This window comes from Ochotona princeps, chromosome 12 (assembly GCF_030435755.1).
Source record: "Ochotona princeps isolate mOchPri1 chromosome 12, mOchPri1.hap1, whole genome shotgun sequence".
In the NCBI taxonomy this organism is placed as follows: Eukaryota; Metazoa; Chordata; class Mammalia; order Lagomorpha; family Ochotonidae; genus Ochotona; species Ochotona princeps.
Window position 1 is genome coordinate 46,140,147 of NC_080843.1, and position 144,179 is coordinate 46,284,325.

At 43.9% G+C, this 144,179-nt stretch overlaps 1 protein-coding gene across 1 annotated transcript; it reads right to left on the bottom strand.

Annotated features, from left to right (window-relative positions):
- Positions 1 to 24,406: 24,406 nt before the first annotated feature.
- SIAH3 (siah E3 ubiquitin protein ligase family member 3) lies at positions 24,407 to 87,369 on the bottom strand. The gene is made up of 2 exons (XM_004577470.2): positions 87,138 to 87,369; positions 24,407 to 25,102 (listed from the first exon to the last, which is right to left on the bottom strand). The coding sequence occupies exons 1-2, from the start codon at positions 87,270 to 87,272 to the stop codon at positions 24,434 to 24,436; spliced, it is 804 nt and encodes a 267-aa protein (XP_004577527.2). The 5' UTR covers positions 87,273 to 87,369; the 3' UTR covers positions 24,407 to 24,433.
- Between the last annotated feature and the right edge of the window lie 56,810 nt (positions 87,370 to 144,179).

The window sequence follows — 144,179 nt, forward strand, 5'->3', positions numbered from 1 at the left end:
TTTCCCAAAGCAAATTCTTAAGTAGAATTGCTGGGTTAAAGCGTATTTTGAAAAGCTTTGACAAATGTTTTTTTTTTGTTTTAAACTGCCATAAATATTATTCCAGCCTCCTTTGACCAGAAAGCAATTGCATTCTCATGACCCCTGTCTTTCTTTGCCAGGATAAGCCCACAAGCTCCTGAGAATGGGCACCTTCTCCTTTTGCCCTTACACTACACATCAAAGGCGAAGTGATTTGTCCACTTCTGGTGGGGACCAGCTGAAGTGAATGAGGAACTCATTCTCAGTCTTGTGCCAAGTACAGGGTCAGGTTTGCTTGCTATTTAAATTTTAGTGTTTTTTACATAAGGACTTTGGGGGACACTGATGTGTATTTTTTTGGTGTGTTTTCCATCTAGGTTGCTGTAATGTAATAGCTTAGACTGGAAGGTTCATCAGCAATAATGATTTATTTTTCATAGTCTGAGACTGCAACATTCCAGATCAAGATTCTTGTGTGTTTGCGATCTGATGGGTATTGCTTCCTTCTGAACAGACCTCTCATCACCAAACCCTCACAGAGCAGCAAAGGGCAAAGGAGCTCTCTTGATCCCTTTCATAAGAACCCAAAACCCTTCATGGGGGTTCTGTTCTAATGAACTTAATTACCTCAGAAGGTCTCAACCTTCTGATTCCTGGTCTCTTCAACAAATGCTGTTGGGACAACTGGATAGCAGCTTGCAAAATAAAGAAGCAAGACCCACACCTATCATATTATACAAAAATCAGCTCTAAATGATTCAAGGACCTAAATCTACACTCAGAAATCATCAAACTATTAAAGGAAAACATAGGAAGCACACTCCAAGATACAGGAACAGAGAAATACTTCTTAGAAAACATGCTGAAAGCACAGGCAGTCAAAGCCAAAATGAACAATTGTGACTACATCAAACTGAAAAGCTTCTGTTCAGCAAAGGAAAGTATTAGCAAAGTGAAGAAGCAACTAATAGAATGGGAAAATTTTTTTGCACACTACACAAGTGATAGGGGACTAATATCCAGGATTTACAAAGAGTTTCAGAAGCCCAGGGACAGTAAAAACAAAACAAAACAAAACAAAAACAACCCTGTGAAAAAATGAGCAAAGGAAATGAATAGACATTTTTCAAAAGAACAGATTCAAATGGCTAACAGACATATGAAAAGATGCTCAGGCTCCCTAGACATCAGGGAGATACAAACAAAAACCACACTGAAGTACCGCCTAACTCCAGTGAGGTTGGCCTACATTTAGAACTCTACTAACAACTCCTTCTGGTGTGGATGTGGGGAGAAAGGTACCCTCCTTCACTGCTGGTGGAAGTGCAGGCTAGTTCAACCAGTATGCAAATCAGTATGGACAGTGCTTAGAAAATTGCAAATAAACCTGACCCAGCTATCCCACTCCCAGGAATATACCCAAAGGAAATGAAAACTGCATGTGAGAAGGAAATCTGTAATCCTATATTTGCAGCAGCACAATCTACAATAGCAAAGACATGGAAACAATCCAGATGTGCGTCCAGAAAGGAATGGTTAAAGAAACTGTGATACATCTACTCCATGAAATATTACTCAGCCATTAGAAAGAATAAAATTATACCATTTGTAAGTAGATGGTCCCAACTAGAGACCATTACGCTCAGTGAAATTAGTCAGTCCCAAAAGGACAAATACCATATGTTCTCTCTAATATAAGGAAGCCATCATGCAAATTTTAAGTTTAATAACCATTTCCATACTGTTTTTGCTGCATCCCGTGTGTTTTGATGGTTTTTATTTCATTTTCATTTCTTCCAATACTTTATTTTCTCTTGCAGAATTCATCGTTGGCTCGTGGATCACACGGTAACATCATTTTACTAAAGAGGCTTTTATGTTCTTTTTTGTCACCTGTATGTTGGTTGTTTTGACTCCATGGTGCTGTGTTTTTTACTTCTTTTTGTTTTGTTTTAACTTTGTACCCGTTGTTGACCTTATTTCGTGGCTTCTCATTTAAGGGAATGCATAGTGATGGAGTAATAGAGAGTACCATATCCGGATGTGGGGATACCATGCAATATGAATTCCTACTTTCAAATTAAAGATGGATTCCTAATGGAACTGTTGGACATATCTAGACAATGGGATGCTGGACTAGCTGACATTGTCTGTACCAGCAATGTACAGACTGATGGAATTATAACTCCTTATGAAGGACTATACTATAGTAATAATATGGGGAAACTCAGTCGGGGGTGGGAATCCCAGACTCTATGGAATTGTACCATAAAATTCAAAATTTAAAATAAAAATTAAAAACTTCAGTCGGAACAAAAGTAGCAAATGCTTACTGAGCTCTATATGCTAAGCTGTGTGTAGGGTTGAAGAAATGATGGCCCTAACCTTCCAAGTGAAGATGGAGATTTAAAAAAAGATTTATTTTATTTTTATTGGATGATAGATTTACAGAGAAGGAGAGATAAAGAGCTTCCATTCGCTGGTTCACTTTCCAAGTGACCACAATAGTTAGTTACTAAGCTGTTTTGAAACTAGGAGCCAGGAGATTTTTCTAGGTCGCTATTGTGGACACAGGGTCCCAAGGATTTGGGCCATCTTCAACTGCTTTCCCAGGCCACAAACAGGAAGCTGTATGGGAAGTGGAGCAGCCGGGACACAAATCGGTGTCCATATGAGATCCTGGCACATGCAAGATGAAGATTTAGCCACTGAGCTATAGAACCAGGCCTGGAGATGGAGACTTTCAGAAAGAGCTAGAATTGAAGAAGACTCAAGACAGAGCTTTGGAGTAGAGATGATAGGACAGATGGATCCCCCATGGGGAAAGGTGGCAGACAACCTGGCTGTCAACCCAAAGGTCCTTTATTCCTCAGGCTCCTTCATCCTAATTCTGCTCAAGCATCAGGTCGTTGTGAAAGTTGGATCTGTGTAACTTTGGCAACTTGAGCTGATCAATGAAGAAAGATTTTAGTTTTTTCAAGTGCATCATTATGGAATGCAATCATGCATTTGTGTTTCTTTAAAATTTATCTCCCATTACAGCATGAGTGAGCTGACAGCCGGAATCCTGCTGCCTGCCTTTGGCATCTGGCATGGGGTAGACAATCACATGAATATTTCAGCCCAGCCTCATCAGGTAACTCGCTTCATTTTTAAAAAAATGAAAAAATAGATTGATTTTCTGTTTGGTGACTGATCCTGTGTTGGACCCCGAGGATACTACAGTGAACAGGAAGACAAACACAAAGCAATTTACCACAGTAGCTTCTGGACTGGTGAACACATGGAGGTGCTGGGAGGCTGGCATGCCCAGATGGCAATGCCGTCCCTCAGCCTTGCCCTATGAATGTTCAAGCCAGCTATTTCTGAGTTTTGTTGAAGAAAAACTTGCATCATGCCTGTTTATACGCTAACATGGCCATTTAAATCAGTTCTACTTGGGTAATTTTGTTTTCAGCGACTCTTACTTTTCAGGGATGCAACTATTCCCAAGTAAATTTCTTTACTTTACATTTTATGTGAAAAACTTTTAAGATATGCAGAGCATCAAGGATATTACCATGACTTTAAAGGTGGATAGAGATGCCAGTAGATATTTAGAGAATTCACATAAAACCATTGTTTCATTAGCAATGAGAATGATATTTCAAAACAAACTTGTAAATATGCTTTTATTGATTTTTTTTAAGGTCCATTTTTATTTGGACAACAGCCAATGATGATTCAAATTTTGCAGGGGCACTTGAAACTCACTAAAGTAGATTACATACCAAAAATACAAAGTAGAACAGAATGTGGAATTTATGGCTTTTCTACTGTAAATAGAATGAAGGAGAGTGACTCAAATCGTGTAGCACTCACACATAATCGGATTGGCAGTGAGACGTTTACTATCATTTAGTGAAACTTTTTTTTTAAGATTTGTTTATGGCTTAGTCATTGTGGCATATGGGTTAAGCTGCTGTCTGCAACACTGGCATCTTAGCTGCTCCACTTCAGGTCTAGCTCTTTGTTAATGCACCTGAGAAAGCAGCAAAAGATGGCCCAGGTCCTTGGGTTCCTCTGCCTATGTGGGAGGGTCAGATGAAGCTCCTGACTCCTGGCTTCAACCTTGCCCAGTTATGGCCATCACAGCCATTTGAGGAGTGAATAAGCAGATAACAGATATATCCTCTCTCTCTGTAATTGTGCCTTTCAAATAAATAAGGTAAATATAGAGTTATACATATGTGTGTGTATATATATATATACACACATAAATATACACACATAAATATACACACATATGTATAACTCTCTCTCTATACACACACACACACACACACACACACACACACACATATATATATATATATATATATATAGAGAGAGAGAGAGAGAGAAAGAGAGAGGAAGAGGGCATCCATCTATTGGTTCACACCATAGAAGGCTACAATGCTCAGGAATGGGCCAGGCGAAAGCAAGGAGTCAGGAGCTTCATCTGGACTGCCCATGTGGGTGGCAAAGGTCAAGGAACTGGGTCATCTTTAACAGCTTTACTTGAACCATTACCAAGGAGCTATGCCAGAAGCAGAGGAGCTTGGGCACGAGCTAGTGCTCATATTCATTGCCAGTGTCACAGCCAGTGACTTTGCCCACTGCATTGCATCTCGGCCCCATGGGGCAACTCTTATTGGAGAACATGATGAATTTCATTCAAATGACAATCACCATGCAGGAATTTGACATATACACCTCATAAATCACAATTACCTTGAGTCGTGTGTGTGTGTGTGTGTGTGTGTGTGTGTGTAATAGTTGCAGACAAGTATCTCAGCTCATTTTGCGTTACTGTAACGAAATGCCCAAGGCTGGGTACTTTATAAAGTAAAGGTGCTTGTTTGTCTCCTGATTCTGGTTGTTGCAGGGTCTGGTATGATGTTGAGGGCCCCTGGTTATAGCATTCCTCATGGAAGAGTGGAAAAGTGATTGATGTTATTCAGAAGGGGCCAAGCTCAGGGATTGGCCTTGCTTGGCCACAATCATTTTCAGGGGCGCTAACTCACTCTGAGACTGGTATTACTCCCTTGTTGGTACAGTGTCCTCATGACCTTGCCATCTCTCATTGGGTCCCATTTCTTCAAGGTTCTACCATGTTAACACCACTACAGTGGGAATCAAGTTTCAGCACACAAGTATGTGGAGACACAGGCAAACTGTCGAATTCAGAATAGCAGGTAAATCTCTAAAGAGGTTAGAGTACACTTAAACAAATAAATAGAAACCCTGCAAAGCAAGAAGACCACCATGGGCTGAGTGCTGCACGGTGACGGGATATCAGGAACTTTCAGCAGAGGGATGTGACTTAACTTGAGCTTTAGATTTGGAGATGCCAAGCAAGGCCTCACAAGGCATGAAGCAGAGTAGGAATTATTGCTGTGGGTAGGCAGAAGGAAGAGCATCGCAAGTGATGCAAAGAGCACAAAAACTCTGAAGCGAAGATGCTGCAAAAGTCTCAGGGGCCAAAACATGATCAGAGCTGCAGGAGGCCTAGGATTAAAGGGAAGGTGGGGGAAGTGATCGTAGAGAGAAATTAGCATCTAAGAGGGCCAGGAGAAAAGAGCCCATTGAGGCAAAGGGATATGCTGAAAATGTGTACTGGGTGCTCATGTGGGGTCAGACCACTGTGGAGTCCCACAGGGGAAGAAGGGCAGAGATGAGACCTGGGCACTGTGGATCTCTGTGTATCATGATTAATCAGACCCAGATGCAGGGAGGACGGGCATCCTGCCCCAAGCCCACCACTGAGTGAGTAGTGTGAACCCCACTTGTAGTTGGAGGAACCCCGGCAGTAGAGTTATCCTGACTCCAGTAATGCCTCTGGGTGGAGCTTGTGAGATGGAAGCACAGTGGCAGACAGCAGAGGGGAGCCTTGGAGCTGCGTTCTGGAAGTTGGCTTGGTATTTCCAGCCCAGCCTTTTAAGCAATGCTGCATTTATTTCTCTTGGTTTTATTGACATGTTCTTTTAATTTCAATTAAAATAACATCACAGAAATGTCTGAGGCGTTTCCTGGGGAGATCTAAGCTCTGAATTTAGCTCTGTTAATGGGGCTAAGGAGACAGCAGCTTTGGTTTTCCTCCTCTCAGTCTCACCAATTGATCTTCCTCCAGGAACTATTTAAAATTTGTTTATTTATTTATTTATTTGAGAGGAAGAGAGAGACAGGGGTGGAGAGTTCTCATGAGCTGAGTCATTCTCCCAGTTCCCACGATAGCAGGGATAGGACAGCCCAAACCCAGAAGCCCAGAATTCAATCCAGGGCTCCTGTGCAGGTAGCAGGAGCCTAACTCCCAAGTACTTAAGCCATCACTGCTGCCTCCATGTGGTCACACCAGTAGGAGGATGAAGTTAGGCTCCAGAGCCAGACCCTGAACCAATTACCCTGATATGGGAAGCAGGTGCTCTCACAAGTGTCTTAACAAAACACCAACTCCTCCAGAATCACTTTGAGTTCAACTCAGTTGGGCCCATGTTGTCAACGTGCTAGACTGGAAGGGGGATACAAAGACGAATGACACCGTGCTGGTTCCAGGGAACTGACCATTTATTTGGGAGAAAGGATGTAAGTAACAAGGAAGGGACTAGGGCAGACAGAACTGGGGCTCCCTCTATGAGCTCAGGAGAAATGGGAGCTGGAAGGTGGGAGCAGGGAGTTCTCCCTGAAGAGTGATCCGGGCACTGACAACGGCAGGCTAGTAATAGAGTGAAAAAGGGTTCAAGCAGAGGGAACCATTTACGCCAGAGTCCAGAGGGGTAAGCCCCATTACAGAAGTACAGGGGAAGAAAAACAGTTTTGTATTTAGTCTCTTAAACTAAATGTACCCCTGTAACAAAGGGCAGATTAACAAAAGCCTGTTCACATATCTAGTTCATGTGTACAAGGGAACCCTGCTGAGAGTAGGTCTCAAAGAAGTGGACTTGGTTCCAGTGTCCACAACATCTCCATCAGTGAACGATAGAGGTTTAGAGGAGTGACAGTGTCATCAGTGATGGCTGCCTCACTTTGGTTCCTTTTCCCTGATGGAATAATGGGTTACAGTTCAGAAGGATAAAGTAGGGTTATTATAGCGCTTGTGAAAGTTTATTCAAGCACATTCCAAGTGATCAATGGGCCAATCTAGAGAAAGTGTGGTCCTTAGTAAGGACAGGCCTCCCGAGGGATGTATTCCAAAGGAGGAATAGGCTGGTTGAGAGAGCCTGAGGTAGCTTTTCTTCCTGGCTTGGGGCTTTACCCCCTAAGTATGAGGGTGTTGACTGATAATGCAGCCATGATACTCATGACTGACATTTGTGATTGCCACTGGGGAGTGACAGGCAGCAAGTTGTGGGAAGGTGATGATTGACAGGTATAGGCTAGTTAGTCAAGCTGGTTAAGGTGGATTCTTCCCATATCATCCCCAGGCCCATAGGGATTCAGAGGTGTCTTCAGTGGTTGGCCTTTACTCTTCCAGGTAAAAAGGGATGAGTAGGCAGGACAGAGAGCTTTTGCCTTTGTAAACAGATGACCTGTTTCAGGCCTGAATTTGCTGCTTCTCCGTTACCTTCATCCTGACAATCCTCTGCACTTGTGGATGGCACATTTCATTCTTTCGTGGGTGTTGGTGAATCCATGGAGAGACACACTGCCTTCTTGTGATGGCTTTGGGGCCAACTTCAGATTTGCCTTTCAAGGCAGTGTGGGCAGCCATTGGAGAGTTTGAAGGAGGAGAGTGATGTGCTCTGTGCTATATAATGATAATCTTTCAGATAGTAAACAGGAAGCATTTTGAGGGTGCAAAATTCAAAATACAAGGATGAATATACGTGGTGAAGAATTTTAGTGTCTTGGCAAGAATTTGGAAAGAAGCAGTGGACTTGGGAAGAAAGGAACAAACATGAGCTACAAGAGGGAGCGGGCTTTCAGCTGAGAAGAGCTTTGGAAAGAAAGTAGCCAGGCTATTTTCACAATACTAGAAATTATAATACATTATATATGATGCAAAGTAGAGAGATAAGCCATTTGCAATATGCATTTCAATATGAAGTAGTCATACTAAAACCATTGTGAAGGCTACAGTTGTAAGTACAACATGTTAGCACAAAGAGTTTGTATGGGAATTCCAAGACCTTGAGTGAGAATCCAATTTGTAATACGATTTTTCTGAAAGAAGGAAGTTCTGGGCAGAGGGGAAGAACAGAGAGGCATGCTAAGGTGCCCTGCAGAAACAAGAAGAGGAGAAGGGAGGGGTTGGAGGGGTTTGCAATATTTCTCTGGTTTCCAGTCCATCACTGGCAGGAAGGTGCAGCCTTCCTGGAGGCAGGGAAGGTTGGAGGTAGTGCTCTGAAGCAGGTAAGAGGCTGCAGAAAAATGCTTATTTGAACTTGAGCTTGAGGGGTCCTGGGAGGGGATTGTCACTGTGCAAGGTGCTCTGGGATTCCCTGGAAACCCACAACATCAGTTTGAGTAAAACAAATACTGAAGAGAGGCCATGGAATTTAGCAGGAAGGCACCTGAAAGTTCAGGAGAGCTGAGATACTAGAACAGTGAGCATGAAGCAGGGATGGCAAGACTTCAGAGGTTAGTGGAGCGGAAAGAGCAGGCTTAGGGTCTGAATCATTGTGACAAGGACTCTTCTTGATCTAACGTCTGCAGGGCTCCTACAAGGGCTTCAACCTTGAGGATTGGTGTTTGTCCTTGTCCTGCCTGCATCACCCAGTTGTAATAATATATCTGCCAAGTCAGTTTGGAAAGAATCCCTCACCCTTGATGTCAGTTTACCTTCAATATCTGGTCAAGCTGAGCTTTCTCTGTATCTATACTAATTGGCCAGTCTCCAGCAGGAATCCTGCTAGATCACTTTAGCAAGGATTTTCCTGCCCTTCATGTCTCTCTCAGTAACTTTCCATTCACTTATCCTTCCCCAACCTGTTCCTTGTCTATAACCCTTTTTTGAATTTATCATTGAGTCTTATTCTACACTGAGGTCTCTTCTGGATGCAATAGCTTCCCAGTGAAATCTATTTTTCCTCTGCTGCTCGGTTTTGCCTTTCTTTGACAGTTGTAGGGAGTGGAAGGTAGAAAACAAGTATAGGTACAATGTGTGTTGTGTGAGCATGCCTGTGTGTGTGTGGGGGGGAGAAGTTTAATTAGGAAATGGGTGGCGTAGACAAGTATATATTACAATTTATTTGCCAAGAGCTCTAGTTATAAAATATATTAAGAAATAAACAAATAGTATCAAGTTTGTTTTCTCTAAAAGGCACTTAGACCAACACTCCAGGGACACAACCTCAGCATACGCTCACTGTTGATTAAATCAGGCACTGACTAGTCTTCCAGTAAGATGGGCAGTAACTTAGTTAGAGAACTCATTGGAAATATAATAGCCATTTACCAATGACCAGGTCAGAAGACCACCTGGGGACCTTGGATGGAGGCTTCTGCTTGGATATAATTACCTGAGAGGTAATGGGCAGATCAGAGGGCGTTTGTCTCCATTGGGGTTTAGAAAACATGGGTCTTTTGCACCTGCCTGTTATGAGGATGGAGAGCTATGTAGGCACAGTGGTGGGATGAGAATGCAGAACTGAGAGGCACATCTTCCAAACTCACTCAGGCTGCACAACCCCTCAGCACCCTGCTTCCAGCCTGTTCCATTTTATCTCGCTGACCTATTGAGCTTGTTACCTTCATGTTCTCCCATTCAGCCAATTGCTTAGTACAACCAAAACAAGCAAATGTCTTTGGAGAAAATTCCAGGATGATTTAGGTTTTCAATGTGGTGATTTCCTCCCTGACACTGCTTTCCTTGACATGGAGAGTGGCTGGAAAGTTTGCGACTGTCTTCCAACCCTGAGGTGGGTGGTGACTCATCTTCTTCTGAGTCTTTCCTTGTGCCCAAGTACATCTGTTTATACAAAGATAGCTTCGATTCCATACAACAGCTTCTTGCAACAGCTCCAGAAGCACAAATGGAAGAAGGGATAGAGCGTGTGTCCAAAGGAAATGTTTTGTTATGTCAAAGCAAGCCAACAAAACAGATCCTGCCGAATGGCTTTATTTCTGTGGCAATATGGTTGTGTGTGCAAAATCTCCTTCTCTTCTTACCCTGCGTCTGTGGCCTTTTGTATTACTTTGCAACTGAAAATAGTGTTTCTCACCTGCAGATGGTGACGAGGGGACAAGCTAGTCTAAACATTAGGTAGAAATTACTTGTCAAGTTTGATCAACTCGCAGAAAATCCAAATCCCATTTGAAAGTGCGCAGTTGATCCTGGGAGAGGAGCAGGGGCTGTCCTCACAGATTGATTGTTGGGCTGAATTGTCGGCATATGCAGTGCATTTACTGAATGAATGATGCATTTGCATCTAAATGGTCCATACATAATTTGATTCTGTTCCAGACAGGACCATAAACAAGCCTCCTCCTCCAGCTGGATCTGGAAGATGTGTGAGTGCAGACTGCTCCATTGTTGCTTCCATGGTGCTGTTATTTCACAAGGTGCTGGGGAAGGAATACATGAATCTATTAACAAGAACTAAGCTCCATTAGAAGCTAAGATTTGAGTGAGCTGGTTGAGAAATCTTTCATAATTTGTAGATTTTGGTCTGCAATTATCTGGGATTTTTTTTTTTAAAGTAACAAGAAATAACAGGGAAAGCTTAGACAGGAAGCCCATCCCGTGCCTCTATTCTGAGCTGCTGCTACTGCCTTGCATATTGCATGTTGGGGTAGGTGCGAAGTGTTAATTATCATCTGTGTGCTACTTTTATGAGAGTATTGATGACCTGCTCCTCTCACTGGACACTGTGTAGAGTGTTTACAGCGCACACGTGGAGGGGAGAGCTTGTGATATGCCTTCAGGTGAGTACTCCGAGGGCTTAGGGACTAAGCAGTATGGCCAGGAGCTAGGATCCCACAGCTCTCACTTTCCACGTCCAAACTGGTAAGTTCCAGCTCTTAATCTGGGAGATGGACAATGGCTGACAGTTACCATTTTCCATTTGCAGTTCTATCGCACCTGCTATGTCAAAACGGTGACTTTTTATGGCCTCCATTTGTGAGATTTGTGATGCTCCATTCTCCTAAAAGACTCCAGTGGGATGATATCCTTGATTTAAGAAAGTTCAATATATTAAATCCAGTTTCACAGGAAAGAAATATAGAAGGATGGTTATTCACTTTGCAAAAGGCTTCTCCATGGAGTTTTTGAGGCGGTAAATATTGTATGCAGCACTTTAGCATGTGGTTCAGTTCATTATTTCAGGACTGTGTCTTTCTGGCAGAGTGCTGCCTACTTAAAGGTTTGGTGATTGTTATCCAACCTTTGTTCGCCAGCCCACACTGGCATGTGGACAGTCAAGAACTCCAGGGATTATCCCAACAACAGAGACTTCTCATCTCTGGTTGTGTCCCTGGAACTGCAAGTCTCTCATCCCTTATGGGGACAGAGAACGTCAATCAGATCACTGAGTCCACACTGCAATACCCTTTCAGTTTGCTTGCTGAGCTGGAGTCTGAATACTCCTGATTCTCTGGCATTTGGGGCTCCTCATGTGATTTAGGAAGTTGATCTTCCTGAAAGTGTGATGGCAGGAATAACTGACTCTTCTGGGATGGGCAGGAGGGTACTGAACCTGGGCCAAGGCCCCTGCATGAGGAGCCGAGAGGTCAAAGGCCGCAGCAGTACTATTTCTGCCAGAAGAGTTCTGTGTCTTGGCTGCGTGTTTTCGCTAACTGCGCTGACTCTGAGTTCCTAGCTTTCCTCTATGTATTTATGATTACTTTCTTATGTAACTGGCTAGTGTATATTTTGTTGACCCCAATTGTAAACCTAAACTGATACTCCTTCTTTTTCTTGTGTGCTCGGAGGCTCACATCAGAGCTATAGCATACAGGTGTCCAGACTGGACAGCTTTGTCTTACAAACTGCTGTCCTCTTGAAGGACTCTGGTCAGTCCCTGAGCTCTGCGGCCTACACTGCCTCAGTTGGATCCTTACTCCACAGCCTGTGCTCTCCTGCCATCCAGTTGTCAAGTGAGACTTTTTGGAAAGATTACAACTCTATCTGCCCGCGTGACCCTCCACAAGAGATGAGAGCTCTTTTAGTTACCATTTCTTCTGTCCAGACACTTAGAAGGCCTTTTTTCAATGGATTAGGGGCATTATTACTTTTTTCACTTTTTAAATTAAAGATTTATTTATTTTTATTTGATTGAAGACTTACACAGAGAGAAAAAAGACAAAGAAGAAGAGAGCAAGAAAGCGATCTTCCACCCACCAGTCACTCTCCAAATGACTGCAATGGCCAGAACTGGGCTTTAAGCTTCCTTCGGGTCTCTCAACTAGGTTCAGGGTCCCAAGCTTTGAGCCATCCTCCACTGCTTTCCCTGCCTGTAAGCAGAAAACTGGATCAGCAACAGAGCAGTCAGTCCTGACGTGATGGCCACACAGGATCCTGGCACCACAGGTGGAGGCTTCACCTACTATATTATAATGCCAGCTCCTTTCTCACATTTTTATATTTCGTGATGCTTTGCCTTCTTGGGGCCCACAGAGAAGGAAAGGGAATTCTATCCCTCCCAGGATAAACTAATTCCTGGAGTAGCAAACAACTTTCCAGAGAGCTTGTCTTTACTATGTAAACCAGCAGATTCTGAGTCCAAATCTCCACTTTTTTCCTTTCCTCAGGTTCCTGTTGTCTGGGACACTAGCTGTTCCTCCAGCCCCACCAACTCACTAGGTTCACCAGTTATGGGACAACAATAGCCTGGAGATCGTCAAAATTGTGCCAACTATTGCACCTGCCCACCTGTCTACACTACCTCACCTTTCCTTCTGTGAGAGCAGCCTGGGCTTTGGCCCATGCTTTTCCCTCATCCTTAAGCCTGCAGATGGCCCCTCATGCTTCCTTGGGTGGTCCTGCAGGGTGTGGCATGCCCCTCTGCTTGGAAATTGTCAGGAATAAAGACACGTCCTCCAAAGGCTATTGTCTTCATGTCTGTCAAGTTAGTGAAAATGATTACAGCCAGCCTCAAGTCTTCAGTCCCTGATGATATGAGAGAAATAAACAAAGAGTCAGGTAAGAATAAGAATGTTTTCCATGATTTCCATGTAGTCCAGCACTGTAGCTCCACCCCTTGCCTGTCAATCAGTAAACACACCTTCCCTTAATGCATTCATGTCTCGTCTGAGTTCTAGAAGGAGGAGCTGCCATTGAGTTAATATTTGTGCTAAACTGCATGTAAAGGAATTGTGACATCCTCAGAAAGCCTCATACACAGTGAAAACCTAAGTTTCATCCTATTTGTATGTTTCATTAGAGTACTATCCCCTTCCTTGTAAAAGGGACTGATATGTGTGGGTGTGGTCCTTTGGCTTTTTGGCCTCAGGACCTTGCTTACTGTTCTTATCTCTGGCCCCTCCCCCCTCTTTCCTGACAGGCTCACTCATGGTGGGTATTTCCACATGAAGGGTTGTCTACACTCATGTGTGAATGCAGAATCATTCTTGCTCTTAGATAAATCCTGCTTTCACCTGTACAGGCTGTTTATGTCTTTACTTTGCACTGCTATCTGTGTGGGGCAAGAACTTGAAATAAAAATGAAAATACACCTGCCCATAATACTGGGAGAGAAGGCATTTAAACAACATCATGTAGTATGATATTGCACAACCTCTATTTCTTATGACGTCCTGGATTTCCCAACCTAAAACTGGAGCATCAAGACTGTCTTCTGCCTCGGGGAATTTCTGTGTGATGCTAATCATTAACATGCTGTCCCTCATTGTAGACTGAAGACTTCATTGGAACATAGGGGCAGGCCACTGATCATCAGACTCAATGTCCCCTTTGTTGTATACTTCAGGGGGTCTGGAAAATACCCTATGAATTAGACACACTGTGACTTGCTCAGTTTTTGTAGAATCTTGGAGGTGAATACATGGATTCATATGGTAACAGGAGTCTAAGTCCATTTTCATATTTGGGAGACAACTCTAAATGCTTGTCAAGTTCATTGTTACCCTACTGTATTCTTAAATAATTCTGGTTTACTTCTAAATGCCCACAAGAGCAGGGCCTGGACCAGGCTGAAGTTGGGATCCAGGAATTCCATCTGGGTCTCCTCTATGTGTGACAAAAACCCATGTACCTGGGGCATCATCAGCTCCTCAGCAGAAAGCTAATAGGCTGCTCTGAGGTCAGAAGGGCCCTGGGAATAATCAGCCAGGACCAGCCACACTCATTAGGGCTGCCTGAATGACTGTCAGAAGATCTGACTTCATTATAACCTAACTTCAATGCTAAAGACAAGACACTTGCTCCTGCTTCTCCCTTCTTGGCGGCTGAATAAAACCTGTGCTGCTGCTGACCAGCTTGGGTTTCCTTATTGGCTGCATGACACTGATCAGACAAAGGATGCTACAGGGATCCCTCTCTCCATGTGATGGAGTCCTTAGGAAAAGGGATAACTGTTATTATTCAGTGTTCTGCTACCCAACCCCTTTACACTATTTCCAACAATTGATCACCCTGATGGATTCTGTTGGATCTGTTTTTTTTTTTGAAGATTTATTCATTTTTATTGCAGTCAGATATACAGAGAGGAGGAGAGACAGAGAGGAAGATCTTCCGTCCGATGATTCACTCCCCAAGTGAGCCACAACGGCCGGTGCTGTGCCAGGCCGAAGCCAGGAACCAGGAACCTCTTCCAGGTCTCCCACACGGGTGCAGGGTCCCAGTGCACTGGTGTGTCCTCGACTGCTTTCCCAGGCCACAAGCAGGGAGCTGGATGGGAAGTGGAGTTGCTGGGATTAGAACCGGTGCCCATATGGGATCCTGGGGCGTTCAAGGCAAGGACTTTAGCCACTAGGCCACGGCACCGGGCCCTGTTGGATCTGTTTGAATTCTATTTTTTATATGGTCTAGTATAGGAGTTGACAAACCACAGCACATGGGACAAATCCAGTCTGCTGCTTACCTTTGCCAATAAAGTTTTATTTGAACTCACTTATTTACATATGGTCTAAGGCTGCTTTCGCACTACAGTGGTGTAATTGAAAAGTTGTAATACTCACAGAGACTATGGAGTCTGAACAACTTTGTCTCTCTCTCTCTCTCTCTTCTTCCTTCATTTCTTTCATTTTTTTTTAAAATGCACATGAGCATCCACCTTTCCAAGGTGAGAGTGGGATCAGAGGTGGAGCAGCTGGGGCTCGAATTGCCACTCACATGAGACTCGACATTGCAGATGGCAGCTTTGCCCTGTTTACCACAGTGCCAACCCCTAAGGTATTCTTTCCTAGAACACATTTCTGGGCTTTGGAGAGATGCAGAGCCGGTTGTTTAGGGAATGCACACAGCCATTTTCCTGGTGTGCCCAAATTGTGCCGTTGTTCTCACGAAGTGGGATGGATGATGAGCTGAGTGGTGCACTTGCCTGGAACTTTGGGACACTGGGTCTTTTACTGTGTTTCGTTTTCATTTAATTATTTACATATTTATTTAATTTGAAAGGTGGATCAGGTTGGGGGAGAGAAATCTCCCCATTGCTTGTTCAGTTCCCAAATGCCTGCAACATCCTGGACTTGGCCAGGCCAAAGCCAGGAGTCAGAAACTCAAGCTGGGTCTCGTATATGCGTGTCGGGGCCACAAGTACTTGAGTGGGCTTCCTCCCATGGTGCGCATTAGCAGGAAGCTAGAATCCAGAGCAGGTCTGAAACTCAAATTTAGGCACTCAGATATGGGATGTGAGTCTCCCAAGTGATTATCTTAATTGCTAGCCCAAATGCCCAATCAAGGTTTACTTTTAAAGACTGTAATTCCCAGAGTTGTCCATTACACAACAAAATGACGTAACTAAGGTTTTTTATAGTGGGGTTGGAGATTATAAGATTTCCTCATACCTGCTCAAGTTCAAACAACGAACTGTGCAATAGATTTGTCTCAAGAACTGAAGTTGGTATCCACTGACCATCAATATCTCTCAGCCAGGGTTATCATGATTAACTGTAACAGATTTGTGATTTAGGATTTCCGTGCAGCCAATGAACTGTGTCTGAACATAATTTGTTTCAAAATCTCCCATTAAAAAAAAAAAAAAACTTTTACGTTGCTCTTCTGATTTGATTCTTTGTTTCCCACATAAGTGCTGTTCCCTGTCAATCTTATTTTAAGTTAACACTGTAACGTCAGACCTAAGAATCAAGAAATACTCACCTCCTGTGTATTAATGAAAGTTGAATTGGCATCCAGGAAGAGAGAATGGAAGATACGATTACCTCCTAGATAGGCAGCTGTCAGAACTCCGGATTTTAATCCTTAATAGTTGCTTTTTCCATCAGCCCCTTTATAGCAGGCTTGTGGGGTCTATCTTCTCTACTGCCGGGCTCATAAGGAGCTCTAGCAGGGATTCTTTGGTTCTCATCCTATAGGCAAAAGTTGCTGCTGGGGAAAAAAGTCTCATAATTTCCATTCCCCATGGAAGGTCTGGAAATGGTGACCTCTGCTCAGGCAACTGGAAACATTTGCTAGTTCAATCAGTACCCCTCAAGGGATGTGCTGTGTAGCTGCCTGTCAAGGCTAGAGGCAGAGATTTAAATCTGAATCCTCATCCCATTGGCTTAGTGATTTACAGAATGATCCCCCACCTAAGAAACTTTCCTAGGAAAGTTGACTCTGCCATAGTCACCTCAAGCTGTTGGATCAACCTGCCTACATTTGCCAGTTCCAGTTCAGCAGGCAGTTCTGCACAACTTCCTTCTCTTGCTTCTCTGTCCTCTCCACCTTCCATTCCATCCCCCAAATGCCAAAGAACAGCATTCCTCCCACGGTGAGTTTTGGGGAACTCTGACAGCCTCCTCTCTGGATTCCAGGGAAACTTCCCTGGCTTCTCTGCTGGAAGATAAGCATTCCCACCCTTTCCCTTTTCCATTTGTGGACACACCGAGTCCCTTCTTCAGGTCACTTTATTGACTTTCTTGTTTTCTGTAATCCCTTTCACGTAAAAAAGGTTGTTCTGAAGTTGAGAACCTCACATTGAGCCTCATAACCCCATCAACATCCTCTAGAAGGGAGTGTGAAATGCTAGAATCCTGGACTCCATGCTGGACTCCTCAGTTCACAAGCTCTGATCCTGGGGTTCAGAAATTGAGTTCTGCAGTGAATTCATTAGCACAGCAAAATTTAGGAACAGAACCCTAGATCCTATGATGACAGTTGTGCTTGCCTCCAACTGTTGGATATTAGGAGGGCTACTTTGTCCCCTCTTTTAGGGAAGTCTTTCTCTTCTTCTCCCTCCCCCTTTCCTGCTCCATGTTCATTCCCATCCCTCTGCCCCTCTATCTGTCTCTCTGTCTCTGTGTCTATCAATCTTTCTATCTCTCCAGCATGGAGCCACTTTCGTGCAAGTCTGGAATTTTTTTTTTTAATGAGGAAAGCTACATAACTGGGATACTTTTGGGTACAGGATGGCCGCAAGAGAGAACCTGGCCCAGAAAGCCCCCTGACCCATGAATATTCATGCTGACCATAGTCAGTTTTGATTATTCAGATCAAATCAAGACACTTTCTACATGCCTTTGTGAGAGCGGCAGACAGGTTCTGGGAATAGGAGATAGGAAAGAAGATTGAGGTTAAAATGAATTGACAAGCAATAGGATTAGAATTCTTGCTCAATCCTGATCTTGTGCGTAACTAACTGTGGCCTGAAATTAAAGAATTAAACCATGAAGACTTCCTTGACAACTGATCTGATAGGCCCAGAAGTAAATTTCAGGGGCAGTGTTGTCAGGCAGGGATGGGAAGAGCTCAGATAAGGGTCCCTGGAAGGAATTGGAGGGGTAGGGCAGCTCTGTTGCCTTGCAATGGGGAGAGAGGCAATGGTGTCTCTTAGTGCTGGATGCTGAAATGATTCTAGGGCAAATTAGCTGTCAGGGTTTCTGTTCATCTCTGGCAGCATTCTATTCCTTAGATCCAATTATGACTTTAATATGAAATCAAAAACAAACAGGGGAGAAAGATAATGAAACAGAAGTTGAGTGTGGCAAGTGGTAAATTTCTGATCATTGCCCTTTTCCCTGTAGCATTTCATTTCTGTTCCCTCAAGTTGCACAGTAGCATGCATAAGTGTCTGTGTGTGTGTGTGTGTGTTTGCAGGAGCAGAACCCACCCACACCACCAAGAAACAAAGAGTTCAAAGGAACAATATCAAATGCAATTTAATGACATTTTCTATGGGAGACAAGATAGAGATAAAGTAGCACTGTAAGTTTCTTCTTATCTTTAATATCATAAGAAAGCCTAGAAAATTCTATATACAACAATTCAGGGTGATTACAACACCTTTCAATTTTCTTTTTCTTTCTTTTCTCTAGACCCTACATAGAAACAATTAAAAAGCATGGGGAGTGTTTACAGTATAATACTAATGGTGAAATATTCTCATACAATATGGGGAAAGACAAACCAATGTAGGTAACTGTGTAATGACCTGATTTGAGGGCAAGAGTCAATGTGTATTTACAATAGATCTCTGGAATCTCTTTTCAGCAAGGTTTTTCTCCATTTGGTACTTTCTTGAGGTGAACACATTGAGAACCCCCTAGATCTTGAAGGAAATTATTGCAGAAAAATATAAAGTTTGAAAATCTTTATATTTTAAGATTAAGATACTCCCCCTTTCTTGCTTCTTGTAGCTGAATGTTAATCAAAACCTAAGTCTTAGACCTGGCACAATGGCTCAACAGCTAAATCCTCACCTAGAAAGTGCCAGGATCCCATATGGGCACCAGTTCTTGTCCTGGCTATTCCATTTCCCATCCAGCTCCCTGTTTGTGGCCTGGGAAAGCAGTAGAGGATGGTCCAAAGCCTTGGGACCCTGAACCTTAGTGGGAGACCTGGAAGAAGCTCATGGCTTTGTTTTGGCTCAGCTTTGGCTGTTGCGGCTATTTGGGGAGTGAACCTGTGGACGAAAGATCTTTCTGTCTCTCCTTCTGTCTCTAAATCTGACCTGCCTTTAAAAACAAACAAACAAACAAGCAAAAACTAAAAAACACCTTTGTAGGGTCCTAAGTATAATACTCAGACTTTCCACCACACACTGGATCCAAGTGAAAGTTCTCCACAAGCCTCATGTCTGTCATCCTTACATTGAAACCATTGGGATCAGAGTAACTGCTTTGCTGTTGACCTTGGAGCTGTTGCCTGTTTCCAGGCATTTAGCCTGGAATTTCCTGTGACTTTCTTCCTGGTAAGAATCATACTCTTGATTTAATAGGAATATCAGTATGAATGTGTGGCAGAGTGTAGACAAGGTGCTTGCTGAGTTGCAATGAGTTAAGAAACCAAGTAGGAAAGGAAGATGTGGGACTGCATTCTTCATGGGGCGTATCTCAGCTTTTTGCCTTCCATGCCATTCAGAGTCAGAGGATTCAGTTTTATGGTAAAGCATTTGATGTGAGGGTTGAGACTGTTTACTGAGTTTTTCTCAAATGGTGGATATTTCCAATTTCAAATTTCAAAGGAAAGCATTTCTTTAGAGTGGGTTTTGGGAGAAAGAAATAGGGAGGGGATGTAGAAGAATAAGTAATAGAGGGGAGTCCAGCTTGCTTATAAAGCTTGTTTTTGCTTTTGATATTGAACTTGACAACAGGGTGGTTTTGTGAATATGTTGATATTTCTATCAGAACCAGTGAATAGAATTTCCTAAACTTGCACCTTGAATTTTGCCAATAACTGGTTCTTTGGCAGTCCTGGCTCTTATCTGTGTCCCTGTTAACATGCCCATCAGGGTTTTGATTCTTCTTCTATAGTGTGCATATGTGAGGTCTAGGCATTGGCACACCAGTAAACAGTTAAAAACCAGCTTTCTGGAAAAGAGAAAGGCCTTGCTTGAGGTATTTTAAACTTTTCATGGTGTGAATACTCCACTGCCATGGCTGACTTTATGCTGTCACCATGGTGTCACTAAATGTTGAGTTGGAAGATGCACTTGGCTGGAGGCATCATTATATAATATGTTTATCTTATAGATATGAAAGAAAGTAAAATGAGTAGTGAAATCCCCTTAGGAAGGGATGAATTTGAGTAATTATTATATTTGCATTAAATATGATTTCTTTAATTGTAAATTTATTTAGTGCAGTTTTAGTATGACTGTATTTAATAATCTGCTTGCAAAATTCCTGAAAGTCTGATAACCTGAAAACAAGCCAGTTCTGTCATACTACTGGATTTTGAGCTAGAGAAATAAGGAGAAAAAGAAGGAAAAAGAGGCACTTGTAATACTTTAATACCAGAAGGACTCAATGCCATTCAGACTTGATGATGGGTCCATTTGAGCAGCAGGATCCACAAGTTCACAGAAGTGATGTGTTTGATCAGAAGCCTGAACTTTGGAGTTGACCATACTGGACTCCAGATCCAGCGCTGCCATTCGTAAGCTATGTGACCTTAAGCAAGCTTTTTCACCTCTCTAAACTTCAGCTTCTCTTCTGTAACATGGGCACAATAAGTAGTACCTATTATTTAGAGTTGTTATGGAGATTACATGAGTATCTACTCAAAGTGCTCAGTCTATCATGTCACAAAGTAAGCCTTTTATAAATGATAGCCATAGCACCACTAGGGTTACCATTTCTAATCCACATCCAAGCTGGTCTCTGAAACCATGGCAGTGATAAGATCCAGCCCAGGCACGAGCTCGTGCAGATACTGATTGGTTGGTTTTTTTTTTTTTTTTTAAGATTTATTCATTTTATTACAGCCAGATATACACAGAAGAGAAGAGACAGAGAGGAAGATCTTCCGTCCGATGATTCACTCCCCAAGTGAGCCGCAATGGGCTGACGCGCGTCGATCCAATGCCGGGAACCAGGAACCTCTTCCGGGTCTCCCACGAGGGTGCCATGTCCCAATGCATTGGGTCGTCCTCAACTGCTTTTCCAGGCCACAAGCAGGGAGCTGGATGGGAAGTGCAGCTGCCGGGATTAGAACCGGCGCCCAAATGGGATCCCGGGGCTTTAAAGGCGAGGACTTTAGCCGCTAGGCCATGCTGCCGGCGCCGGCCCGATACTGATTGTTAAACAACATCTTCTCTGTATTGCTTGTAGTACCAACCAATCATGTAGGCTCATTCTCAAGTGAAGGAAGTTGCTTCTTTCCAAACTTTCTAAAAAACACTATTACTTCTTATAGATGCTTAATTTCAAATACATGAAGCTCATTTCTCACTACTGCTTTCCTTAGACCTTCTTTTAATTATTTATTTGAAAGGCGAGGGACAGAAAAAGGTTCACTGCCCAAATGTTTATATGAGCTTGGTGTAAGACTAATCAAAAACCAAGAGCCTGAAACTCAATGCAGGTCTCCCATAGAGAGAGCAGGGGTCTAAGCACTTGAACCATCATGTGTTGCCTATTAGAATACACTCTAGTTGGAAGTTGAAAACAGAGGTGGAGCTGGGGCTAGAACATAGTCACTCCATGTGGAAAATGTATCCCAAGCTAACAGTAGCTTGGCTTAACTACTGTGCCTAAACCTAATCCTAGGCATTTTAAAAAATACAAATACCCCTTAGAATGTGAATTGTTAAGTTTGATACCTTTGTGTGAATGAAGCAGCCAGATTACAGGGCTCTGGGAAGCCTGGGAGTGTCAAAGGGAGACTGAAAGGGCATAAAAGCACTGGAGTCTACATCTATCTACCCCCACTCTCCCCAACTCCATCCGTTACTATGATCAGCCTGCTTCCAGGTGCACCAGACTCCTCTCAAGGCAAATCCACTCTAGTGACTCTATGTTCCTCCAGTGACCCTAGAACCAAGTTGTGTAACCCAGTTGAATCTCAGACCCATAATCAACTGAGAACTCATACTTCGGATCATCAAGATTGCAGTCCGTTGGTCTGGATTCTAGATGTGCTTCAACCGCTTGATGTGTTACCCAGAGAAGGTCATTTCATGTCTCCGAACCTTTATATTTTTTTTATTCTATTGAGGATATTGATGATAAATTAACCTGAGACTCTAGTGAGAGAGCCCTTTGGGAACTAACAAGCTCTGACACACTGTGGTGATCCTTTTATATTCCCCATACCTTGTTGTTGGTTCCTCCTTTTCCTTCAACTCTTTACAAGTGGACATAAAGAGAAAACCTTTTTGAGAGCACCATAGTGATAAGAAAATAACATTTCCCACCCTTAATTCTAAGAGATTCTAGCAGCCAACATACAAGTCCTTACCCAGGGTTCTTTATTCCTAATGTAGTTTTGCCTATAATACTAGTAACTAGAAATTAGTCCCAGTTTGACTTCACTCATTTGGTACTACAAGAAGGCAAAGGTGACATTTGAAAAAACTCTGAGGTCCTGTGAGTACTAATTATATTCTTATTGAGGTCTTGTTTGTTTGTGATGTCACACAGATGGTTTCAAAACTATAGAGTTTTGGAAGCCAGGCGAGGGATTACAGCTTCTGGCAGGATCAACCTTATAGCCAACTATGTCTTGGGCTTTGAGAGGACCCTGAAGAGCAGGTAGGAAGCCATGAGAGCCAGTTTCTGGGCCATCTGTATGATTTAGGAGTAGCAACTGGTGCTATTCATTGGAATGGCAGAGCTTGTACTTTGCCTCAATCTGTGCCATGGTACCTATTGTCCCCTCTAGATCTTCACCGAGTAAAGTCGCAGGGTCCCTGCAATCAAGAGGGTCTGTACTATTAACTCTCCTATCAGCTGGTACCTCCTTTCTGGCATTTGTCATCTCCTGATGTGGCTAGACGATGACTCAGTTGTTGGGAAAGGGACTGTGTTTCAGGATCAGTCATTTGGGGTGCAGAAAAATTGCTAATGACCAATCAGGCCATTTGTGTGAAACTAAGGTCTTCCTAGGAGGCTAATTGGAATCTAGCCAAAGTGGCTGTGTTGAGGGAGAAGCCATAGAATAACATCTGGTTGGTGCAAGATGCACTAGATTCCAGTCAGCATGGCATGTGCTTAGGGTACCACACTTTGACAGTGCCCAGAAACTGACTGGCTGGGAAGAACATGCCCAAAAGGAGGAAGGAGAGGTGCTCCTAGGAAAGCTTAAAGGCACCCAACTTAGGAAAAGATGAAGCTGACTCAAAGATGCTCACTTTTTTATGTATGTGGGGTATTCCTGTGAGACACTGATGGGCTATTCTGACAAATAGATTGAGAGAAAGCAGAGCATGTGAGGACAATACAGACTTGCCCTGCCATTCCACACATGGCACAACAAGGTGCTGCATGCACACCTGTTGCGACAGTGATGTGCATGAGCTGAGAATGGTAGGGGAACCTCCAAGTGTGTGGAGGTCAGGGCCAGCCCTGTAGGGCTGAGGTCTTGGGGACAGCCTTCTGTCTTTCTAGTGTGTGAGACAGGTGTCACAGCCATGATTCAGGAAGTACCAAGATCAAAGCAGATCTTTAATACACAAGGACTCCCCTGGGAAGGAGCTTGAAGGATTTTATTAGTTAACGGTAAAATTCACAGAAGCAAAGGTGTCCCTGGGGGTAAGAGACTTAGGGTTTTGTTTGTTTGTTTGTTTTCTGCCATCTCACTTCTTCTGCATGTTAACCATCCTTGTCTACTCCTTGCTCAGTGAAGGGCAAAGGCATTTTCAGGAAAGCACCAAAAACTTGAGGACTGGGCTTTTAGGAGGGGAAAAGATGGCACAGCCTGAGGACAAGGCCATCAGAGCCCAACTAGAGAGTGCTCAACATCTGCCCAGTTTCCCTAGCCCCAAGGTCAGCAGTATGGAGGTCTCATGCCCAGATCTCTGCTGCCTGTGGAGGAGCTGTTCTCCTGCCATCTGTGGGGCTGGGCTTTGCCCCTGAGGCTCCTGGGAAGGTATCAGTGCTGAGTTGGGTTGGTTTGAAATATGATGTATCTGCCAGCCAGGAGCAGGTTTTAGACCTCCTTCTCATCTGTCCCTGCATTCCTGTGGGAACTCTCTCTAAAACAGACTGGGCTGACAAGGAAGAAATGATTTGGACACCAAGTCTCCTCCCAACGCCAACAGTCTGCTTCATAATCATGGTAGCTTTTGCTCATTTTGGAAGCAGGGGAGAAAGGAATTGGTGGTAACAGGAAATAGCTCTTCTGATTGACTCATACGAATATTCTACAAATTATAACAACACAACAGGACAGACATCTTACTAAGATCTTGAATCACATGATGTTATGGAACATAATGCCCATGGCAGACAAATACTACATAATACAAAGTACCTGAGGGGGAGAGGGGGAGGAAGAAGAAGAAGTAAAGAAGAAAGGAGAAGACTAACAAGGCTGTGTGGAATCCTGACTCTCGGAGGTACTAGAGTTCACTGGGGGCTGGGTGTGGGCCTCCAGGGGCCTTCCTTGCCCTCACATGTCGGTTTCAGTGGCATGGACTTCCGTCTCAGTGATAGCGATCCCGATAGCAAGGCTGCCATTGTCAGAGAACAGCTGGGCCAACGATGTGTTGAGGACAAGGCAGTCCCCATCGGTGATCACTGAGTCCACACACTCCAGGACAGACCGGGGGGTGGCCTCCCATTTGAGACGCCGGTGATTTCTGTTGAGCTCCAGGCGGTAGGTGAAGCAGTCGGCCTGGGTAGGGGTCCCGATCAGCATCATGGTGGCAAAAAACTGAGGGTGCCCCTCGTGCCTCTCCTGCTTCCTTAGCACCAGTAGGAAGTGGTGGCCGAGGCAGGAGTGCATGATGATCCAGTCGGCTGGTGCAGGCAGGTGCATGTCTGTAGCCAAGAAGACTATTTCAGCTCCCTGCAGGATGTCAACCCTGTGGATCTGCCTCAGGTGTGGCACCACTACTTCCAAGTGGCCTTCCCACTGGCAGGAGAACAAGGGGCACATGCAGGGTGTCACCTGGGCGCTGTGCAGCCCTGCCTCCTGGTGGTGGAGGTGGTGGGGGTGGGCATGGTGGCACAGGTGGCGGTGGTGGTGGTGATGACAGTGATGGTGGGTGATATGGTGAGGGTGGAAGCTGACTTGCTCTGTGGTGCTCTGAGTGATGGCTCGTCGACTGGACACATACTGGAAGGAAACACAAACAAGTTAGTGGGCTGAAGCTGTGATTTTCCCCTTGGCTATAACTTCCCTGGTGCTCCAGGGGCTAATAGCAGGTTCTCTGGGTTGGACAGAAAAAGTTTCATTTCCTACCAAAAAAAAAAAAAATTAAATTTTAAAATGGTTCTGGTAGGTGCTTTAGGGAAGCTAAGATGACAAACACTTAGTTCAAGAAAATACAATATTTATAAGCCTTTCTGAGTCTTTAATAAGATACCAAAGCGACTAGGAAATTTTACCCCTTACATGATGATGGTCATCCATCATAAAGGACAAGAAAATCCATTCTTATGTTTCGTTCGGTACTGTTGATAATTTTATGTAGGAATGAAAGTCAATGGATTTTTTCCAAGTACTTTGTTGTTGTTACTATTTTGTGATTTCTGTAATGCCTATTTTTTCATCCAGAGCTACTGGGGTTGTGCTGTTCTAACCTCTGGCTCCTAAGGCAGCTGGTGGGATGCAGAACTGATGTGAGTGTTGGACCACAGTGGCCAGGGTGAGTGCCCCACTGAATCTCTCCCTCTCCCACCCACTCCACCCCACCTAAGGCACACTTCTATCCTGATTCTGCCTGGCTTGTCACTCTGCCACAGCTCCCAAGGACTCAGCATCAGTCAGCTGCCACCATGAGACTCCTAGCCTTTTGTTCTTCAAGGCAGCATGCCCATACATGCCCTGAAAAACCCCAGGAACCATGATACTCTGATCAGCTATCTGTAAACACAGAGCACCTGTTCAGGCCAGACCCTATAGGTGTTAGCGATACAGCACAGTGGATGCTACACCTCTTTTGTATGGGTTGAACTGACATTAATGTACGTACAATTACTTCTCCGATGAGGGTACTCCTTATGACATGAGGCTATGCATCATATTTTTCAGTTGGAAACAGGCCTGGGTTCCAAAGGCTGGGATTCATATTTACACCTCTGAGTCTGAACATACCTCTCCTGCTTGCTCATGTCTGCCGGAAGGTCCTACCTCCATCGACTCCCTGCTGCTGAGCTGTCTTTCTTGAAGTAGGCTGCAGAACCTGTGCCCCACAGCAGTGCTGGCAGCTCAGCAGTGCACTGCTCCCTAGGCTATCTTCAGGTAGACAACATTTTTTCTGTTCCAGCTCTCCAAACCATTCCTGGAATTCAGGTGTGTGAGGCTCCTGCCTTCCCACATGGTTTCATTTCATTTGTGAAGTGCAGAGGATCACAAGGGTACATGGATATTTCACACTACCCACTGTTGCTGCCAGATTCTGTCTCCCTTGGCTCATGGTGACAGACATGCATGCATGCACGTGCACACACACACATATGTGCACACACAGCCATGCATGCAAACACATGCATGCCCATCCATATACAATACACATTAGTGATACACAGGATGTGTATCCACATACGTGCACATACCCCTTCCCACCTAGCCTATACATGGCACATTGAAAAGGTTCCTTTGGTAGTGGAGATGATCTGGAGGGTGCCAGATCAGCTCTGCTCTGGAGCTGTTAGCTCCAGCTGCCAATGTCTGTGTTCTTCCCCTGGGAGTGTTGAGCTGCATGGAGTCCTTCAGGTAGCTCCTGCATTGTCCCTAGGTGGCAGCAATGGGGCAGCCTCTTGTCACCCATTCTGCGCCCTTACCAGGCCCCTGTCTCCAAGAGGACTGCCATCTTCAGCACTAAAAGAACAGGTTGTATTCCAGAATGCTGCTGGTGACTCTGACTTACTCCTCAGGGTTAAATATGGGGGAGAGAACGGACTGCTTTGCAACAATACTAAATGTAAGGTATTATGGAAAGGAGCTGTTGTATACATAATCATTTTTGTATTTATTTTTTTCACACGAAAGATCAATTTCCTTATTTCAAAAAAAAATCCATCTGGCTTAATTCCCACGAATCTATCAGTGGTAGATACCATTCTTAAAGGTATGAAAGAGCATGGGGTGTTTAAGAATTGACAAAAAGTTCCAGGAAACTGGTAGATGGGAGAATCTGATGAAGTTGGGAAGGAGGTTTTGGGCAACGTTGTCAAAATCTCACAAGCCAAGCCTAGGCTCTGTGATAACCATCCCTCTTCCCCAGGCACAGTGGAAGCCAACAATCAGATCCAGACTCAGCTGCCCACTGTAGGCACACTATACACTGAGCTGGCACACAAAACTGGCTAGCCTCAAGTTTCACCTTTGCTCAACTGCTGGACTCAAACAATGATTATTCTACGTGGGCTAACTCTTGTTGCTTCCTTATGACTTTATCTTCTACTAACCTTGTTTAATTGCTGCTGCTTTATAAAGCAGCCAGAGATATACTCCAAAGAGATTGGAGTGAATGACTATGCAAATAAAGTAGGACATTATAAACTCATCGAGACCTCTGCAATTGCTGTGCCCCAGAAGGCGCTAAGAATAAACGCAGCCTTAATTCTTCATTTCTTTCTGGTCGATCTTCGACTGCAAAAGATGTTTCATTTAAATGATCCATGGGTGAGGGAGGTCACGGGGCTGCTGCCAGGGAGAAGGGATTCTTTTAATTGGCAAAATGCTAATCGTTTTGGAAAATGAATTCTAATCATCCCATCTAATACAGTAGATGTGTGAGTAATTACTTTCCTTCGCTAAACTGTTAATGCAACATTAGTGATTACACTAATTAAAACTAATGAACTCTTGCAGACTGATAAACCCCTCAGTCAGTCAGTCAGCAGACTCCTTGCATCTATTGGCTGTATTTAACTTTCCGTTTGGAAGAGAGATCTTGAATTAACCTTTAGAGTAATGTGCAAAATTGGGTTTAGAAATGTTGGGTTTTATAGACTGGGTATAATTCTTTCCCCAAGCATTAGTGAGGCCATTTCTACTGAGGGTGTAATTGAATTGAAAAACTCATTGCTTAATTTGATCAGCCACACTCTCATGGTTAATAATGGCTATCCTGTGAATCCTGACCTACCTCTGGAAATATCACACAGCACTTTTGCCTGTGTCGGGTCCCTGAGGTCAGTAATCTCACTTAAGGGATTGCTCCCTCTTCTGCCAATAGCATCAAGGAGCAATGCCATGCTAATGGGTTTCAGCCGAAAGAAGATTTGTCCCCAGGTTTGAATGACAGGCTCTTGCTCTGCATTTCCTCGGGCCTCCATTGGTGTCCACGAATTATCTCTGGGTTTTAGTCCTGGATGAAGCAGTAGAAGGAAGCCAAGCTATCAAGGCATTTGTCACAAAAGACAGGCTGACAGTAGGTGGTGACATCCCAGGGCAGCTATAGCCTTACTGGAATGCTGTGGAGTCAGAATAACTGTGACTGCTGTGGGTCTGTCATGGATTGAATAGCACTTGGTAACCCAAACCCAGAAGGGATGAACTCTGAAGTCTTGTGTTAATGATAGGTGGAATGGGGCATGGCGTCTTAAGAGACAGGCCTAGGGGGTATTCTTTGGGAATGTGCGTTCAGAAGGTAGCTCTCATGAGAGGTTCTGTTGTTTGAGGCAAGTTTCTTTCTCTGCTTCCTGGCTTGCCAAGTGCTTGTACCTTTGCAAATGCTCCACCTTTACCAGTCTCCACCAACTTCCAGAGGAAATGTAATTGGGGCCACCAATTCTTGAGCTGTAACTCCAAGCTGTAAGCCCAGGTAAATCGTTTCTTTTCCACAAATTTCTGCTCAGGTATTTTAGCTAAAGCAATGTCAAGCTGACTAATGCAAGGGCCTGCCTTCTGCAGTGTTTGGATATTCTGTTTCTGGGAAGGATGGTCAAGGTTGAAGGTTATGGCCCCATCCTTTTTTACAGGAGTGTCCTGGCTTTCTGTGTTTCTTCTTGCAAGTCTCAAGCAACAACATGAAACCTAGAGTGCTTCACAACAGGGAGGAGACAAGTCTTGATGGGAAACAATGCTGAGGCTTTTATCACCTGGGAGAGACATCTTCACTAGAAACGTACATCTAGCTCCTTTCCCCATCTCAGACTCAGGTCTTAGTTATAATTGGTGCTAGACAGATGAGTTTTCCATGTGGACAGTCTGATCATGCCTGTAATTTTCTCTGAAATATGTTGGCATGGAGAATGTGAGATATACATATATCTAAAATTATATCTAAAATTATATATAAAATTTTTTTTTAGAATGTTACTCCAGGGGGCTGACAATTGCTGGATCAGGAATTCATACTTCCAAGTGATCATCTAACATTTATTGGAAGACACCACACCCTGAAGCTAACATTTACAGTTGCCTCAATTAATATCTAGATTTTTTATTCACACCCAAGGCTTCTAATTAGCACTTCCACTTAGGTTTTTATTGGTGAAATTAATAGTCTTTTAATCAAAATAATATGCTAGGAATTAGTTAAGATTGGTTAAAATAGGTCAGAGGAATGCCTTGCTTTATGCCATGAAAGTTTATTCCCCCAATATTCAGGTGTCTATCACTGGAACCTCTCAATCTTGGACTATATGCCATTAGAAACTTGCCTCTGGACTATCACTACACACAGTTTCTTTCCGGGTGTTCAATAATAACATAAATCAGTGGTGGAAACAATGATCAATCCACACAGGAACTTTGAGTCTTGAGCTACCAATGCCATTGGTTAGAAAGGAGGGAGGGCCTGGTGTGATAGCCTGTTGGCTAAATTTCTCATCTTGCATACACCAAGATCACATATGGGTGCCGGTTTGTATCCGGGCTGCTCCACTTCCCTTCCAGTTCCCTGCTTGTGACTTGGGAAAGCAATCAAGGATGGATCAAAGCCTTGGGACCCTGCACCTAGGTGGGAGATCTGGAAAAAGCTCCTGGCTCCTGGCTTCAGATCGGCTCAGCTCTGACTGTTACAGCCACTTGGGGAGTGAAGCAGTGGGTGGAAGATTTTTCTCTCTGTTTCTCCTCTCTGTAAATCTAATTTTCCCATGAAAATAAAATAAATCTTTAAAAAAGGATGGAAATGACAACTCTGACAGACAAAACTATTTAATATCCAGACCCATTGGTAAAGGACAATGGAAAGGATCTGTAGAGGTGTTTTCGTGGACAACAGTGCTACAGTGCTGAAAACCACTTACTGAGTCTCTTACAGATGAAATCCTTGACTGTGTAAAAGCTTTGACGGAATACTTCTGTGAGTCCACCAGTTTGAGATCCCAGGACTCTCTTCAGTTTCTAACCCTTGACTAGGCTGTGTTAGATAACTCATATGTGAGTATTTTCTGCTTGAGTGCCTACAGATCAGGGACTCATAATTCATGCATCTTCAGTGCTATTACAGCACATATACATTGGGACTAGACACATATTTGCAGCATGAATTGGTGTGTTAGGAACAGCTGTCTAAATGAGGATCACACTGACTGTTCTTGATGCCATCCAGGTGTATCAGTCATCACCCCAACTGTGCTGTTCTGAGACAGTCAGCTGCTGCAAAATGGGAATGCTGTCTGCCTAATGCAGGACATGTTCTGAGGTCATTCAGATCTGCTTGTGCAACTCCTAACTTATTTCAACTTGCATTGTAAATTGCTAATTGGTGGTTTTCTCTTCTTGATTGTATTAGAAGTCATTGAGGGCAGGGGTTGCATTTTAACTTGCCTGGTGTCAAGTCCAGTAGTGGGCAAATGCAGTGCCTTGTAATACTTGGCATCTGATAGACCCTCATTAGCAGTATGATACTAGAGTGAATGAGCGAACAAATAAATGGATGCATGACTAACAAGCAGAACCTCTTCTGGACCACATACTTAGAAAGACTGTAGTTGAGGGTGCTGACCTCTACCCTTATTTCTCAGGGAAAGAAGAAATACATGTGATAGATGGAAAGTAAAAATGAAAGCTCTGTGGAAGGAATGTCTCATATCAGAGAGGTCATATCAGAGAGGTATGTTCTTTGCTTTTATTTTTTGTGAATTTTGTTCATAGCCTTGGGTATTTCCCTTCTCTGATAAAAAATTACTTCCCACCAATTTTTTTCTGGTGGGGGAGACTGTCTGATGGACAGGACAGGAGATCTCTCTGCCTTCTGGATTGAAGTTGACCTCTTTCCTTCCTTACACCTCAGCAGCACCACTGAACTGATGAGGTTGGGCATCCCTACACCTGCTGCTCACTTTCTGTGAACAGCCATCATGATTGTAATTTCAACTCAACCAAAGGCTATTGTCAGTTTCTCCTCTGGAAGAATCTTCCCTTAGAGTTGAGCAATTTGTGGGTCACACCCACTCAGAGTCATGAGCCTGACCTCCCATATCACACCCAGATAACTGGGCACTGGAATTCCCTCCCCAGTAATTATGGGTCTACCTCCTGTAATCTGCGCTATTTGAGGAGTCTCTCTTCCAGCATGTAGACCATGGGATGTGAAATATAGCCAGTGGGTGACTATGTAGGGGTGTGAACAGAGCTTGCATGTATTGCCTTGGGCACGGGTGGTCTGCCTGCCTTACATATGACATGTCATAATGCGGGGTGAAGTTGGTTAGGAAGACTGAAAGACTGGTTGTTGGCTGGACAGCTCATTCTAAGGGTGTAATTATGAAAATAGGAAGAGAGAGCATATTTTGAGAGGCCTAGACCTTGATTTTTAGTTTCAAGTATCTAGAAGCAGGGTGTGTAGGCTTGCACTTGTACCATTGCCTTGAGCCTTGTAAATGTTAGAGGGTGGCCTTGCAGTCAGACTATACAGTCAAGCAATTTTTCCATTTATGTTTTCTGGCTCTACTTTTCATCTGCAAGGATTTGAGTGCAGTAATGAGTCTTGTAGATGAAAAACTTTCTTAAAAACAACTTTATGTGCATGCACACTTTTCTAATTGCAAATGGCAGGGAAATTCCAGAGCCTGTGTGAGTGATTTTAAAGGTTAACATTTAATCATAAGAGGATGACTTTGGGATCGCGGAGGGTTGAAGGGAACTGGAAGGAGGCATATGAGCTTGCTAGAAGGACAACCTCAGTGGGTCCAGAGAAACTCAGCTAATAAACTGCATTACTCAGTAACAGGCAGCTACAGCATCACCAGCTTCCTAGAGGTAGGTTGCTAGATACTGGTCCATGTGCAAAGCAAACTTCAGAGCAGATGTATGAACAGGTATGGTTGGGCAGGGAGATATCCTGGAGGGTCTGAGGCAATCTGATGACCATGCTGTCCCAAGGCCACAGCCACATTCCGTCTTGTTTCTCTCATTTCTTTAAAGTCCCCATGATCAGCAACTCCACAAATTCCACTCTCTTCCAGAACTCTCTATCTTTCTCACCTTCTACTCCAACAGTAATTTTGACGAAGTTGTATTCGTCCTCCAGGGGTTCCTTTCTCAGGCTGGGTCAGGTCTGTCTGCCGCACATGCTTTTACCACAGATGACACATGTCCACTTATCCTGGTGCTGGACATGAGTTCAAGTGAGTGAGCACTTGCGTCTTTTCTCCCTCAAGCCCAGTATGTGGAATATGGAAAGTACCCAATACATATCTGTGAAGAGGATGAATGACTCCTTTCCCTGACCCCAGTACAAGGGGTATCTGAAGAGTTTGTGGATAATATATGCTACGAAAATTATGTATTAGTTTCAAAATAGCAGCATTCATTCTTAATAGTCAATACCTGAAAACCACCTAAATGTGCTTTTGTGGGTGAATTATGATACAGTCACACAATGAAATACTATAAACTATAGCAGAAGAATGAACTATTAACACAAGATAGATAAATCTCAAAAACACATTTGGTTTTGCACTTGATCTTAGCCAAAAGACTGAGAAGCAATAAAGTGCAATTCGTTTTAAAAAGGTAGATACTGAAGAGAACACTCAAAAAAATTCTTTCTGTGAAGTTCAGTAGCATGCAACATTGATTTGTGGTGACAGAGGTTAGGATAGTGGTTATTTTTCTATGTGGGAGTACAATTTGACTGGGAAAGACACAAGGAAGCCATAATGTTCTGAATTATTTTAGCTGGATCTGATGGTGATTCTGTAGAGGCATAGATGTAAAATTCCATTGAGATATCCACTGAAGATTTGTGTGCTTAATTGCATGCTATACATCAAAGAATGAGAAAGAGAGAACAGGATGACTGTGTGTGGTTCTTGTCTCTAAGTTACTATTAAATGAACATCATTCTGAGGGCTGGTGCCACATCTTAGCAGTCTAAGTCTCCAGCATGCCGTATGTTCCACTTCTGACCCAGCTCTGTGCTAATGCACCTGGGAAAGCAACTTGGGCCCTTGTACCCACATGACAAGCTTCTGGCTTTGGACTAGCCCAGTTCCAGCCATTACTGTCCTTTGAGGAGTGAACCAGCAGATGAAAGATTCTCTCTCTTTTTCTCTGTCTATAACTCTGCCTTTTAAATAAAAATGAAGAAATCTTTAAAAATGGGCATATTTTATGAGCTTACCCAAAAGCCCTAAGGCTCCTTGTTAAGCCCCTGTATTCATCCCTTAGCTTGCAGTTTCCTTGCCTTCAACTTAATGTTTGAAAGCTGACTCCTTACTAAGGCGTTAACTCACTAAGCTGCAAGAGTGATGCACGGGTTTGGCTGACCCCAGAAAAACCCAGACCACAGGATTCAGAATTCAATGTTACAATATAGTTAACATTCTATTGCTAAGCTCTGTTTTGAGATACTTCACAGGAACTCCGATCAAACAGTGATCAATCACCTATAGAACACAGACATACTGGAATACACTTTGCTATCACAGCATTCTCAAAAGAACACACCATCCTCCTGTTTGACCAAGGTAAGGTCATACGCACTGTAGACTAACCAGAGCTCCCCACACAAGCAGTCCCCAAACTGCCTGATGCCAACTTTATAAGATTCACTCTTTTAACCCTTGAGGAGTATGGGAATGGGTTACAGCCATCTCTACTTCTTGCTTTGCATTTTGAATGACAGACACCTACTTCCCTCCACCATCACAGTGTCAGTGATTAGCTTGTAGCATTTCAGGTGTGCAAACCCAGGTTTAATTTGGAGTTCTACAGCAAATTGGTGACAAAAGGGATTGTAGTCCCAGTTGGAGATCTCACCCATGGTACACATGCTCTTGAAAACTGTATTTCATTTGAAGTTCTACAGAAAATTGGTGACCACAAAGGAACTCTGATTGTGGGTATCAGACCCACAGCCTTTGGCTTACACTTGGCCTTGGGAGCTGTGTAAGGGCTGTCTGAGCACTTGTTAACCTCAGGGATGCCCCTAGTGGCTGACTGCTGACCAGTCTTCTTGGCTTAAGTACTTTTCTGGAGTAAGAAACCCGGCTTGATTTTGGAGAGGGTCTTTGGTAGGTAATGAGCTCACACATGTCAGTGCCAAGAGAAGCTCTTCTGTGTTAATTTGGTGCAGTCATGACTGGACATTGGGTTTGAAAGGATTTTCCTTTTTCAGAGTTGAAAGAAATTCTGCCTTGAGAAGTCACTTTGAAACCTGACAAACCCGTTTGCAACGTGATTACTTTCTGGTGTGTCCAGTGGACCCAGGCAAACGGGTAATCAGAGCTCTATTCTGCACTGCGGACTATTAGGTTATATATATTCTACATAATTGGGAAATGGTTAGTAATGAGCCTACAAGAAAAAAAAAAAGATATATTTTGCTGGAGCACAGCCTGGTCTCAATATTCCCTGAGGACTTGGGGACAGTGGTCAGTAAGTGGATCCTCGGATTATGTTACTGTTTTTCAGCTTGAATTATTCTATGAGAAAGAAAGAAAATGGGAGGAAACTCCATAGTTGCAGTTTTTTGTGCTATGGATTAACTGATACAAAAAAGTATAATATGCATGGAATAATAATACAAAAAGAAATCCCTTGAAAGAAAAATGAGAAGGGGGTGTTACCTGACCCTCAGGAGCTACAAGCTGGATTCACAGAACAGAGAAATGGTCCCCCTCTCAACCCGCACATATCCCTGGCCGGGTACTCAATTCTGTCAGGGAGCTACTCTGGTTCAGAGAAATTCTCATTATGCAAATTAAAGGTAAAAGGGCCATGGTCAGATGACAGACTTCGTCTGGGCATGTTCTCTGTTTTCCAATTTGTACAATTGGAAGAATAACACACTCTAATATCAGAATGACCCCAAGTGGATGAAAGGGTTATTGTCTTCCAATTTTGCCAGTTATAATCCTGACTGGGCTGCTGATCAGAAGCTGTTAATGACTCTGTGAACTGCCAAGGGGAGAGGAATAGTCACTGAGAAGCTTGAGCGGAAGCTGATCATTGACGTGAGCAAAATCTATGCAGTAAAATTAGAATAGGAGGCAACACCCTGGTGCCTATGGCCCAGGCCAACTGCTGTGAATGGGCTATGAAATCCTACACTGAGAATTACAGAATTTGTATGTTGGTAGACCTGAGTGATGGGGTACTGAAACAATGAAGTTTTAACAATGTATCGAAAACCTGGCAAAAGTCAGGAGTGAATCCTTTTTAGTTTGTGAAAGAATTTACAAAGCTTATTGACAATACATAGATGTGGTGTTGCTCAGAGGACTGCTGATATCTAGAGACAGTTACAAGAAGCAGAAGGGGTTCGCTGTACCCCCACATCACATCTAATGGAAGTTGCTGTAAAGGTTTTCAATGCCAAGGAAGAGGTTCTGGAACAAAGGAAGAACTCCAGACCACAAGTAATCAGGCCATCTTCCTAGTGCTAGTGCGAAGCACACAATGGGAAGCAGGTGGTAAAGCCCCAAGGAGCAAAGGGAGGACTCCCAGAGAGGAATCCTCCCCAAAGAAGAAGCAAAAGTAAGCTGCACCTGTTGTTAGCAGTAGAGCCCCTGGAAGAGGGCATGTTTGTGTTTTAAATAGAAGCTAGATAAGACAGTGATGGAAGAAAAGGCGCTGCTCATGCTAGAAGTTGATTGAGAATAAAGGGGTTTTATCTTTTTCTTTTAAAGATTTATTTGTTTTTATTGGAAAGGCAGATATACAGAGAAGAGAGACAGAGAGGCGAGGACTTTAACTACTAGGCTATAGCACTGGGAAAGGGGCTTTATCTTATCTCCCATCAAGAAAACCACTAGGAAGCAAACATCTACCACAACTGTTTTAAATACTAGGCTGACTGACTACATGATCAAAGAAAGTGTTGAAGTTTTTTCTTTTAAGATTTATTTTATTTTTATTGGAAAGTCAGATATACAGAGAGGAGGAGAGACAGAGAGGAAGATCTTCCATCCGATGATTCACTCCCCAAGTGACTGCAACAGCTGGTGTTGTGCCGATCCAAAGCCAGGAGCCTGGAGCTTCTTCCAGGTCTCCCACATGGGTGCAGGGTCCCAAGGCTTTGGGCCGTCCTCGACTGCTTTCCTAGGCCACAAGCAGGGAGCTGGATGGGAAGTGGAGCAGCCGGGATTAGAACCAGCGCCCATATGGGTCCCAGCGCATTCAAGCCAAGGACTTTAGCCACTAGGCCACGGCGCTGGGCCCGAAAGTGTGAAAGTTGCTGGAGTTTCAGGAGTGTCATTGCAGAAACCCTTTATTTAACCTCAGCTAGATGACCAACTGGGAGTTACCAACTTAAAACATAAAAAACACATGCCACAGCATCTCATCCCCTTAATGGAGTGTCATGTGTTAGTCAAATTAAATGCCACGATAATGTTTGCTCTGAGACAACAGGATCATGAGGTGCTGCCATGTGGTCAGAACTGTGTTCCCCAAGCTGTTCTAAACCAGCACACAAAACAACCTATTGCAATATGTTTGCAAGGAAAGAATCTTGATGGAATTTGAACTGTAATACTGCATCAAGGTGGAGGAATCCACCAAGGGGGAGGGGTGTAGGGAGGGGTGGGGGGATTCCCAGAGCATATGAAACTGTCACATAATGCATAATAATTAATAAAAAAAATAAAAAAAAAAAAAAAAAAAAAAAACCTATTGCAGCCTTATCCCAAGACATCTTAACAGACAAATTCAGGCGTGTGGCTGAAAGGAGACAACAAAAAGCAGACTGCCATCCTAGCAAAAGTGAGGCTGAGGCCTGGCATGAAAATTCCATGCTTCAAGCAATATTCCTGGAGGGAACATGTGAGGAAGGGAATATATTATTGTAACCTTTATTGTAGCCTTCATGGAACACAGACACTCCACCCCTGCTGGTCAACTTAGAGCACTTCTGTCGTGTTTGTGTAGAAGTTGGGCACAGCCGAGTACTATGTTGTTCAGGATCTGAGGGCTATAAATCAAGCAATCAAGGACACTCACACTAGGCTTGCAAACCCATACACTCTATTACCAACCTTGTCTGGTTTACTGTGCTTTAAGGACTCATTCTTTTGTGTGCCTCCACACCGTGAGTCACAAAAGATACAGGTCTTCGAATTGGATAACTGAGACTAAAAGCAAACAAGTCTTGTTTGAGTAATCTTGACATAGGGCTTCAAAAAAAGCCTGCACCCTGCTTGGGGAAAGTGCTGGTGAAGAACTTTGGAGAACTCCAGCCTTAGGAGGGGGCAGCCATGTCAACGTGTTGATGACATCTTGAGAGCTAACACCTCCAAAGACTGCAGAGCAAGGCATCATGATGCTGTGAATTTCTTAACAGAATGAAGATATACAATGTCTCAAAAACCAGCTCAAACTCCGCAGCTCTCAGTAAACTACTTGAGCTTTGAATTAACCCAAGGTCGGAGAAGTCTTCACAACAGATGGGATAAATTTCCCAGAAAAGGTCAGGGTGGATGGCGAAGTCTTTGTTTACAGGTTTAAAAGCGTTTGATGGTGAGCCTTTGGTGGGGAGTGGGGCATATGTGAGAACCTTTCAAATGTTAAAGGTTGTGGGCAGTGCCTATGCTGGTGCTTCCAGACCTGAGGCAGCTTTTAGACCTCATTGTTGCATGAAAGACAGGGATTAAGGCTGAGAGTATTGATTCGCAATTTGGGGAAAAGAAAAAGAAAAAGAAAACAAAACACCCAGTGATGGCTCAAGTAAAATGATCCCAGATTTTGTTTAAGGTTCTACTTGCGGGACGAATGCTTTCTCTCTCTCTCTCTCTCTCTCTCTCTCTCTCTCTCTCTCTCTCTCTCTCTCCCTCCCTCCCTCCCTCCAGCATGAGGTAAGGAGTACAGACACAAAGAGTCACTGATAACTCTAAGTAAATCCCCCTAAGCAAGGCGGGGCAGATGTTTTATTGACTGTAAATCTTTGCTAGTCACTGGGTACACACTTAATAAAAACCTTGGGCTTGGGGCATGGGAAGGCAGAGTAGAGAACTGCTGTCTCTTGGGCTTGGCAGGTTAGCAGTTGGGTTGGCCTCTAATAATTCATTCATCCAATATTCATCTCTGAGTTATTACAGTCAGCATGTGTCTCCAAGGAACAAGCTTATTAGTGTTGCTAAGATAATTAACCTAATCTACTTCAAGGCAATTCTAACTGTCTATATATATATGTGTGTGTGTGTGTATATATATACACACACACACATATATTTCCAGAATTTACCATGGCTGCATTACAACAATGGTACATTAGTTCTATTTTTTCATGCTTTCCCATTTGACGGGTGCTCACTTTCTCCAATAGTTCCAAACTCTGTAATTGCTCTAGGGGGAAGATCCAGGCCCCAGCCTTCACTTTGAGGTTTTTCCAGGTTAGGATTGCTCCAGCTTGCTCAGTATCTGCAGTGTAGGTCACCTTCAAAATCCCCCTGGAGGCTGGGCTTGTTTCTTAACTCTGCCATTCCCTGTACCTAGGGATTATCATAGAAGGACAAAGACATGCAAAGCTTCAACCAATCTAACACACCTGCTTTTATGCCCCGCACTTATATACGTTTCTAACTTCCCTAGCAATGTCACACACAGAGAAAGGTCTGCTTACACTTCTCTGCTGAGAATGTGCTGGGCTAACAATCCTCAAACATGCTACAGGGTCACCGTTTTCTCCTGGCATTTTCTCTCTCTCTCTCTCTCTCTCTCCTCTCTCCTCTCTCCTCTCTCCTCTCTCCTCTCTCCTCTCTTTCCTCTCTGTTGTAAAGCTTCTGGGTCACAGACCATCATGCTCTGCAGAGTGAGCAGCCAGATCCATGTTTCCTTTTGCACTCCACACTTCATGGCCAGCTTGGCTTATCTTCTCCTTCATTTCCTTTCATTCCTTTAGGGCTCTAACAGAAGCTTGTTAACATCCTCAAACACCTCTCTCTAACTCTTTGTTCTTGAACTTCCTCCAGCTCCCCGCAGGCTCCATTGTTACCTTCATAATGGAAGTAACTGGGCAGCCCTGTTCCAGCAGACAACTGCTTGATTTGTTGAGTCACATAGAGTCCCTAGTTAGAGAGCTGGGTCATGCAGGATGATGTGGGGGCAGAAGGGAAAGTGAGCCAATCTTAAGCTGGGAATGGAAAGTTGAGTTAATCTTCTTTCTTCCTACAGTATTAAAATTCATCTTTTAGGAGGGAGTTTAGCTTTATTTAATAAATCCCCCACCTTTTTTTATGGTTGCCTGTAATTTTCTAGTCTTTAGCTTAATTGGGTTTCTATGTCCAGGATGTAATAGCCACTTCCTTCTCTTCATTTGAAATAGGCTTTTTGGCAGGGCGTGTTCCATACCATTCTCCTATTAAGTACTGAATTCATTCATTTACCAAACATGTATTGAACATTTCCTCTGAGCCGTGAGAAGTGCTAGGGATACAGCAGTGAAGAAAGTGAATGTGGGCCTTATCCTGGGGGGATCTATTTTTCTAGTGAAGGTGGAGGAGGGGAGAAATGCTTTGTAGGGTCAAGACGGATTTGTAGAAAAATGGTCAGTGTGATATCATGCCTAGAGTCTTGCAGAAGTCTATTAAAAGAATTCAATAGGAAATCATCGAGATTGAAGCACGTCTAAGACCCTGGATTCCAACACAAGCAAATTGAAACTTAGGTTTAACCAGTAACAGGTGGACAGCTAGACATTAGTTATACCATCTTGCATTTCCCACCAAGATAACCAAATAAGGCAACTACTCAAAATTTCAACAATCAAGTAATGATTTCTGCCTGGCCTTTGCATTTACCCAGTGAAAGCTTTCCTTTCATTATGTTCTAGCAGAATCCCAAACCACTTCCCATTTGAAGCTGTCCAGTATTCATAAATCACTGTTCAAATAGACTTCAAAATTTTTAACATGACAGCGGCCATCTTTGTTAACTGGCTTGCATGCAAATTGCCTCATCTTTTCTGCTTTTGATTCTCTTGGTATTGAATTCATTGAGAGGGGAGGAGAACTTAAGAGTGATGAGAAGGTCATCCTTGCTCAGTTATTCAGGATGGCAGGAAAAGGAACCAGAATACACCTTGAGAAGGCTTGAAAGCAACTGATCTATAAATTACTTGCAAAGGCATGAGAGTTTGGTAAGGCTATATTCTTCCCCACATGATGTCACTGCCAGATACCCCTTTTCCCTGATTCCAAGATTGGGGAATATATTTCAGTTAGAGGACAGTCATGAATGGAACTAATGCCATCTTCCACATAACACCAAAGTGATGATGCTGCTCTGAGGTTGAACCAGCCTCGTGAAAAGGAGTCTGTGTTTCTACAACACTTGATCTTGGTCAAGCACGTAACAGTGATCCCCTGACTGATCCTCACTTACTTATGGAAGGATCCCATGATGAAACTTAAATGAAACCCATGTTAACCAAGAGACGCAACTGAGGCACAGAACAGAACTCTGATGGGGTCAGAGGGTGACGGTTAAGCTGCTTGGAGAATTGAGGACTGGGCTGCTTATATAACCAAGGCAGCCTTAATTCACTTTTCTAAGTCTTAGTTTTTGTGGCTATGAAATGAGACCAATTTCATCTACCCTCCTCTTGTATAACAGGAAAATTGCATTAAAAAGTGCTTTAAATAGAGAAATCCACTGGCAGGCAAGTGTTGTAAGGAAGGGCATGTCTGAAATCAGGCATATCACTGGCTGAGCCCTGTGGAATGTCTATCCTAAGCACAAGACACACGTCATCTCCCTTAAACCTCATGTCAGTTCTTGGAGGTGAGAACTGCTATCAAACATAGCATGCATACAGAGGCATCAAGCACACGGAACAGAGAGGGGTCCTTCATGGGGCCTGGGATTGGCAGCAATGTCAGGTTGCAAGGCACGGGCTCTGGGCTGTAGGACTTTCTGTGGCCTCTGAGCCACAGCCAACACTCAGGTATCCCCATGCGGAGTCTGCAGTTCCAACCTCATTTTCTTCCAAACTGACATCTCATTGCCACCCAGCTTAGCTCATTAGTTGGCAGAGGAGCCCAGGGACTTAGAACTAATCCTAATATTAAGTAAAGAGCAAAGCGTAATTAGGAAGATAAGTCGTCTGGGGGAAAAAAGTGTGTGACATATTCCAAAGTCAAGCATGGGTGATTCCCCCATCTTCTAGATGATCTATATTCGTGTTCTCTTTTCCTAGCATAGGCAACCAGGGGTTGACAGCAGATTGCTTTTAAAATTAATTTTTCCCTGATTAGAAAATATTCTTGTCACAGAATTTTTAGAAATGTCTGCGTAGTATAAAAAAAGAATAGAAAACTCTTAGAAAGCCATTAGCCTGAGAATATCTCTGTTAACATTTTCGTGAATACTTTTTCTTCAATATAAATGCTTGAATATTGCATGTGATCTTGTAACCTGTTTTTTTTTGTTGTTTGTTTGTTTGTTTGTTTGTTTTTTGTTTTTTCACTCTCAGCTCAATAGCTTGTGGAACAACATATGTCAAAACAATGTAGATGAGTCCTATCACTTTAGTGGCTCTTGTGGCCTCAGAGAACTTACAAAGAACTCATTTGGATGTGACATAATTGGTTTCATTCAGAGCTGGCTAAGACAAGACACAGTTGCTGCATGTACCCAATCATCTATTTGTTCATTCATTCAGCAAACCTGTCAGATATCGGGGATAAGAAGAAAATAATGAGATTTAGTTTAGCACCTCCAAGAAGCCACCATTTAGCCTCAGAGTCACAATGTCAATTATTTTTAGGCCCAATATGACTGGCTTCTAGTGCTGTCACCTCCCTTGTCTACCTGATCCAAGATGTAGCTGACAGCTGGCTTTTTTGCTAGAAAAAATCATGCCTCATTCAGAAACCTTCCCCCACTTCCAAGCTCAGCCTTTTTTCTTTTCTTTTTTTTTTTTTTTTTTTTTTTGCCTCTGGGTTTAGCAGCGGCATAAAACTAATTTATAGCCCTTGCCAGGAAGAGGACAAATTTTCATCTCAGCCCGTCATGCGAAAAGCACTAGTACAAATGAATAATTGTTGACCCATGATACCTATTAGAGATTATGCTGGGGTCATCTCGTTTGTTGTTTTAACACAAGAAAGTAAGAGCTTCCACGGGTACTGAATTGATAATGAGATAAAAGAGCGTCATTGTGGGTGGCCTCTCCTGGCACTATGTCCATGGCACATAGAGAGATGGGTTTTGCTTCCATAACTGTTCCATGAGAAGGGTAGACTCTTCCTATGAAAATTTTTATTTTAGGTTTAGAACCATTTTCTCCCAGGGTCCTTATCAATCAGCATATGTCTGTGGAAGGAGCAGAGTATGGTATGTGAAATGTTGAGGGGAACACGAGACAGGAGCTCAGGAATACCCAGTATTGGTAAAGTCACACGATTCCACAAGGTCAGAGGGTACAAAGCTAGGCATTCCCTTCAGTATCAGTGGCAGGACTTACAGCAGGAAACTTGTGTAGGGGGTAACCCTTGCATTGGGTTGGAAATAATGTATGAGAAGTGGGGATGAAACCAAGAGTTCCCCTGGTAGACGGACAGCATTTCAGTACAGACAGAACTTGGTCTAGTCGAGGACTGGAGAGGCCTTGGCAGGATAAGAAGCAAGGCAAACCACAACTATCCTTTAACTTATAATGCAATTGCTTATTATCAATCTAAATATTGAAGTGGAAAACCCTGTCAACTGTCTGTTATCACTCTCAGAGCAGCCTGACTGACTGTGAGCTGTGGGGCCGCTGCTTCTGTCACTGTCCTGATCGTGAGAAAGGTCGTACTTCAGAGCACTAGCCCAGGAAAACATCCAAATTCCCAAGTCAAATTATGGTTTCCACCGAAATAGCTGAAACTCTGTAAGAAGACTATTGTAAGTTGAGACCATGCATACGGAGAGCTTTGACAGCAAGATGAGGGTGTTAAGGTGAATTTGGATTCCACCACACTTTTGATTGGTTTTATCACCTGAATTTTAGATCATGACACAAGGCTGTAGTGAATATGATATGCCTTCTAGTGTTAGTGGCTAAAGGTTACCTTGGAAATGTGTGCAGGCTTTCACACAGCTGAGCTCAGCATTTACTTAAAAACCCACGACCTTATGCGTTTTTATGCTATCTTTTTATTCAAAAAACTCTTTCCTTGAGCCCTCGTTTTAGCAATGTTCAACATTTTGTCACCCCTAGTGTCTCACATAATCTGGAATACGGGTAAAGTCAAGTGTACTGGTTATCTAGGAGTGAACCTTAGCTACAACTGATAGTCCTTGTGTTCTAGGCACTCATGCAGGCCCTAGGTGAAGACCCTAATGGACAGCAAAGTTCATAGAGACTCTGCTAATCCCTACTAGCTCATTGGAAAATGCTGCTAGCAGGAGAAAATGCCCTTCATAGAATCTGCATGAGAGAATCAACCAGAGAATCAGAGTCAGAAACTCAAGTGCAATGGCTGGGGGACAGGAGTTCAGTGTACTAATGATGAGGGTGGTGAGGTTCTAGGGCAAGGTAGAAAGTGGCAGGGAAGGAACTGCTGATGTTGTTCTTCTCTTGGATTTAGGTGTGCTATCCCTGAACAGAGGGAGAGTGATTAGCAGAAATGTTCATCCACTAAACAGACCAGCTACGTTTGCCGTCTCTAGCAGTCAGTTTTATGTTAATCCTAATTGCCCTTGACTGGGTAATCTCTAAAGAATTAAGTATTTTGCTGACAGTTTAGGAGACTTAAAGTCCGCAGATAACAAAGCCAGTTCTGGTGATAAAACCCTGGCTGTACCTATTAATGGAGAATGACATATTTTTATTTCAAATTGTTTATTTGAAAGGCAGAGTGATGGAGTGAGGGTAGATAGCTTCCGTTCAGTGGTTCATTTTTCAATTACTTGCAATAGCCAGTTCTGGCCCTGGTGGAAGCCAGTAGCCAGGGGTTCTATGTTGGATTCCTATGTGGATGGCAGAAGACCCAAGTACTTGAACCATTATTTGCTGCCTCCCAGGCACATTAGCAGGGAACTAGATGGAAAGCATGGATTAGGCCCAGCATGGTAGCCTAGTGACTAAATCCTTGCCTTGCAACTGCCAGGATCCCAAATAGGTGCCAGTTTGTGCCCCGACTGCTCCACTTCCCTTCCAGCTCCCTGCTTATGGCCTAGAAAAGCAGTAGAGGATGACCCAAAGCCTTGGAACTCTGCACCTGTGTGGGAGACCTGGAAGAAGCTCCTGGCTCCTGGCTTTGGATTGGCTAAGTTCCAGCTGCTGTGGCCGCTTGGGGAGTGAACCAGCAGATGGAAGACCTTTGCTTCTCTTTCTCTCTGTAAATCTGCCTTTCTAGTACATAAATGCATAAAATTTTTAAAAAGCTACATACAACTACATATACCTTTGGGGGCTGGGTGGGGGAAAGAAAGCATGGATTAGTTTAAACTCAAATGAGGCACTCCTGTATGTGATATAGGCATCCCAAGGAGTGGCTAACTCCATAGTACTCACCCCAGCACCCACCCCAGAGGATGGCATCCTAATGGCAGGAAGATCATAAGAAGGAGCGATTGCCCAGAGAGAGAGGAAGCTAGAGTGAGAGGTAGTGCCAGAAATTAGCTCCAACTCAGATCCACTTCCCAAAGGTCCCACAACCTCTTAACATCACCATACTGGGGAGCATATTTCCAATACATGAACTCAAGCTCCTTCCAAACTATGACACTATCACTAAGAGGCATAACTCATGTCTTGAGCTAGGCAGTGTGGATATGCTGGGATGAGGCAATATTCTAAAATGAGATCAGAGCGCTTGGTGAGACTTCAGAAAGCCAGATCTCCACTCAGTATGTTGCCATCTCAAATTAATATGCATTAGGGAAGCTAAAGAAGGCAGAACAAAAGTGTGAACTGAAACAGACACGGACCATAAAGCCTGCTCGGTAGGGAATGTGCAGGAGTAGCCCAATCTTCTAAGTGGTTTGAAAGTGAGGGTTGCATTTTATGTAATTCTTTCTTGTTCACATCATTGGTGGGTACACTGCAAATGACCAGGTAATACTTATCGATATGTCTAAGGTTGGAGTGAATGGATTTAGCTTTATTTATTCACTCATTTTTTAAAAAAATCAGTTGTTAGCAAGAACTCAGATAGATCCTAATAATAAAATGTTGCAGGAGACTAATGCCAGTCCCCAAAAATTGTTTAGTCTACGAGGGGAGATAAGCTAGCAAATAGACAAGAAAAAGATATGTGTGGTCAGTGCTATTACAGAAGTAAGACTGCGGTGCTGTGGTAGTACAGAAGAGAGACAATGAAAGAGAGAGGCCAGGGAAACTTGCAGAGAGGAGCTGTCTACCTGGGCCCTGGAGGATCTGTGCAGATCATGTTGACAAAGGGCAGATGATAGGGAGAATGAAAGGACATGCAGGTAGATAAAAAATAATAATAATAAAAGCAAGGACAAATGCAATTCCCCAGTGATGAAAGCTACAAAAATGAAGGCTTCATCAATTCTGGAAGCCCAGTGTGGTCAAGATCAAGCCTGGTGGCTTGATGATGAGAAATGACACAAAATAGGTCACTTAATATGTGCGCTCTGGAAGGAGTTAGGATTTTATCTTGAAGACTTGGTGGGTCACTCAAGGATTTTAAGAAGGATGGGAAGGACAATGACATACAATTTCTTGTTTAAAAGTTTTTGATAGGATGAGAGTATATGAAGTCAGCAGCAGTTACAAAAATGCTAATTTTTGAGTTTAATTATCAACAACCTTTTCGCAGAGGTGCATGTTTTATACTAAATTGAAGAGCAACTGATTCTTTTAAAAAGAAAACTGACTGGAACTTCTACAAATAGAAAGTGTTTTTTACATACTATCTTAAAAATAGAATCATTTTTTTATTTTATGTGGATATGTTTGTTATTGTTATTAATACCATTCACACATTGTTAGCTCCTGCATGAGTAAACCATGATAACTCTATAGTACAGGAAACAAGCCAGTCACAAAGACTACCTATTGTTCATATCCTTTCACATAAAGTGTCCTGAACAGGTAAATCTGAACATAAAGTGTCCTGAACAGGTAAATCTGCACAGACAGAAAGTGACTGGGCGCCAGGGACCAGGAGGAGAGGTAATGGAGTGAACTGTTCTAAAATTAGATGGTGCTGATGGTTATGCAACTCTGAGAAAATGCTAAAACCAGCAAAGTGTATGCTTTCAGAGACATGTGGATTACAACCCAATAAAACTTTAAAAAACAGCACCAGAAGGCTGGTACTGGGGTAAGGTGCATTAGCCCATTGCTTATGATGCCAGCATCTTGTATCATGATTCTTGTTTGAATTCCAAGTGTTCCACTTCTGATCTAGCTGCTAGCTAGTGCGCCTCAAAAAGCAGCAGAAGATGGCTCAACCAGGGTGTTTCAGTCATGTGGGGAGTAAACTAGCTGATAGAAGATGTCTCTTACTCTATCTTTCTCTCTTTTACTCTGCTTTGTAAATAAATCACTCAGTCAACCAACCAATCATTCTTTAAAAATAGGACTAGACAAAAATTCTCTTCTCAACTATACTGCTATTATTGTAAAAGTCTAACATTGGAAGCATTATTGAAATTTGAAACAAATCAAGAATGTTCACTGAAGTGTTACTACTGAACAATCCACAGGAAGTAGACAATGCAATTTGATAGGAAAAGAAACAACTTGTATAAACATTTAGAAAGGAGAGAATCAATTAGATTATTATAAAAATTGAAGACTACAGTAAAGTAAATATGTGTGTCAACAGCTTTTAGACATCATTTAAAACCATATCTGGGAAATATTCACAAGCTATAAGAAAAAAAGCTGAGAAGCACATTTTAGGCTAATTTGAAAGGTTTGCGTGAAAAATACAGTATCATAAAGATATAAGATGGTACTGAAAAATAAATAGTAGTAAAGAAGGCTATCTAATCCAAATGGAAAATAGATAATCAAGCTACAATATTTAGAATAGTTTGAGTCTGGTGCCTGAAAAAAAAAAAAAACAGGCAATCTATGGAACAGCACAGAGTACAAAAATAGATCCAAATTCCCATGAATCTGTTTAGTAGAGCAGAAAGTAGAGCATTGTAAATCATTACAGGAAAGAATCTCTCAGGCCACCTGCTGATTTTCAAATCTGTATCCTCATTCAAGAAAAGGGCAGAGAAGTGAGCCTGAGTTTAAGGACTTAGAGAGGTCTCCCTGTACAAAAAGAAGTTAGGACAGAGTGGCCATCTGTTGGAGTACTAATCAGAGACTGATTAGCAGCAAGGACTCTCAGTGGGGCCAGCATGGATTGCTGGCAAGGCTGGACAGAACACCTGACAGCTCCAGCTACTGAGGAGACACATTCCAGGAGGGTATTGGCTCACAAAAACCAATTCAGGTTTCAGGAATTTTTTTGAGATGATTGTTACACATAGTCATCATCAAAACTATAAATAATGTTAAGTTCACAAGTCAATTATATCAAAAACATTGGCAATAATTTATCTGCTCTGAGTTATTTTACATTTTAGCATATATGTTTTAAGGTTATTTACATACCTGTAAATCTACTATTTATCTATGATGGAAATGCTAACATGAAGCAAGTTTCCTAACTTTATGTATGATGATGTCACATTGATAGCTTGAAATTAGCACTGGGGGAGTTTTTACAAAATGGAAATTGACAAATGCTGAAAATCAGAACTTGATTTTCTGTTTTGTGGGGTGCATGAAGAAAGTGATGGAGAAAATGTTAATAGGGTAAATGAAACTTAAAAGCGTGCTGGAATGTAGTTAGTATTTGTGTAAACTAACACAAAAACATTTGAAGCAACATTACTTGATTATCCTAAAACTATCGTCCAATTGGGCAAAATTGCTCAAGTCATTGAGGAATGAGTGATAATCTGACATTTATCTTTGTTTTATTGTATTTTGTTAAAATAAAAATATCAACCATTATTGGTGCTGGAATCATACGCAATCATTAATGACATAGAAACTTAACTGAACAGGTTAGTAATCACAGTCTGATTCTCTCGATGATAGTTGAATTATAGATGTTGGTTGACTGCAAATACAGGAGTTCAGCAAAACCAGTGAAGACATTCTGTGTGCTTGTATGAAATTTAAAATAAGGAAAATTATAAATTGTGCTACACAGTCCCTTGTATCAGTAAAATACATTATAAACCCAAGTGTGCATACGCATGCATTCTCTTCTCCAATGGTTAAACATTTAGCAGATCATCACTTCATAGACCCCTGAAAACATAGATTCAATTCTTGAGCAAATTAGGGACTTTCCAACTTGGCTAAGGTTGAGTTTTTACTCTTGATGGGATAGGGGTTCGAACCACACATTCAGATGATGATAAAATAATGTTACATTTATCACACATTTCAAACAGCCTCTGTTCAGGGTTTGCACCCATTTTGCACTTGGAAGAGCTGAGTTGAGCCAGGAGGCTGTGAGCCCTCTCTATGCTGTCACTGTATGTCTTCTGTGGGGAATGAATGAGCTTCCAACCCTGTTGTAGTGATATTGATGGACCCTGCCTAGTCCCAACTCATAAAATAAGTGGATGTGGGTCAATGAGTCCTAAAGTGGACATAAATCCTGGGCTGCCCTGCCTAACCTCTAACCTCTCAGCAGTTCCTGCCTTCAGGTAATTGGTTGGGCTACAGGGAGTTGGGCTGCGGGAAATGCGGATGTTGGAGGCTCCGTAGCATGGAGGCCTATAAATGGACACCATAATTTTTGGTCCCATGCTTAGGGCTACATGGGAAATTTATAGACCATGTGTTGGAAGTCATTCCAAATAGGAGACTTGTTTTCTGTGGTCACAAATCTGTGGAGTCAAAAAAATCTCTGGATATTGGAATGATTGCCCCCAGATAAATCACATGTTATCATATATGCCTGCTAGAGATTGAGAGACTGTGTCTCATGGAGAAATGCCATCATTGCCCCAATGATGGGCAAAATTACTTGTTTCACTACTATAGGGAAAGTTTCAGTTAAGAAGATCAGAACGGGCTCAGCAGCGTGGCCTAGTGGCTAAGGTCCTCGCCTTGATCCCATATGGCTGCTGGTTCTAATCCTGGCAGCTCCACTTCCTCTCTGTCTCTCCTCCTCTCAGTATATCTGACTTTGTAATAAAAATAAAATAAATCTTAAAAAAAAAGAAGATCAGAACAACTAAGGCCATCTTTCTCCAGCCTGGCCAATACTCAAATCAGGGAATACTAAAGCTGAAAATTCCTCAAGCTATTTACACCAGAAAACCCTGCCTTCATTACTGACACTGGGAGATGATGACAATAAACACTCTTTAAAGAAATCAAGATAGAATTTGATATGAATAATGCATTTAATGATTTTATAAGCATACAAACTCTACAATGACTAAAAGTACAGACATTGGATAGTTTTGAATATCTTCATGGTAATTATAGGCATGTACTCAAAACATTTTTGTGTTGAATAAATAGTATGGTCATTTTTTACTTTAATTTTTTGTATATTTTATACAGAGCATATAAGACTTTTGCTATTATTTTAAAAATCATGTAGTTGAGTGGGAGACATTAAAAAAAAAAACAAGCAAAAAATTAATCAAAAGCAAGGAAATCTACTATTAGAAAGAACTACTATCAGCAGCCCAGGCTGAGGATTGTTGCTTTGTTCAGGTTCTCTGTTGTCACCAGTCTTATTCCCAGGCCCCAAAATTCCAAAGCCAGCCCAAAGTCCTGGGACAGCAAGCTGAAGTTGTTCTTCAGGCAAAACAGCCAGACATGGACAATAGCCCACAGCCAACATTCTGAACCTCAAACTCTCCATCCTTATCCAAGAGACATCAAGACCCTCAGAATGCTCAATCCCACTTGAGGTGCCAAAGAAGGTGTGAGACAAGTAGCCCAGCCCCATCCTTCATGTACTAGAAGTACTCCATAATGGCTAGGTGGCTGAATGGATGGATGAACTTTTGCTGAGCACTGGTGCCTGGGTGAGGAATGGTTTATAGCAGGAGCCCACATTCATCTTGACGCTTGTGTATATTGGCTGGCTGATAAAGTGCTGCTGCAAACTGCTCTGGATACTTAAAATCCAGGAGACATTTTTCAAACTCTGTACTAGCAGCTAGTGCTTACTGGCTTAGACATTCAGGTATTGATGTGTCCTGGAAATGGAGCAAATCACCCTCTGTGAATAGCAAAATGCTGTGACAGCAACTAAGATAGGACAGGAGTTTTAGCCCAGTGCATTTGCTTGGGGCTGGTTGGTTTCTCCACTCCTGGGCTGGGAGTCAGGCACAGAGGCTTGTATCTATTCTGCTCATGGTGTGACTGATGAGAATCTAGAATTAATTCTCTATAAAAAATTCATTTAATTAAACTCTGCTGACAAGTGGCTCTGTGATATCACTGCTGATCATGAGTTACAGACAGCTCTGGAGATAGAAGAAGCAAACTTGCCCTGGTCCCTTGGTCCCCTGGGTCACTGTTTACACGGCCCTTTAAGTTAGAGTGAGGGTTTGTAAGAACCTAGGGTGAACTTTCTGGAAATCAGGATTAGGATGAGAAAAAAGAAAGATGTGTGAGTATCTATGTCTTTTGTTTGGGGTTGACTTCCATAGAATGTGATGGAAGCATTGTCCTGATACTCCTAAGGGAGGTAATATATGGAAGAAGTTAAGAAGATGGGCTTTGGAAACCTGAATTTGAGTCCTGGTTCACCCATTCATTTGCTGTGCCACTTGGGGAAAATTATACTTTACAGAGGAATCTCTGTGCGTTTAGAACAATGATAGAACTTTTGTCATAGCATGAATTAAAGAACTAGAAGTTTCATCTAAAACCTTAGAACACTGCGTGGGTCAGAGTAGTTGGTAATCCTTGAGGGAAGGGTTGGTGGTGATGAGGATAATTCTCCTCTGAACTTGGGGAGGCAGGACTAACTAGAGGGCATGAAACGTGGTCGTAATTCGTACAATGGTGAGAGGGGGGGCAATGAACTTTTCCCATGAAAGATGAATGTTTTCAGTCAACTAAACTTTGAAAACTCTGCTTTGTTGACAGATCAGAATATTCTAGATGTGTGCTTCCAATGATTACTATCTTTAGTAATCTGAAGTAATCTAAAACTTACAGGGTGACATTTTTCTTGGGAAACCATTTCAGGATCCCAAAGTCACAGTGCAGGATAGGAGGTAGCGGCTTTCGTTACCATGCGTTCTGATTCTTCCTGCCAAGTGGTTCCCAGCCTGTCTTCTCCTGGAGTTTGTTGCCCTTGGGTTTCATTTCTGTCCCTCGTGTACATTTCCTTCCTTTTCTATTTGTAGCTTTTGAGTAATTTTTAATTTTCCATTTAAAAACAAAAGCAACTACTTGTGAATTATATCTCTTGTAAATCCAAGTGTAGGATTTCATTATTTCTCCCTCCCAACCTTACCCTTGATTGACTATGAACACATCACGTGTTGTTTTTTAGGCTCAACTCAAACCCCAAGTTATCATCTTTAACCTTTCCCAGTGACATTCAGTTATTATTTTTATTTATTATTGTTATTATTATTGCTTTTCAGTTCTCCCAATCCTTTCTTACTCGAAATGTAGCATTATGTGCATTTCCTTCTGCTAATGGAAAGTTGGGGTTCATTTCAGAGAAAGGGTCTTCCAAAGAGAAGACAACTCTGATTCTGAGAAACCAGCAACTTCAGCTTGGCCCAGCAGCAAGGAGGAAGTGTGCCTATGTCGGGTCCTGCCCTGCAATCCTGTGTGCTCCATCTGAACTTCCGCAGATTCTAGCCACTCAACCTAGTGGGCGCCTTTCAGTCCAACACAACCGAAAGGACAGCCCCAATGGCGGGGGCAGGGGGCGGGGAGGTGGAGAAGGCACAGAGAAGTCCTTTGTGTAGTGGAATTCTAAGAGCTTCCAGTGGGTCTACAAGGTGTTTGATGTAAAAATTTGGCCTGAGGGTTGATAATGTGGGGGCAAGCTTGGTAACAGATCTCAAGCTTTTTGTTTTTCCAGGGCATTCACATAGATGATCTGGTTTTGTTCTCACCCAAACTCCAGGAGAGAGGACAAATCCTAGGAGCAGAATTGAAGAGGTTTTGTGTGACCCAAGGTCCTATATATAGGGCAGGACCTAGAAGGAAAAGGATCTGTTTCCTAGGATAGCCTTTTTCGCCATCAGAAAGAGGAAAAAAAAATAGTGCCTTTTGACAACTTTTGTTCCAAGAATTCAAAGCACTTTAGAAACAGTATCTCATTGAGTCTCATGGTCACCCAGGAACAACAGGTGGCTAGTGTTATAATGATTACAATCATTATCATTGCGTAGACTCACTAATATTCCCCAGCACCAGATTTTCCTGTGATACACGTGGGTTATATATATATATATACACACACACCAACTAGAGAAAATCAGGAAACTTTTTCCGAGTGTTGAGACACAGGATTGACACAAAATCCTTTGTAGATGTCACATGGGTTAGGAGTTGGGGGAGTTGTCCTGTTTCTGATTCAGCTGTATTGGCCACAGCCTTCCGTTCAGCTTTACTGTCACTCATCTTTAACTTATTACATGTCTTAGTTCAGGTCCCTGTAATAGAATGCCATAGAACTGGACAGTTTATACAACAGGCTTTTATTTCACACAGTTCTGGTGACTAGAAATCCGAGATTAAGGCAGGGGAATGTTGCTCTCTCTCCCCCCGCCCGTGTGTGTGTGTGTGTGTGTGTGTGTGTGTGTGTGTGTTGGGAGGATCAGAGAGAGGGAAATAGAGAGAAAGATCATCTCTGTTACTTCCCGTAAGGACATCAATACCATCATGAGGGCTCTATCCTTATAATCTCATTTCCCCTGAGCTCAAACTCTTTATAATATCCTCCTACTGTGGGTTAGGATTTCCATCCGTGAATTTTGAAGGAATGGGAACATGCAATCCATGATGCCATGTGTTTATTAAAGAAATGTTTTGAAGGCTGATGCAGTGATGCAGCAAGCTAATGCTCCACTTGTGGCACCAGCTTCCCATATAGGTAACAGTGTGTGTTCTAGCTGTTCCACTTTCCATCCAGCTCCCTGCTAATGTGTCTGGGTAAGCAGCAGAGGATAGCCCAAGTCCTTGGGCCCCTGCACCCATGTGGGAGACCTAGAAGAAGCTCCTGGCTCCCAGCTTTAGACCAGCCCAGCTCTGGCCATTGTGGTCACGGGGGGAATGAAGCAGCAGATGGATGATTTATCTTTATCTATCGTCTCTCCATTTCTCTACATAACTCTGACTCTCAAGTAAAATAAATGCATCAATCTCTTTTTAAGAAAGGAAGTGTTTTTAAACTATGATCTAAAGGATTTAACAGTTCAACAGGAGACACCAAGAATCCAGCCAGCAGCTAGCAAGAGCATGCAGAAGAGGTAGGTGCTGGCAGCCAGGGACGACCTACCTGGAGAACCACCACTGTCTCTGGGTACAGGGAAGCTTCTTGGAAGAAGCGAACTTGGGAGGAGCAGCAGTGCAGCAGGCTTGTAGCCAAAGAGACAGAGGAGATGTGGGCACAACCAGCCTGTGTAATGTTGGCTTCCTTCTCTTCCCTCACCTTGCCTCTCAACCCTTCTCACAGCCCCATCCTGCTCAGGCTGTTCTAAGTTGCTGGATAGTCGTGGGTTTATTTTACCCTCAAAGATCCAGCAGATTTATTTTAATCCATCTTGGGTTCTTGCCTTAGCCTGCATGCACAGATCATGGCCAGGCAAGCTGGTGGCCCTATTTCTGTTGGCTTTCTCCTGAGGGCTGGACAGGAGGAAAGGTGATCCATTGCAGTTTCTGCAGTCTAAAAAGATAGAGCACTCACAGTCATTTATTTCCACTAGCTTGTGGAGTGTAAAATAATAATGTCCCTACTTTCAAATTTTGTGTTATAAATCAGAATGGCTGAGTTATAAAACCCTCGAGGAAGGGCATTCATCCTATGTAAATATCAGTAGAAGCCATACAACAGCAGCCCTCAAGCACCTTGCTCTATTATTGTGCTTCCTTGGGGCAGAGCAGTCACAGTACCAGGCTCACCTTGCCTGGCTTGCCTCAGCAAGCAGGCCAACGCTCACTAGGGTGTTCAGCAGTAGTCTCTTTCTGCTTCAAACATCAGTTCACTTGCTTCTCCCCTGTTCTGCCTCTGCCTGGTGGTGCAGAGTACCTCCCTTAGAGGAGGGGAAACTACCCATATAGCAATGAATTCTAACAACGGCAAGGGTAACAATCATGCATAGTATGTTAATTACCGACCAGGTAATATTTTTTTTACATTTTATTATTATTATTATCATTTTATGATACAGTTCCATAGGCTCCTGGCATTTCCCTTATCCCCTCCCCAATTCCCTCCCCCCACCTAGTTCCTCTATATCATTACTAAAATATAGTTCTTCATACGCAGTCATATGTCCATCATTGCGGGCATGGATAATGGCAGAGTCCAGCAGCCTATTGTCAAGATATGGTAAACAGTTTCATTGTAAGTCCATCTTTGTCTGGAAGTAGAAATGCATACTACATTGTATCCTCACATCTGGATGTTAGTCTCCATTTTACAGCTACTGTACATCCCCTTAAATGAAAAATCATAATACAAAATCAATAATAGAAAGAAAAATAGAAATTTACAATGCCATGAAGTTAAATGACATGTTACTAGATATGACAGTCTCCATTACACAGCTACTATACATCCCCTTAAATGAAAAGCCACAAAACAAAATCAACATCAGGGAGAAAAAAAGTTAAGAACACCATGAAGTTAAATGACATGCTACTAAATGACTAACGTGTAGCTGAAGAAATGAAAATCAAGAACCTTCTTGAAGAAAATGATGAGTCATTGAATGATTTAATCAAAAGGAAGTGTTTTGAAGAGATGAAACTAACAGAAAACAACAAACCCCATGCGATATAGTTTCCGCTGATTTTTGTTGGTGAAGTGTGTCTCTTCTAGACAATAAATAGATGGGTTTTGTTTTTTAATCCAGTCTACTAATCTATGGCGTTTGATTGAGCTTAAGCCATTTACATTCAGAGTTTAATATACATGGGTGGTACTTTGGTCCTGTCATTTTAGGAATGGGTTGCTCATTGGTTTAGTCTTCTGTTGTCATTTTATTGGGATGTTCTTTCCATTTGCCTTTGGTTTTGTTTGGTGCTATTCCTCTTCTCTGTGAAGAGAACATCTTGGAGAATCATTTGTAGGGCAGGTTTGGAAGAGGCAAATTCTTTTAACTTTTCTTTACTGTGGAAGAATTTTATTTCATTTTCAAAGACAAAAGAAAGCTTTGCTGGATATGTTATCCTAGGCCGACAATTTTTTTCTTTTAATATCTGGAATATGTCACTCCATTCTCTTCTTGCCTGTAGAGTTTCCTGTGAGAGATCTCCTGTGAGTTTAATTGGCATTCCTTTATATGCCAATTGATTTTTTTCACATGCACATTTCAGGATCTTTTCCTTACGTTCAATTGAAGAGAACTTGAAGATCATGTGTTTTGTTGAGGATCGCTTTTGATCAGGCCTGTTGGGAGTTCTGTGCCCCTCCTGGATCTTGTTTCCCAATTCTTTCTCCAGATTAGGGAAATTTTCCTTTATTATTTCATTAAATACATTTGCAAACTCAGCTTCTCTTTCTGTACCTTCTGGGACTCCCATAACTCTGAGATTTGGCCTCTTAATAGTGTCTTTCCAATAACACAATATTTCATTCATGTAAAAAAAAATAGTGTCTTTCAATTCTTGAATACTCATGGATCTGTAGGTCAAGAGTTCAAAATCAGTATTGCTGGAACAAAATTCAGGTGACTACAAAACTGTTCGCCCTGTCTCTTTCAACTTCTGCTGTTTGCCAGCATTCCTTGGCTTGTGGCAACATCATTCTTGTCTTCAGGAGCAGCATCTTCAGTCTTGGTCCTGCCCTCAACATTGCTTTTTCTCCTGTGTATTTGAGTCAAATATTCCTCCTTTCCTGTTTTTTTAATTAAACAATTTGGTCATTTTTTTACACAAAAAAACAGGTTTTACACACGGAGGACACTTGTGATGGTGTTTAGTGCCTTCTCCATGGCATCTAGGACACTGTCCCCAATCCAAGACCTCACTTGATCACACACACTGACATTGCCATGTGAGGTCACAGTTACAAGGTCTAGGAGTTGGAACATGGATATTGTTTGTGGTTGTGATCTGCCCACCACACAGTCTTTGTGCCCCAGGTTCTCTTATTAGGAGAAACATACAAGTAAGCCCATTTTTTTAGGGGTAAGGATTTATTTATTTTTACTTGAAAGGCAGATATACAGAGAGAAGGAGAGAGAGAGCGGGCGCGCGAGAGAGATATCTTACAACAGCTATTTTACTGCCATAATTGTTGCAATGATTGGAGATGAGCTGATCCAAAACCAGGATCCTGGAGCTACTTCTAGGTCTCCCACATGGGTCTGTGGGCCCAAGAACTTGAGCCATTCTCTGCTGCTTTTCCAGGTCATAAGCAGGGAGCTAGATCAGAAGTGGAACAGCTGGGACACAAAGTTTTTTAGCAGCCATATAGGATGCCAGGACTAGCAAGCTGAGGATTAGCCTGTTGAGCCACCTAATCGGCCCCAGGTAAGCCAGTCTCAGCAATGTGTTGGCTAAACACTGAACCAGAGCCATGAAGATAGCACTTAGAGGTCAAATATAAAAGCATTTATCTGAGCTCAGGCAGGGCATGGAGGGCTGAAGGTGGGCACTAGCTCAGCAGACAGTGCCATGTTCGCTTAGTATCCAATTTCCTCTTGAGGAGAGCCTTCATTTGGGTGGCAAGTGTTCCTTTTTAAGATTTATTTATTTGAAACATGGAATGATAGGGAGACATACAGACATCTACAAAAACACATACATGTAGGTGTCCCATGTGCTGAGTCACTTCACAAAAGGCTGCAATAATAGGGTAGTAGCCTGGAGGCAAAAAAAATCCTTCTCATGTGGGTGACAGGAGTCCAAGCACTTGGGCCATCTTTTGCTGCTTTCCCAGGTGCATTAGCAAGGAGCTAGATTGAAAGTGGAGCAGCCAGGACTCCAGTTGATGCTCATGTGGAATATTGGCACCATAAGCAGAAGCTTAACCCCTGGCCAACTGTTTCATGGGAAGTAGCCTCAGATCATGTGCCCTCCATCCCTCCCTTCCTTGCCATCTCTGCATCTTTTATCCCTTCCTTGCCTGAGCTGCAATAGCTGAGGACATCAGGGTCAGCTGTTAACAGATTAGGAGCCCAGGCTCAAGAGGCCAGCATAGTGAGATGATGGAGCCTGGTCCCTCATGCTGCCAGCAGACAGTATTGTGAGACTGCCTGCAGCAGGCCTGCTGAATGCCACAGCCCCATGAACCTCGTGTGAAGCATTGTTTTGGGGTTGTCAAGTTGGCATGTCGTCTGCTGCAGGACTTTGCTTCTAATGGGTATATGATGGGAAGAGATTTTTAGAAACAGCGTACCCCCAATTACAGAGGCAGAAGGCCAAAAGTGCCTGAGGCTATTGGCAAGACTTGTAAGAGGTGGAAGAATTAGATCATCAAGGGTCTCTAGAAAAATCTCCAAACTGTAAATGAAAAAAAAAAATCAACAAAGAGAAGGCAGGTGTTAGCGTTTGTGCATCCCCTAATGGAGTGTGGGTCATAGCTCCAATCCCATTCCCAGCTTCCTGCTAATGTATACTCCAGGAGGCAGGAAATGATGGGTCAACAGCTTGATTCCTTGTGACACATAAGAAATACCCAGATTGAGTTTGAGGCTGGTGGCTTTGGCGTGGCCCATGACATCATTTGAGGAGGGAAGTGGCAGATGTGAGATCTCCATCTGTTTCTGCCTGTTTCTGCTTTTCCCATTAAAAAAAAAAAACTTCACAAAAGAGAAAGCAGACTTTGGATGAGAAGGCAGGAGAAAATCAGAAGAGGGAAAATGCAATAGAAGTTGGTGTTCAGGAGAAAGGTACTTATTAGGTGGCCACACACTGTGGTTTGGGAAACAGCTCTGTGCTCAAGCCATTTGCTCAAGGGTGCTGGAACTATGTGCAGTTGGCCTCAGCTCTGCCCACCTTAGGGGCAGAGACCTTGTGGCCGAGGGCTTTCTAGACTTTGATCTAGGGAATTGGTTCTGAAAGCCCCCAATCCACTTCCAGGACGTTCAGGGTGTCTGCTCTCCTGCACCAGCCCATTTGTTTTGTTATCACAAAATGCTATAGACTAATGGATTAAAAACATACACATTGCTTTTCATCATTCTAGAGACTGGAGAGTCCAAGGTTTTGGACTTGTTGTCATGCCCTCTTGAACATGGGAATGCTGTGTCTTTGCAGGGCCAAAGGGTTAAACGAGCCTATCTGTTAATTCACTCCCCGACTGCCCACTACAGCTCCTGGCTGGCACCAAAGTTGGGAGTTAGGAAACCAATCCAGGTGTTCCACATGGTAGTAAGGACCCAACTGTTTGAGCCATCACCTGCTACTTTCCAGGGTTTATATTAGCAGGAAAGCTGAAATTAGGAGCTAGAATTATGTATTGAATCCAGGCATTCCAACATAGGATGCAGGCGTTTAACCACCAGGCTAAATGCCTGCCTCTTCCCATTCCCGAGAGAGGAGCTTTCATGACTTCATCACCTATTAAAGGCCCCACTTCTTAATACCTCTAATTGACCACCAAGTTCTAACATGTGAGTTTTGGAAGGGGCACATGTACACCAGATCACTTCCTGAGGATAGGCATGGTGCCACAGTGCACATCCCTAAATCAAGAACTTGTCAGATGACTGTGTTGCTTAGGGGTAGACAAAGCTTTGGTACATGAGCTGGGGGGCTCACACCCATGCAGGAGTGAGGTGGCTTCATGAGCAGGATGAGGAGGAGGTGGGCTGTGGGTTAATACTGGTTCTCCCTATACTGAAAAAGCAGCCCCTTGGGAATCTAAGAAATGGGAATGTGTTCCTGGGCCTTCAGGCTGCTAAAGGGCTGTATAGAGGTGGAAGTAGAGAACATACTTCGTTGAAGAATTTGCTAGCTTGATTGATAACTTTGGCACATGTGGACATCTGATGTGGGCTGGGTATGGTGCCAGGAATTTCAGTGGAATGCCTAGCAGCCTCCTCCTCCCCGTCACCCCACGCCATCCTCCTTCTCTACCACCATCCTCATTCCCCTCCTGGAGCAGACAGGTTCTACCAGGGTCACTTCTGCAGGCCTCTCTGGGTTACTTGCAGCTTCTCTTTCCCTTTCTCCCTCTCTTTTGGGGCCTGCCAAGCTCATCAGGTTCATCAGGGAACTCAGCCTTTTTAGGGGCTCTGAGCTGAATGTATAGCTTGTTCCCTTCAAAAAATTTAATTCCCATAATGAGATATGAAAAGATGGGATCGGATGGGACCCTTACAATATTAGAACTCTGCCCTAGCAATTGTATTGATCCATTCATGCAATTAAACAGATTGATGGGTTAGCAGATTATCTCAAGAACAGATCTGCTGGAAAAGCCAGTTTGGCTGGGTCTCTACACTTCCTGTCCTTTGGCGTGTGATGCCCCATCTAGCTTCAGGACTCTGCCAGTAAGAAAGCCATCGGCAGACGTGGCCCCTGTATGCTTTATATATACATGTGGACTCTTCATGAGTTGAATTATGTATTCCTAAGAGATGCTTAAGCATTAATCTTCTGAAGACATGAATGTGACTTCATTTGGAAATAGAATCTTCACAGATGGTCAAATTAGGAAGGGTTGCTAGCATGTGCCCTGATCTGATATGACCAATGCGCCTATGCAAAGCAGAAAGATTTGGACACAATGACAGACCCAGTCAGAGGGAGGTGATATGAAGACACAAGGAGACTGTGTATTTACCAGCCACGAAGCTAACAGGCCGGCCCAGAGCTCTGCTGACATCTTGGTTTCACATGGCCAGGCTGCAGAACAGGAAGACCACACATCTCTGTTATTTAGCAAATCCAGTATGAGGCAGTTTGATACAGCAGCCTTAGGATTATAAGCCCAAAAATTCATGTTTTTCAAAAAGGCGTCTTGGTCCCATATGCTTTCTATCACCTAGCAAGATGGCAACCACCGTAATGTTGCAGTGAGACATATGACTCGGGTGTGTGGCAATGCTGATCTGGGCAAACTCTGCCACTGAGAGTTGTAGGAAATCACAGCAACACACACGGTCATGCACAGTCCATACTTCTGGGTTGTGGTAATGAGCAATGATGTGACAGGCCTGTGTATTCACTGCATTATACCTCCTCCTACTTTCATGTTCTACAGTAAGCTGAGTAACAATGGCAGCAGAACCATATATCCCATGCTTACTATGTCTCTCTCGTGCTGTTGAACAGTTGGCCCACATCCTCAAGCTCTGTGTAAGCACACTCCATGATGCTTGCACAAGGCAGCCTAAGGAATCCCTCAGCCTGAGCATGCATGGCTCTATTAACAGCTCAACCTGAGTATGCTGTGCTGTATCGATCTGAATCCTTGTCTCCCTAACAGACCCCAACTGGCTTCTTAAGGTCTGTGTCATTTTTCCCCAGAACCCAGTACAGTGCCAGGCACATGGTAGGCAGCCCCAAAACAACAACAGCAACAACAACAACAAACTGGTTCCATAAGAAAACCTGAAAGTGTAAAACTGTAGAAAATTCTAACCATTGTCTCAATTAACAAGAATAAAGATGCTCATTATGAGTAAGTGCTATACAGGTAAGTCTGCCCCCTCTCAATTAAATGGTCACATTGATATCACCCGCCAGAAAGTCACTGTTTTCAAACACAGGGTTGGTGATCATGGAGGAGGGGGCAGCAAGGAAGTCCCCATCAGACTTGTGACACAGCAGGTCGCAGAGAGATGGAGAACGAGAACCAATGTTCCCTGGGAGAATAATAGCTGGAGGTTTTGTTTGTTTGCTTGTTTGTTTTTCTGCATGTGCCACATTGATGTCTGGATTTATCTTCCAGCATCACCCTCCAGTGGAGTGGGGATGAGGTTCTGTGTGGCCAGAATGACTGGAGGAGGACAGGAAATGCCTCCACCTGTGAGTTCCTAGCTGGGAGAACATACAGTGCTCTGTTGCCATGTATCCCCTGGTGCAAGTGACACATGGACAGAGAGTAGCTCCTGAGCCTCCTGATTCCAGCTCCTCCACAGCAGCCTGGAGACCTGGTTGGCTGCTGTGACATGACATGTTTCTGAAAACACTGACTAGGTTCAGAGCCGTATAATTTCCTGCTGTCATAAATCAGAAACAATGAGAAAAAATTGCATTCTCTCTGGAATGTAATTTGAAGATTTGCGCTTCAACTGTGACATAATTTTCTTAGAGGTGCACACTAATCATTTATTTTTTTCCAAGGGTATCAGCCAACACCCTGAACCATTTGAAAACAGGCTGAAGTAAGGGGACTTATTTTATACCAAAATAGACTGAAGTTTTGTCTGAACTAAGCTTTGGCTATGAATGATTACTGAAGCAACCAATACTATGAGAACGGAGGCAAAGTTTTCTTGATCAGACACATACACACAGAAACACACAGTGGTGGTTTCAAAGTTCATGGAAAATGCCCATTAAGAAAAAAATGGTGAATAGAACGCTACACTTGATCTTAGCCAAAAGGCCAAGGAGAGATGATGCATAGAATTCAAACACGTTTGTGCCAGAACTAATTTGCCTTTTAATTCCATTTCTTACAAGTGTTTGAAAGTTCCTGTGTGTGTGTGTGTGTGTAGAAAGAATTGAACAAAAGCCAAAAATAGTATTAATAACGATTACCTCTGGGTGATAGCATTATGAGCGACTTTAATTATTGGCTTTAACTCCCTAATCTTGACAATGATTTTAATGCAATCAAAAACCATGTTGCTTTCTAAAAGGTGATGTCCTCAGCAGGGCTGACGAATGTTTGCTAAGTGGAGCTTAGGGTGCTACAAGCTTAAGATCCAGAAACAGGAGCTCGCACCCCACCCCCTCCAGCCCACACTCTCTATGGCCTCAATTTGAACTGCTGCTCTGTGAGATCTGACTTATTTCCTTTATTAAAGAGCAAATGAAGACTGGAAGTCACGAAGTTGGGTCACCTTAGAGAGATGTGAAAATTCTGGAAGCTCTTTTTACTCCTTCTCCCAGCTAAAAAGCTCCTCTTTTGATTTATCCCATCCATTGTGAGATTAAATCTATTAAGTTTCATTTGAGTCCAAGTAGAGGCCTGGCACCTCTGGTAAGTAGTCCAGGTCTACTTGAATAATAAAATAATTGCAACTTGAGGGGGATATTTAGTCTATCATGTTAGTCTGCCCATGTCCCACCTGGGAAGACTTGGGTTTTATTCCCAGCTCTGACTTCTGACTCACTGGGAAACAGTGGTGATGGCATAGGTGCCTGGGCTCCTATTACCCATGTGGGAATCCCAGATTGAGTTCCTGGCTGCCAGCTTCCATCTTGTCCCAGGCCTGCCTATTGTGGGCATTTAAGGAGTGAATCAACAAACAAGGGCCCTTTGGGTTTCTGCCCCTCAAATACATTTTTAAAAATTTTCAAAGAAATCATTACAACTCACATTTGCTCGATGTTTAAGAGTCATGGTCACTCAGCTCTAACTGCACAATCTTGCTCTCTGGGGAGCTTTTAACTACCGCAACTCCCAGCCCCACTCTCCCCCAGAGAGCTGACAGAATTGTGGGGCTGAGGCTCCTGCAGCTGAGTTCAGCGCATCTCCCCAGGTGATTGTACCACCACTTCCCACGTTTTTAGAACACTTGTCCACTATTTCAGCTGAATCCTCAGAACCGCTGTAGGCAACGCGTGTCTGCCCTATTTTCCCAGGCAGGTCTTTTTATAGCTACTACTTTAGAAACCTGAAGTCTCTTTCTACTTCTGGAGGCTTTCCAATTTTCTTTTCTTACCTGAAATGTGCAATTGATATGCCTTCCAGCTCTAAAAGTCCTCATTTCTCTTGAATGGAAACTCTTGGCCCCAGAGAGCTTCATCGATTCTGTGCACCCCCGAGGAGCTGGCACCTCTTGGTTTCAGAAACCTTTAGTATTCAAACACAATAGGATGTCCTTCTTCTCCCACCCAGCATGGTCCTGTCTACTTGTGAAAGCAGGAACAAAAGACATGAATGTCTGTAGGGGCAGGCCAGCATGGGGAAAGTTTAGTCCAGTACACAGCATGGTGCTAAGGGGGTCTGTCCAAAGCCTAGGCATGCTTTGTGTCCTGGGACATGGTACTTATCAGCTCTGAGCCTCAACCCTCTGCTCAATCATGTCACTAGTGACATAGCAGGCCTTAAAAACGCCAAAAATGTATTATCTCCTGCTGCCATGTTCCCAGCATTCTAACCCAGGGGCAACTTTGACGTCCCCCTTTACACATGAAGCAGGTTTGACTTTTTTTCAAGAATATTAAACACAAAAACCATGCAAGTAGAAACCAGCTGAAGTTAGTCTGAAAGTCATTTCCTTTTCCTTCTGAACCCTATGTGTGTCCCACTATGCCATAGCTGGTTCTCTGTTTAGTATCCACGATGCTCCCTGGCCCATGTGGGTTTTAGCGGGACCGGCTGAGTTGGGGTATTGCAGGAGGTAGGGGACCTTCCACTGATGCTACTGCCAATCAAATTTTGTTATTGGTAAAAATAAAAGGAAAGAAGACCTCGAGTTGGGACAACACCCTTACTCCTACCCCTAATTCTTACCCCTATCTTCTCTCACTTTCCTCTTCTCCCTAAACTCGGAGTCCGGACTGACCTCACTCAGTTAAAGTGGAACCTCAGAGGGTGGGACCTGGGTTCTAATGATTGGTCCTTCTTCAAGAGCTTCTTCAGTGATATGACACCCCAGAGCTTGGTTTGAAAGCACTGACAAAGCCTCACACCAGAATCAGAGCCTCCAGGTTAAAACTGGGTTCTGCTACTTCTTAGGAAGAGGGAATGTTTTTCTCTGACCCTTAAGTTTCTCATTTATCCTCAAACAACAGCATGGTCTGTCCTCTCTTGTCACTAGAGCGGTGCGAGAATGTGACAGAGAGCTCTGGTGTGCTCACTCCTGAGCATTAGACAAAGGGAAGGCTGTGTGTGAACAGGTGCTTAATAAATATTTATAGATCTTCACAACGTCCCCTCCACCTATCTTTTCTTCACCCTTAAATATGAAGCCAGGGGAAATAAATAAGAACTATAATTGTGCCTCACACTTCAAGACTCTCTAGGCGTCTCGCATTAATAGGTCTCTTCAGCTTTCCTCTAAGTGCTAATAATTCCTGGGCGTTTTGATGGTAGCACTTTCTCCCAAAGATGAATTGACCCCAGCTAAGAGCCAGGCTCCTGCCCAAATCTCATTACAATCAGCCTTGCTGGCAGCCAGGCTGCAGAATGTAACAAAATTAGAGCTTTCAAATCATTATCTCGACTCTGGAAGCATCATATTAATGAATGGAAATGTAGATGACAGAGACAAGGCTGGGACCCAGCCCGGCAAAACACAAGAAGAGATATTGATTTCGCTCCAGCTGAGAGCCCAGTTCCCAGCCCTTTTTGAAGTCACTGTTTTGTACCTTTGTGGGGTAGTCCTCCAAGAGGACCCATGTCTCCCAGCTCACCTTCCTGCTACCGGTCAAGGAGTGGGGAAGAAAGCCTATCTTCTAGGGAACATGTTGCTGAGTGAAAAGGTGCTTGGGAGGTAGCACCATGTCTTGCTGCCACTTTTTCCCTTCTTGCTGCTCTCCCGAGCTTCTGCCAGGTGCCTCGTCCATCCATTCCGTGGCAGCAGTGCACCCATAATAGGTAAGGCACCAGAATGCCTTTCTTGCAGGAAGTGAGAGAGCAAAGTCCCACCAGCTCTTTCTTCCACTTTATTTCTATGATCACCCCTGGATCACCACCTCCCAGTACCTTACAGGATGTGGGTCCTTCCCATTTCTTTTGTAGATATTGGGAGGACCTCCAACAGGTTTCTGATCACCTCTTGTCCAACTGTCCTGAGGGACAACACATTGATGACCCCTCTCCCTACTTACTTTCCTGCCAGGAGCTCCCAAAGGTCCAGGGCAGCATCTCTTCTGAAAGAGTTTTGTGTCTGGGAGCCTTCCCCTTGTCCAACATCACAGCTGCTCTGCCCACTCACAGTCTTGCCCTGCCTTATCCACAGGACAGGACATCCTCTGGCTCTCTGGCTGCCTCAATCTATGATACAGTTTTCCTCCTAGCTCGTGGACACCAAAACCCAGGTTCCACAGTCCTCAGAGGTCTTGGCCTTTGCCTCTTTGGCCATCAGGATCCCAGCCTGCATCTTGGTTTACTGGTGTCTCAGCCTCAGCTTGAAAGGTGTTTCCCCAAGCCTTACATGGCTGGTTCCAGGATGTTCTTCTCGTTTGGATTTGTGCTCACATACTACTGTAGAGATTTTCTCAAGTGACCCAAACCAACACTTTTGTTATTTTATTTTTTATTTTAGATGCATATGCTGGTTTACTCCTCTAAATGTTGGCAATAGCTAGGACTGGACCTGGGCTGAAGCTGAGTTAGGAACACAATCCTGGTTGCCCATGTAGGTGTCAGGAGACCAACTACTTAATTCATCTCTAGTGCCTCCCAGGGTCTGCTTTAGCAAGAAGCTGGAGTCTTGAGCTGGGGCTGGGATCAAGCTCCACATTCTGATGTAGGAAGTAGATGTCTTAACCACCCAGCCAATGGCCTACTTTTTATGATTATTTATTTTAATTTCAGTAAAGCATCTAGCATGTCCTTATATATTTTCTACTTACTAGAAGTTTTTTCTTCCCCTCTGGGTTAGATTACAAGCCCCATGAGATCTGAAACCTGTTTGTCTCATTCACTAACACATCCCCAATGCCTAGGGTGATTAATGCTATTGACATGCTATAGCAGACAACGAATTTAAAGCTGGATGCTTTCCCACCTTCATTTTGGTGGCTTCCTCCTGGGGGAGACTTATGAATCCCTCAAGCTTCAGGAGATACCTAAGCTCCCATCTTGTTGTGATTCAGTCAGTAAGCACAGTCACCGGGGTACACTGTGTACAGGATGATGTGACTCCAAGGGGCATCGTCTTTCCGGTCCTTGCTGTGTTTATCCATACAGCTTTCCAACATCATTCTTTCCAGTTCACCTCCCTCCCACCTCTGTGCATTCGTTCTTCCCACAGGGCCCTGAGCTTATGACAACCCTGTCCTTGATTTGAAGCTCAGACACAGCCAAGACATTTTTGGTTTTTACAAGTAATCCTGCATATTCATTTTGAACTGAGCCCCACAAAGTAGGCAGCTAGTTCTGCCTCAATGTATGGGTTATGTGACTATAGGCTCTCTGAACCTCAGTTGTAAAATGGAAATAATAGTAACTGCTTTGCCAGATGGTTGCTGCACTGCAGGACATCCCCTAGGCAAAGACTCCCCACCATGCCTGGCCTATGGGAGACTCTGCACCACTTCCTCTGCTCTTCTCTTGACTACTTGTTCTTTACTGTCTTATACTCTGGTTGGGTTGGTCACACATCAGCCTCCGTGACTGAAATTCCTAGTCCTGGGGGGTGGGTGGCATGGCTGATAAAGCTGACACCTGCAACCCAGCATCTTAGATGGGTATCCACTCAAGTCATGGCTATTCTGCTTTCAATCCATTAAGACTGGTCTGGGAAAGCAGCAGACGATGGCTGGGGCTCCTGGTCACCCATGTGAGAGATCCAGAAGAAGCTCTGGGCTTCTGGCTTTGGTCCGGCCCATCCCTGGCTGTTGCAACCATCAAGGGAATGAACCAGATAATGGAAGAGCTCTCTTTTATTTGCTCTGTGTCTCACATATATCTGGATCTGGCTTTCAAATAAATAAATTTTTTTAAAAACAAATGATAAAGTTTCCAGTTCCCATACCTCATCTAGTGGATGTTGACTTAAGGTCTCTAGTTCCTCCTACAGGTGTTGATGGGGCTTTGTCCTTAGCAGAGGCCAGGTAATGAGCTGATGAATGGATGAATGCTGCTATGGGGGCTTCTGGGATTCCATGCCAAAGTCCACTTCTCCTTTTGAAATTGATTTAGGTAGGGAGCAGCATAATTTAACAGCAGTATAATATGGGAAGCATATTTGATATTTTTATGAGACTCAGAAATTATTATCCCAACTGTTATGGTTTAACAGATATTAATAAGTCCCTAAAAGGCCTGCATGTTGTTGGTTTGGTTCCTGAAATTTTATGTTAATAAATCTTAGCAGTTAATAGACTAGGCGTGGAGACTTTCAATCCAGTTATAGAGGTCAGGAGCTGGGCCAGGTGGAAGTCTTTAGACCACTGGGAGTTGGCCTCCAAAGGTAGTTCCCCTGAGAGTGTTGGTTTATCAACCTAGTCACTCTAGCCTCTCTCTCTGTCTGCCTGCTAGCTCCCCACTTGACCCTGCCTATACATGTATTCTGCCATTCACCATTTTTGGTAGACACTGAACTAATAGGGCCATTCAGTCTTGCACTTTGACTCTCCAAAAATGAGCCTGAAGGACTATAGAGCACCCGTCTTCCTTCCTAAAGAGCTCCTTTTAGATATTTCCTACATAGTTGAAAAACAGACTAAGGTAGCAGAACAGTCAAAATCTCCTGGTGAAAGAATTCTGTGTGACTCACTCTAGAGCTGAGGTGTTACCGTAAGGACAGACTACAGCTCAGAGCCAGCACCTTTCAGGGCACCCAAGGTGAAATACAGGACACTGAAGATCGCTTCGATGAATCCTTGTCCACAGTATGCCCTAGTTTCTTTTAGGATTAAATTCTGTCATAGGATGTCTGAGGGTGAAGGAGAAACCTGCTCACTATGTAAAAAAGCCAGCATAGTGGGATATGTCAGTGGAAATCAGTGGTACTGACAGAGTAGTTAGAAGGGAACGGAGTTTTGGGTAGAATAACCCCCTCTTTTTTTTTTTTTTTTTTTTTTGCTTGTGCATCCTCACACCTCCAGGCTCCAAAGCGTTTTCATATGATGTTTAAGCAGATATCACCTATAATAGGCATTAATGTAGAACTCCCACTGATTGAGTACTAACTGCTTTCATTGCTTCCTCAGTGCTGGGAGGTTTGTGTGTTGATCTCAGTCACACTACAACAGAGCCAAGTGAGGTTCCCAAGTGAGGCTTCCAAGTGAGGCTCCACAGCTTGCTCCATGGGGAGAGCTGGCAGGCCCAAACGGATGGACTCCAAAGACTGCTGTGGGTAAAGTGCATTAATGTCCAGTGTGCAGCCTGCTGAATTTGAACACGTGCATGACGAGGTAACCTGCTCTCAGATCACAGCATAGAGTAGTTGCTGCATCCTGGAAGGTTCTCCCAGGCTGCTTCCCAACAGGAAGCTAACCCTTCAGTTCTTCCATTAGTTAGTTTGGGCTAAATCAGTCTTGCTTGTTTCTCTTTCTGCACTTTTTCCTCTGAGAGAAAACCAAGGAGGTGCTTTTCTCTGAAGTCTGTTATAAATTTCATTAATACACACAATACGGTCTTCAAAGTGCTCATGGAGACTATACATTATTAAAAGTTATGCATGAATTCCAACATTGCAGCAAAATTAACTGGTTTTAATTCCATTTTCCACAAATTTCAGAATTAACTTTGTACTACAGGTTATATAATGTGTGTTTGTGTGTGCAGTCTCTACTTGGTGTAGCAGTAATCCTGTAATTTTAGAGGTTTGGGGTTCAAGAACATGAGAACCACACTCTGTAAGCCCTCTGTCCCAGGATGTAACCTTCCTGTCTAGCTGAATGGCAGGTTAGCCTCAAAAATTTGCAAGATGAAGGGCAGAGCTCACATGCAGATCCACAAGCCATTTTCCTGAAAATTTCAGAGCCACGAACTAGGCTTACAGACTGTTAGAAGGTCAGGTGCAAGAGGCTCCCCCATTTCCCTCCCACCTGGTGCATGTGGCCTGTGCATCTGTGCTCTGCCCACAGCCTTGACAAAAACAAACAAAACCTCGAGGTTACTCACCAGGTCCAGGGCGTGAATGCTGGAGGCCTGGTACAGCCATGGGAGGACACAGCTGTAGAAGAAAAGCTCCAGGGATCCAGGCACAGCTCTCTAGAGAAGGGGAGTGAGAGCTCCCAAAAGGAGCAGCTGTTTGAGGTTGCCACAGAGTGGGGCACAGCACAGGGCTGGTCAGCTGGGACCAAGAGCTCTGGGCTTAGAGCACCCTGTTGCCTCGCCTGTGGGTGGTTCTGCGGAGGGAGGATCATTTAAGTCAATCAAGAGACAATTCTCTTCACTCCTAAACTTATTCTGATGAGTTCACATGGGTTAAATCCCCCTTCGCTGAGCATTTGCTGTGTGCGAGGCAAGGACATTAACATAAGACCTCAGGGACCAAGACCCAGGCACAGGGACCACAGCAGGACACCTAAAGTGCTGTTTAAACTATAGCAACATGTTTATCCCACAGAAACAATGTGCTATTCTGTATGGCATAAACATGGCAGACTAGAACAGATAGACCTGTCTAAGTACATGCCATGATGTTTGCCCGATGACTAAGCAGCCCGGGGATGCACTTTTCATCTCATGTTCTCATCATTAGGCAATGATGACTGAATCCCAACATAAAAATGCATCTTTTGAGAAAAGAACTGAGGATCTTTGAGAGCTCAGAGCCAAGGACACTAGACTATCCCAAACGGGGTCACTTTTGGACAATTAGATGAACAATGCAAGGTCAGTGATGGGAGGTGACAAGGGAATTTTAAGGACCGAAGAGCTCCAAGTGGCGCAGAGAAAGGGGAATGAAGCATGAATGAAAGCCACCCAGCAGCACCCAAGTGCCCTTTCATGCCCAGCTTTCTTTGGGTACTTGGTCTTTTTTGTTGTTGCTATCTTGTTCTGAATGCAATAGATACTTTTATGGTAGTAAAATATGTCCAATATAAAGTTTACCATCTTAACTATTTTAAGTGTACAATTTAGTAGCATTAACTGTAATCATGATATTATACAACCATCACTTTTCTCCAATCCCCAAACTCTTGCACAGTCCCAAAGAAAAATTATGATTGTTGAGCCATAACTCTCCATTTTCCCTTTCCCTCATTCCCAGTAACAGCTAATCCATTTTCTGCCCCTATGGCTTTGCTATTTGCTATTTGAGATATTTTACGTAACTGGAACTATAGAATGTCCTTTTGTGTCTAGCTTATTCCAACTAATATAATATTTTCTTTTTTTTAAAGATTTTTTTTATTGTTTTCGGAAAGCTGGACATACAGAGAGGAGGAGAGACAGAGAGGAAGATCTTCCGTCTGATGTTTCACTCCCCAAGTGAGCCGCAACGGGCCGGTACGTGCCAATCTGATGCCGGGAACCTGGAACCTCTTCCGGGTCTCCCACGCGGGTGCAGGGTCCCAATGCATTGGGCCGTCCTCGACTGCTTTCCCAGGCCACAAGCAGGGAGCTGGATGGGAAGTGGAGCTGCCGGGATTAGAACCGGCACCCATATGGGATCCCGGGGCTTTCAAGGTGAGGACTTTAGCTGCTAGGCCACGCCGCCGGGCCCTGTAATATTTTCAAAGTTTCTTCAGGATATAGAATGCATCAGAATTTCATTATTTTTATCTAAGTACTCTTTGTGTATTATTTTTAAGGGCTATTATTTTTCAATTCTAATTTTAATTAACAGTTAACAGATTAGATGCAGTTTTTTAAGGTGTATGTATTTCACAACACAGATTTAGGACCGTAGTGATACTTTCCATACACATCCACCTTCCTGACTGCACTCTTCATCCATTCTCCTTTTGAAAAATTTTTCTACTAAGTGTTTATATCATATTTTGCATAAAGAGTCATTTTTTGAAGGAAATTTGGGTTGCTTCTCCGTTTGGACAAGTATGAATAATGGTCATGAATATGTAAGTACCTATTTGAATCTCTGTCTAGTCACAAATAGAATTGTAGGTCATAAGGTATCTCTATGTTAGTTTGTAGAAAATATATATTTTATTTATTTGAAAGACAGGGTTACAAGGAGAGAAGGACGTAGAGAGAAAGAGAGTTGTCTTCCATCTGCTTACTCCCTCCCCAAATGACCTCACTATCTGGGGTTGAACCAGGCAGATGTCAGGAGCTAGGAACCCCACCTATGTTTCCTATGTGGTGGCAGGGACCTAAGAATTTGGGCCATCCTCCCCATGTCTTCTCTAGTACTTTAGTAAGAAGCTGGATTGGAAACAGAGCAGCAGGAACTTGACCCAGTACTATGCAGTGAGATGGTAGCAGCTTAACCTGATATGCCACAATGCTGCCCTTTTGTTACTTTTTTGGAGCAATCTATACACTATTTTTATCAGATGTACCATTTTACATTCTTACCAGCAATGCATAATGATTCTTATTTCTCTTCACCCTTGGTGACATTTGTCATTTTTTCATTGTCTTTGCAACTACCCTGAGAGCATCAGATCTAAATCCTCTGGGAATCCACTCTGAATGTGAAAGTCCAACCTGAGAAACCCTTACTGCTTGATGGGACTTTCATGAGCATGCTTCCCAGTTAGTTGGAGGAATCCAGGGGAATTTTATTCAGTATCCACATTACTAAAGACAGCTAGAAAGGGAAACTGCTAAAGAATTTGGCTCTTCTCCTAGGAGGTGTGCATGAAGCAGGTGTCTTCTGAGCACTCTTTTAATCTCTCCATGCTGGTACCATGGCCCTTAACAGGTGCTCAAGAAATAGACAACTGAATGAAGGAGTCACGTCATTGTCTTTTCCTCATCTCTCTTCCAGTCTCTGTGATCTGCAGCACTTTAAGCTCGCTGAAGAGCTGGCAAGGGCAGAGACCAAGGTCAGACTTCCCAAGCATCCTTAGAGTGGGGTCAGTTGCTTCCTAGAGTCCTCAGGCCATTGTCCAGCTGGACTCAACAAACCACCCTGGGTCTACTCTGCTGTTGCACCTGCACTTGCAGGTGCTCAGAGTTCTGTAGCAAATTACAAAAAAAGCAGATTGCTTTAGTTCTTTCTAGGACAAAGCAGGTCTGCAAAAACCAATAAAGGGACCAGAAAGGGGGCAATTTCTCCAAATAATCGTTTCCTCTCACATGGTGATTAAACGGTTGTTGAGCACCTGGCTTGATATTTCCTCATTTGATCTTCACTCTAAGTCCTTGAAGTTGGCAGAGTGAGTAGCTACTATTCATCTTAGTTTTGCAGGACAGGGACAAACTCAAAAAAGGGAAGGTCACTGTTGAAGGTTAGAGCTGGTAAATGATAAGGCTGGTCTGACTCCACACCAGCTTCTCCCCAGCATGGGGAGGACTCACCCGGGGCCACGGTGTCCCGTCAACTGCCCTGGTCCTCCCAGGAGAGCATGGCCATGTCTTTTAATAATCAATCAAGAGTTTTCCTGAGGCATCTGCACAGACTTTTGGCTAGCTTCTCAAAAACTGTTCTTGCAAAACGCTTTCTTATTTTTGCCCAACCAAAGCTGAGGTTAAAAAAAAAAAAGAAAGGAAAAGCCCATCTATTCTATACCAGTCAACCTGGTGCAGCCTATTTCACTCCTGAAACTCAAATTGAAAACTGCCTTCTGTTCTCATTAGTTTGGGTTGTAGCAGTCATTACATTCTAAACAATTAATCCCTGATTGCCAATTTTCTCCCTAGAATTATCTTGGCCTCAACAACTGGTTTTCTTAGCAGTCAGGCTGAAGCAATTATTCCCAGCTTTTGTAACTAAGCATGCTGTGCTTGACACTTTACCATGTTTTCGTCATCATTGAGTTATCAGTGTTTATATCTATCAGGGGACAGAAAAAGCTGTCCAATTGCGAAGGCTCACTCCTCTGCCTTCCCTGGATTCCCTGGGGTCACTTCTGCTGCCTTAGAGAAGAAGGAGAAAATCCCCTGGACCTCAAACAGCACTGAAAATGAGAAGCTAAGTGGTTAACCTGCCACCTACAACACTCATATCCCATAACAGAGCAGTTTGAGTCCTGGCTGTTCTACTTCTGAACTAGCTCCCTGTGAATGCTCTTGGAAAAGCTCTTGGTTGGCCCAAGTACCTGGGACCCTGCCACCTATGTGGCAGTCCTAGCCTGTGTTGCAAGCACATTCTTATGTTATCTAGTACTCAGAATAATTCCAGGAGCTAGGTGCCATTGTTATTCCCTTGTTACAAGGGAAAAACTGAGGTGCCAAAAATGCTACATTGCCAAGTCCAAAGTCACAGGCATGGACTTAACTGGTGTGGCTCCAGCATCTAGCCCTTAGCATCACACCATGTTTTCTTGTGTCATTTGCCCCACGGGAGAGCCCAGAGGTAGAAGCCCAGGATTATCCTTATAGAGGAGGCATGGGCGGGATAGGGATAGAACCAAGTGTCACAGTTTGCCTGGCTCTGGCCTTATACTTGACTGTTCCCAGTATCACATTTCCACCCCGGAGCACATTTTGGGCAATAGGCTTCCTTGTCCTTCTCTGTTCTTCAGCTTCAATCTTGATAACCTGTCTAGTTTCCCCACTCTGTTGCCTGTTCGTGTAGTAACTGAGTCTTCAATGTATAAATTAGCTTTAAAAGCACCTACTATGTGCTGACCTGGGGATACAGAGCCAGGGTCATCCATCCAAGGATAAGGCTGTGGACTCAGGAAAGAATGCCTAGAGTTGAGGTGAGCCTCAGCCTTCTGCTTACAATCCAATGGGAGAAGGCTGGGGAGGTGAAAATTTGCTGCTCCTTGGGACAGGGCCTGTCATAAAAGATCTACAACTTTGTAACCATGCTGTCACTTCCTTCTGCTGGGCAGGCAAATCCTGCCTCTGCCCATTTGCCTGTAACGCGTGCTGGGGGCCATATGGAGGCACCTGGTCCTGCCTGCACATTCCTAAGAGAGCGGCAGAAAACTACAGGTGCAATCTCTCTTTTACAATTGCTTGGTGGTAAGTGAGCAAGCAGCCTCTGTCCCAGCACCCCTGTCCCAGCTCCCCTCCTACTTCCAGCTATCACAGAGCAGAGCCAGTCGTCTTCATAATGGGCCTGGGTAACCAAACAAGACTCAGCAGCATCTGGTGACTTCAGATTAGTTAATTGAGCTGCTCACCCTCTTGAATGTTTGTCATTTCCCCATGTGACAAAGCTCCCTTTTTTTCTTAATTTCAAATGCTTTCTCATTCTCAGGTTCTTCTCTAAGCCACTCATCAAATAATGTGAGAATTTCCTGGGGACTTTCTTAATGACATGGAAAAGAAGAGAAGGGAGGGTGGGGAGGAAGGAGAGGGGGAGGAATTGAAAGAGAGGGGTGGACAAGAAGAAAGGAAGGAGGGAAGCGAGAGAAGGAGAGAGACAAATAGAAATCAAAAAGACACCACTGTGCTTCTCTGTGTCTGTATCCCACTGGTTCTTCATTAATCCCACACTGGGCATCTTGTTCCAGTCCAGGAATAGGAAGCCTGGTGCAGTTAAGGAGCCTGCTAAATTTGAGTATCAGAACTAACTTAATCTACCTCTGAGCACGAATCCCTGATCCTTCCAGTACCTGGAGACGTCCTGAAATTACCCCATGGATCTTGACATTTCTACTACCTTCCTGTTACCCACTCCCTCCCTAAACATGAGTTAAGCTGGGAAACTATATTCCTAGAAGTCCTTATTTTATTTCCATTGTCTTCACCTTTCATTTCACCGCTTGGCAAAAATGGCTTCCAATGCCTTTGAAAAGGAGGTAGCATATCAAAAAGCACGAATGTGCAGACCTGTTCCTGTACATCAAAGGTCACCTTGGAGGGAGGTCAGTAGCAAGGCCACCCTCCCCTTGAACACACAGGGAAGCCAAGGTTGAATGGCATGCTTGTGACCCCACAGGGAAGAAGCCAGAGTGGAAAAACACAAGATTGGTCCCTGGATTCTGAGCGAACTTCGTTGGCCAAATATTTTTGAGGAGTGGATGGTGAGTGCCTGGGCGCTTGCCTTCCTTGTTTCCAAATTCTCCCTGCTTCTTGGAGAGTATTGTATTGCTGCCTCTTGCTTCCGTCAGCACACTGAGAGGAGTCCAAGTGGCATTTACTTAATTAACATAAACAGATGCATCCCTTTGGCTTCACTGCAGTGACTTCTTGATGTGCTCATCCACCCTCCTGCTCTCAGGGAGGTCTGGGCAGGGTATAGGGTCACAGAGGCTGGTCTGGACCCTCTGCTGCCTGCCCCTCTGTCCCTGTGACAACACTCTGGGCTGTGCTGGGGGCCAGCAGTAACTTTGGAGGACGGGAAATGGGAGTGAGAGCACAGTCACTCACCTCTGTGGCACTGCCCTCTGCCCTCCTTATATCACCTTCCCCCGCAATCTCTCCTAGGACATTCTCAGCCCTGGTTAACCTCTTCTGGGTGTCAGGGCTGCTTAGTAAACTGATTCTTTGGCTTGTTTTGGTGATTCTTAAAAAAGATTTATTTATTTTGGGCCTGGCACATTAGCCTGGTGGCTAAAGTCCTCGCCTGACACGCGCCAGGATCCCTTATGGGTACCAGTTCTAATCCCTGCAACTCTGCTTCCCATCCAGCTTCCTGCTTGTGGCCTGGGAAAGCAGTCAAGCACGGGCCAAAGTTCTGGGACCCTGCACCTGTGAGGGAGACCTGGAAGAAGTTCCTGGCTCCTGGCTTCAGATTGGCGCATCTCTGGCCATTGTGGCCACTTGGGGAGTGAATCAGTGGGCAGAAGATCTTCCTCTCTGCCTGTACTCCTTTCTGCAAATCTGTCTTTCCAGTCAAAATAAATCTTTTTATAATTTTTATTAAAAAAAGATTTATTTATTTTGATTGGAAAGACAGATATACAGAGAAGACAGATAGAGAGATCTTTCATCCACTGGTTCATTCCCCAAATTGCCACAAAATCCAGAACTGAGCTAATTAAGCCTGGAGCCAGGAGCCTCTTCTAGATCTCCACCTGGTGCAGTGTTCCAAGGCCTATGATCAATCCTTTAGTGCTTTTCCAGGCCATAAGCAGATAACTGGATTGGAAGTAGAGCAGCCAGCACACAAACTGATGTGCATGTGGGATGTTGGTGCCGCTGGATGGAGGATTAGCCTGTTGAGCCACAGCGCTGGCCCCAGCTTTGGTGATGTCCTTTCCTTTCTCTCGGAGCCAGTATGCATACATTCCCTTAATCCCCCAGGTGCCAGGGGCCGGGGTCACTTATATTGGACAGTGGCTCTCTTACCTTGACATCTACTTCCTTTAGTGGGGAAAAAGAAAGTTATTGAAAGGGAAGAAGGGATGGGTTTTGCAGAGACCAAGGTAGAAACCGAGTTAAATTAAGTAGAAATTATCATTAGCATTTTCATTCTGCTTAATTTTAGGGGAAAATCAGTAATACATATAGGTGTTAATGAGAAAACACATTTCAAAGGCCCCCAGATCTCTTCGAGAGCAGGTGGTACTTGGCAAGAGTCACTTCTCTTAAAGGGCTGCTTGTCTTTTGTGCAGAAAGATTTCTCTCTTCTTTGTTTCCAAGGCAGGAATGCTTGCTCCAATGTCTGGAGAGCAGGTGCATACCGAATGTGCTCTACCAGCTCCCAGGGTCCTTGAAAAGCATGGCAGATAATGACCAGGCAACTACATGTCCCAGTTTTGGTGATCCATACAAGTTTTAGACATTCTTTCCACCTGTCAAACCAGGTGATTTATTTTTAAAAAGATTCTGGAAGACAAATTTACTTTTCTATAGGATAACTTAACGGTGGGTATTCAGATAGAGTTGGGGCAAAGATTTCTCTGGAGTATTTTATGTGAATCATAACTTTTGTTGAGTCTGAATTTGGGGGATTGGGCTCTTTGTAGAAGCTTCCAGACAACCAATTCCATTATTAGGAAAGAAAGACATTGTAAGAAAACGGAAAGGCACGAGGTAAGCTCTACTGTCCTTTGTTTGGGTCTTTGGACAAGTTAATGAGTCCCTCTCTGCCTCAGTTTTCTGGTGCGTAAATTGCGAATAGACAGATGACACTGTTGTGAGAATTTGGGTGCATTACTTAGCGTTGAGATTGGCACTTAGTAAATGCTCAATAAAAGCTGATTATTTAAACACACATGTACACTTTGTGTTAATTTGGGTCTCTAAAAGCATAGCCCGAGATTAGGACTTGGGAATAGTAGTCAACTAGAAAAGGGATTTCAGCAAGTTGAAGGAGGAGGACTAAGTCACAGCACCGTGCAGGTCCAGTGCTGCCTTCCACCAGGCAGCACACAGAAGCACAGAGAAGGCCTCCAGGGATCACTCACTAAAAGCTGGGACTACTGTGTGTGGTTGTTTCTACAATGATGCGAAAGACATCTCAACATTGTGCCATGAGCTCTCAGGTCCTGCCTTGTCTCAGTCATTTACTGGGAAAAGTGAGCTCTAGGGTTGGCATATCCAGAAGTGCTTAGAAGTTCAGGACTTTGTTTTTTAAAAAGATTCTGGCACCAAGAGCTGTGTGACATGAAGCAAGTTCTTTGATCTCATTGTATTCTGCTAGTCTGCATCATGGACAATGATAATAATACTTCCACAGGACAATAACACACACAATTGGTATAGGTCCTGGACCTAGCATGCTCTTAATAAATGTTAGTTCTTCTATGATCGTTGCTAGCATTATTGTTGCTACTGTGTGCAGAACTGAGAGAGCAGGAAGCTATTGTCTGAGAATTTTAGGATGTGTAGCCCCAACAGTCACTTAGGATAAGCCTCATCAGACCCTTCTGGTACAGGATAGGAGCCTGCTTTCTGAGTGGCTCCTTGATTTGAACCTCTTAGCATGTCTAAGTGAAGTCACAAGAGTTGAAATCCAGCTAGAAAGCCGGCAGGTGACTGGACTTGCTGGCCAGTCTTGTGAAATCCACTATCCCAATCTGGATTTGTTTTCATCTCTGTCGGGGAATTAATAGTGCCAAGATAACTGAGTCATCTTCCCTCTTCCAACGCAGCAGCCTTCTCTTCCACAGGGAATCCTCTCCTGCTTTGTCCGGATCCCACTTCAGGCCACTCTGCTTTGCTGGGAACAGCATGCAGCATGTGGCTCCCTCATCTCAGGTTTGTGATTAAAAGTACATTAAAGGATCAAGAAATTATTAAGAGGTACAGTGTACTGTATGTACACTTACATTACTAGTTAGACCACAATTCTGAATTATTTAACAGGACCTTTTCTTCTGCTGGAGACATTGGGCTGGGTTCTGATCTCTCTCTCTTTTTTTTTTAAAGATTTATTTATTTTTTATTACAAAGTCAGATATACAGAGAGGAGAGACAGAGAGGAAGATCTTCCGTCCGATGATTCACTCCCCAAGTGAGTGCAACGGCCAGTGCTGTGCCAATCCAAAGCCAGGAACCTGGAACCTCTTCCGGGTCTCCCACGCGGGTGCAGGGTCCCAAAGCATTGGGCCGTCCTCGACTGCTTTCCCAGACCACAAGCAGGGAGCTGGATGGGAAGCGGAGCCTCCAGGATTAGAACCGGCGCCCATATGGGATCCTGGCAAGTTCAAGGTGAGGACTTTAGCCACTAGGCCACGGCACCGGGCCCACTGATCTCTATTTTGATGGACCCATGGTCAGGATGAAAATGAAACCTCAGATGGCAGATCTTAACCCATTCTGTTGTTTGAATCTCAGTGTTAGGACTGTGTGGCCTTGGTGACTTCTTGTGAACCCTCATCTCTGTCCATCACTAAGACATTTATGGTAGTATCCGAGGCACAGGAATATTTGCTTTAATGTTCACTGTTGCCGAAACTTGGCAAGGTCCCGAAGACAAGGGATCCTGGGAAGATGCCCAACACTGCTGGGGAGACTATGAAAGAGGCAGTGTCCTTTGAAGTACTTGTCTTTGGCAGTGTGGTGACAGATATGGGGATTGGCCTGAATACAGAACATGAATGTCAGACCCAACCCTCCTGGAGCCTCATTAGCTGTAGCTGTAATCTTGAGCAAGTCACTTAATGCCTTTGAGCTTCCATGGTTAGTTGGAACCTTGAACAAGAACATCATCCTGACTGTCTTAGTTTGAACACACTTTGCTTCGATCTTGATTGCTTAACAGATTAGTCCTACCGCTCTCCCTTCCTATTCACCTCCAACATCCCGTGTGAGTGGAAATTTGGTCACTTATCCAAGAACCTGGGTCACAGCACTGCTCTTTCTGTTTGTCATATTATGTAACCTGCACAACAACCACAAGGAAATGCAAGGCTCATGAAATCAAAGATGTTACCCAAAGATGGGCAAGCGGTTAGCCCTTCAAAGAATCCTGGAACTCATGTCGGAGTGCTAGGGTTGAATATCCAATTCTGTCTACTGGCTCAAGCTCCCCGGGAGGCAATGGTGATGACTCCAGTCGTTCGGCCTTTGTCACCCATGTGTGGTATGCTAGTTTTGGTCTCAGCTTAGCCTCAGCTATTGTAGGCATTTGAGGAATGAACCAATGAATGGGAACTCTCTCTCTCTCTCTCTCTCTCTCTCTCTCTCTCTGTGTGTGTGTGTGTGTGTGTGTAGGTGAGGATGTGTGTAGGAATTTAGACTACAGTGCAGGGAACCAAGGCCTTGAGCCAAGATCAATAATTTTTAATTCTCTGATGACAGTTGGATCCAAGAATCCTTTTCTTGCCTGGGAAGGGTCAGACTCAATCAATCAATCTCTCTCTCTCTCCCTCCTTCTCTCCCCTCCATTCTATAGCTGCAGTGTTAAATACCTATTCTCATCCCTGCAGTTCTCATAAAGAAGCTGTCTCCTCCAGATTATCAGGATTGAGGGGCAGAGAGAAAACGTACGCAGGAAGCATGCTGTTTTTGCCTTTGTACCTCTGCCCACGCTGCTCAGGGGAGTGGCAGCAGTGACAGCACAGACAGAGACCCTCCAGGCTGGATGCCCCTCGTGGAGCCACCAACCCATGTGCTTACTGGAGCTGCTGCTAATGACATCATGCATAAGTCATGAGGGCCAGGTTGTCAGGATGCCTGGAGCAGGGGATTCATCTGCATGACTCCTAGCTCTGTGAATGACAGCACCCCAGCTGTGTTGGCTGCTGTCCCATGTGGATACATGTGTGCTCCCCTGAGACCCAGTCCCTCCCCCACTGGACTTTGGGGGCTCAGAAGCTAAAAGAGTGCAGTGCCTTCTTTGAAGCCAAATATTAAGGACAAATTTTACATCAAGCAAGATATTATGCTATTCAAAATTCTCTTAGAGACTAAAGGAATTTACAAAGAAGGATAAGCAGGAGCACTGAGGCTCACAGAGAAGGTGGGAGTGCTGGGGCAGAGGATGGGAAGGGAGTGTGGGTGCAAAGGGAGTATGGTGGGTAGGGAGTGTGGGTCAGTGGGCTCAGATTCCTTGGAGCCACCTCTGTCACAGTGACATTATGCTAGTGGTAGGGAACCTTTAATTCTTTTTTCTGCCAAGGACTATTTGGACATCCACAATGTTATTCTTAGGCTATACAAAGTTATCCACTGAAAAATGAATCTACTACATATTTAGAGAATTGTATGTCCTGCCTGCTGTTGGCTTGGTAGGGCCAGGCCAGGTGATTTCAGGGGCCTGCAAGCAATGCTGCCACTTCCACCACTACACAAACTGCCACCAGGGAAGAGGGGGAATTTTCTATTTTTTGTATAAAGGAGGAAATGGAGCCTCAAAAAGCATAAAGCTTTTGTTCAACGTCACAGATTGACCCATGATGCAGGCAGGATTTGAACTCAAGCCTATCTTCCCCAAATCCAACACTTTCCCCCAATATCCATTGCTTCCCCCCAAAACGATGTACTACATTTATAAAATATGCACCCCAGGCCAACTGCCAAAAAGCTCTAGCTTTCGGACTGTGTATCTATTCACCATTTCTAGTTTTTAAAATATGCTGTGCATGCATTTGTAGTCATTTCATTATCAGAAAAAGGAAGGAAAGCCTATGGACCAAGTGTAGGGATATAGGAGGATGATACAGGCGTTATTATTTGTTGAGAAAATGTATGCCTGGTGATGGGGAGATGGTGGGTATGTGGCTCAAGCCCAAGAAGAGTGCTAGGATGCAGCCAGCAGGCACCTGATAGGGCCATGCAGGGAATCCTAACTCCCAGTCCCAATTCTGGCCCCATAAACAGGTGGACTTTGCAAAGTCATGGAGAGTATTTAATGGTGAAATCCCTTCACCTTTCTCAATCACCACAAAAAGAAATACCTGTACCCTGATGCCTGAAAGTTTTGGCTATTTGCTTCTATGGCAAACCTGAGTATTACAGGACCAAGGATGTTAAGAGTCGAAGGTGACTGAGAGGGGCAGCTTATGTTGGTTCTCCAGGTGGGTCCTAACCTCTATCAAAGTGTCAGGTAAAGACACAGGGAAGACAATCAGGGGAAAGGAGCAGGCAGGATGGGCAAGGTGGCAGAGCCTTTGTGGATACAGAAGCAAGCGAAAGAACCTATTGAGCTGGGGAAGTTGAAGAGGCAAGAATTGGGAGGATGTGGAGGACATGTACTGAGACCTCAGTTTCGGATCTGTCCTCACCAGACCTTGGCAAGAGCACGTTTCTGGGGTCTGAAGTCATGCACTTGGCAGGGATTCAGTACAGCAGCCAGCAGAAGCTGATACACAAGGAAGTTCCCCTCTCTGGCCTCTCATTCCTTGACTTGGCAGTCAGGAGACCTGGTCTCCTGGCATTGACCTTCTGCCATCATGCCTTGAGCTGCGGACCCCGTGGAAGCACAGGTTTGCCTTCTCCAGACTGATCCCTTCCACAAAGCCCCTGCATCATTATCCCTTCTCTTTGGGGCACAGAAACTGGCCAGGCTAACTTGACCTCTAAGTGTACAGTAACATCACAGACAATTGCTTCCCCTCCGCCACAATTGCTAATTGCCAGAAAAATGCTCTTACACCCCCACCCCCCACCCCTAGAGAAGCCATCCAAATAACTCTAATCTCTCTGTGGATTTCAAAGAAAGTGTTCAGGATCTGTTTTCTAATTTCCCCCAAGCAGTCCCTGCACGTTGAAAGATCATGGTTAAGGGAATTCCACAAAATTTGCTTTTGCAGCTGCTGGAAAAATGCAGTAGGGAGGCTGCCTGAATTCAGCCTACTCTGTGACTGACTCAATCATCAGTACACACAGCTAACTAAATCACTGCTTGGGGCTCTGCTGCTCCCTCCGATGCAACTGGGAAGACTCATTTGCAATCACCATTAACCAGAAAGCCACACAACTGCTCCAAGTCCCTGCAGCCTGCAAGTATCAAAGAATATCCAAGGGCTGGCAGGGCTCCGGAAGGCCACCAGCTTCAGGCCTCTCTGGGACTCTCTTCCCGTCTCTTCCCTGACACTAATGAACAGGGAAGTGACTCCAGACTGGGCCACCTGGAAAGAAGACTAGGTGTGGACACCCAGAGGGGCCTGTGTGGATAAGAACCAAAGCCCTTCACCTGCCGTGAAATAGCTATTCTTGCTGAACACTGCAAAGGCGACCTTTAAATCTCTGAGAACAATGCTCAGATCTTTAGCTCTCATTCAGCCACCTGCTGTGCTGTGTCAAACGGAGTTAGCCAGCGTGTTCCCCCTGGGCGGCAGGGATTTCCAAAGATTAGCCCAGGAATGGCAGAGGCTGGTGGGGTTTTGCCATGCAGTACACATCTCTCTTCTCCCCAGCTCTCTCTCTCCTGATGGCTTCACCACCTCTGCTTCCTCCTCTCCTCCCCACGGCTACCCTCTTGCCCAAACCCACCTGCACCAAACACATTTGCTCCTAAGCTGTTCTTAGAATGATAAGGGCACAGTGCTTCATGATATAGTCCAGAAATACCCCAGTTTTAGATTTGGGTCCTGCAGGCACTACAATGAAAGCCATTATTGTCCCATATGCCCCTGCCACTCAGCGTGTGCATGTGCACACTTGTGTTCATGTGTGTGTGAGTGCATGCATGTTGCCATTTGTAAATTCAGGGCTAATGTGCTACAACAGAGACCTAGGGACACTTGGGCTCTTAGGTCTAGATGCAGAGGAGTGTGTGTGTGTGTGTGTGTGTGTGTGTGTATGGCGGGGGGTGTCTCAGGGTTGGCACTGGGTGGAGGGAGCCACAAGGGCCTTTGGAATTTTTGCTGGAGTGTTTTTTTGGCTAGTCTTCCACAAACATGCTTAGCCAAGGCCATGGTTAAGAGCAGGACATCACTTCTCCAACCTCATTTCGCTTCCTGGGAAAACTGAGGGCTAACCCACTCCAGAGAGGGCCTGGCCTGCCCTGCTGGGGCAGCTTCAGTGCAGGACCTGGGTGTCCCACCCTCCCAAGGGCACCTCTGCAAGCCAGGTGGCCCAGGGTAGGGCACTGCAGAACCACTGAGTGCCAGGTGGGACAGGAGCCAGGCGACAAAAGGCTTTCTTGGTTTGAAACTAAGCGTAGGGCAACTGGAGAAAGGAAGGAGAACCCTCACCACCGCCCCCTGCAGCCTGTAGGCCACATTGCAATCACCTCTGTGAATGAAGGCTCGCAGGGAAGCTGCCAAAAACGCTGTTTTCCCAGGAGTCACCTTCCATGGGATAAGAAGAGTTTCTCTCTCTCTCTCTCTCTCTCTCTCTCTCTCTCTCTCTCTCTCTCTCTCTCTCTCTCTCTCTCTCTCTGTATGTGTGCATGTGTGTGCACTCTAGAAGCCATCCCCACAAATAGGACAAACGCATACAGGGAACCACTGAGTCTCATTTGCACTCCACAGTGTGGCACTTTGTTGATGCTAAAATCTCTTGCATTCAAGGCCAGCTATGCCAAATGGCCTTTTTAATTACAGAACACTTAAGGAGTGTTCTGGCTTTAAGCAGAGTAACTGCAGTCCCCCGAAAGGCTCTGCCTTCCATCTACCAGGAAAGGCATCAGCTTGCTTGGAGGAATCCCAGGTTACTGAGTAATCACCATAATAAGATTGAGAATGAAGGTGACCTATAGAAGCTTGGTAAACACATGACTTTCCCTGCGCAGTAAGTGAATTTTGATTATAACTCAGCCCTTGCCTCAAGTCCTAAAGTGGTGGTCGGATTCTTAGGAAAAGCCTGGGAAGGATAAAGTGTAAAAAAGAAGCACACAGGCCTTCCTAGCCCTCTTTGTATCTGTCTTCAGGTCGCAGTCTCTCTGTGTTTGGTCCCCACTGAGCCTGCCGGGATGTCACACAAAGTGTGGGTGATCACCACAGATCAATAGCTACTCTGGTTGGCTACTGCCACAAGATTCTTTAAAAAGACTATTTTTCTCCCTCCAACAACCAAAGCTTATAATGTGTACTTTCAGTCTATTTTTGGAAATGAATGTTTAGAAAGAGAACTTGGTCTTGACCTTTCATGCACTTCTTAATATAAGCAGAAAGGCAGCGATGCTTCTAAAAAGCTGTTCCTTTAAGAGCCATGCAGTGGTTATTATCACTCAGGTTTCAGATGTGGGTAAACCTTGCTCCATGGGCCACCTGGACCAGGGCCCTTGGGAAGACCCTCACAGAGGCACCCTGGGGTGCAGGGGTCTCTCCCCGCTCGGAACAGTCCCCTGAATACTGTCCCCAACTCCATGTTCTGGTGGCAGTAGCAGCCTTCCCCTTGCTGTGTTTACCTGTAATGAGCAAAGGCTCCAAGTGTTATTGTCGCTGTTGTGACAGAAAATAAAAAACCAAGTAAGATTGCATGTGAAAAGGTGAGCCATGGAAAATGGGCTGTCCATGTGTATGTCACCAGATTTTTATGCTGCTGCCCTTATTATTTCTAAGTTGCCTGAAGGCCTTAAGTGACAACTTCAGAAGTTCCCTATCCAAACCCTAGAAGTCATCTGGAAAGGCATGCATTGTGTTTTGTAGGAGCGTGTGAGAAAGCACACCCTTTTCTAGCATCTCTGGCTGGCCTTACAAAGCTGGGGAAGAAGCAGGATGGGTCCTTTTCAGCCCGTGCAGAGGCTGGATAAGGCAAAGCTCAGAGAGGTTGGGCACCAGAAACCACACAGCGAGTGCCCTTGGAGTCACTGGTCAACCCAGATGGCTCGCTCACCCCACACCAAGACCTTAGCACCCTTCTCTTCCCACCATTGGCAGCAGTCAATGAGCCATATAAATCCAAATTTCGGAAATGTTAAGTCTGGTGAACAGCTTCTGAAAGTATTAAAATGCAAAACAGGAGTAAACAAAAAATTTCTCGCCGCGGGGGAACTTACTAATGTGAAGTGACAAAATAATGGGAGTTTGAATGCAGTCTCAAAAGTGGTTCTAAAATGGAATTCAGAATTATATTTTAATATGCATACTATGCACTTGCTTTGCCAGGAATGGCTGAGAGTGAATTATCATTTATAAAATGAAGCCACGGAGGGAAGGAGTGGAACAACAGGGAAGCGTAGCGAACGGCAGCATGAGTGTGAATGTGTGAATGTGTGTGTATTCATCCCAGTCTGGGGACCGCTGGTTCCTTAATCAGGTGCACCAGGACTGTCCAACAACAGCCTATCATGGGGAACTCCCCCTCAGGGCTGACCCTGGTTTATGATCCCTGGAGCTCCAGGCAGCTGTTCTTTCCAGGGACTCCCAGAAAAGGGCAGGCAGGGGACGCCCCTGTGGGGCACCAGTTGAGAACAGACAAGGTAGGGATTTATAAAGTGAGGAGGATTTATAAAGTGAGGATTTATAAAGTTCTTGTCCAACAGCAATGCTCAAAGTGAGTGGCACACCTGTCCTCTCAGGCAATTCCCAACACATCCACCTTGGATTTTGTGACCCAGCAAGGTAGCACTGAGAGTTTTCCATCTAGGGAGTTCGGCTACTCCATCTCCCTCTGCTGGCCTCCCCCCATGTCCACCCTCACCCGTCCAGTCGAGGGCTCTACATTAATTTCCCCAGTCTTGGAGGGCAAGATAACTTGAAGCTAGTTCCTCTTGAGGTTGCTCCCCTAAAGGGAAGTGACCTAAAGGCACCAACGCAGTGGCGCCAGGCAGCTCGCTCACAGCTGCTTTCAGGGCTCCAGGCAACCTCACCACCAGCCACTCTGCTTCTAATGACAGGAGCGGGGGCCCTCCTCCCGCGAGTGTCCTCAAGTGTCAGGTGTGTGGCTAGCCGGCAGGAAGGAAACCAGCCGAACTCCTCTCTAGACAACCCACGCGCCAGGCTGGGGGCAAGAATACACACTTTGCAGAAGGCAGTCCCTTGTCAACTCCCAGGTGCCTGGGGATGCCTCCATGCTGGGTCACCCTACAGCTACCTTGGGGGCCGGAGTGTGGGGCAGTCAAGAAGGGCTTGCAAACATCCCAGGACTCCTTCGCCTTTCCCAACACCTGGGACAGATAGCAATCTGGGTTAACTTTGAAAATCCCGTCTCCTGAGCACCTGCTCATAGCCTCTGGGAGAGACACCTCTTTCCACCTCCCCACCCACAACACACCACGGACTCAGGCTGACCGCGGCGGTTGGTGCTGACAGGGGAAGGGGGAACAGGAAATCATGACTCCAGTTTCGCTTGCTGGTCAGGGCGGGCGACAACATGCTGTGACTAAAAGCGCCAAGCCACCTCGGGAGCAAGAACCAGAGATAAAGCCGTGTTGCTGCCAGCGCTGGTGGGGAAGGGGCTTTTCCACGAGCCCGCTCCAGGCATCTGCTAGAGCGAGGGATAAGGATATTTCCTCCCCACCAACCCCGCCCCCGAAGGGGCAATGACCACCCTGAACCGAACTGGGGGGAGGGCGATGAGCAGGGATAGAGAGCGCGGTCACTCACCTTTAGGTTGTGCGTGGGATTGACAACGCAGACAAGTTGCCCAGCTGCGGAGAAAACCCGCTTAGCTTTGTAGTGCTGAAATCGGAGGTGAATAAGATCTAACACAGCCCCAAAGCACTGGGTGAAGAAAAGCATCCCAACTTTTGAGGAGGGGGTTGTTGTTGGCCCGGGAGAACAGAGCGGGGCGCTCCTAGGTCCTGGGGCTCTGGAAGGAGCGCAGCCTCCTAGACACTCTGCTCCTGCCCGGCTCAGCGTGCCTTCATATTCATCATCAAAATAAGACGGTTGGAATCTTGCAGCAGCGAGGCAGCCAATCAAAAGGACAGGAATGTTATCCTTGAGGTGCAGAGACAGCCAATAACGAATGCCTCCCTTACCGAAACTCCCTGATGAATTGAGCCTGGTGGAGAATGTATTATTGAACATTACCATAGATCAGCACATTGCATTTATCTTGTGATTACAGCCAACCATACATAATGCTGGGGAGATAGGCTGACAAAATTGATTGCTTAATGTGTCTCCATTTATTAATTGACTTAATTTAACATGAGAGCTTTTCTTCGTACCTTAGCCAAAAAAAAAAAAAAAAAAAAAAAAGCCAAAACGTTTAAACCGCTAAATACTAAAACACCCTGCTCCAAAACAGGCAGATGGATAACGCAGATCGTAGCTCGACTCGCCAGAGCTGCTTGGGAGAAAATCAAAGATGACATGACTCTGATTCCAGAGAAGGGCTTGGCGGCAGCAGCAGCAATGTGTATCTTTCAATCTTGCACTGACTCTCTGCAATTTGGATGGCAGCCCCTTGATAAATCTTACTATCCACTCTTTAGTAAAGAAAATGCATTTGTAGAGGAGAGGGGAAAATACATACATATATATGTATTTAAATGACTTTCAAAATACTGTAATTACTGAAGTTGAAAGTATTAGAGCATAAAAATGTACAGAATATGCTTCTAAAAATAATACCATCTCTGATGCATGAATGCACACACACAGAAGAACCTACCCGGAGAGGAAAGTGACTTGTAAATCATAAAAATAATTACCTATATGCAGAACCTGGGCTTGTCATTTGTTTGCATATTGGTGAGCAGCAAATTGCTAATTAACCACTAAATTGTTGGAGACATGAAAATAGAGATGAAAAATGCACAGAGCACATTATGGACTTGTTTCTCCCCAGCGCTAGGAACACATTACCATGCTGGAGCAGGCAGAGAGTATTCCAGTCCTCTCCAAAGCCTTCCCTCCCAGGACAGCAAAGGGGGAAATGGCTAAGGCCACTTGCAGACCTTAAAGACTTCCAGGCAGTAACAGGCTATAGTGTTTCACAGGATGAGCATGGTTTATTGAATCTTTGTGGTTAAAGTAGGTGAGTTGAGTGTGTGATTTCCACCTTTGGCTGTTTTTGCTGTTGAGAGGTCAGCCCAACTCCAACGCCGCCTGGGGCAGAATGCCTGTGGAAACTCAGCGTGACCCTATTACTCTTTCCTAACTGGCTGTCACTTGGGTCTGGCTACAGTGCGTGAGTTGTAGCAGATGCAAAGCACCCATGCCTGGGGTGCCCTCGTTTGTGACCTGGTCAGGTCTTTAAACTAACAACAAATCAAAATACAGGAGGAAACTCACAAGTTTACTGACATCAGAACATAGTCTAGGTTGTTTGAATGAAGTGAAAGTTAAGGCAGTGTTTTAGGGCACAAGCTGAATGCCTAATAAAATTGAAATTTTGTATGTTACAAGACAATTGCACTGGCATCAAACTAAATGACAATACCAAAACTGATAAAATCCCAACAATGTTATATTTTATACGATAGGAATCCCTAGACTCCCTTGTCTTATGATTGTAAATAAAGCTGGCTAACTCATACTGCTGGAGTCTACTTTCTAAAGTTTGCATTGTCTGGAGTAAACTTTGGCAGTTTAGCAGGAAAGAATTTGTTGCCTTTTTATTTTCTTTCTCTATATTTACATACATATGTACATATATGGGCAGACACAGCCATTGATTCTTTAAGGATGTGTATAGATACATATGACAAAGCCTATGACTGTCTTGGTTTTCTAAGATAGAGAAATCAAGGATCTTTTTATTTTCATTTTTTATTGAAGACTTTTTTTTTAGTGCTCCAGTTTTGTCATGAACCTGAAGACATGGAAAGTTCTCATGTTCCCCCTTCCCCCACACATGCCCAGCCTTCCCTATCACCCTTCTCTCCCTCCCCGTCCAGAGCAGCCCATTGATTGAAAATGGTAAACTTATCGGACACATCATTATAATCCAGAGTCCATGGTTTATTTTTAATGCTCATTATTTATTTATTTATTATTTATTGGGAGGGGCTGGAGAGAGAAGGGTGAGAGATCTTGGATGTACAGATTTACTTCTAAAATGCCAACAACAGATGGGGTGGGGCCAGGCCAAGGGCAGGAGCCCACTCGCAGTCTGAGTCTCCCTTCTGAGTGGCAGGGGCCCACGTCCTAGAGGCATTGCCTGTGGCTTCCAGGGTGTGTATTAGCAGGGAGCTGAAATCACAAGCAGAACTAAGACTTGAAGCTGGTACTCCACCATAGGATGTGGGCGTTCTGAGCAAAATCTTCCACACTGTTCCAAGTGCCTGCCCCGGATTCCTTCTTGACACGCACATTGCTGTGAGTTCAGACAAGCATAAATTGACAGGTACGTGCCTCTGTAGACTCTTACAGAAGAGTTTCACTGCCCTTAAAAATCCTGAGCACTCAGCTGATTCATCACTCCCTTCCCACGCTCCTGTGGCAACTACTTGCCTTATTACTATCTGCAAGACCTTTTTCAGAATGTTATCCAGTAGGAATCACATGATTCAGTTGCATTAAGTTTCCCTCATGTCTTTTCATGGCTTGCTATAACTTGTGTATGCGTGCAACGAACAATATTCCTTTGCCTGGATAGAACAGCTTATCCATTCACCAAGTGAAGGACATCTTGATTGTACATTTTGACAATTACGAATGAAACTGTTATGAACAGACTTCTGTGTGGACATGTCTTTCAAGTCCTGTGACTAAATACCAACGAGTGGATGAGCAAGCTATGTTTAGTTTTGTATGAAACTGCCACATTGTCTTCTGAAGTGACTGTCATTTTGCATTCCTACCAGCAGTGAATGAGAATTCCCCAGACTTGCCAGCCTTTCCTGTCATCGTATTCTGGATGGGCGCAGAACAGTATGCAGTGGTATCTCACTGTTGCCTTAATTTGCATGTCCCTGATAACACATGTTGTACAGCATCTTTTTATATCCTTGATTGCCATCCGTATACCTTATTTGATGAGGTATCTGTTCAGGTCTCTAGCTCTTCTAAAACTTTTATGTTGAGTTTTAGGAGTTCTTTGATTGTTTTGCATAACAGTGCATATCAGATGGGTCTTTTGGAACTATCTTCTCCTAGTCTATAGCTTGTCTTCCCATTCTCTAGAATTGTGTTTCACATAGCAGAAGTTTTAAAATTTAATGAAGCCCAGGTTAGCAAGTATGTTTTCAGGAATTGTGAGGTTGTGGTATCTAAAAATGTATCACCCTACTCACAAAGAGCTAGATCCTATGTTATCTTCCAGGAATTTCATACTTGTGCTTTCATTTGATGTCTGTGATTCATTTTGAATTAATCATTGTGTAGGAAGTACTGTCTGTGTCTAAAAACATGTTTTGCAAGTGTATGCGTACATATTCCAACACCATTTATTGAGATCTGTGGATCTGTGTCTGGGTTCTGTTGTGGTCTTTTGCTTTGTTTCTCATTGTCTCACCCATACCACACTGTCATGATTACTTTTTCTTTATAGCTCATCTTGAAGTTAGGGATTGCCGGATCTCTGTCTTTGTTCTTCCCGTTTGCTATTGCCTTAGTTGTGTCTTTTACCTCTCTGTGTAAACTTCAGAGACAGTTCACCAATATTGAAAAATAACTTGCCAGGATTTTGATTGAGATTGCCTTGAATTTATATATCAAGAAGCTCAAGCACAGAACTGATGTATTGACAATAATGAGTCTTCCCGTCCATCAATATGGACTAGCGCTACATTTATCTAGTTCTTTAAAAAATTTCTTTCATCAGATTTTTTGAGTTTTTCTCATATATATATGAAATACATATATAGTTTTTGTTTATACACACGTATTTCTTTTTGAATGGGGTGCTAATATGAATATTGTGGTTAATTTTGAATTCTTAATTATTGCTAGTATGTTAGAAAGTGAATTTTTTTGTTAAACATGTATCTTGCAATTTTTCTATAATTACTCATTCATTTCAATAATTGTTTTGGTTATAATTATTAAGTATCCTAGTGTTTTACATACATGATCACACCATCTATAAACAAGAGCTTTTTATTTCTTTTTTCCCCATCATTATACTATTTATTTCCTATTCTTGTCTTATTGTACTAGCTCGGACCTCCAGTACAATATTGAAAAGAGTGGTAAGAGAATATCCTTGCCTTGTTCATTTTAGTGGGAAAGCTTCTTGTTTCCTACCATTAAATATGGCACCAGTTGCAGGATTTTTGTAGATATTTTTTGAGAAATTGGGGGAGTTTCTCTGTGTTTCTAGTTTATCAAGAGTTATAACGGAGGGAGCAGAGATAGCATGGTGATTCAACAGGCTAATCCTACTCCTGCAAGCATTGGCATCACATATGGGCACCACTTCACGTCCTGGCTGCTCCACTTCTGATCCAGCACCCTGCCTGAGTCCTGACAAAAAAAGCAAATAATGGCCCAAGCCCTATGCCCATGTGGGAGACTGGAAGGACCTTCTGACTTCTGACTTCAGATTGGCTGAGTTATAGCCATTGTGGCCATTTCAGGGAAAGGACCATTTGATGGAAGATCTTTCTCTTTGCTTCCCCTCCTCTCCGTAAATCTACTTTTTCAATAAAAACTTAAAAAGTTATTACAAATGGGTGTTATGTAATATTAATTTTTTTCTATATCTATTGATATAGTCAAATGATTTTTCTTGATTTTTTTTCTGGGATAGACTTTTTATCAATTTTCAAACATCGCATTCCTGTTATAAGTACAACTACTTTCTTCCTCCTCTGTGTAACAACCAGATCTCTTAAGCTCACTGGAACTCTGTTCCCTCAGTTGTCACATGGAGAGGCTAGAGATTTATGTTAGCTCTGAGGACAACAGCACAGAACTGCTACTGCGGGTGCCCCTGACTTGACCCCTTGTTCTAACTCTCAACCCCCAATCTGCTTTGTGTCACTCTATTTTAGAAAATGAAGCACAGCCATCTGTTCTCAGAGTCCATCCTCAACATAATTATTCATTGAGCAATGTTTGGGGTTGACCCGAAAAGGCTTATTAATGTTTAATGTTCTAAACAAAGTGGTACAAAATAGCCTTAAGGTAGAACTTTATATCTGTACCTCTTACCACTAAATGAGCCCCTTTGCAGTAGTCACACCAACCCCTAGTGCTCCCCAACTTCTTCATTGCAGTCGTGTCTTTTTCTTTTCTTTCTTTTCTTTTCTTTTCTTTTTCTTTTTTTTTTTTTTTTTTTTTTTTGTACCAGGGGAGGACAGCACTGACAATCAGATAAAGCTGGATTCTAATTCTACTTTGTTAGTTACTATTACTCCTGGCAAACTACTAAATCTTTCTGAGGCTTAGGTTTATTTTCTGTGGTAATCATCTATTAATGCCATTAAACTAGTTTAAAGATTAAAGAAGACAATATAGATAAAATAACCAGATCAAAGCTTGGTTTTAAAAGTAGCTGCAGCAGTGACAGGCTATTATCATCATCTCATGAAAATTGTATTTGTAGCAAGTTAGTACAAAGTGCTAGTAGGGACGTAAAACACTGAGACTCTCATACACTGCGGGAAGCTGCTCTGGGGAATTGCCTTGTATATCACTAAAGCTAAACTGTGTGAGGGGGATGTACTGAAGAGCGATGTGACCCTTGTCCACCAAAATAGGTGCACAAGAATTTTCAAAGCAGCCATTTAGAACAGCTAAAGACTCCAACCAATTTAAGTATCTATCAACAACAAATAGAATAGCTGATGATCTTTTTTCTCTTTTGTTAAATGCTACTTACGAATGAAAAAGAACCAATCAATGCCTCATTAAACAATAACATGGAAACATAATTATGAGGCAGGCACATCAGACACAGAAGAAAACACTGTGTGGTTCCATCTAGATGAATTTCAAGAATATAGAAAAGGTAAATTATGATGTAAGAACTTAAGGGAGTGGCATTCTGATTTATGATGATGACTCAAGTGTGTACTAGATGCTTCTAGAAAGCCGGTGATCGACTGCTTCTTGATTTTGTTTGCTAGTCTCAGGGATGCTACAGGTGAAATGGATTTCTCTTCCAAAATGGAAAGAAGGCTTAGCAATATCATGGAAAAACTGAAACTAAAGGTAAATTTAAGAGTGGGCATTGTGGAGGAGAGAGTTAAGCAACTGCTTGGCATGCCTGTATCCAAATACTGGAGCTCAGGGTTTCAGTCTCAGCTACTCTGGCACTTTGAATTCTGCTTCCTGCTAACACATCTGGGAGGCAGCAGAAAGTCTACTAAGTCCTTGGGCTCCTGCCACCCACGTGGGATACTGGGATGAAATTCCTGGCTCCTGGATTTGATCTGAACTAACCCTGACTATAACAAGCCTTTAGGGAGTAGGCCAGAAAACAGATCTCTCTCTCCCTTTCTCTTTCTCATTCTGCTTTTCAAATAAATAAATGCAATCTTTTAGAACGATGAGTTTATTTGGATGCAAAAATTTTATTTTTTTTAAAGATAAATTATTTTTATTGGAAAGGCAGATATATAGAGAGGAGGAGAGACAGAGAGGAAGATCCTCCATCCAATGATTCACTCCCCAAGTGAGCGCAATGGCCGGTGCTGCACCGATCCGAAGCCAGGAACCTGGAACCTCCTCCAGGTCTCCCATACTGGTGCAGGAATCCAAGGCTTTGGGCTGTCCTCAACTGCTTTCCCAGGCCACAAGCAGGGAGCTGGATGGGAAGTGGAGCTGCCGGGTGACTTCAGGGCGAGGGCTTGAGCCGCTAGGCCACGCCGCCAGGCCCAAGGATGCAAAAATTTTAAATTCATAGTATTCATTTTCTGTGAACTGTTTGAAGACCATTCGTTTAGGCTAAAACCCTGACTCTTTGTACCTGGATTGAGACCTCTGGGGAATAGGGTCTGTAACAAAGGTATTCAAAGGCAGAGCGGGCCATAATCTGTACACGATGGGAGAATTCCATGTGACCCAAAAGACACTAATTGGCATGCTACATCAGCAAGCCAAGGAGTGTCAGAAATGACCACGGCATCACCAGAAGGTAGGTGAGAAGCTCGGAACAGCTTCTCGCTCACAGCCCCACAGGGGACAAATCCTGCTGACACCTTGATTCTGGATTTCCAGCTTATGGAACTGTGGGACACACATTTCTGTCACCTAAATTGCCCAGTCCATGGGGCTTCATGACAGAGCCCTAGCAAACTGATGCAGCAAGTATGCTCACGTCATGTGGATAAGGATACGTTGGACTGTGAACTTATGATCAGTGCACTTTTATCTGTGTAAAAATCATTTCCTCAATTATTCTAAACTAGCCAGACTGAACATGTTATTGAGTTCTGGAATAGTGGAGTACTTCAGAATTTTTTTTTTTAAATCTATTGAGGTAATTGCAAAGGAACATGCTTGATTGCATAAAATATTGATCTTTGTATGTCAAAATAATGCCTAACACATGAAACTGAGAAGAAAATGAAATATTGAGGACACATTTGATTAATTATGACCAAGATTTCTGTTTTCTTTTTTTTCCAAAGATTTATTTTTATTGAAAGGCGGATTTGCAGAGAGAAGGAGAGACAGGGAGAAAGTTCTCCCATCCACTGGTTCACTCCCCAAGGAGCTGCAATGACTAGAGCTGCGCCAATCCAAAGCCAGCAGCCAGGGATTTCCTCTGGGTCTCCCATTTAGGTGCAGAGTCCCAAGGCTTTGGGCAATTCTTGACTGTTTTTGCAGGCCACAAGCAGGGAGCTGGATGGGAAATGGAGCAGTTAGGACACAAACCAGCGCCCATGTGGGATCCTGGCACTTGCAAGGTGAGGATTTAGCAACTAGGCCATCACACCAGGCCCAAGAATTACATTTCTGATGAAGAATCCCTCTGAATACATTTTAGAGAACTATAGCTATACAGATTAAAAAAAAAAAAACAAAGAGAGCACACAAAAAATAAACAACAAGATGAATAAGTAGAGAGTGATATGTGCAGGATAACACCCTGTCCCTCCCTGCCCATTCCAAAGCATCAATTTAAAAATCATCCGCACATGAAAATGCCATTATGAGGGCTTGGGCGTCCAGCTGCACGTGTTAAATATGGACAGCTCTTTGCATCTCAACCATGTCTCATAAAAGTGGTTTTAAAATAAAGATTAGTAAGTAAATGAAAGTATTCCAGTGAAACTAGAAACCAAAGAAATGCTATCTTTATCTGTTAAATTGACACCTTCTATTTTTAAAGAATCTACAACAAGGAATAAATTATATCTGTAAAAATATGTTTTTGAAAAAGCATAGAAAGGCATTGTGATAGTTTAAACAATATTTTTTAAATGTATTTTATTGTTTTATTTTTGATGTTGTTTACGTAGTTGTGAAGGATATATGCCCATGGGGACCACTGATTAGGATTAGGAAGGTTGAGGTATGGGGGAAGGTGGGTAGAATAAATGCTTCCAATTTTTTCTTCTTTTTCTCCTGTATTGGGGGGTGTTGTGGGGTGATGGCAGAGGTGTGTGTTGATTCCAGCTGCCAAACCACATCAGTACCCAGGGATGGGAGATGGCCATTTGATATAATCCTAGAACCCTGATGTGGAGATTGCCCTGAGGGAGTTGCTTGGGTGGCTCTGACAGCCCTGAGATGTTGCTGGCCCTGCTGCACCAAGGCTGGAAAAAAACCTTCCAAAATATTGGCTGACAAAGTTCACTTTCATGCATCTACTCATCCAGTGTAAACACCTATTGCCAAAGCCTGGCCAGGAGAGCTGTCCAACCTGTTCGGCCCTTCATCCTCTGACATGGCACCCAACATCCTCTGCAGGCCAAAATGAGCTGACTGCCTTATTTCCAGCTCTCATGTTCACCAGTGTGAACTGCGGATCAGCAGGGAGGTCTCCTTAATTCCCCTACCAGATCCACATATCTTGTATATGCCAGTGGTTGCTCATACCCAGCCAAGCATGGCCTGGCCCTGCAATCTCCCCAGCTTGGCCCTTGCCATCAGATGTTGCAGACTGGTCCAGCCTATTCCCAGTCCCAATTCTCACTCTTGTGTGCCACAGCCTAGCCCTGCCCAGTCTGGCCCTATTCCTGGTCCTCATGCAAACTGGTGAGTGCAGTAGCCTAGCTCAGAATGGCCCACACCCATGTATGGCTCCCATGTGTGCCAGTGTATGCCACACTTGGACTGGCCATTCTTGAACTGCCTCCAAAGCCAGCACACATACTTGCTGGTAAGTGGAGCAGTCTTATTTGGCCTGGCCCACACCCATTCCTGACTCACATATTCACTAGTGGAAGCTGCAGCCCACCAGGGGAGAGCGCCAACTTGCCCCACCAGGGCCATTCCCGGACCCAGATCTTACATGTATCAGCAGGTTCTAGCCCCCATCCATCATAGCCCAACTCCCAGTCTTAGCCTTTGTGTGTGCTGCATGTTATGGCCTAGCCTACCCCACACCCAATTCTTAGATGTACCTTCCAGTGCTGCAGCGTGGGCCAGCCTGACCTGCTCCTAACATTAGTTTCCATGAGTGTCGATGAGTTCCATGGTCATGTTTAGCTCAGTCCATTGTCACCCCCAGCTTTCATGTAAACTGGTAGATATTATAGTCCCACAGGTCCCACAAGTCCCTACCGAGTCTGCCCGTAGACCTGGTTCTCTCACATGCCAGCTATTGTCATGTCCCAGCCTAACATGGTCCACTCCCTACCCTGACACTCACTGGTGGGTACTATGGCATTGATCTGCCAAGCAGGTCCCCCAGCTCTAGCTTTCATGTGTGCCAGTGGGTGGATGGTGGTTGATACCAACTAGCCTAATTCAGGTCTCCCACATGGATGAGTGCCTTGGCCTTACCCAGTCATGCCCCTGTCCCTCCAATTTTCCCTCTCCAGTCCATCTGGCCTCTCAGTCCTTTTGTTTACCTGTGACTGCAGTGGACTGGTCTATTGAAGTCCCCAGAAGTCATTCCTCACCTGTAATATATGGTCTCCACTCCCACACATTCCCAAACCGCCTTCTCTGAGAAATCCACAGCTCTCTCGCCCACATAAGCTAGACTTCATGTCTTGCTTATAACAAGTAGCATAAAGATGGTGACATGTGACATGTGACTTGTGAGTCTAGCTCCTCAGAGGGGTGCAATTTCCCCATAATCCTCCTGAATGACTTGCTCCAGGACCAAGCTTCATGCCAGAAATGCTTCCATAGGAAGAAACTAGGTCTCCTGACCAACAACAAGCATTATCTGCCAACAGTATCAGTGAGGTGCTTTGGAAGCAGACCCCTCAGCCTTGGTTGTGCCTCAGGCCTTCAGATATTAGCAGCACTGGCCAAGGTCTGCATGTATTTCATGGCAAACTTCCCAACAGAACTGCCCAACTAAGCTGTCCTCAAATTATAGCCTATAGAAACCATCATAGAATAAATGCCTAGTGTTACTTTAAACCACTCAACTTTGTGGTAATTTGTGATGCAGCAATAGATGTTGCAAGGTTTATAGCAGGAGCAGAGTATTGCCATAACAAAATCCCGAAGGTTAGAAATATTTGAAATGTCTAGGCAATGAGTAGAAAGTATCAATGAAAGCCTAAAGGACCTTGAAAAGGCTGTAAATAGAGACTGAACGAAGATAGAGCCTTATTTTTGGAGGGGTTTGTGAGTGTAATTTGCTCTGAATGGGCTATAAAAATCATAGGAAATCCGTGAAGTTTTTAAGAAAATAGACTTGGACCAAAGAAACATCCACACAAAACCAAGAAATGTTGAACTTTTGTGCCTCTACATACAAGAATGCTCAGAAAACTACTCTGGAGAAAACAAGGTTGCTTTTCATGCAGCAAATATGCAAATACTAACTAACCTGGAGGGGAGCTGAGAGCCCCGATGCTGGAGTTGGTGCAATGGAAATGCATTCTCAGGCTTCAAGTCCTGATCAGACATTCCAGCGTGCTTCCTGATGGGTTTCAGAATCGTGATGGGGCAGACTCCCCTGCGTCTCCTGTGATCCGTGTTTTAGCGGGTCTGTATTGATTATTCCCTGCTAATACCATCATCATATGTTAAGTCTGTGGGGAGAGTGAGGGTTGGGACGTAGCTTCTATATTTAGATCACCTATCTTTGGATTGGAAGGCGCCAGACTCCAGGAACCACATCTGTGCTTGAGTGAGGTTAATAGGATCCTGGACTTCAGGCTCATGATGTAACGGAATGAGATTTGGGGGAGTCTTTAGAAGGGCAAGATATAACTTGCTTAGAGGGATGTAATAAGTTGCAGACAGAGAGTGAAAAGAGATACAGGAACAAATCCTCAGGCTTTCTTCTTCAACAGGTGGAAATGAAATCTCCTCCCTTTGAAAGTGAGCCAGACATAGCTCTTCACTTGCAACAACAGACTTGAGTAGACAAAACAATAGGTAACGGCAGGTCACATAAGTCACTGCTGCTTACTCTTTGCACTCTAAGAATTACTTGGTTTGGGGAAAGGCAGAAATCATCCCATAGGGTCCCTCCAGTCCATGTGAAAAGCCACCAAGGACTTCTGTCAAGCACCTGCATCAGCTGGTCAGCTGTGGGAATAGGATCTCCAGCCCCAGCCAAGCCTTTAGACAACTGAAACATAGGCTAACATTTTTTTTCTCAACAATCTTGTAACAGATCTTATTCAGAACCATAAGCAAAATTTCTTATGCTTTGCTGATCAGTAGAAACTGTGATCTTGTTTATTGCTGCTATAAGGCACTTAGCTTGGGGCTAAATCTGATGTGGGCGCATTGCTGATGAAGCCCATGAGTCATTTGCTGGTGATGTTGGTGTGAACCAAAGGAGCTACAGGTGTAATATGAGCGAGGAGAAAGAAAACATCCTGCCGGTCTGAGTTTAATTGCAGTGAATACCATAAGGTATTTTAGGTCAGGCAGGCTGAGGTGAAGCCAGTGGCAGAGAAGGAGAAAGAGAGGAAAGGAACGGGACGTGTAAGGGAAAACGGGGATGTGATGTTACTTGGTTCTGTCCACTGAACGGACCTTTCAAAATGAGCATATATTTTTTTAGATGTTCCAATCTGGAGAGGAAATGCTGAATCTCTCATCCCAGCTCTGGGTACATTTTTTTTTTTTTGAGATTTATTTATTTTTATTGGGAAGGCAGATACACACAGAGAAGAAGATACAAGAGAGAAAGATCTTCTGTCGGTTGGTTCACTCCCCGAGTGGCTAAATAGCCAGAGCCAAGCTGATCCGAAGCCAGGAGTTTCTTCCAAGTCTCCCATGCGGATGCAGGGTCCCAAGGCTTTGAGCTGTTTTCCTCCACTGCTTTCCCAGACCACAGACAAGAAGCCGGATAGGAAGTGGAGCACAGCCAGGACATGAACATTCACCTGTATGGGATCCTGGTGTGGACTTTAGCCACCAGCCTACGACACTGGGCCCAGCCCCCAGGTACAGACATCATGTTAAGGCATGTGTGAAGAGACTTTCACTACCCAAAGATGGGACAACTGGAGCTTCATTAAAGAAAAATCTGCATGGGACTAAGATACATCAAATATATTTCAGTTCATAACGACGCTACCAACTGGTTGGTTGCCTTCAAATCATTTTTGGGTACTTAATTATTTTGATAACTGGCAAATTAAAAGAAATGAATTAAACATTTATCCTGCCTTTCTTGTATGAACTACACCCACTATAATCACATTGTGTAAGAGGAGAAATTTTTCTTTGTAGCAGCTAGTAAACACGTCAAATGATGGTAAAATAAAAACAGGACCTTTTGAAATTTTTGATAAAATACTAGATCTAGGCAAACACCAACAGTGCCACTGAGCTCAGAGAATGGGATAAGCAGGGCTGTGCATAGCACCATTAGGAAGTGTTCTTGCTACTCTGACCACACCTATGGATTTAATCAATATTTAGGAACTGACAGGATCAGAGGAACATGGTCAATGATAATGTCAGAATCCAGCTATCAAAATTCAGATGGTAGAAGACTCTAGAGGAAAAATGTTCTATTTCCTTAACAAAGAACAAAATACGTCATACAGAGAGGGAGGAGTAGAGAGGAGAGGGGGAAAAAATTATGTTTCATATTACTTTTCTAACATGCAAGAAAGCCCAATAATAGGGGTGGGCATTTGTGATACAGCAGGTTGATCCATGGCTTGGGATGTCCACATCCCATATTAGAATGCCAAAATCCCAACTCTGCTTCCAGTCTAGTTTCCTGCTAATGTATAGGACTTGGGTCCCTATCCTGCAAGCAGGAGAACTAGATGCAAGTCTTGGATTTGGCTTGGGCTCAGACTAGACTGAGCTGTTGTGAGGAATTGGGGTATGAACCAGTAGACAGAATTCATTCTCCCTCTCCTCTCTCTTTCTCTCTCTCTTTCAAATAAAGAAGAGCCCTGGGGTAGGCACTCTGATGCAGTGGCTTAAGCCATTACTTGGAATGCCTGTACCCTATGCTGGAATGCCTGGTTTTACTCCCAGCTTCTCTGTGCTTCTGTCCCAGCCTCCTGCATGCCTGGGTGGCAGTGAAGTTTAGGGCAAGTTCTTCGGTTCCTGCTACTCCTGTGGGAGACTTGGTACAACCTCAGCTACTGTGGGTATGTGGCAACTGGAAAAGCAGATGGATATACATATATTGCTCTCTTTCACTTCACCTTTCAAATATATAAATAAATCTTTTCTCATCCTGTATTGAATTAGGAAATAGGATATAAAATCGTACTTACATAATAAATCCATGTTATTTTAAAAAGGAATAAACACAAAAATTTTTAAATGGCGATACGATTGTCTCTAGGTGGAGGAATTGATAATAACTAAAAAATATCTTGCATTTTTCAGGCCTGTTTTAAGAGACAAATACAAGTGTTATTTTTCTAATCGCTGAGTTCCATGTCCCTTTGGAGATAAGGAGAAATAACAATTTGGAAAAGAAAAATCAGTTCACATGGCAGCCCTGTAGTTTTTCTGTCCGCTGAGACTCTGCTTTTACAAGAAGACTGACTAATCCCACCGGATTGCCATGTGCTGTTGCATCCTGTCTCCCCAGTAACAGGCATGTGTATTATAAGAAGTCTTATGGGAAAGGCCTGAATCCAAATGAATGACTCAGGGCTCACCTGTCAGGAAGATCAAAAGCTGAGCCACAAAGCTGACTTTCAGCAGACAGCATTCAGGAAAAGGAGGTAAACAGCCTCCATGAAGCCAGGTTTGGGTGCAGATGGTCCAAGAGCAACAGGTTGATTCTGTCGCGTTGCCAAGGCAACAGCAGCTGCTGCTGGTATCGAGAGGATAGGGGGAGGGGAGACGGTGGAAATAAAGAGGTCGAGTGATTCTGTAAATCTTTCTTAGGAAATTGGAAGGAAAACTGTAAAAAATGTTGAAGATTGTGTCGGGGAGCCTGCTCTCATAGCACCTGAAGTGTCAGCAAAGAATAGTGAATGGTGTTTTTCACATAATAGTTTGCCTGGAACCAAATGGGAGCCCACACCTCCTGTCATGTTGTCATTTTTCCCTTGCGTGTTTCCCAATAGTGGTGGACAGGTTCACTTCCGGCTTTATCGCCTTGAGTTTTAAAACACGTTGGTGCTTTTTGGTGACAGCTGCTGTGGCATCTGCTTGCATCGTGGGAAGACACGTACTATGCGTTTCGTCCACCTGGCTTTGAGGGGAAGAAGAGAAGAGATGAAGTGCCATGGTCCTCCTCCTCCTCCTCATTCCATTGCCTTTCACTTACAAGTCTTTTTGCTGGAAGAGGAAGAAGATGAAGGGAGGAATGTGGTGGTGAGGAAGGAAAGAGAAACCAGCAGGTGTCAAGTTACTGACTCAGAGATATTTCACCCAAGGGAGTGAGCGGCCTGGAGAGACTCCTGGGATCCACGGAAGTCATGAGCCAGGGCTCTGTGTGTAACAGGCCTTGCAGAGGGATTAGGTTGGAAGTCCAGCACATGGAGGCTGAGTGCTTTAATCATGCTCAGCTTGGAGACACTATGAGCCTGGGTGATTGTACTAGGGCATCAGTGTACCCCTACAGGTCACAGTTTAGGATCTTAACATCCAGGGCAACTGTACTGAGAGGCGGCTCCTTCAAGAGGTGATTAGGCATGAAGGTTCTTGGCTTTCTGAAGGAGGGGATGCCATCATTATCACAGGAGTGGTTCCTTAACAGAAGATGAGCTCACCTTCCCACCCCCATACATGTCCACATGCACTTTCTTGCCTTTCCGCCTTGTTCCATGAGATGATCCAGAGAAGAGGCTCTCATCACATACACGATCCCTGAGTTAAAACTTCCTATTTCTCAGAATTGTGAGAAATAGATCTATATTCTTTATAAATGACCCAGTCTCATGTTTTCCATTGTTGTAGTAAAAAAAAAAAATTAGCAGTGTGGGCCCAGGGCAATGCTTTTAGCCCAACAGTTATGATTGCCTGACTTGGAATGCCTGCCTTCTATGTCACAGTATGTGGGTTTGCATCCTGATCCAGTTCCTGATTCCAGCTTCTTGCTTATGCAGACCCTGGGAGGCAACAGTGATGGCAAAGGGAGTCCTGCAACCTACTGGGAGACCTGGATTGCAGGCTCCTAGACATCTGGGGAGTGAAGCAGTGAATGAGAGCTCTGGCTGTCTCACTCCATGTCTTTCTGCCTCTCAAAGGAATAAATACATACAACTATTAGAAGTTCAATATATAAGTTTCTTAGTTAAAATAAAAAGTGGGCACAGGAAAAGATTATTTTCCCCAGTCAAGAACCAGAAAGGGTCTTTGGGTGATTTCTACCTGCTTCAAAGAAGAAAGAAATTAATGCTGTACTTTTGTTCAGTTGGTACTGAACTCTTTTTCCAAGTGGCAAACCGAGGTGAGAGAACACAGAGGTCAAAAACTTAAGGTCGGAAGCCAGGAAAGTTGGGGTGGGGAGTGTTGCAGCTGAGCTATGGCCTTCTGTTCACCTGTTTAGTTGGAGACACACTAGAGACCTGGCACAGGGAGCCCGATCTTCCAACCAGCAACTTCCCCTTCTGTGGACAAGGACCCAGAGAGTATCATGGTAGTGTATGGATTTGGCTCGGCATCTAGAATATTACTATTCTTATAACTTTTTTCTAAGCCTGTTTTTTGAAGGTGAGAAATAAAGGAAACAGACAGAGTAGAAGCTCCTTCCAAAAGGCTTTATTAAAAGATAGCTATGAGGCCAGGCAAGATGGTTTAATTCACATATGGGCACCGAATTGTGTCCCAGCTGCTCTACTTCCCATCCAGCCTCCTGCTTATGGCCTGGGAAAGCAGTAGAGAATGGCTCAAAGCCTCACACCCACATAGGAGACCCAAAAGAGGCTCCTGGTTTTGGATCAGCTTAGCTCCAGCTCTTGTGGCCAATTGGGGAGTGAACCAGCAGAAGGAAAATTTTTCTGTCTCTCCTTTCCATAAATTTGATCTGCTTTTCCAATAAAAGTAACAAATACTTTTTTAAAGAAGAAAAGGCAATTTTCATGACTATGGATATAACTTGTGCTTTCTATGCTAGCAAGGAAAAAAAAGAAAAAATTTTACCACAAATGCTTTTTTTTCTTTCATTTTTAATTTCAAGAAAACAAAAGGTCAAACCCCCCAAAATATAGTGACGGGCTTTTATTAGGGACATTCAGAGAAAAATAATTTGCAATGTACATATATATTATAAGATATTTACATATATCCATATGTGTATATACTTATATTTGCTCTTGTATGTATGTGTGTGCATTTCAGGCTCTGGGGCTCTAAACATATTAGATGAGGTTAGCAGTGCTCAAAGAGTCTTTCCCTGATCCAGGTTCTTTTTTTAAGCCATGAAAATTATTTATAAATGGAGAACAATTTTTATTGCACACACTAGAAGTTCATGGAAAATTTATATTATGAGTGGATTTCAAAAATGTTTGCCCTAAAATAAATATGAACATTTTGTAGCTTCCTTAGGTGTGAGGTATTTTTGTTAGTTTGCTTATTTATTTTTACCAGAATGGCAGATTTACAGAAAGGAGAGACAGAGAGAAAGATCTACCATCTGGTCGTTCACTCCCCAGATGGCGGCAACAGCAGGTGATGAGCCGATCTGAAGCCTCAGGTGCAAGGACCTTCTTCTGAGTCCCTGACGTGGGTGCAACGGTCCCAAGCCTTTGGGCAGTCACAAGCAGGGAGCTGGATGGGAAGTGGAGCAGCTGGGCTGTAAATTAGTGTCCAGATGCGATACTGGCACAGGCAAATGAGAATTTATCCACTGAGCCATTGTACCAGGCCCTTGAGGCACTTTTGTAAACACTTATGTCAGTTATTTCAGTATGGGATGTGGGCATCTTCATCACTGAGCCTAATACATGCCCTCTCATTCTTACTAATGGGAGAAAAATGGGCATCCTTTTTTTTTAAGATCAGGAAATTAAGAGGCCAGAATTGTGGCATAGCAAGTAAAATTACCATCTGGAATGCTGGCATACCAAATGGGTACCAGTTTAGGTTTTGGCTGCTCCACTTCTGATTCAGCTTCCTGCTAAGGTGCCTGGGAAAAGTAGAGGAAAATGGCTCAAGTGTTTCTGCCTCTGCCACTCATAAGGGAGCCCCAGAAAAAGCGCCTGGCTCCTGGCTTTGGTCTGGCCCAGCACAGATGTTTGCAGCCTCCCAGGGAGTGAACCAGAAAATGGAAGATTTCTCTCTCTTTGATTCTCCATTTCTATCTGTAACACTGGTCTGCAAAATAAATGAATCTTTTAAAAAAAGATCATGAAATAAAAATAAGTCAATAAGCCAATCAGGTGGATACTTCTTGACCTCCCGCACGTGATCTTTGGTGATAAGAGGACAGGTGCATTACAGACTGCCTGGTGAAACATTTCTGTGTGCTCTTCCATAAAACTTTGGCTGACTTTTCCCAAAAGCATTATTTGGTTCTTATGAAAGCCAACAAGAAAAATGCCATATCAACCAAAATCTTGCCATGACCGTTCCTCTTGACTGGTCTGTTCTTGCTCTGTCTGAAGCACTCCCATCACGTAGCAGCAACTGCTTTGATTGTGCTTCAGAACTTTAGTGGTAAAGCTGTTTCGTCTCCTGAGACAGTTACTCAAAGACATGCATCAAGATCTGGATCCCACTTTACTAAATTCTTCTTTGAAAATTCTGTTCTTGTGTGCAACAGGTCTGGGCACCAGAGTTTGAATGCCCATTAAGAAGAAGGTTTGCTCAACTTTAATTTTTCGGCCACAATCATGGAAGCTGAACCAGATGAGATGTCTATGACATCAGCTACCGTTTCTGCTGCAAATCATCGGTCCTTTTCAATTAGAGCAAACAAGCTTGTCTTTCTCTCTGCAAACTGAGTGTGGATGGTCTGCCACTGCAGATTTTATCATCAATCTCACCTATTAACTTCTCAACATGAGCAGTCCATGTGTAAGATGCTGATTTATTGGTGGTATTGCTCCCAAAAACTTTACATAAAGTTTCAATGGTTTCATTATTCTTTTCAGCCAAGCTACACCATATATTGAATGTTTTTTCTTGGTTTAATTTTAGCATAATCCATGTTACCCTGATAGAAATTCTTTTTAAATTGATCTTACCCTTCTCGGTGCCTTAAGCTACATTCTGATCAGACATACTTCAGCAAGTTAGTACAAGCTTGTTTTGGTGCCAAAATTTTTGAATTCATGCCGTGTTTTCATAATATGCATTTGCATGAATTTTGATGACCTGTCTCATGCATGTCTTTCTCTCTCTCCATTTCTCTTCTTCTGTTTGTATGTGTGTGTGTGTGTGTGTGTGTGTGTGTGTGTAAGTGTGTGTAAGTGTGTGGAGAAAGCGATAGAAATATTCAATTAATTCATGTTATGGTGGAAGCTGGCAAGTCCAGGGTGGACTGGCAGGCAGGTGACCGAGAAAAGATTCAATACCATGGGTAGATAAATGCCATCTCAGGCAGAAATAACTCTTTGAATGAGACTGGTCTTTTTTTAGCAAGGTCTTCAACTGATGGGTGAGGCCCACCCATGTTATGAAATGTAATCTATTTCTATTCAAGTTTATGATAACAATCTCAATGGAAAAATACTTTCATAGAAGCATCTAAAATAGTGTTTGATCAATATCCAGGTTCTATGGCTTAACCAAGTTGATGCATAACATCACAGGACCCATAGAGCTCTGTACAAAGTTGGTAGTTCCTGTCCTATGAACTACCTGGCAAGTCTCTGGCCATAGAAAAAGCAATGAGGAAGGTGATACTACTTGCAGTAAGTGGCATGGGTTCTGTAGAGTAACCCAGGACCAGAGCTTAGTTTTTCTTAGACAACAAAACATCACACCAGGAATCATATATATTTCAACTACAGATTCTGAGTTTAATACACATTTATTCAAATTGTTTTCATATTAAGTGAAAGAGAAATAACTCCTAGAGAAGTAGTGGATGGGGCTGGAGGCTCAACACTCCCCTGCTGTGTAGGTTGCTAGTGTGAAGCTGCTCATCAAACCTGTGCTGACTACAGTGACAGGGAGGATTGGTTACAATAATCCAGGTAAAGGTGCACCAGAGTCAACTACTCTTAAATCTGAAAAAGCATTGAGAACTGAAAGCTTGCTGGAGTGATCTAAGTTTCTGAGAAGAGCCGTGCTGTATAAATGTGAAGAGTGGCTGCTTTGAAAGAAGAAAGGAAAGAGTGAGAACAGAGCCACACGTGTATCTTTGAGGATGACACCTTGTTCTTCTTGCTCTTTCTCTTGAGCAAAATCTTACCGGTTCTGACAGCACATCTCTGTAATGCCGCTACTGTATGGCTGCCTGCCTGCCTACTGCCTACCCATCTTCCTTTGTTTGGTGCACATGAGTGGTGTGAGGCTCTTTCTGTCACTTGCTATCAGAAAAGAAGCAAGGTCAGGCTGGGAGTTCAAGAACAGAGAAGAGAGGCATTCTCTGTTTTAGAGAGGTCCTTTCCTGGGCCTAGGGTAAGAGGAGCCTTTAAACTTTACTAGTGCAAGTGTTTGTTAGAGCCATGTGCCTAGAGTACTGCTCAGAAATACATAGTGAGTGCCTCCAAAATAGGTATGAACCTATTTTGCCAACTATAAAAACTTTTCCCAAGAAAACTGCATATAACTATGCAAATGTATGTACATGGGTAATCATAGTGAAAAACTGAGAACAACATGAATATTCAACAGTATACAGGATTGACAAGTGGAACTACAACCCATCTACAGAACACAATATTATCTACCTATTAAAAATAATAAAAAATGATGTCCACACTCATGTGTATATTCTAAATATATGTTTATGTATAGATACATATGCAAAGATAGTCCTGAAATATTAAGGATGCCATTAGGTCACAAGAAATTTTATGGAGTTTTAATTCCATTTACTTCCATTTAAGCATTCACGGAGTTTTGGTGGATGTAGACCAAAAGGTTTACAATCACTTTCTCAGAAATAATGTGGTTGATAGTTTTTCTTCTTATCTGTAGTCTCTCTTTTGCTTTACCAGGCATGTGATTACACGTATGTTTAGCGAAAGGAAGGGGAGTGCATTTCTCAGATGTTTGTGGAGTGCTGCCCTCTGATTGTGAAGCCCTGTTGTGAGAGTGGAGAGTGGGTGTGCTGGTGGCTCATGCAGGCACTTGGGGAGAAAGTAGTTCTTAGCACTTTGACTCTGTTCTCACCCTTCCCTGGCATTTTAACATTGATGTTGATGGTAAATTTTCAAATCTATTTTCTCTCTGCTGTAAGAAAAGGGAACAGACTCAATCCCAGAGAGCTCTTGATAAAGTCCAAGTCCTCTCCTATCCTGAGGTCAGGCAATCTTTGCAGCCCTGCTATGCATTCAATCACAAAGACAATATTTCTTTGAAATGTGCTTGTCTAGATGTATCCAGAAGTTTCTGGAATTTATGATGAAATTGAAAATCAGAAATGTAAATGAAAGTAGCATGAGAAACTTTAAGGGTATATGGGTGTACCCATGTGTGTGTGGTGTGTGTGAATACAAGGTTATTTTTCTTGACAGATGCTGAGAGCTGATATTATCTGATATTATTTTTAGTGTATGTAATGGTAGGGTGTGAAGAAATGCTATTTCTTGATAATACTGGGATGGTTCACCCCGAGTGTTCACAGAGTAAATAATGCAGAAAACAGGCAGCACTTCTTCAGATCGGGAGTGTGGAAATGCCAGCATGTAATCTCCTTACCTGGTCCTTCTCTTAGCACACTTGGCCTCAGAGATTCTGTTTTTAGACGGCAGAGCTCTTAAGAATACTTGAAGTGGTCTCAGTGTTTTAGATCCTAAAACATAAAACAGAAAATCAAAGGTCAGGGGCCTGGCATGGTGGCCTAGCACCTGAAGTCCTCGCCTTGAACGCGCCGGGATCCCATGTGGGCGCCGATTCTAATTCCAGCAGCCTTGTTTCCCCTCCAGCTCGCTGCTTGTGGCCTGGGAAAGCAGGTGAGGATGGCCCAGGGTCTTGGGACCCTGCAATCACGTGGGAGAGAGCTCCTGGCTCCTGGCTCTTTACCCTCCCTCACTCTCACAGAACAGTGGAGGTTGCACACTCTTCTCTCACATGTCTACCGCTCGCGAGCTTTTGTTGGCACTCTTTTGGGGGAATGGACCATACCCCACCATGTGTTGTGTAGTATGTGAATGTGTGTTAGATGTATTAGATTGCAAGCTCCCTGGGACACTGACAGCTTGTGTGTTGGCTTGGCTCAGACCAGGTATAGTACCTAGCAGACATTAAGTTTAAAAAAAAAAAAAACACTGGGTGATAGAATGAACAGTGGGAACTTAAAGTTCACTCATTTTGATTCTCAGACAGAACAAGGAGCTGGAGCGCCCCCCCACCAAAAGCAAACAACAACAACAACAACAAAAATCGGGGTTGATTTTTCAAGCTCCTCATGGTTCAAGGGTGCTCATGATTCTTCCTTGTTAAGAAAGGAGTTGAGTTCAATCTCACAGCTTTGATGCTTTCTTACTGCTCCCCTCCGAGCAGAAAGCAAGGGCTTAGCAATGAAATCGAAAAGCTTCATTAATCAAGGACCTGTTTTTCCCTCTGAGATTCAGCCTAATCAATTTTCCTTTGCACTCTGCTGTTAACAAGCTGTCTTCTGGTGAGCTCACTTGGTCTTTCCACCCACAATCTATTAAATGGACTCATAAAAATCAGTCAAGAAGTTTTTATTATCTTTTTATCTTATTATTTCTTTTATCTTATAAAATACTCATCTTTATAGAATATTTGGACACATGGGAGAGTAAAGTGGTTTGTCATAGGTTAGAGGGGTAGTATAGATCATTTAATACATCCTTTTCTTCAGAAAAGATTACACCAAATTATTTCTGAACACCATTTTAGTATCTCTCCTCTTCCTTTTTCTATCTCCTCCTTCTCAGTTCTTGTGGGTTTTTCCAGATTTTATTTATTTTTATTGGAAAGGCAGATTTACAGAGAAAAGGAGAGAAAGAGAGAGAAAGATCTTCCATCTGCTGGTTCACTCTCCAAGTGGCTGCAACAGCTGGAGCTGAACTGATCCAAAGCCAGGAGCCAGGAGCTTCCTCCAGGTCTCCTATGTGGGTACAAGGTCCTGAGGACTTGGTATCCTCTACTGCTTTCCCAGTCCACAAGCAACACAAACTAGCACCCATATGGGGTCCTACAGCTTTCAAGGTGAGGATTTATCCGCTGAGCCATTGCGCTGGGCCCTGTTCTTATTTTTTTTAATCCACTCTCCTCCCCACTCTCTCTCTGTCCCTTCCCCTTTCCCTGTCTCAGTCATCAGCTATAATCTTTACCCATTGTAGAGAGTACTATATTAAGTGTGTGAAATTAATACAGAGAAGTTAGTGAGCTTGTGTGTGGCTTTGGCATTATTCAATATTGTGGACTGAAGCAGAGCTGCTCTCTGTCATTTCTAAATGACACCTAGTTCATTGCCTCTACTCTGCAGGGCATGCTAATAACATTAATAGGATGCACTGCAATTTACTGGCATCATACCTTCTTCCTTCAGGGCCCTAAGGAGCATGGCAAACTCTGGTTGTATCCCTGAGTGGTGACTGTGGATTTCCCCGCAGAAGCTCGTGGGAGAGAGAGGCTTCCCAAGTAATTAGGTAAAACCCCTCCTTGAGCTCTCCAAGACATCTGAGCTACGTATTTGCAAAATTCATTTATTTTAAACACATATACACATACACAGAAAGCTCACATATACTGGTTCACTTTCCAATGTCCATGATGGTCAGAGCTGAGCTGATGCAAAGCCAGGAGCTGACAACTCAACCTGCATCTCCCATGGGAGTGGCAGGGACCTCAGTATTCCAGCCATCACTGCTGCCGCCCAGGGTCCACCAAACCCATCAGGAGTAGTAAGGACACAAAAAGAAGCTTCCAAGGGTGAGCTACACACGGCAATGGATTCACACACTCTTATAGCTCCTAATTCTTTTCCATTATGCTAATTTTCCAACCAAATAACCTTCCCCTCCACCATACATAGCTTCCCTATTTCTGGCGAATAAACTGAATGATGTTGCAGTTAGAATCCATCCAATTTTGTGGTGGTCTAAGTACTCAAGGCGATTGTCCTGCAGCTACCAGTGGAAGCTCATGCCAAAACACCCCCTTGTTTGGAGCAGACTCACTTGGGGCTGCTGGTGGTGTGTATAAGATGTGTATTCTGGAGTTTGTTTGCTCGTGCCTGCATATCCTGGACACATGCCAAAATCAGGAAATCTATGGAGGCTTATCTTCATATTTCTTCTTTGATCTATTTCTACCTGCTTTGCATGGCCCTGGGGAGGCGCTGGCCAGCCTGTTGGCACTGCTCTCTCACACAGTCTCTCTGACTCAATGCTTATTTATTATTCAATTATGAGAGTTATTGGATGTACTCATGTCTTATTACCCTCTGGGTGTATTTACAATTAGGATAAAAAATGCCATTTCCATTTTTACCAAGAAGTGGGCACCTGCTTTGATGCATTGCTTTGTTTAATAGAACTTTTCTGGGGGACTTAACAAACCTGGAGTTTTCTACTTTTAGAATCTACCTAGAATGCATTTGTGAGTCCTCTTGAAAAGTAGGCTAGCAGCAGATCCAGAGACTGGGCTAATCAGCAGTCCCAGCTGTGGGGAGAGGAGACGTGCCTGTGAGATGAACCCCCAGTCTGATGGTGCTAACGTTTATATCACAGACTGTGTCTCCTTTCTTTCCTGATCTTTTGCTCTGAGGCTTGCTCCTGTTTTCAATTTATGATTACATATATGCTTGTGTGCTTGCACAGCCATGCCTGCAGGCACACACGCACAGCTGCTTCAGTACTGCAGGGTCCTACCTACAGCCCAATTTTCCAGAGAAGGGATGACCTTGCATTTCCCATGACAGCATCAATGGCAGGACCAGTTTTAGAGGACCGAAGAGCTTGACAGTGTGCTCTCTGCTGCAAAGCAAAGTGCTGAAGTGTCTTTGGCCCGGGCTGCCCTGAGAGATGTTCTTGATTCTTCCCAATCCCTGAGAATTCTTAGACACAATAATAAAACACAAGTCCCCATGCTGTTTCTTTCCATTCTTCCCCTTCCAAAGCAGGAAACAGATATTTTGCTCCATCACTGGGGCTTCACAACTCCTTTGTTGTCTCCTGCGGGGAGAAGGGAGAAAGAGTGTCTCTTGGGACTCTAGCAGACCTGCTATCACTGCACAGGCCATGGAGAGCCCAGACCATGTATCCCTGGCAGCTCTGTGCTCTCCTCTCCACCCCATGTATTTATTAAAATGATGCCTGTACTTAACCCTCTCGTGGTTCAATGCACCAACTGGGTAGCAGTTGAGCTGGGCCTCTCCCAGTGGGTAATGCCTGGCTGTTCCATTCACTTACCTTTACAAGGCCATAATAATAGTGATAATAGTTATTATTATTAATTCCAAATAACCTAGGAACATCAGGAGTCACTTTCCCCAGGTCACTTCCTGGAGAAGGGTATTCATATATGCTTTGGATGGATGGCTGGGGGGCTTTGGAAGCCTAACCTCAATTTCCATTCTGAACCACCTGGGCTCTGGAATCTTTGTGGGAACCACTTTTGCTGGGTGGGCTTGGAGTCTCAGGGAAAGCCCAAGGCAGTAAAGATGCTGAAAGGCATAGGAGTAACCAATGCAGGTGCATGGCATCTTCAGAGCGAAATGTGATGGATATGGACATGAGCCATAGATGTGCTTGTTTTGTCCAGATTGTCTTAAAAACAATGCTAACATGGCAGCACCGGTGAGGAGCGTTCTGAGTCATTTAGCACCAACAGAGTGTCCAGCGGTTGTCTATTGATTGTTTCTGCTGCCGCTCTGTTATCTGGCCTGCTAGGAGTTCTTTTATCCACAAGCTGCTCCCTTCACATAATTTGCCAACCACAATAGGACAGCCCTGAACAAGTACCTTTTCGTGGAATGCTCCATTGCGATTCCATTTTCATCTCAGCATCCCTCATACTTCAGGTGCACCTGCTGCTGTTCTCACCCCCAGCTGCATTTGTAAATAGTTTTCATCACTTATTTCCTGGTGACACACTTGTTTGTCTTTTAGAAATGTTGTCACCCCACCCTACAAACTGTCCCCAAACTGTTGCATCAGCTTTAGTTAGTTAGTTAGTTAAGCTGTTTGAATCAGATGATAAGGGTATCTGATTCTGCTCTACATTACCCAGCAGTTCCTGGAAGGGTTTTCTAGAGGAGAAACCCTTCTCTTAAGATGGAAATGGAAGAATAAAAGGGAACAATCTCCTGAGGACAAAGATGTCTTGGCCATCTTCAGCTTGACTAAATATTTCCAACAGCCTTTCCCACCTAGATAAAGCATGGCATTGGTATTTATCATTCACCTAAAGCAATGTCTTTCTATATAGGTCAAAACCCTCTAGTGGATTTGGAAATCACTTTAGTAGTTTACAACTGCCATTAAAAACTAGAGTTGAACCACATCAGATAAAATACAATTAAGAGCATAGTTCATTTTTTTCCTTTTTTTTTTAAGATTTTACTTTATTTTTATTGGAAAGGAAGATTTACAGAGATAAGAAGAGACAGAGAGGAAGATCTTCTGTCTGCTGGTTCACTCCCTAAGTGGCTGCAGTGGCTGGAGCTGAGTCAATCTGAAGCCATGAGTTTCTTCTGGGTCTCCTACATGGGTACAAGGATGGCTCTGGGCCATCCTTGTTTGCCCTCCTAGGCCACAGGCAGAGAGCTGGATGAGAAGTGGAGCAATCAAGTCATGAACTGGCACCCATATAGAATCCATATAGGATTCTGGCACTTGCAAGGTGAGGATTTAGCCAGTTGAGCTGTTATACTGGACCCCAAGGGTCCTTTTCTTTGTGATCTTTTTGTTTTAGTATGCAAATAAACCCAAGGAAACATAACCTTTTAAAAGATTTATTTATTTGAAAGGCAGAGTGACAGAGCATGGAGAGATCATTCATATTCTGGTTCCGTCCCTAAATGACCACAACAGCCAGGGTGAATCAGGCTGTGCAAGGTTGCAGCCAGAAGCCAGGAGCTCCATCCAGGTCTCCCAGGTGGGTGACAGAGATGCAAGTCCTTGAGCCATCATCATCAGCCTCCTCAGGCACATTAGCAAGAAGCCAGGGCTTCATCCAACACTATGATATTGGCTACTTCAAACACTATGCCACAATGCCTCCAAAAAGTATGTTTTATAGTGTGATGTAAAGTGCATTTTTGTTTAATTTTAATCTTCATTTTCATTTGGAAATAAAAACAGTTTATATGTTTCAAAGATTAATAAAGCAGAAGCCTGGCTAAGAACTAGAACAGGACTGTCATGGTAGAATCCATGTCTGGACCATCCTCTCCTCATTCACCTGCCTCCTTACGCATCGAATGACACCTGAGTTCGTTATTTATACTCTATCAGGATTTCTTTTAGGCGCTCTTCTAAAGAACTCATCAGACTTCTCTAACAAGATCAAGGTGGCTACTTATAACCAAGGAGTATTTCTTTTCATTTAAAACAAAGTTTATGATGGAGGAAAAGCAGGGAAAGGACATCCATTGACTGAGCATGTTTGGGAACTCTGTAATATGGCTGCATTTCAGTTCACAAAAGGTGTAATACACAACCTATTGCCTCGAGTAGTTTGTTAAGAGACTGAAACAATAATCCCTGCCAGGACTTGTGGCATAGCAGGCAAAGCCAATGTCTGTTAATGGGCTGAAGAGCCCTAGCTCTCCGTCTCTTCATTTCTGTCTGTAACTCTTTCAGATAAATAAATAAATCTTTTAAAAGGTTGGGATTTGATTGTTGTATACAGCCCTTTTCATACACCCAAGGATTCATGGATGTTTTCTTTTCCTTCTTCTTGCTATGTGTTGATATCTTTAGCTATAGGATTGTTGAGCTTGTGCTTGTAAAATGAAATGAAAATATGCCACTGTAAAGGGCCAATACAAGGAGAGATAGGGAAGGACAGGCAGGGAATGTAGGTGGGCTGGGGTGAGAGGCATTATTGTTATTGTAAAATATGTAAAACTAATTCACTTTATGTAAATAAAATTAATTTTAAAAATTAGTTTCCCTTATTCATGGGAATGGTGACCAAAGGACAGGCAAGATGGTCTTCCTCATGCTACTCAGATCCCTTGTAGTTTAAACCATATGCTTTTTTAATTTCTGAGATCTTGTCTCTAATATTTTCAGACTATAAATCATTGAAAGTATGGAGATTGAAAGCACGGTTGAGAGCCTACTCTGCCTAGATTACTCTACAGACTAGAATATTGTGGTACTTATTAATGGCACACTCTAGGTATTTGCAGCCCTCTGCTTTTGGGGTCCATGGGAAGATTTTATCTTCTGGCTCTTGAGATTGGGGTAGTAGGAGAGGCATGTAACTAGTTTTGGATCCTATGTTGGGGGATGGGAGAGGGGGGAAGTGGGTAACATACGACCAGTTTTGGCCAATGAACTGGGAGTGCAAGAACTTGACCCATGCTGTAGGATGGAGCTTTGAATGGCTCATGTGAGTGTCTTCACTCTGGCACTGTAGGAAGGAATGTATGCCAGACTTGTGTCCCAGAGGGATGAGCCCTCCAAGCAAAACTAGTAGCCCACAAGAGAAAAGCTGGAGTTACCATCAGAGGCCACGAGTCTGGCGTTGCTTGTTGCTACAGTGTAGCCTGGCCCAGCCTCAGCGACACAAACACAGGAGCATATTCATTCATTCTTGTCTTTTGGGAACTTCCTTTTGACAGGTCTGCCAAAAAGGACATTTTCTTTTGATGTGAGATATTCTTATGTCCACAAAGAGGCTACTCATGGGAAAAACATTCCCTGATGAAGATGTTCTTAGAACATTCTAGAAGCCCTAACGGTTTCTACAACAATGAATGTACTCAGACACATTAGCCACTTTTCAGACAAACCTTTGGTTTCTGAAGCACTGCTGGAGGTGTAAAACTTGCCATGCTGGATAGACTTAATTAGCAGCTCAGTGTTACAATTGAGGATATTTATAAGGCCAATGGATGAGCTGAAGTGGCTGGAAGTCCAATCACCAAAGGCCAAGTAAGCTTATTATCTATGGAAATAGATGTGTTTCCTGGGACTCACTGCAAAAGGCCAGGACAGACAGTGTCTTGAAAAGGACTCAGATGGAATGAATCACCCTGGGAAAGCAATGTCCTTTCTACTTTTCATTCAACCCATTGCCACTCTAGGAGCATTTCCTGGCCTCTCAGACCCTGAGGCTCTGGATCCAGAGCCTTTTGCCCCATGAGAGCCCTGGCCACAAGGATGGAAGACAGATGTGCACTGCCCCGTCTGGCTTTATTATCGTCACAGTCACAAGGTCACATTCATGTACTGAATTAGTTTCCTCAACTGAAAGAAATTAGAGACACATCAAATTCTCCCCTCTTCTCTTACAGAGTTCTTTAGAAGGAAACTAAGACAGTTGCCAATACATACGATATCATGCTGGGTTCTCCGGGGGCTGGGGGGATCTGACTGTGTAGCTAGCTAAAGTGATATATGGCATATAAAAGTTCTACTATATGTCACATATGCATATTTGATTTAAGCAAGGGGTTCATGTGATTGTGAAGAATGGGAAATGTGATATTTGCAAGGCAGGTGGGGAACTCAAGCAAGATTTCTATGTTGCAGGTTTGAAGCAAAAAAGCAGGTGACCTGCTTTCGCTCGTAAGTCCTTCAACAGATTGGACAGAAATGCTAAGGACGGAATTCTGTCTTCCCCAAACTGAAGCCCTAGCCCATTCAGGGGCTGTGTTTGGACACAGGGCCTATAAGGAGGTAATTAGGGCTTGATGAGGTTCGAGGGTTGAACAGCAATCCTGCAAGTATGATGTCCTCAGTCGTGAAAGGGTCACACACACAAAGGGCATGGTGAGAACACTGGGCAAGGGCAAGCAGGTGCAAGCCAACCTGAGAGGAGAGCCAGTCTCTAGAAATGTGAGAGATACATTTGCATTGTTTAATATCTGATCAGAGCTGTTTTGTTTTTTCACAACAGTCCTGGGAAACCTACATAGAGCCTCACCTAAAAAGGAAGCAATAGCTCCTTTACTCCAGGTTAATGAATTACATACGATTAGCTTGCCTTTAATGTAGCTTCACTCTTCAACTATGATTCGACCAAACAATTGGGCAGTGCAGACTAACTTTCCATCTGGAAACACCAGAACAGAGGAGCACAGAACGTGGGCATCTACACGCTGAGTATGATCAAATCTGCCATGCACCTCCCCCCCGCCCAACTTCATGGTTGTTGCTGCATTTCTCTTTGTCCCACTGGGACTGGACATCCGCCCTTAAGTGGGCAGCTGAGGTCCCTCCTCTGAGGAGGCTGAATGGCAGCTTGTGCTGGGATGAAAGCTGGGATTTAAAGCCTCCCCTCTGACCACCAGGTGGACCTCTGTGGGCTATTCACTGGGTCTGAGGCATTTTGCACGTACAGGAGATGGGCAGAGCTGTTTGGATGGCATCAGGCTAGTGTGAGGATTCCCAGAGGTAAGGCCTGCAAAGCACCTGGCAATAATGACTAGCTAGGAAAACACAATTCCCTCCCCTTCAATATCACCCCTAGAGTCCAATGAACAGCAACAGCTTAGTCTGTGCCCTGTGGGCTCCTTGTTTGCTGCTTTTTCCTTTGGCCCATGAGGGGTCCTCGCTTCTCTGGCACATGATGCCCTGGCCCCATGCACTTACATGCTGCACAGCCAAAGCCAAAGCCACTTGTATGCTGCACCTATCCTGGTGCCTTGGACCAGAGCTGCCCTGAGAAGTCTTCCATCCTCCAGTTTCTGTCAGTTGCCTGATCAATATGCGTTTTTCCAGTACTAGATCTAGGAAGGAAACCCTACAGGCTTGAAAATATCCATTACAGGACCTGATACTATGGCTTGATTGGCTATTCCTTACCCTTTGAGTGTTAGGAACCTTTATGGGCTCCAATTTGTATCCTAGTTGCTCCATTTCCCATCCTTGTTTGTGACCTGAGAAAACAGTAGAGGATGACCCAAAGCCTTGGGATCCTGCACCCATGTGCGAAATCCGGAAAAGTCTCCTCACTTTGATTTTAGATCAGCTCATCTGCAGCTGTTACGGTCATATGGGGAGGGAACCAGTGGATGGAAGATTTTTCTGTCTCTCATTCTCTCCATAAATCTGATCTACCTTTCCAATAAAGATAATAAATAACTTTTTTTAAAAAAGAAAAGCCAATTTTCTCTATACTAAGATAAAAAAGAAAATGATCCATCACGTCTTAACGTAAGGGTTTTATTTTTTTTTAGCTTTCGTTTTTTAATTTCAAGAAAACAAAAGGTCAAATCAGCAGATGATTCCTTTGATACATTATCACACTTGCTATTTTAGATGGGAAATTAACCTGGTGACCTGTCGAGCCGCACCTATTTTGCTAGCATCCCACTGGAACCTCCCCCATAGCTTGTTCCAGGAGGAGGCAGTGTTCCCTGGAAGAAGTGAACTGTATCAATTACATTCCAGCCAGAACCAACAGCAGCCACACCAGGGATACAGAGTCTAATGACTTCACAATTCCATGGAGATTGACTTACCTTTGGGGTAAAAGATGGCGACATATAGAGAAAGAAGGTAACTCAAAGCCTTACTACTGTTGCACATACAATAAGATACTAGTTCCAAGAAAGTTGGAAAGAGGTTTGTGATGTGTGTGATTTAATGACTTGGTCCCACTGGCTCTCAGAGTTTCTAGCGCCTGTCTATCTATTACCAAGTTAACTTTGCCACTGTGTTTATTATTAATGAAAAGCCAAAATGGGCCTCTTTTTCAGTGAATGCATTCATTGTATTATACATTCCTATTTCACATGGGATAAAATCCTCAGAGAATCACTTGACATCCCCTCTCAAATGTTGTACCCTTGTAGCACAGAAGGATAAGCTACTGCCTGTGTCACTGACATCCTGTGGGGGTGTCAGTTCAAGTCCCAGCTGCTCCACTTCTGATGTAGCTTTCTGCTGGCACACCTGGGAGGACAATGGATGATGACACAAATGCCTGAGCCCCTGCCACCTACGTAGGAGACCTGGATGGAGTTTAGGCTCCCGGCTTAAGCTTGGCTGAGGCCTGTTGAGGCCATTTGTGAGGTAAGTACTGCGTCACTCTCTTCCTCTCTCTGTAACTCTGCCTTTCCAATTTATTCTTTTTTTTAAAAATGCACTAAAAATAAATAGAACAAAAAACGACCATCTTGACTATTTTAAAGTGTACAGTTTCATGGTGTTAGGTATATTCACTTCACTGTGCTGTTAGGAATCTTTGCATTTCCTTGAATCTCCCACCCAGGAGTCTGGACTCATACAGGACTCCTGGCAAGATTCTGTTGCTCACCTGGCAATTCTTATCATGCCATTTTAACTCTGTCAGGATATGGTGCCTTCTTCCTGTGTAATCTGTCTTTGGAACTACGGTCACACTCTAATTTCAGCCCAACCCCCACAGAGTCTTATGAATGACATACGTATCTCTAGCGTCCACACAGAGTCACTCTTCCTAACAGTAAAATGACACAGAAAGCGTTGTAAGCAGGAAAGAAGCCAGCGTCTACTGGCTAACACTGTGTTCCATCTGCGTTTAAGTGACTTGCAGAGCACCCGAGGATGGTTCACAAGCATCCTCCACCATGAATGGTGTTATCGCCATTTGACATGCTCTGTGGCCTGAAAGCTCACATGACAAGGTCACCTGGCTGGCAATGAACTTCATATTCCAATGAATTCAATGTGGAAAGGCTTCAAAGGAAAAGAACTTGGAGAGACAGGGCGATTCTAGGAGGGAGAAGGGAAGGGTGAGTGAGTGAATAAGAAAGCAAGGGAGTGCTGGAGGAAATCCCAGAGGCATGGTTGATTGCCCTAAACAGCACTTACCAGGGTGAGGCTGGCTGGGCTGCTGTCTGCCCCAGGGGCTTAGAGCCCCCCTCCCTCCTCCCGGTTGGCAGCCTGATTGCAGACATTACAGATTACTTTGATCACTTGGATTCCCTGGCTGCAAGGGTCACCAGGAGCTGCAGGCGCAGTTCTCAACTCTGCTTCAAATTAAAATGCCAGCTGCCCGTCAAGATAGATTTCTGCAGCCAACCATCTCCAAGTGTCAGAATGATGTCTCCTCTCTTGGAGAATGCCCCCAACCAGGGAGTTACCATGGTAACCCCTGTCTGCAGACCAGGACAGGATCAAATTCTTAAACGGGTCTCTCACATTGGGATGGTCACTTTCAGCCACAGGCCCATGCTAGGTTTTGCTTAAGGTACCTTGTGTATGACTCTGGCCTAAGGCATGAAAGTCCAGGAGGCAGACTCAAAGCAGCTGCCCAAGGATGAGTAACCCTGCTCCCCCAGCCTAAGGAGTGAGTTTGCTGAGTCTTTATCCATCTGCAGGTCTTCAGGACAGACATTTACAAGCATTTATTGCCTGTGCAGAAAAGGCCTGGCCTGTGCAAGCTGGTGAAGGGGGTACCTGCCTCCGTAATAGAAGATAGATATGTTTGAAACTCTGGAGATTATGATTTAATTTTTAAAAATTAATTCATTAATTTTATCATTTCATGATACAGTTCCATAGGCCCCGGGATTCACCTTCCCCCAGGATTTAATTTTGACCCCAGGGTTTTTTCCCTGCCCTCCAGGATGGAACAGAAATATAAATAGGCAAGAAATTCGGAGAATGTAATTTATCTGATGGAAGCCAGTTTTAAAAGTTTATAAACTCCCACAAGTCAGTCCTGTGGCAACGTTTGATTAGTGCTGTGGTCCATCTAAAGATGGCAAGCAACACACCTTAACATTAAAAATATGTGTATACCAGCTCAGTTACATGTGCTATAGGGTCTTGTGACTAATGTGGCTAGAAAAGATCTATAAATGTTACAGCCACATCAGCCGCTGTCGATCCTATAGGGCCACATAGCTCGCTCTTTCTTTCTTTCTTTCTTTCTTTCTTTCTTTCTTTCTTTCTTTCTCTCTCTCTCTCTCTCTCTCTCTCTTTCTTTCTTCCTTCCTTCTTCTTTCCTCCTTTTTTAAATGATGGAGTGGCTTTTGAAACAATAAAGCCTATTTGTGGTGCTCAAACTTTTTACAAAATATTTATTTATTTTTATTTGAAAGGTAGATTTACAGAGAAAAGGAGAGACAGTGATAGAAAAAGATCTTCCATCCACTGGTTCCTTCTTAATAGGCTACAATGGCTGGAGCTGAGCCAACCTTCAATCAGGAGCCTCTTTCCGGGTCTCCCATATAGGTGCAGGGCTCCAAGGACCTAAGCCATCTTTTGTTGCTCTCCCAGGTCATAGGCAGGGTGTTGAATTGCAAGTGCAGCAGCCAGGACTAGATCCAGCACTCATTCACATAGGATGCCAGTATCACAGGTGGGAGGTTATCCTGTTCTGCCATCATGCCCTGACCCAACTTCTTTCATTGGCTATAACTGCCCAGGGGCATATCTGAAGGATCCACAGGTGTCTCTCACCCACTCCAGCCACCTCATTTCAGCCACTGCAGCTGGACACCAAAACAGGAAGGAAGCATGTGGTCAAGGTGCTCCAGCCTTGGGGAAGGCTCAAAAGAAGGAAACATTCACTTTTTCCATGGGTTGGTGTCCTTAAAAAAAGACCACACACCAGGTGGTAGAAAGGACCAAATGTCAAGATCAGAAATCCAAAAACCGGGTGGCAGCAAGATTGGTTGTTTGAAGAGGTTCCTTGAGAGAAGTCTTCACTTGCACTCTCTTGGCTCTGGTGGCTTCTGGCAGTCCTCCAGTCTGCTTCCAGGTGCATCGCTCTGATCTGAGCTGTCTCTCCACACTGTACACACTGTATACTGTATACGTTTGGGCTGTATTCTCCGTGTGTGTGTGTGTGTGTGTGTGTGTGCCTATGTCTCTTCTCTTCTCGTAAGGACACTGTTGCATTAGATTAGGAACTGAAACTTGCTTACACCTACAGAGATCCTATCTCCAAAAAGCTCACATGCACGGGTTGGGAGGCAAGAGTTTAGGGCTGCGACTATATCTTTTGCAGTTCTCCTGAAACAGACCCTGAGATGAGGACCTGATGTAGGAAGGTGAGTAGGGAGAAAAAGGAACTAACACAGAGTTCAGTTAGGAGCAAGGGGCAGGGTGAGCAGGTGGGACCTGGTCTTGCAGGGGCCCTCGAACGAGCACTGCTGCATCCATCCTTGGCTGAGGGCTGCTGGGGCATTGCCTCTCGGTGTTTCTAGTCTGCACACCAAATAGATTGAGCCTACCTGAGAAAGCTCTTGCACGGTAAGAAGTCATTGTACATGAAATAGTAAGAGCTACATTTGGACTGCCAGCAGTGTCTACCACAAGTATAGATAAATGGGTCTACTGTTTAATGAAGAGTAAGGGATTTTTAAGTAGTGAATCACCTCAATTTCCTTTTTGAAAATTGGCAGGTAGCCATTGCTTCATATTTTACTCTAAAATCATTTTTTTTCAATTATTCCCCAGCTATAGATCATTCCAAAACATTTTAAAGGGATAATAAATGGACAATTGTGTTACCGGAAGCTTACCTTGTTCCATGTCTTACCTTTCCATCTTTCTCCTTTTATTTTTGATCCTATACCTTTCTCTTTAGTCCACACCCACCTCGGGAAATATCTATTCAATCTTTCAGACTAAATCACTTCTCCCCATCAGCCACGAGCTCCTCCTTGTCAGCCTACCTAGGTGCCCAGAGTCATTTGCCTCATAAGAGGTTAACGAATGAGTGGAGGAATGAACGAACTGAATGGCTTGGGATCACTGATCATGCCAAGTTGTCCAAACCACACAACCTAAAGGATATATCATAAACACAGAACCATGTAATTCATTAACTTCAAAACACATCATAGACTAGGACAAACTCTGTATTCACACAAACACCTTGAAAAGTGGCTACTATTTATTCAGGTGTCCCTGGAAAAGCCACGGTCTGACTGATTTTCCTTCCTCTGCTGTGATGGCTGTTTGGCAAGTCAGTCTTGACTCCAGCCTCGCTCTTCGCATGAGGCCTGTCAGTGTTCTAATCATAGCTTCTTTCTCCTTCATTCCAGGTTTCTGGCTATCTCTCATCTGTCCCTTTGTGGTTCCTGTGTCCAAGCATGTGACAGCTCTGCCCTGTACCAGTGCTTCTTGGTACATAAGGAGGACAGATATAAAATCTTTTTTCCAGATTTAAAATGCGTGTTTTATTCTTCAGCACTCTTTTAAAAAGATGTATTTATTTGAAAGGCAAAATGGCAGAGAGAGGAAGACAGAGACAGAGAGATCCTTCAATAGCTGGATCACTGCCCAAATACCCGTAATGGCCAGGTGTGGGCCAGGCTAGAACCAGGAGCCCAGAGCTCCATTCAAATCTCCCACTTGAGTGGTAGGGACTTAAGGACTTGAGCCATAACCGACGGCTTTTCCTGGCATGTTAACAGGAAGCTGGGTTGGAAGTGGAGCACCTGGGCTTGCATCAGGAATCTCACATGGGATGCTGCATTGCCAGTGACAGCTTAACTGACTGTGTCACAATGTCAGCTTCTTCTTTTGCATTTCTGTGGGGGTTAAGGAACATCAAGATGCAGGTTTGAGTGTCTTTCAAGTTCAAGCCTTCCATTATAAATTCATCTAACATTGTATGAAGTCCAAAGCTACTACCAGAGTTAGTGTCAGAATGAATATCACACCTAATTTCACTTTCATTATCATTGCTCTTATTGTCATCCCCTTTAGTGCACATAACGTTTGTCAATCACTGAACAGTGTGAGCTGTGTGTGTTGGAGCTGAGGATGGGTCACCAGAAACATTTCAGCTTTGAGTCTAAAATCAATTACTTTGCTATGGTTTTCCACAAACATTTTTTGAACATTCACCCAAGCTTTTAAAAAATTATTTATTTGAAAGTCAAAGTTACACAGAGAAAAGCGCATGTGCGCACACACACACACACACACACACACACACACACATCTCTTCTGTCTGCTGGTTCACTCCACTGATAGATGCAATGACAGGGGTTGGTCCAGTATAAAGCCAGGAGCATGTAATTTCATCTGGGTCTCTCACAGAGGTAGAATGGACCCAAGTACTTGGGCTACCTTCTGCCACTTTCCCAGGTGCATTATCAGGAAGTTGGTTAGAAAGTGAATCAGTGAAGATGTGAATGGGTACTCATAGGAGATGCTGGTGGCGCAGGTGGTGGCTTAACCCACTGTACCATGATGCTGGCCCCCCATCCAATTATTTAATACGTGTTTGTTGCAGACCTACTGCTCTAAGTATATAACTGTGAACAAGATCCGTTCCTTTTGTGTGTGTCCACAGTGCTATTATTTTCAAAGGCAACAGATGTGAACAACCCAAGTACTCATCAATAGCTGAAGAAATAAATGAAGTGTGATTTACAGATGCATTAGAATATTACTTAGCCATAAAAAAGAGAAGAACTCCTGAATATGCTATAAGAATAAAACTTGAAAGAATAATACTAATTTAAAACAAGCCACAAAATATTTTGTCATAGTATGGCTGGGTCAGGATGTCATTAGATGGCTGGGCTTGGTTTCTCGTCCCTTATACAAGGAATTCAGAGCTGAGATATAAGGAAACCTCAGCTGAGGAACAAGGCATGTTCATAATCAAAGCAAAATCACTCAAGAGAGAGTGCAGGCAGCCTGAAGGTGAGATGCACTCAGCAAATCTCAGAATCATCCCTTTCTGTTATTTCTAGGCAGAAGGGGCAGTTTCTGGGGGCTGAGTTTAATTAAATCCTGATCAGGAGTGGGGCTTGGAGGGATTTGATCATCACCAATTATCTTGCTATTTTTGGAAATCTCAATAGTGTCCTGGCCTCAGTTGCATCATGGGAGTGGGAGTGTCAGTCATGGTAATCATATTGTACTGACATTAAGATTAGCTAAAGGTCATTATGGGAATGCAGCTGGTAGTCATGTTGATTATCTTTGGCCAGCACTAGATCTAAGCAGAAGCCATGATTTTTGGCAGTATGGCAAGAGGGGGTTTCAGTGGAAACAGGTGGGGCTGCAGGCAGCAGTTATAGCCTTACCCCCTGCTTACTAGCTACCTCTCTGTCCACATCAGTTTCATGCCATGATTCCATTTACATGAAATATCCAGAACAGGTAAATCTGTAGAGACAGAATGCAGGTGCTGGAGGGTGCAGAGCCAAGGGAGTGACTGATGAACAGGTATGGGATTTTCTTTGAGACGAGAGAATTTTGTGGAAATGGAGAGAGGTGGTGGTTGTGCTCATACAATGACGTGACTGTCCTAAAGGCTACTGGATCGTGTTCTTAAGAAAGGTTATTTATTTATGCTCTGAATTTCACAAAAGTAAAACAATGAAAACAAAAACAAACAAGCAAGCAAGGCATTACAGACCTAGTCCCTATTCCTTGCCATTTACTCTAAGGCTGACTTCCTGGGGACCTCAGCTCCTTGGATTGTCACAGGGCACAACAGCAGACATGTGACATCAGTGGCTCAAAGAGAATTTGCAGGAGCGTGGAGCAGACAGAAAGCTCAGCCCATGTTTGCCCATCACAGTGTTTGGGGATTTAAAAAATTATATTTACAGCTAATGTTCAAAAATCAGAGTCTCCTGCCTTATCTTGTCAAGACACATTGGTCCTCTATCCCTGAACATTTTCCAGGAATTGGGCAGCACCTCTCTTGGATCTTGGAAGCTCCATTGCTCCCAGCACCTGCCTGGCTCCCCAGGGTATCTATGCCTTGATTACTATCCAGGGTTATGCCCTCAACATACAGCTGAGCCCTGCAAGGTGTCTGCAAGGAGGAGGAAATTGTTACACGGACCTGAGTTACACCCTGTCCTGATGGAAAGGCCAGAATTGATATTTTAAAAATTCATCATCTTCTAATAATAAAACTGTGTTTACAGAGAGCTGCGCTTCAGAGAGCACCAGCTTTGTGCAAACATCTCTCTGGAGGGCTTGCAACAGAGGCTCAGCAATGGAAGAAGTTGACTCAGACTGGAGCCTCCATGGTTACAAGAAATAGGCCTAAAGCAGAAGTGGCCTGTGCGGGCGGGGCTGGAGCCAAGGCAATAAGGTATGGATGCTATGTGGGAGCCTTTCCCCAGCACCTGCATGCACCAGGCCCTGTGGGAGGCACAAGGGCAAGAGCGTTTGTTACCCTGTAAAACATCCACCACCTGTATCCCTGGCTCCATTCCCTACCCTGCATGCAGGAGAGAAGAAGGCAAAGGAAGCTGGTGCCTGGAAATCCAAGGAGGACTTCTGCTTCAGCCACTTCTCTTGCATCTTCCCTCACCTGCTTGACAACTTCAGATCTGGGTTTGCCCTGAACAAGGGGCCATCCTAGTCCTCCTGCCACTTGCCTGGCAGCAGTGCCCTGCTCAACTCTGGATTTCCCCTCTATCATGTTCTTAAGTGGAGGTGCAGCCACCAGAACCAGCCTTCTGGGCCTCTATCAGCATCCCTCTTTTTTCACAGAGTAGCAGCTGGCATTATTTGGATCAGGGTGGAGCATGGGAAGCTGGTGCCCTGGGCTCTGCCTTTCTCTCTAGTGCCCTTGGACTGCCCTTGGAGGATGCTTCTTGAGCCTGCCTGCTCACGGCCTTGGTGAGCTTTCAGAGCATGCCCAGCCTTTTTTGGGGGGTGGGGGCTGGGGGAGCTGTAGAGGTCCAGTTCTGCAGGAAGTGAATAGCTAATCTACTTCTTTCAATCAAATTTTGCTTGGCATTGTCACAGTAGTGTTATTGTCACCCTGGTGTGGCCTGGTATGAGGTTATAGGTCACATGGGCAGAGTCCTGAATGTTTCTCCATTGGTTTTGAGCTCCGACAGGACTGTGTGCTTTGCTTCTCCCCTAGCACCCAACAGAGTCTCTATCATGTCTATCCTGGGACTAGCATAGTGCCCAGCCCACAGCAGGAGTTCACTCTGTATAGCACAGTCAGCCAATGACTCTGGGATTGAAGGCCCTGTCTTCCATTCCTAGTTACAGGGGAAGTGTTACGTCACACGCATCAGCCTTCATCAGTGACAAGTGGGCTTCGTAGGCAGGACAGCACAGGTAGAGCCTCTGAATGTGATTGGCTCCTGCTCCCTTGTCTTTGATCTGAAATGAAATTATTCTAGCCTGCAACATTCAGGGCAAAGGCCCTCTTCAGGGTCTTTCTAGTGGAAGAAGAAGAAAAACTGTGAACTGGGTAAAAAGTTGTTTTCCTTTTGTAGGGATGAAAAGAACAGATGAAGTTTGTGTTGCAAGCTCACTCAACTGTCTCCCTAAAAGGCAGGAAATGTGGAACACTGGGCTGTGATCAGACTTCCCAATGTAAGGCCCCTGCTTGTCATCTCCCTGTGTTAACAGAGTTGGAACAGGAAAAGAAACTGTTGCCAGCCTGGCTGGAGAGAGGTGAGACACCCACAGCGGGTGAGGGTGGGCATGCAGGGGTCAAGGTTAATGTTGTTCCCTGAGAAGTGATCCTTGAGGTTGTGCTACGTAACTTCATACAGTCCCTGAGAAATAAGGAATAAATGTCTGTTTTATGAAAAAGCACTGAGAATGAAAATAATGAGGACATGATAGAGATCTTATGACATCCACTTCAAGACCACAGGAGCAAAATTCAGAATATTCACCAAGACAGTAAGTAGAAATATCAAAATTTTTAAAATCAATCAACAAAATTAAGTACCCCCTAATCATCACACTTTTCAGTTGTCTTGATGGTCAAGCCAGAGAAACTCCCACATGGAAGCCTCCCTGAACATTCCCAGGACACCTTTCTTTCCTGCCTGTTTATCTCCTTCAGCTTCATTCCCACACAGGAGAAAAACAGGACAGGATGGGCTGTCAGGGTTGGTGAGCAGGGAGGTGGCAGATCTGCTCCATCACACACACACACACACACACACACACACACACACAGAGTTACCAGCCCGGTTATTGATTCTAACAGCCAAGGATTATTTCAAAATATCCTCTCATTTTGCCTTTAACACCTTTCCCTTGCCTCTACCTCCTGGCATAGGCACAGGATTTAGCCTGGCATGCATGTTCCCATTATGACATTCTGCTATTCTCAGATTGACACTAGCATTCTTGGGAGAATCCCCATCTCATGGCTATCTAGGTTGACAATATCTTCTTGCAAATCCAGAATTCCATTCTTAGAAAATTTTCCTTTTGTGAAAGACTTGCACATTTTTTAAAAATAGAGGGATATTCAGGAAGCTCTGCTTTTTCTTTAAAGGTTTATTCAATTTTATTGGAACAGTAGATTTACAGAGATGAGAGACAGAAAGAAAGCTCTTCCATATGCTGGTTCAATCTCCAAGTGGCCACAATAGCCAGAGCTGAGCTGAGCTAAAGCCAGGAGATTCCTCCTAGGAATCCCTCCTCCTAGGAGACCCTGTCCTTTACACAGGTTCAGGGTCCCAAAGCTCTGGCTATCCTCCACTGGTTTCCCAGGCCACAGGCAGGGAGGAGTTGGGAAGTGGAGCAGCTGGGACATGAACTGGAATCCAACATGGGAGCACGATACGTACAAGACAAGGATTTATCCACTGAACCATCATGTTGGGCCCAGGAAGCTCTGATTACCAAGACCATAGAATAGATGGGAATAGAGTTTCATAGCTGTTCCCGGAAGCAAGGCCTTCTGAGATGGTCCATACATAGCACTAGGTGGAAACCAAAACCTTGACATCAAGCTCCCACTATGGAAACTTTCATTCATAGAGATGTGCTATGGCATGAGTTAATTCTCCTAACACCCTTCAGAGGAACACATTGTTCTTATTCTGCAGGGGTGGTCTCAGGCATAGAGAGGTTACATCTCTCACTTAGTGCCACTCACCTAGTAAGTTTTGTCAAGTCTGCCTTGCCAGGCCTGGGCCCTGCCTTTCTCTCTCCTCACCTTCCACTGCATCCCAGTCTGGATTGAGAGAATGGTACCAATGAGAAGAGGAACCCAGGGAGAGGCTGAAACTTTCTGGGGTTGCTTGGCCTGGGTTACCTCTTTACTCAAGCAGTGATGTTGGTTAAGCAGCCTGCTTACTCTCTGCTTCCGAGTCTCTTTGTAGAACAGAGATGTGTTAGTGCCCACCTTGCCAGGCTGCTGTGAGGATTAAATAAGGGCACAGTAAGACTGCTTACAAGCAGGCCTGGCCTGTAGGTGTTGTCCCTTATGATCATTATGGGAATTGTCCTTTCAACCAGAGCATTCCTGAAGGCAAAGACAAAAGGCTACAGGAGGGAGATGGTGGAGAAGAAGGAGGCACTGGGCCACCTGCGAACTTTTGCACCAGCCATCAGATCTTAGCAGACTCGTCTGCCAGAGACCCAATAAGACCGTTGCTTCAGTCTGGTTAGAAGAAACAGCAGTGCCAGTGGCTCATCACAGCTGCATCTGTGACAGTGAAGCAGTGAGTGGGGTTGGGATGGGCCTCAGCCACTTCTAAAGGCAAAACTCATAATGAAATAAACATCAAGAGCTCTCAGCTCAGGCATGAATCAGGCAATGTCTTCTGAAGGGTTATTATTATTATTTTCTTTTAAAATCTCCAAGGCCAAACCTCACATGTCTCCAAAAGGATGGCTGGCCCAGACCAGGATGAAGAAAATCTACTTGATGTTCTAATACAATATTGACATTAGAACTTAGTTCAGAAGCCTAGCCTGTGCTGCTTATTAAAGTGTTCAACACACACACACACACACACACACACACACACATGCACACACACACGGGTCCAATGTGATATGACAGCCTTGTGGCTCAAGTCCTTGTCTTGCATCCACCACGATACCATATGGGCTCCTGTTTGTGTTCTGATGGCTCCACTTCCCATCTGGTTCCCTGCTTATGACCTGAGAAAGCAGTGGAGGACAGCCCAAAGCCTTGGGACCCTGAACCTGTGTGGGAAACCCAGAAGAAGCTCCTGGCTCCTGGCTTCAGATTGGCATAGCTCCAGCCATTGCAGTCATTTGGGGAATGAATTAGTGGATGGAAGATTTTTCTATCTCTCCTTCTCTTTGAATATTTGCCTTTCCAATAAAGATAAATAAATCTTCACACACACACACACACACACACACACACACACCCTTTCCATCCTCCTCACCGCACACTGTTGGTGCTGGCATTGATTCATTAGCCTCACTTCAGCATCAGTATGGAGGAATACAATGGCACTAACCTTGCAGCTGGAAAATTCCTTCAGAGAGGAGTAAAACATCTCTGTTCTGTTTCACTCCCAACTCTTTTCTGGTTTGCTGGATTTTCCTCTACATGATGCCACCCAAGTGTAGACTCCTGACATTAAAACAAAGCAGCTTGGACTCAGCAGAAATGCAGTGGGAGAGGGGAAGGCTCAACAACAGAACAATGAAGTGGATATGTTGGATTTCCGTGGTTGCTCCAGGGTGGGTTGTATGATTCTGGAAACAGCCTCTAAAACAAGCACTTCAGGCCTGTCTAAAGGTAAATGACCAATGCATCTTAATTCCAAACCAGCTTATTGGAGTCAGCATACATGTAGCTCTTCAACAAGATTTATTCTGTACAATGTGCAAGTGAGTGATCAGACTAGGTACTGGATATGAATCAAAGATGAAACCTCCAAGAAGCTGCTGCTCCAGACTTAGAATTGTGAGAAGAAAAGAGCAAGTGTGGCAGCAATCAAGGTACAAGTGATCAGGCCATGAACAAATACAAATGACATGCCACAGAAGGGCAGAAACTCCTTCCTTTGGGAGAATTAAGAGTAATTGTTGAGGCCAAGTTAAAATATTTTCCGGTCCTTGATCACAGGGTAGGATTTGAAGTCTGGTGAGTAGGGAACATCAGGAGGAAGTAAAGGGTTTGTGTGTAGCTGGGAAGAGCCTAAATTAAGCTCTAGATTGAAGGCAAATCTTAGGGGATGAAAAAAAAATCGTCACGTGGAATGTAGGCTTTCTTCTGATGTGACATCCCTGAACGTTTTTAGATGGAATGCTGGTGAATAGAGCTAGCCCTTAGGAAAGCTGCCCAAAAATCATGGGAGAGAAAACAGCTCAAGGAAAAGAAAGGAAACTTCTTCCTCTTACTCATCCGAGTGAAGGGCTCTGCTTCTGCACCTTAGAACACCTGTATCTGTGTTCCCACCACTGCGGACTACAGGGGCTCTGCATGAGCTTTCTCTGGTTGACAAGTTCCCTTTCTCTCCTTCAGGCACCCCTGCCTCCATTCACTGTAAAGCATTGCCAACTGGATTTAATTCAGACTTCATGCAATAAAAAAACATAAAGTAAGGCAAAATAAGTGGGAATGCTTTAAGCAACATGCACTGGCATCTCATAAAAGCCTCTTAAATCGATTACATCAGAGAGCATGGTGTAGACTCCAGAAGAAGGAGGGTTTTATGGGGACTCTGGCAGAGCCCCAAAATAGAGCTGTGCTGTGGTTGCTGCAATCATAACTCTTCGTATTGCGTGTTATGCTGGGAATGCAGGGCCATGCACAATGAGTTTGCCTTCTGCAAGCAGGGCACACATTTAAAGACAAAGCCCACAGCTATGAATGGTGCCAGGCTTTTCAGTTCAGGCTTATTATATTAGCCGTGTTGGCTGCTACAATCTTGAGGACCATTTCCCAGTGATTATGAAAACAGGTATGTGAAACAGTTATCCCAACAGTTGGGAAAGATATACTTTTTGTCTGAATCTGGCAGCCCGGTTAGGCTGATTTTGCTCGCTTAGCTCTAATGCTTGGTAGTCAGGACAGGGAAAGCAACAACACTATTCCTGTAACAGGAAAACCCCTCTGGGGACGCTTGGGAAGGATTTCTTTCTGATCTCACTCTGGAATCATCCCATGTCCGCACAATACTGTTCAGCAAAATGCCAGCCAAGGGGCTGGCATGATGGCTCAATTGGCTAATCCTCTCCTTGCAAGTGCTAGGATGCCATATGGGTGCCAGTTCATGTCCCAGATACTCCACTTCCCATCCAGCTCCATGTTTGTGGACTGAAAAAGCTATTGAGAATGACTCAAAACCCTAGGACCGTGCACCCACGTGGGAGATCAGGCAGAAGCTCCTGGCTCCTGGCTTCAGATTGGCTCAACTCTGACCATTGCAGCCATTTGGGGAGTAAACTAGCAGGTGGAAGATCTTTCTCTTTGTCTCTCCTTCTCTCCATAAACCTGCCTTTCCAATACAAATAAATAAATCTTAAGAAAAAATGCCAGTCAAGCACAGGTCCCTGAGGTCAGTGCAAACCAATCTGGTCATGGTTCTGGGCCTGGAGTGGAGTGGGGTGCCCAGTGGAAACAGGAGGCAGAGATGTTCTTCCTGCCAGTGGTGTGAGGACCACTGGGGGCCAGAAGAATGCTCTGGTTAGGGAGGTGCTTCCCAGCCGGGTTTTGGAACCAGTTGTGGCTTACAGAAGTACATCTTTTGTTCCTTTGTACCGTTCTTCTTTCCTTCCTGCTTTCCTCTCTCTCCCCTTCCTTCCTTCCTTGGACCCCACCTCTGACCTACTAAGTGAGAATCCTCAAGGGTGTGATCTGAGAATAGGTAATTAGGAAAAAAATCTTTCCACGTATCTTGGTTGTGTTATCAAGGCAAGGAAACCAGTGTTTTCAGAGAAAACATTACAAGTGATTGAGATATAGGCTAGAAAAGACATCTGAACTGTGTCAGCAAGGCAAGGGCGGGGGGGCACTTATTCAATTTTTCAGAAAAACTTAATGAACAGGGAACACTTTCTGACTAAAATTGGGTCTGGGAGGATGACCAGCGCTTACCTTGAGGGTGACCGGGCTGAAGGAGGGAGGACCCTTTAGACACAGGTGTAGATATGAAAGGAACACTGTCTCCTCTCAGAAGCCCCAACCGGGTCTGCAAAAGCCTGGATGGAATGGGCAAGTGGGGAGTGCTTTGAAGCCACAGGAGTGGCCAGGAGCCAAGCAATGCTCACTCCAGAAGTCTCAGCACATCACTTGCGTTGTTTTCCTTGCAAATCTCAAGCCAGCTTTGAAGAGTTTTATGGTGAAATACAATCCCATAAACGAGTGGCAGCCTTAGGAAGCTGAGGCCTGTGAGGTTAGCTCAGCACACTAAGCTCAGACACAAGGAGGCTTTGTTAGACCCACAGGGAGGGCTGCTCACGTCCTTGACAAATGTGTCCCAATGCTTCGGCTTACATGAAGTAACACCGACATTTAGTCCGCAGCCTGTTTCCTATCAGCCCATTATTCTCATCCACACACATTGGGTGCGAGACAACATGCTCTGTAAGTCTCATCTGATCACTCCCAGCTTACTCAATCCAGGCTGCAAGCAGGTCCCTGAGCCAGGTTGCCACTTGGCTCCTTGCTCAGTATTCGTGCTGTATTTATTGAATGGCTCTGTAGGTTGCAGCAACAGAAGTCATCACTTTCTTCATGCAAAAGACGTTTTCAAGGAAGCACAAGCTTTCATATCATGGTTAAATCAAGAACAGCTTGTTAAGCTTGATTGTCTTACAAATACTCTCCCTACTTTATATTCCTTACCCAATTCATATGGAATTTATAAATACCACTGAGGGAAAAATTAGAATTCCCATAGATTTGTTCATGCTGTTCATAAGTTTAGTTACTAAACAGTTCATAGAAAACTTCTGCAATAAAATTTCTGGATCTAGTCCACTTCAAAAAACTAGGTTGAGGAATTGGTGCAATGGCTCAACTGGCTAATCATCCACCTGTAAGCATCACTTCATGTCCTGGCTGCTCCACTCCTGTTATCCAGCTCCTTGCTTGTGGCCTGGGAAAACAGTGGAGGAGGGCTCAAGTTCTTGGGCATGTGTACCCATGTGGGAAACCTGGAATAAGCTCCTGCCTTCTGGCTTTGGATGGCCTCAGCTTCAGCTTTGTGGCCATTTGGGCAGTGAATCAGTGGATAGAAGTTCTTTTCTGTCTCTGTAAACCATGCCTTTCAAATAAAAATAAATCTTTTGGGAGGTACCTGATAGAGGAGCTGAAAGAACTCCTCTGTCAGGACATAGTCCCTGCAGGTAAGCATGAGAACCAGGGCTGCAAGCAACCCAGACCATGCCAAGTTACAGTATCCAATAGCATACATGTGGGTCAGATCTGGGGATAGGCTAGGCTGGCAAATTTGAGACCCAGGATGGGGTGCAGGATGGACCGGGTTGGACCAGAATACCAGCCAGTTCACATTAAGACCAGGACAGGATTGGTTGGGCTGGGCTGGGCTACAGCACGTGCTGGTGGATGCCGACATGAGGTGAGCCATGCCAATTTGGGTTGCAGAACCCACCAGTACACATGACCTGGGATGGGAAGCAAGCCCAGTAGGGATGGTGTGGGAACTCCCCTGCTGGACTGTTGTTCCTGCTGGTGGCCATGAGAGATGGGACTGGAGCAGACCAGGTTGAGCAGGACTACAATAACCATTGGCCTGCATGCGAGCTAGGTTAGGGAGAGAACCAGGCTGAGCTAAATGAACATATCCACTGGTGCATACATGAGCCAGAGTGAGTGCAGGCTGGTTGGGCTTTGCTGTAGCATCAGCTGGCAAGTGCTGGGCCTGGGGGCAAGTTCTGTCAGACTAGAACATGGAACCATCTGGAAAATGCAAGATCCAGGGCTGGGAATGGGCCCAGCAGGGAAACTGTGGGCACCTCTCTGATGGGCTGCAACTCCCATTGGTGAGCATGAGAACCAGGGCTGGTGGTAGGCCTGGCTACATATGCAGTGACACCTGCTGTCACGAGTGTGGGGTGGATAGTGGGGTCAGCTGGTTTGAGGTAGACTCCAATGCCCATTAATGTGTAGGAGAGCTGAATGAGATGTGGAACAGACTGGATCGGTCTATTGCACATGCCAGTAGGCACAGGAACCAGGGCTGGGGGCAGGTTTAGTGGGAATTCTGGTGGAAACTCTGACTAGGCTACAGTTCCTGCTGGTGTGTGCGAGGGCAGAATGTGTGGTGAGCAGGGTTAGACTGGACCGCATCATTCGCTGGTTTGAGTATGGGATGGGTCTGCGGACAAAACTGACCAGGTGACTGCAACCACTAATATGTATGTAGGCTTATGTGAATGACAGACTGAGTCGGACCCTACACTGGCTGGCACACACAGGAGTCAGATTAGGGTTACCTGTGCCCAAGTTTATTTGAGAACCCCCTTCCGCAGCTGGATCACTGGACTCAAACTCCAATCATGGTGAAAATCACAGGCTATGTAGTCTGACAATGGAGCACACATATCAAAACTGGGTCTCCACAGTTGCTGAGGCCTGTGCGATGATGAATGGCATGCCCAGATGCTTCTGGGAGACATGACGACTAGTTAATTGAGGCATGCAGAGAATGTCTAATACCATGGAAGGCAGAACAAATTGGGCCACTCTCCCAAACAAGTATTGGCAAATCAAGATTCTGAGGTGGATTATATCAGCCAATGGACCTTGGAAGAACTCTCAACATTGGGACAATGATACCAACAACATCTCAGAACTATCAAAACCACTTAAGCAGTATTCTTAGAACATGCTGCACAGTGACCCTGAGATGACATCGGGTGGCCTCCCCACATTCTTAGGTACTGATGCAGTTGGATTTGCTGGGAGCAGTCTTCTCCCCTTCTCTCTCCCTTTTCCCCAGATACCAGAAGAGAAAAGGAGACTGGAGGTAGTTGTCTCATCCACATTCCCCCATTCCTCAACCTTGCCCACCCTAATTGTTGGTCCACATGGGCATGCATCCCTTTCAGGTATGCAAACATCACAAAAAAATAAAATGAATTTTTAAATATTGGTTTTTATTTGAAAGGCATATTTACAGAGAGGAGAGAACAATTTTCCATCTTCTGGTTTACTTCCCAAGTGGCTGTAACAGCTAGGGCTGCTCCAGAATGAAGTCAAGAAACAGGAGCTCCTCCTAGGTCTCTGGATGGCACAGTGCAAAGCACTTGGACCATCTACTTCTGTCTTCCCAGACCATTAGCGGACAGTTGAATTAGAAGTGCAGCAGCCAGGACTTGAAGCAGAGATACAGTATTGAATGTTAGTGTTGAAGTAGCGCCTTAACCCACTGCACCACAACAGCAGTCCTGATACGCTGATTTGATTAATTGTTATCTCCATTCTTGTATACTTAGATTGCTTACAAAACTGCTTTTTCTAAGAATATCAAAATGCAGCAAAAACAGACAGAACGTTGCCTGGAGACTTAAATTAAGCTCATCAGGGTAAAATGTAATTTTATATGCCTAAACGATGATGAAATCATCAGAGGTCAGAGCAAGCTGCCACGCCTTGGAGATGCTATTAACAATTTAATGTTCTCTGATCATGGGGAAATTCTAATTCTGTTCACCAAAGATACGTGCAGAAATTACTTTCATGATGATTAAGACCTGTGACTGTAAAAATGTGGAATTTATAGCACAATAAAATGGATTGTGCAAAATGCAAATCTCCTGGCTGACTGAGCTGGCCATGGAGGTCTCAGTGGGTTCCTGCCTGAGCTCATTACCATTTTGAGTTGAGTCTAGGCATTGTTTGCTTGTTTGCTTTTTTCTTTCCTTCTTTCTTTCTTTCTTTCTTTCTTTCTTTCTTTCTTTCTTTCTTTCTTTCTTTCTTTCTTTCTTTCTTTCTTTCTTTTCTTTTCTTTCTTTCCTTCCTTCCTTCCTTCCTTCCTTCCTTCAAGGCAGCATGTTAATTCTTAAGTAGTTTGATTATCTCTGAGTGCTAGGATGGCCTCTTCAAATGGTGAACAGCTGCACAAGGCAAATGCATAAGCAGAAAGTACATTAGTCTGGGGAAAAATGAGGGCATGCTCGTGTGTTTTTGTAGTTATTTAATAGTGTGATCAAGTTTTAGTAAATTAATATTCTGTTATCTGGTGTGCAAGAAGAGCAAAGAATGACTAAGATCACATATTTATGCATGTGAAAATTTGCATGAGACAGAAAACTGCGAAGTGGAGAGAGCAACAGTAGAAAGGGGTGAGGCTGACATCCAAAGGGAAAGGGAAGGGAAGGCAGAGATTCGGAAAGAGAGAGCACTGTGTTTGGGGTCTGCTATGCAAGTGTGAGCTTGATTCCTGGCAACTCATCCTGTTATCTCCATCCTCCAGTCAATCAATGCAAAATAATACACCTGTTTATAGGCACTTTCTGAATTCTAAATGCTCAGTCATGGGGAGGAACACATAGGCAAACATTAGGGGGACACTGCCCAATCACAGCCTCCCCTCTAAGGATTTCTCCTGCCTCAGCTCCCATGCAGAGGACAGGCCTTGACAGTCTGTGGGTATCCTGTGAACATCCACAAACACTTACAGGCCATGGCTGAGTGGAACAGAATGCAATTCTGTGGGTGCACCTTTTTTTAAAGATTTATTTATTTATTTATTTATTATTCGAAAGGAGAGACAAAAAGATCATCCGTTCTCTGGTTCACTCCCCAGGCAGCCACAGCAGTCAGAGTTACATTAATCTGAAGTCAGGCGCCTCTTCCAGGTCTCCCACATGGGTGAGGGTCCAAAAGGTTTGGGCCATCCTTCACTGTTTTCCTAGGCCACAAGCAGGGGACTGCAAAGGAAGTACAGTAGTCAGGACACAAGCCGGTGCTCACATGGGATCCTGGCAGATACAAGGCATATACTTCAGCCACTAGGCTATTGTGCTGGGCCCCAGTCTGTGCATCTTGATCAACTATTTTCTCTTAAGAATCTGAAATAAGAGACACTGAAACTTTGTTGGAAGTGAACACTGTACCTATAATATCATGTTGTCAGGGCCATGGAGACACAGATGCTCCTCAACTTTTTTTTAAGATTGTTTATCTAAAAGGCAGAGTGACAGAGAGAAAGAGAGAGAGGAACAGAGACAGGTCTTCCATCCCTGGTTCACTTCCCAAATAGCCACAATAGCCATATTGGGCCATGATGAAACCAGGAGCCACGAATCCCATCCTGGTTTCTTAAATGGCTTACAGGGTCATAAGCACTCGGATCATCATCTGCTGCCTGCATAAGTGCATTAGTGTGCTGGAAGTGGAGCAGCTGGGACTCCAACCAGCACACATATGTTATGCCAGCACTATGCCGCAATGTCAACTCCACAGAAGCTGCTCCACTCTCACCCGGGTTTCATCCCAAACAAACTGCTGCAAGGTGAAAATCTGTGGAAAATGCAGCTGGTACATCTAATGTACTAAATATTGTGGCTTAGGAACAGCACGTGATGGACTATCGGTTGTTTACTCCTCATGATTGTAGGATGATAGGGAGTTGTTGCCCAGAATTACCAGACTGTTTCACTGCCTGTGTCTAGTCTGGGAAAAGATCAACACTCAAAGTACTATTTCTACTGCATGCATATTGCAATCCTATCACCACAAAAAAAGAAAAGCAAGTCAAGTTACCGTTAAGTGAAGACTATCTGTTTGTAAGGTTTTTCCAACAGACGTGTTAGGAGCCTTTATTCTTGTTCATTGGGCCAGGGCAAAGGGTGGTAAATAGAGTTGTCCCACCCAAGCTACCCTTGGTGCACCCATTGGAAAAACACAAAGACCAGGAAATAATAGCTTTTGTTTTGGGGCCACCGTCATGGAAAGAAAGATAGTGCAAAGGAAAGAGGTTGAGGGAAACAAAGATGAGGGCGACTGTGACTCTGAGGGTGACAGCACAGCTCTGCTCTCTACGCACTTCCTGCTGTACGCCAGCCTGGCCACACCTCCCGCACTTGCTTCTGCTATACTCCTATAATCTTCCAAAACGTCATTTTGTTTTTCTACTCATTTGAATTAGTTTCTGTTTCTTGCAACTCCATCAGTCCACGATCCCTTCCCTGATATGCTTAGAACACAGTTGAGAGACAGGACAGTATAAGGGAGTGAGACAAAGCATTATGTCACACTTGCATTTAATGATGGTAGTCTGTTCCCATGACAATGTAACATGTCAATATACTTTCTCAAGGTAGCATAATAAGGGTTGACTTTCTACATTATCATGGTAAAATACTGAAAAATCGAAAGTGCCCATCCTCCAAGTAAATCAAAGTGTATGGGTAGCATACACTTGGAACTCACAACAGAAAGGGGGGGGGAAGGTGTATTTTGGAGATGAGGCTTTTTATTTTGTTGTTTGGTTTGGGTTTTGGCTTTGGGACACAGGTGCAAACCATGTTTAGGCAAGAGGGAAAGGAGAAGACACAAACTCTGAGACCTTTTGGGTTCTGCCTCTGGCACCTGCCCTCTCCCTCCCCACTTTCCTGCACTCGCTGTTTCCTCTGCTTATGCGTCTGGGATATAAAACAAACCAAACCGCATCCAATCCAATGCTGGAGAAGTAAGCATATTTATACTTCTCCTTTTTCCAACAAAACCAGCATTGTTGTATATAGCAGAAACAAAAATACAGGCTTACAAATCCAAATGATCTAACTTCTTCCCTAGGATAATGTCAGGGAGATCATTGGAACTATTTTGCTACAAACTATTAAAATATGAGTGGATATGAGAACTAATACAAAGGCAACAGTCCAATCTACCCTTCCTGGAATTGAAGAGTAGACTCTGTTGGAACTCAGTGTGTCCCAGTTGATTGTGATCATCTTCATCAACACCTGCTGCAGAATTAGTGACAGTCACACACACACACACACACACACACACACACACACACACACACACACCCCTCATTACAGCAATCCTGAAAGTGTCCCAGCTTGGGAAATATGGTCATACCACCCTAACCCTAACCTGTGGATAGCAGCTTCTTCTACTGATGCAGGACACGGCTCCTTGCCTTGCAGCTGGAAGATTCAGGGCAAGGTGCTTGAGCCTTCACAGTAGCCAGCCATTACTCCATGAGATTACTGGAGCTTATTTGTTTTGTACTTGGAGAGCCTCAAACAATACTGATGGCTAGAGGAACAGAAGCAGCCAAACCCTGAAATAGCTCAAATTTTAATGTTTGTGGTCTTTCAGTCAGCGAAAAAGCAAAACTCCAGCAAGAAGAGACAGAGTAAACTATATGCAAAATACATGTACCTTACACATAGAAAATTATCCATGTCATAAGGAAAAAAAGGAAAATAGAGCAAGATGAGATTCCAAGGCTGTTGAGATAGAGAAATTGAGGTTGCAGGAGGTGCAGCTAAAGATTTTCTGTCATTAGACAATCATCTTATTTGATTATCCTAGATCACCCACCGGGGACACTGATTTCATGGTCCTTCTCAAATTCCAGAGACCAAACTAAATTCCTCCCACCCCTCCTTCTGCCCAAAAGATTGTTATATTGGAGAGCCAGATTCAGTAGGTGTAGCATGGAGGATGAATTCCTGCATCTTTGGCAAGCCCCCATGGGATGCTGCTGCCGTGGTTGTGAGATCACCCTGGGAGCTAGAAGGATCACCACAGCCTTCTATTCCTGCTGAACTTACCCAACCATCCAATGTTGTCACCTGAACAAATTTGAATACATGCTGGCTGAACCAATTGAGAAACGTGATGTAACCCAGAGGATGTGGAGTGGGATGAACGAGTGGCTGGGCTCTGATGATTGACTCTTTTATGGATTCCTTTTCAGGATCTCATCACAGTTATGTTCATTTGCACTTCACTATAATAACATTTAGACCATACGGAATTAATTTACTTTTAGATGGAGATGTCATTAGTGGTCCTGAAAGATTTCTTGTCCTGGAATTTTTAATGACTTTATCATGAATTTAAATTTGTTCCATCTACAGCCTCAGGGCTGGCCCCGTGCTTAGCAAACAGCCTATCTAGTGTAATTTGATGGGTGCTGGAATGGACCATCTGCTCAAAATGCTTCCTGTCCCGGCTTGAGAAAATTAACTCTCATCATTTCACTTAATAGATTGACAAATGATTTAATTATCAAGTCAGTAAATATTTACAAAATACAACTTGACAAGAACTGTAGGTTGAAGAAAGAGTAATGATACAGTTCCTGCCTTCAAGGACCTCTCCATGTGATATAAGGGTACATAAGATATTACAGACCCATAGATAGCTGTTTATTAGAAATCCTAAATTGTCAGGAAAGGGAGTAACTTCCTGGTCCCTGAGCTTTGGCATCACCAAGGGGTTTCACTGGGGAGGTGGATACAGTTGTATCCATGTGTACTTTGGAGTTAATGCTAGGTGCTAACTGAATGCAAATTGCATACCTCCTAATGAACTGTTGACCTCTCCAAGTTTATTTTCTTATCTGCAAAACCGAAGACTAAGTGAAACAGTAGATGCAAAGACTGAAGATGCCATGCTGTGTACTGTGCCTGGAGTTGACCTGACACAAGTGTTAGCTCTTGTGCCCTAGTATTTCCTTCAGTAGAATGAACTACGAGTACCTTGATGAGTGAAAGCCAATGTTGGTAAACTGTAGGTGCTAGAAGATACTGATATAAAAGACAACAAGAGTCCTGGACCAAGATGTGGACCTGCAGACAGAGTGAGGTGCTTCTTCCTTCCTGGAGTCCAAAATCTGCCCCATTACCTGGCCTGTTGCTTAGCATGGCACACAGGATTGCTGGTGAGAGCATTTCTAGCTCCTCTCTACTTGTTCTCTGCCTTGGAACATGATGGGAGAGAAGCCGCTCCCCTTCCTCTGTAATCAGTCTCTCCCACTGCTACTGATCTAAATTCCTATGGTCTGTGTGAGTCCAGGTCTATTGTCCAGTCTTTTGTACCATCTTTAAAAATCAACCCAAATCAAGCTTTCCAAACCATGCTTCCATAAGTTACTCTTTTCTTTCTTTCCTCTTTTTTAAAATTTGTTTGCTAATGAGAGAGAGAGAAAGAGTAAGAGGCAGAGGAGGGAGAACGGAGAGAAAGAAAGAGAGAGATAAATATTCCATTTATTGTTTTATTCCCCAGATGGCCACAGTGGTCAGGGCTGGGCTGGGGGGCAAAGAAAGGATCTTAGAACTCCATCTGTGTCTCCCACATGGTAGGCAGGTAGCTAAGCACTTGTGCTGTTCTCCACTGCTTCCCCAGGTATATTGGCAGGGAACTGGATCAGAGGTAAAGCAACTGGTATCCATATGAGATGCTGGTGTTTTAGGCGGCAGCCTAATTTGCTATGCCATAGTTGTAGGCCTTGCTGAGCTTCTGAAAAGAAAAGCTTCATTCTAGCTTCCATTTGCCCACCATTCACTCATGTCATTTTAAGAGAAACTTCCTGTTTTTTTTTTTTTTTATGGTAAGCATTACTCACAATTACTGAAGAAATTTGGAAAGTACAGAAAAATGTGGAGGTTAAGAATCACCCTTAAAGGGCCCGGCAGCATGGCCTAGTAGCTAAAGTCCTCACCTTGAACGCACTGAGATCCCATATGGGCGCCGGTTCTAATCCTGGCAGCTCCAATTCCCATCCAGCTCTCTGCTCAGTCGAGAACAGCCCAATGCTTTGGGATCCTGCACCTGTGTGGGAGACCTGGAGGAAGTTCCTGGCTCCGGATCGGCATAGCACTGGCCGTTGCACTCACTTGGGGAGTGAATCATTGGACAGAAGATCTTCCTCTCTATCTCTCCTCCTCTCTGTATATCTGACTTTGTAATAAAAATAAATAAATCTTTAAAAAAAAAATCACCCTTAAGTTCACAATGCAAACGTAATGCCTGTCTACCACTGGTCTAGTGGATTTGCTTTTCATTTTTTTTTTTATTTACAGGGCTTAGGTAAGTGACAGATTGATCTAAGAGATTTTTTATTTCAAAAACTTTGTCTCATTCTAAATATTGTATTTTATATCCTGAAGTTCAGTTTAGCATGACAATATAATGATAGTGATTAAATATTTATAATAATGGTGGTGGTTAAGTAATATTTCACTTTGATAGCCCAAGTTGGACATTTAGGTGGTGTTTATTTTTTCACAATTATGATTAGTGTTCTTATAAATATCCTTATGTTTACATCTCCATTTACTACGCCCAAGAGTAAGATCCTAGCCTAAGCCAAAAGGCATAAATCTGTTTTAGAGGTCTCAGTACATGATCACCTCAATTCATCTCTCAGTGTTTGTGGGAGACTAATTCCAGGACAGCCAGTAGAGAACAAAATCCATGGATGCACAAGGCCCTTAAATTAAATGATTGCTGTATTTACTTAGAACCTAAGCATAGCCTCCTATAAACTTTCAACCATTTGTGGATTACTTATAAGACTTAATGCAATGTGAAAATACTTCAGTTGTTATACAATATTGTATAGGGAATAATAACAAGAAAAAGTCTCTGCATGTTCAGAACAGATGCAAGTTTAAAAATTTATTATTATTTTAGTATTTTCCATCCTTGCTTGGTTTACCCTGGGTTCAGAGGGTTAACAGTGAGCCATGTGTGAAGCGAGAGCTTCCCAAAGCTGGCTGTGATTCATCATTCATTCCTTAAGTCACTTAATTCACTTATTCACTGCTTCATGCTTCTTAGTGGCATTTTCCCCTTTGTGGCTTGGCCAGACTCACTTTTCTCCTTGTTGTCTGTTGATTTTCTAATTCTTGAATTCTTGCATCTCTCTGTCTCTCTCCAGTGTAAAAACAGCCGCATCCTGCCCTGGAGGTCTCAAATTCCTTGTCTCTCCCTTGCTCTGCTTCCTCCACAACCTCTCTGGTTGCTTCTCTCCCTTCCTACTTCCTTTGGTGCTGCTCTTCATGGCCTACCCTCGCCCCCTGCAGAGAGAACTGGGCTAGGTCTCAGCAGGCATCTATGAGACTCCTAAGGTAGTCTCCTAGTTCCCTACTATTGGCTCTCACCTCTAGAATAGGTTTGTAGACCCTAAAAGAGAAGAAAAGGACTGGAGTGCTTGACTTGGCAATATTTGGGGCACAGACTGGAGGTGACTCCTATTATAAATTGTCTTTTTCTCTGGAGCTAGCTTCACCAAATCTAGGGCAACAATAAGTCTCCTGTACCTCCTTTGACACTGGTGCACTATGAATTCCCAGGCCTAACTGTGGTTGATTTATCCGGGGCAGAGAAACTAGGCAAGCTGTGCCAAAAAGCTACATAGGTTCTAAATGGACTCCAGGAGAGTTGCCTGTCTACTCACATAAA

Coding starts and splice junctions, on each gene's coding strand:
- SIAH3 (XM_004577470.2), bottom strand. CDS start 87,272: ATGCTTTTCTTCACCCAGTGCTTTGGGGCTGTGTTAGATCTTATTCAC. Junction 25,103..87,137: donor ATCCCACGCACAACCTAAAG/GTGAGTGACCGC, acceptor GTTTCCTTCCAG/TATGTGTCCAGTCGACGAGC.